This window comes from Mauremys mutica, unplaced genomic scaffold, assembly GCF_020497125.1.
Source record: "Mauremys mutica isolate MM-2020 ecotype Southern unplaced genomic scaffold, ASM2049712v1 Super-Scaffold_277, whole genome shotgun sequence".
In the NCBI taxonomy this organism is placed as follows: Eukaryota; Metazoa; Chordata; order Testudines; family Geoemydidae; genus Mauremys; species Mauremys mutica.
Window position 1 is genome coordinate 538,111 of NW_025423355.1, and position 133,826 is coordinate 671,936.

The window sequence follows — 133,826 nt, forward strand, 5'->3', positions numbered from 1 at the left end:
TTTTTTTTTTTTTGGGTGAGAGTGTGTGGAAAACCTTCTTGAAAAAGATATCAAGGAAAAGACAGAGTTAAATCCATCCCCACGATGCACTTCAACGAATTTGGACCATGCATTTAAATTCTTCCGCCCCCCCCACCCCCCTTTGGTTCTTCTTCTCTTGCCTTTAGCCTAAAGAAAGAAAGAAAAAGAAAGAAGAAAAAAACCCACCACTCCCTTCTGAAGTATTTAAAAGTAAGAAAGGAAGAAAAAAAAATGAGAGGCCCCCCCTTCTCTTGTCTCTCGCATGAACTAGTAAAGCAGGCAAAAAAAATTATATATATATATATATGGTGTTACTAGTATGGAACTAGTTAACCTTTAACAATTTATGCTGATGTCACACTGAGCATGAGTACTGATTAATCCCAGCCTTTTCTGTCCCCCCCCCCCCGGAAAATATTTTTATTGAGGGAGGTGGGGGGGAAGTATAAGAAAAAAGAAATAATTTAGAGCAGCCATCTTTGTTTTATGCAGAAATCTTTCTCTTTCAGTTCCCCCCCAGTGCCAGGAATATACAAATATTGTTCATCTATGCAATGAGCTGAGAGATTCAAACAAGCAACAATAAGGAGAAAAATCAAGGGGGGGGGAATCTTTTTGTTGTTCTGGCTGTTTTGGATTGATTTCGGGGGGGGGCTGTTTTTTTTTTGTTAACCTCAAGGAAGAGGTGTGTGTGTGGTAGTGGGGTGGGGGGGGGTGTTTGACTTAAAAATCAAGCCAGCCATTTTGTTTTTTTTTTTCAATAAAGAAAGGAGTGGGGGGGATTTTTTTTCCCTTTTTTTCCCTCCTGGGGGGGTCTGTTTTAAAAATAATTTAAGGGCGGCCATTTTTGTTCCTTGCTCTTGTGGCAAATATTATGCTGAGCTGCCCCCTCAGAATTTAAATATATTTTAAACCTCTCTCTTCCTCTCCCCCCCACTTTTATATTTTTTAAAGGGGGGGAGGGGAAAAAGTTAAAGAGTTTTTTTCCCTCTCTTTTTTTTTTGAATTCATGGGACTTTTTCATGCAGTTTTTTTTTTGTGACTGAGGTGATCTGAAGGGGTGGGGGGAAGAGGATTTTTGTGTGTGGTGAAGAGGGGTTGTTCCCCCCCTTCTCTCTCTGTGTGTGTCCCTGCCCCCCCCTCCCCCAGCACCACCATGGCTTCCCCTCTGAGGGAGGACGAGGAAGAGGAGGAGGAGATGGTGGTGTCTGAGGTGGAGGGGGATGAAGAAGAAGAGGAGGAAGAGGAGGAGGAAGACGGAGCAGGGGACAACAGCCCAGGCGACATATTCCCGCCTGCTGCTGCTCCACTGGCACCAGCACCAGCAGCATCAACTCCACCAGCAGCTGCGGCTCCTCCAGGTAAACAACCCCCCCCCCTGCCCCCCGAGCCGGGCGCCAAAACAACCCCCCTTTCCCCTCCCCCTCCAACGGCTTTCGAACTTTCGGGGGGGGGGGGACTTTGTTTGTAAACAACCAACGGCTGTGGAACGTTGAGGGGCCGAGAGTTCCGACTTCCGAGGCTTCCCCCCCCTTCGCCGCGCGCGCGCCGCTGCCCAACGGCTTTGGAACGTTGAGGGGCCGAGAGTTCGCGGCACCCTCCTCCCCCCACCCCGCTGCCCAACGGCTGTGGAACGTTGAGGGGCCGAGAGTTCACCCCCGCCCTCTCCCCCCCCCCGCAGGCGCGCGCGCTGCCCAGAGGGGAGAGTTTCCAGACCCCCCCTTCCCCTCTTTGGATCGTTGACGGGCCGAGAGTTCCGACACCCTCCCCCCAATGCGCCCGCGCTGCCCAATGGCTTTGGAACGCCGAGGGGCCGAGAGTTCAGCCCTCCACGCGCGCGACTCAACGGCTTTGGAACGTTAAGGGGGACCCCGAGAGTTTCTACTCCCCCCCCACGCGCCTCTGGCGCGCTGCCTAACGGCTTTGGAACGTTGAGGGGGGGCCCCCGAGAGTTTCTAGTCGCCCCCACCGCGTTTCGAACGTTCAGGATGGGGGAGGGGTACAGGCAAGCCCCCCTTCCCCGATTTGGTTTTCGGGGCCCCTCCCCCACCCGAAGTGGCCTCAGTGGGGCCCGATGCTCCTCCATGGATTCCAGTAGAGAACAGGATTCCCCCCCCCCCCGAGTGTGGGGTGGCCCTGATTGCTTGGCAACACAGAGCCCCCCCCTTCACCCTCCTCCATTAAAGCCCTGGAGGCTGCCATCAAAGTCTTGTGTGTCACCCCCCCACCCCCCGCCTGCTCTTGTGAGGTGGTGAGCAGCCCGGGGGTTAAGTGGGCGTTGAGGGGTTTCCCCAAAGACAGGGGGGGGGCAGTTCTGGCAGTGGCGGTGGAGGAGCAACAAGATGGGACCCCTGGAGTCGTTGCGGGGGGTGGGGGGGGAGTGGGACAGGGTTTGTGGGATCAGCGTGTGCTTGGCGGGGGGGAAAGCTTGGCACCCGATGGGCAGGACCGGGCCCGCTGGGCGTTGGTGGGAAGGCGGGATGATTGGTGCCTGGCGGGCAGGATGGGTGTTGGCAGGAGTGGGGGGTGATTTGCCCCAGTGGGCAGGATGGGGCCCGCTGGGCATTGGGCGAGGAGGGTGCTGGGGGCAGGATGGGGCCCCGGGCTCAGTCAGCAGATAGGGAGGGCCCCTGGCAGACAGGACAGGGCACATGGGGTCCGTGGATGGGGCGGGAACCTCGAAGGACCGGCCGATGGCATTTGCCAGTGGGCTGGGAGAGCACTTTGGTGCCCTTCAGGATCAGATCAGCTGGAACAAGGTGGCGTGGGGGTGGTCAGTGAACTGTGGGGTTTGGCCTGCTGGCATGAGGGGCGGTAGGTGGCATTTGGCGCTCTGACTAGTGGTGGTCTCTAGCGGATGGACTCTCAGAGTGTAGGGAGCAGGTGGGGCCGAACGCCCAACCCGACTCAGGATGGGGCACCCCGGGTACGGTGCAGGGGAGAGCACTGGACTCTGGGCAGGGCGAGGACGTATTGGGAGTGCAAGTGGCTCCGCTGTCCAAGGGACATGGCCACAGTGGTTACCTAGATCTGTGTGTGGTGGGAGTCGGTAGCCACAGCTTGTGTGGAGGGGACTTCGCACCCCTCATGATAGAGTTACTTCACCTGTGATGGGAGTAAAGGGCGCCTTAAGGGAAGAGGCCAATTGCCCTCAACAGGAGTGGATGGGGTCAGGGCCAGGTTGGCGATGGCGGGAGCAGGGGGTGAGATGAGGACAGGATTAATGGGCGGCGGTGGGAGTGGGTGAGGTCAGAGCCAGGTTGGTGATGGTGGGAGTGGAGGGTAACGTGAGGACAGGGTCAATGGGCTGCGGTGGGAGTGGGTGGATCAGGGCCAAGTTGCCAATGGCGGGAGCACAGGGTGAGATGAGGACAGGTTTAATGGGCTGTGGTTGGAGTGGACGGGGTCAGGGCGAAGTTGGTGATGGCGGGAGCTGAGAGTGAGGTGAGGACAGGGTTAGTGGGCTGCGGTGGCAGTGGATGGGGTCAGGGTCAGGTTGGCGATGGCGGGAGCGGAGGGTGAGGTGAGGACAGGGTTAATGGGTTGCGGTGGAAGTGGATGTGTCAGAGCCAGGTTGGCGATGGCAGGAGCAGAGGATGAGGTGAGGACAGGGTTAATGGGTTGCGGTGGATGTGTCAGAGCCAGGTTGGCGATGGCAGGAGCAGAGGATGAGGTGAGGACAGGGTTAATGGGCTGTGGTGGGAGTGGATGGGGTCATGACCAGGTTGGTGATGGCAGGAGCAGAGGGTGAGATGAGGACAGGGTTAATGGGCAGCGGTGGGAGTGGGTGAGGTCAGAACCAGGTTGGTGATGGCGGGAGCGGAGGGTGATGTCAGGACAGGATTGATGGGGGTGGGTGTTGTCAGGGCCAGGTTGGCGATGGCGGGAGCGGAGGGTGAGGTGAGGACAGAGTTAATGGGCTGTGGTGGGAATGGGTGGGATTGGGGCCAGGTTGGCGATAGTGGGAGCGGAGGGTGAGGTGAGGACAGGGGTAAGCGGAAGGCGGGGTAGTTTGTGGGGTCAGGGCCAGGTTGGCGATGGTGGGAGCGGAGGGTGAGGTGAGGACAGGGTTAATGGGCTGCGGTGGGAATAGGTGGGATCGGGGCCAGGTTGGCGATGGTGGGAGCGGAGGGTGAGGTGAGGACAGGGGTAAGCGGAAGGCGGGGTAGTTGGTGGGGTCAGGGCCAGGTTGGCGATGGCGGGAGCAGAGGGTGAGGTGAGGACAGGGTTAATGGGGTGCAGTGGGAATAGGTGGTGTAAGGGCCAGGTTGGCAATGGCGGGAGCGGAGGGTGACATGAGGACAGGGTTAATGGGGTGCGGTGGGAATGGGTGGGATCAGGGCCAGGTTGGTGATAGCGGGAGCGGAGGGTGAGGTGAGGACAGGGGTAAGCGGAAGGCGGGGTAGTTCGTGGGGTCAGGGCCAGGTTGGCAATGGCGGGAGCGGAGGGTGAGGTTAGGACAGGGTTAATGGGCTGCGGTGGGAGTGGATGCGGTAAGGGCCAGGTTGGCGATGGCGGGAGCGGAGGTTGAGATGAGGACAGGGTTAATGGGCTCCAGTGGGAATGGGTGGGATTAGGGCCAGGATGACGGGAGCGGAGGGTGAAGTGAGGACAGGGGTAAGCGGAAGGCGGGGTAGGTCATGGGGTCAGGGCCAGGTTGGCGATGGCGGGAGCGGAGAGTGAGGTGAGGACAGGGTTAATGGGCTACGGTGGGAGTGGATGGGATCAGGGCCAGGTTGGCGATGGCGGGAGCGGAGGGTGAGGTGAGGACAGGGGTAAGCGGAAGGCGGGGTAGTTTGTGGGGTCAGGGCCAGGTTGGCGATGGTGGGAGCGGAGGGTGAGGTAAGGACAGGTTTAATGGGCTGCGGTGGGAATAGGTGGGATCGGGGCCAGGTTGGCGATGGCGGGAGCGGAGGGTGAGGTGAGGACAGGGGTAAGCGGAAGGCGGGGTAGTTGGTGGGGTCAGGGCCAGGTTGGCGATGGCGGGAGCAGAGGGTGAGGTGAGGACAGGGTTAATGGGGTGCAGTGGGAATAGGTGGTGTAAGGGTCAGGTTGGCAATGGCGGGAGCGGAGGGTGACATGAGGACAGGGTTAATGGGGTGCGGTGGGAATGGGTGGGATCGGGGCCAGGTTGGTGATAGCGGGAGCGGAGGGTGAGGTGAGGACAGGGGTAAGCGGAAGGCGGGGTAGTTCGTGGGGTCAGGGCCAGGTTGGCAATGGCGGGAGCGGAGGGTGAGGTGAGGACAGGGTTAATGGGCTGCGGTGGGAGTGGATGGGGTAAGGGCCAGGTTGGCGATGGCGGGAGCAAGAGGTTGAGGTGAGGACAGGGTTAATGGGCTGCAGTGGGAATAGGTGGGGTAAGGGCCAGGTTGGCAATGGCGGGAGCGGAGGGTGACATGAGGACAGGGTTAATGGGGTGCGGTGGGAGTGGGTGGGATCGGGGCCAGGTTGGCGATGGCGGGAGCAGAGGGTGAGGTGAGGACAGGGTTAATGGGCTGCGGTGGGAAAGGTGGGATCAGGGCCAGGTTGGCGATAGCAGGAGCGGAGGGTGAGGTGAGGACAGGGGTAAGCGGAAGGTGGGGTAGTTGGTGGGGTCGGGGCCAGGTTGGCGATGGCGGGAGCAGAGGGTGAGGTGAGGACAGGGTTAATAGGCTGCGGTGGGAATAGATGGGATCGGGGCCAGGTTGGCGATGGCGGGAGCGGAGGGTGAGGTGAGGACAGGGTTAATGGGATGTGGTGGGAATGGGTGGGATCGGGGCCAGGTTGGCGATGGCGGGAGCGGAGGGTGAGGTGAGGACAGGGTTAATGGGCTGCGGTGGGAATAGGTGGGATTGGGGCCAGGTTGGCGATAGCAGGAGCGGAGGGTGAGGTGAGGACAGGGGTAAGCGGAAGGCGGGGTAGTTGGTGGGGTCAGGGCCAGGTTGGCGATGGCGGGAGCGGAGGGTGAGGTGAGGACAGGGGTAAGCGGAAGGCGGGGTAGTTGGTGGGATCAGGGTCAGGTTGGCGATGGCGGGAGCGGAGGGTGAGGTGAGGACAGGGTTAATGGGCTGCGGTGGGAATGGGTGGGATCGGGGCCAGGTTGGCGATGGCGGGAGCGGAGGGTGAGGTGAGGACAGGGTTAATGGGCTGCGGTGGGAATGGGTGGGATCGGGGCCAGGTTGGCGATAGCAGGAGCGGAGGGTGAGGTGAGGACAGGGGTAAGCGGAAGGCGGGGTAGTTGGTGGGGTCAGGGCCAGGGTGAACATGGCGTGGACCTTTCGGGAGAGGCTCGTTAGCCTTGTTCGGTGCCTCATGTGACACTTCCGTGTTTTGTGAGTTTACCTTGACTTCAGTTGTTGCTCTAAGACCCGTCCGAATTCCCCCTGTATAACTGACATGCTCCCTGCTCTGTGGCACCCATCAACTCGGGACTGGAGTCCTGCATGGTTTAAAAAGCAAATTTTAAATGTCAATGAAATCAGAGGGATGTAACCAAAGGCTCTTGTCCCTTCAAAAAATGTAGAGTATTTTGCTGCTGCCAGACAAATCTCTACCCAGATTCGCTTCAATTTGCTCTCCCTTAGAAAGAAAACCTCAGGCGTGGAGGGGAAGGAAGCTTAAGGAATCGGAGGAGCAGGGAAATAAGGAAGTGTGGGCGTAAGATGGCTCTCGTTTTCCCTTTCCCTTTATCCTTGCCGTAATTATTAATTTATTTTGATTACAGTAACACATGGATGCCCTAATCATGGATCAAGGCCGCTTTGTCCTAGGCTGTGGGTACCTGCCTAACAAATAGGTGGTCTGTCGCCAGAGTTTACAAAAGGCTTCAGTCTTGCAAAGACTTGTCATTCGCCATGCGTCATGTGAAAGACGTGCAAATCTTTTGCCTTCATCTAAATGGACAAGCTCTGCCCCAATCCTGTTGTTCTCAGCAGTAGGGTCTTTCCGCACATTGATTGGTCATAATGATCAGTGCGTAGAGAGAGCAAAATATGCTTATTAGGTTCAGCCTTGTAGGTAAAGGATTTGTGACTTGAAAAAAAAAAGTGTGTGTGTGGGGGGGAATAAAGCCAATATTTTTCTGTCACCAAATTTGATTTCCAGGTTCCCAAAGTCACTTTGCTTTTTCTTGATTTAATAAATGTGTTAATTTTAATGTTGGGCCGGGGGAGTTATTTATGCCAGTGGAAAGACTGCTGTCTCCCCCGACCTTCTTTCTTAGCCTTCCCTGAGTGACTGAAACACGCGATCGCTACGTATATAAAAAACATACTCGGTAGTTTTGGAGTGTCTGATCCTGGAGACGCTTGGGTGGGTAGCTTTGCTCATGGAAGTAGTCCCATTGGCTTCAGAGTGTGGGTCAAGTTCCTTGTGCTGTGTGTTACATCATGCCTGGAAGATGTGTGGCTTGAGATCTGCGTTCAAATCCTGCCTCTGCCGCCTGCCTTGCTAGGTCACCTGGGGCGAGCCGCTTCCCCACCCTGTGCCTCGGTTTCTCCCTCTGTGAAAAGAGGCTAAAGATACTGTTGACCTGCTTTGGAAAGCGCTTTGAAATCTACTGAAGGAAATAGATAAGAGCGGGGGATAATTATTATATGAGAAAGTAGAGGAGAGCTTATGGGAGGAAAGATTTGCAGGTTTACGACCTAACAGGTGTGGCTAATTTAAAGAAAGGCAAAGATGATCCCCCATTGTGAATACGGATTAAAAAAAAATTAACACTGGAGAGGGAGAAAAACTATCACTTTCTTTTCTCTTGATCAAGAAAACCCACTTTCAGTGAAAAGGAAAAGAAGCGTGTGTGTGTGTGCGCACGTGAACGTTTGTTTGTTTGTTTTTGTTTGTAAGCCCCAGGATTTAAAATAGAGTCTCCTCTTCCCCGCTTCTCAAAATGGTCAGAAATCTGTGTTTCAGTTTTAAAAGCGGTGTCCCTCCTTCCCCTCAATCTTTAAATCCACCTCCCGATTCGCCACCTGTAACACTGAGACGCTTAAGTGAAAGAATCCAGAACCGTTCATAAAATGACCGTCTGGCTTTTTATTTATTTGCGTTCAAGTACAGGCTGCTGACCAGAGATCAGGGCCGCCTTGAGGTAGGCCCCGATCCTGCAAGGCTTTTCAGCTTTTACGATGAAAATCCTGGCTCGGTTGAAATCAGTGGGGATTTTGCCTTTGTCCTCAATGAAGCCAGTATTTCGGCCCTAATTTTTTGACTTCCAAACTCCTCCAGACCGGGAAGGTAGACGATCACAGGTTGATTGTTTTTCCCAGAGCCCTCCCTTTCCTGAAAACATCCGAACTCTGGTGCTGATTCTGGAAAGACTTAAACGCGCGCGTAACGATGTGGACGGCTCAAGTCGCTGATCGAAGCGGGACTCCTTGTGTGATCAGAATTAAGCACTTGATTCAGTCTTCGCAGGATCGGGTACCCGCAGGATGTAACACCGTGGGGCCCGCTTTGGACACTAGTCTAAGAAGCAAATCAGATCACTAAAGTTGGCAGGAAGGTGCTTTGTAATTACTCCCCAAAAGGGGGACTTTAAGTAGTATTTCCACGTAAAATAACCAAATGGACATTCTTACGGGTCCTGAGAAACGCGGGATATGTTTAGCCCCTGATCCTGTGATTGATGACAGATGCAGCTGGAGGATTGGTTGCTTTCCAGCGTGAAATCTCTTTGAACGTGGCTGTCCCCTCTCCTGAGTAGGGCACTGGGCACGCCACCAGGTTTCCTTGGCAAGAGTTTTCCTCATATTGGTCCTAAAACGGCGGCTGCTTTGCCATCTCCTGCTGATCCAGCTCGTCGTCTGAAATTCTGGAAGTCCCAGTAACCTACCTACTCCTGCACCGGGGTCTCTGATCACTCCTGGTCCCCCTGCCAGGGGCATTTCCTTATCAGCTGCTGGCCCTGTGGATTCATACCTGATAACAGACTATTCTCTGAGGGCCACATTTGCAAAGGGGCTCTGCATCCTACCTGGGAACAAGGGGGAACAGGTGGGCATTACGCACTTCTGAAAATCTGTCTGCTTCAGTCAGTTGCTTAACGGGGGGACCCGAGCGCTTTCTGAAAATCTCCCTCGGAGCCTGTATTTCATTTGGCAGAGTTCCCGAGGTGCGTAATCCCTCCCTGACTGGCGAATTTCTACCTTGGGGACAATGATTTTTAAAGCCACTGTTAAAAATAAGAGGGACCCGTTCCCCTGCCCCAGTGGAAATGGCTTCCCCCGCCTCCGTTAACTGCCGGGAGATAAGGGATCTGTTCTTGATTTTGCTTGTCTTTTGTTTAAATTTAAATATGCAAGTGGGGTGGAACCGACATCTGTAGTGAATGAGATGGAGATTCTGGAGTCTTTCTTTGTTTCTGGTTACAGTGAAATAACTCTTGATTTCTGGTTTCAGTTAAATCCACCTCTCCGCCATCCCTTGACGCGTTATATAATATCTATGTGTGTGCTCGTATTTTATTTTTATATATATATATATATATATATATAATTTTTTTTTCCAAGGTAGAGAGTGAAAATGTCACGTGTGTGGAAATTTCTAGTTGATTGCCTGCCAAAATACCCATCTTGGCTGCGCATGTGCATCAATATTATGATTAGGGCGGGGGGGGGGGAGAATCTGAAAGGGGTGAGGGGGAAAAAAGAAAAGAAAAGATTGATGGCAGGATTAGAAATTGACGGGATTGAGGGGCGGTAAGGATGCCCCGCGGCCTGCCCCGCTCCCCTCGGCTTTGTGAATTACATCCCACCGGGAACTGAGCGGCGGCGGGATGCAACCAGGTGATTCAAACCCAGAGGGCGGAAGAGATAATATGGTATTGTCAGAAGAAATGCGAGATGCTGCTGCTTAGACGGGAGGGGCTGGCGGCAGGAATCTAGGCGGGGAGGGTGCGAAGGCAAGTCCACCCTGTTGGCTGCGCCTCCGTTTTTGTTAGTATTTTTATTATGATTTTTTTGCATTTTGATTTGTAAGGCAAAGGAGCTGGCGTTGTCAGCGTACGGTGTGTGTGCACGCCTGCGTGTGTGTGTGTGTGTGTGTGTCGGAGGGCTGTGTTGTCATTTCTAACCTAGCAAGGCACCCCCTGTCGAGGTGACTGGCATCATCTGACAGGTCATTCCTCTCTGTGCTGCCGAGTTCATGTTTGCCTTGCAGCTGGCACAGGGGTTTGGCTGATGTCTCTCTCCCGCAGCCAGCCTGCGGTGTGAAGTTGCCAGAGGATTATTAGATGAGGGTAGGTGGTCGGCTGGCTCCTGCATAAACCAGTGCATCTGTCTTGTTTTCCCTGAGGTGTTTTTTTCCCCGCAGGCCAGGGAAATCCATTATCTTCTTTTGTAAATCCAGGCTCGCCAAGGCCGCGATCGTCCAGCCGGTGGGACCCACTCAGATGCTTTGTTAGGGCGAGGACGCGGCGGTGTGAATTTAGAGCTGGCGAGGGGTATTTAGTTTGGGATCCCGGAGAGGACAGGTACAGTGGGATCCGTGTGCTTAATCCGTGACCTAGAGGGACCCTCTCCGGGAGCTTGAGTCGTGACCCCGTTTAGTTCTTGACCTCTGTCAAAAGACAGCCAGTTAGTGCCAGCTGTGATTTATGCGGCCGCCTGCCCCCTGGGGAGCCAGGCTAAGAACCCGCCAGCTTGTTACGCGGGTAGGGTCACTGAACAGCCGCCGGATAACGACGCGGGCTTGATTTGGACGGATGAGCTAGAGGAGAGGGGATGGAACTCCCGAGCCGGGAGACGGACGCGCCGGTGTCGCTTGTGCCAACTCCGGAGTCTGATCCTGTCCGTCCCGGGCAGGGATTTGGAGCAATCAGATTTTTGAATTGCTCCGCTCTGGCTCCGGGCATGAAACCTACTGGTCTGTGCTCCAGCTCCAAAGCCCTGTTCCCCAGGGCCCTGAGCCCCTTACAAACATCCCGACGGCTCTGTGGGGAAGGGACATGTCGTTATCCCCAAAACCGAGGGCCGCATGGATCAGAGGCCAGATGTTTTTTGGTGCCGAACTCCCATTAATTCCAAATACCTGTAAAAATCTGGGTCTCGGGTGAGTCAGCCAGGGTCGTATCAGAAGTCCGTGTTGGGAATTGAACTCAGATCTTCCGAGTCGTAGGCAAAAAGCTTTACCCGCAAGACCCTCCTTCCTCTGCATAAACCTAACTTTTTAGGGGTTTACCAAAGGAGGTTGTAAAGTGCCGAGGGCCCTTGGCGCATGGCAGGAAGTGCTCCCTGCTCAAGGTGTACGGCGGGGAGTTGGGGCGCGTGGAGCTATGGAACAGTTTGAATCCGGCCCAGGTGCCATCGGGGTGGGCTTCCCAAAAGGCCGGGTATCCACCAGTGGCGTGCGGGGAAGCGCGGACTCACCTCTCGGTTGTTCTCAGGTGTCTCAGTTTTTATTTAAAAAAAACCAAACCCAACTCTATCGGGGAGAGGAAGGGGACGAACCTTGACAATGTGAGGTGAGCGTAACTGATGCCAGGATGCTTCTTGAATTTGCAGGCCTTCCAAACTGACTCGGGGGCCGCATCGCTGGCCGTCCCGGCGTTGAGGCCTGGCTGGCTTGCGCCTGTGTCTGTCTGCTAATTACTTTCTGTCTCCGGGGCTGCCAGTCTGGCAATTTCACTGACACCACATTAAAAAGATCAAAACCCCGTCGCCCTAGGTGCGAGGAATTTGGCTGAGCGTTGGCGGCGGCTGGGATTCTGGTCTTGCTGGTTCGAGCGCGGGTTTTCTAGCGGCAGTGCTGGCTGTTCGGCGTTAGTCACGCTTGGGGGACGTCCCCCCACGCTCTCCAGTCAAGCCGGTGGAGAAATGGCTTCGGGGGGAGAAGGAGCGGGACGAGGCGTCAGAATGGTTGTCTAATTGCTGTTCAGCTGGCTGTCTTGTGACATTAGCAAGGCCCCATTACGTCTGGCCTCCCTCAGCTAATCAGAGCTTCTGCGGAGGAGAGCAGACGGTTAAACAGCTGTCCAAAAAAAGGCACAGAGGGACCCATTGACACCAGTGGAGCGACTCCCGGTTGACATCAGGGTGAGTGAGAAGAGAACAGGGGGGCTGCACCCCACAAGCGCTGTCTTTTTTGCCAGTATGCTGAGGCCGGCGCCGCAAATCCTCAGCTCCCAGAGTCATGTGATTAGGTGAGACTTTCAGCGGTGGTTGTTTGAAAATAGCAAGTTGCGACCTCTCTGGGTTGTGGGGGAAAGCTTGAAAACATAAAACCGGGGGGGGCGGGAGGGAGGGAATTTATTATTTATCTTTTAAATCTCAGGATTTTTTTTTTTTATGTCGACCTCATGATTTTCTTTGCAGCCTGACTCATGGCTTTTGAAGGCTTTGGCTTGGCAGCGTCCAGTGGATTAAAAAATTAAAAAATCCCCTTTTCCCGAGGTCTGGCTTCTGTCATTCATACTACCCTGAGCCACAGGCGAGGGAGCCAAAATCTCTTTCGTCTGCTCTTCGGCACATAACTCAGAGCTTTGCTTGTTTCAAACCGCCGTCGGCCTTGCCAGGATCCCGGTCGTTTGACATTCGATAGCTGCTCCGAGGTGATTGACTCAGGGGTTTGCTGCTGCTGGCTTCGCCGGACGTGGTCCGTCTTGGGCTCTGGTCCCATCAGATCTCACAAGCTGGGTAGGACTCGGGGGACTGATGGGAATGGTTCACTTCCTGTCTCAAACTCTGACACGGTGGCTCCACCCTCTCAGAGGTGGCTGCATTTTGGTAAAGCAGGGGAGACAACGGCGGAGCGTTAAAGCTTCGAACCGTGAATGTCTTGTCAACAAGGCAGGCACGTAAGTTACCATCGGGTCTGCCACGGTGCTGGGGTTTTTTGGGGTTCTTCATACTCCTGGCTTGGATTTGCAGCGGGTCCCTCGGCTGACTGCCTTGGAGAGACCTGGAGATTTCTTGGCGTTTAAGGCCGAAGGATCATCTACTCTGACCTCCTGTGATATCACCCGGTTGTGAGCCTGATGACTTCTGTTAGACCAAAGCATTTAGATGTTGTGTTAGCAGGAGCGTCGTAAGTAATTTTCCGCCCTTCTCCGCGCTGATACAGCCTCAGCTGGAGTATCGTGTCCAGTTCCGGGCGCCACATTTCGGGAAAGATGTGGACGGATCGGAGAGAGAAGAGCAACAAGAATGATGAACGGTCTAGAAAACATGAGCGGTGAGGGAAGATTGAAACCATTGGGTTTGTTTAGTCTGGAGAAGAGAAGACCGAGAGGGGACATGATCACCGTTTTTGAGTACATCAAAGGTTGTTACAAGGAGGAGGGGGAAAAAATGTTCTCCTTAACCCCTGAGGACAGGACAAGAAGCAATGGGCTTAAATTGTAGCCAGGGCGGTTTAGGTTGGACATTAGGAAAAACTTCCTGCCAGGGTGGTTAAGCTCTGGAATAAATTGCCTAGGGAGGTGGTGGCATCTCCATCATTGGAGGCTTCTAAGAGCAGGTTGGACGAACACCTGTCCAGGATGGTCTAGATAATAGTCAGTCCTGCCACGAGGGCGGGGGACTGGATTAGAGGACCTCCCTTCCAGTCCTACGAATCTACGTTCAGGAGACTGAACTGGCAGAGAGCAGAAGAGACCGAGGTGCCCCCAGTGTCTGAGTCTTCTGTGATACTAGGTGAGATTTGTGGCCAGGCGATCCCGGCAAGCGATCTGCACCCCCTGCCACTGCAGAGCCCCCCATCTCCCCCAGGTCCCTGCTGATCTGACCTGGTTTGGGGGACAGATTCCTTCCTGAGCCCAAATCTGTGCTTTCAGTCCTCCATCGCCCTGATCACCTCAGGGAGATGGGCAGACTGGAAATCCAACCATCTGATCTTCCCTCCCGGCGTGAATACTATTCTGGAAGAAAAATCATTTTATCCAGAAGCGTAACTCCACTTAGGAAGAGAATTCAGTGACACTGAACGAAGGCCTCTTTTTTTATTCTGAACGGTGTAATCTGGTGGACTAGCATATTTTTTGTTAATCTGGACGAATTTCCCCCAAATCCTAGAGCTATATGTTGCTGTGCATCTATTGACTTGGCAAAATGGGCAGCGGTTTGGAAAACCTGCCCCGTGAGTCAGCGTGGAAGGATTCGATTTTTATCGGTGAATGCGGGTAAAGGTCGATTTCACGCCAAAAAAAGTCCCATAGGTAAATCGTTGACATTTACAAATAGGCAACGTAAGAAAAAGGCTGCTTGAGAACTCATTCCAGTTGGATCTGAAGATCGTTCCTTTCTATATTTTAACAGGTGATGTTGACAATTTGTGTGTTAATGGCCATAAAATTGATCTTTTTGAAGCGCAGCGTTAACGGTCCTTAAATCGGTGCTCCCCAAACTTCTCCCAGTCACGCCCCCTTACCCTGTCTGCGCTCCCACCGGAGAGCCGGGGCCAGGAGTGGGGTGGTGACTGGGGGCAGGGCTGTGGCCGGGGAAGGGGGGGAGAGGCAGGGGGTGGGGGGCAGAGCTGGCGGATCAGTTGTTCTCCTTGTCCACTGAAGACAGGACAAGAAGCAATGGGCTTCATTTGAAGCAAAGGAGATTTGGGTTAGCTAGCAGGAAAAACTTTCTCATTCTAAGCATAGTTAAGCACTGGAATAAGTTTACCAAAGGAGGTTGTAACAACCCTGATCATTGCAGGTTTTCAAGAACAGATCTGACAGTCAGGGATAGACTCATAGAAGATCAGGGCTGGAAGGGACCTCAGGAGGTATCTACTCCAACGTCCTGCTCAAAGCAGGACCAATCCCCGACTAAATCATCCCAGCCAGGGCTTTGTCAAGCCGGACCTTAAAAACCTCTAAGGAAGGAGATTCCACCACCTCCCTAGGGAACCCATTCCAGTTCTTCACCACCCTCCTAGGGAAATAGTGTTTCCTAATATCCAACCTAGACCTCCCCCTACTGCAACTTGAGACCATTGCTCCTTGTTCTGTCATCTGCCACCCCTGAGAACAGTCTAGATCCATCCTCTTTGGAACCCCCTTCAGGTAGTTGAAAGCAGCTATCAAATCCCCCCTCATTCTTCTCTTCTGCAGTGTAAACAATCCCAGTTCCCTCAGCCTCTCCTCATAAATCCAGCCCCCTAATCATTTTTGTTGCCCTCCGCTGGACTCTTTCCAATTTTTCCACATCCTTCTTGTAGTGTGGGGCCCAAAACTGGACACAGTACTCCAGATGAGGCCTCACCAGTGCCGAATAGAGGGGAATGATCACGTCCCTCGATCTGCCGGCAATGCCCCTACTTATACAGCCCAAAATGCCGTTAGCCTTCTTGGCAACAAGGGCACCCTGCTGACTCATATCCAGCTTCTCGTCCACTGTAACCCCCAGGTCCTTTTCTGCAGATGGTCTAGTTGGCCTCTCTAGGTCTTTTCCAGCCTTACGGTTCTGTGATGCGTTGGGGCTCGGGTCTACCAGGGAGTAGCTTGCGGGTGTCAATTTGCCTGCCAGATCCCGATATTTTTGCCTAGTGTGAAATTGACAACAGGGTGGGGGAGGGGGTGTGAAATGACCAGCCGGGCCGGCCTAGAAACCATATTTTCCCTTTACGCAAGGCCCGAACTCATGTCTGCCGCTGTGTATTTATTATTTTGCAAGAGAAGAGTAGCGGGTAAATATCGGTTTCACCCTAAAAGCCCTAGTAATGGTGCTTTTCCGCAGCTGCATGGGTGAGCAGCATGACCCTAGGGAAGGAATAAATACCAGAACGTAGCTGTCTGCCCTTTGGTGAAATAACAGGGTCCTCGGAGTAAATACCGCATTTAGCCCGGGGGGGAGGTTGGGGCGTATCTCTGCTGCTGGAAATCCGTTGCCAGCTGTGAGGAGGATGAAGATGCAGTCTGACCTGGTGCGGAGACGCCCGTGAAGGCTTGTCAAGGCTCGAAAGTTAATTTGGAGGAAGGGAGGGCGAGAATCTCGCTATTCCCGACGGGGAGGTTTGGTGGAACAGCTGTTCCACTCAGTTTCCCTGTGTAAATAATCCTTAATAGATAACGTGTGACTCCATCCCTAGGACGGGTTGGCACTGGCTTCTCTGTGACTTACGCGGTACTTGAAGGAAACTGTTCGGCCAGGGTGAAATGCCAAAAACCATTCTTCCTGCAGGGATCCTTCCTTCCTGCGGTACAAATGCCATTACGGAAAGAGAACGTTTCCCGGTTCTTCGCTCCTGACGTCAGTCGTTCTCAGCAGCGTGGGCCGGCATTTGCCAACATTTGCAAGGAGCCCAGTAACTTAGTGCAATTAGGACAAGGACGCCGAGCCAATCTCATGCTTCAGGGCTCCGGCCGAGTTGCCTGCAGGGGTCAGGAAGGAATTTTCACCCTGCCGCAATTGGTATCTGGGAGTGGGAGCCACTTTCCCCTGGGGCATCAGAGATCACCAGAGCTGGGACATTGGGCACAGTAGGCCGGTGCTTTGATGTTGTGCGAATAATCCGCTTTCTAGCTGCCTGGCTGGTGCATCTGATTGGCCCTTTTGGCCTTAAACTCTAACTGGACAGGGCAATGGACTGGCATTAGGCCTGGCTCTGCCGCTGACCCGCTGTGCGTCTGGGGGCAAGTCGTTCCCGTACCTGGTGCCTCAGTTTCCCCTTCTCTGCTGCTTTCGATTGTAAGCTCTTTGGGGCGGGGACTTGTCTCTGACGAGGTGTTTGTGCAGCGCCTGGCGCAGCGGGGGCCTTGGTCTCAGCTGGGGCCTGCCGAGGCTTCCGTATTATTGCAAAAAAAAAAATCAACAAGAGTAACATTCCCTCGAAACGCCAGTCGAGCGGATTGGGCGCGTTTGCATAATGAATGGCCAGCCGATGGTTTGGAACCGCGGTGATCCAGCCAGGTTTGGCTCACTAGCCAGCGGAGCTGCGTCCACGTAAAGCTGGTGGGGGAAAGAAATGGAATTGGGGCCCGTTGTTTCGTGGAAGGGCGGTTAGATCATCTAATCTGGCCTGTCCAGCGCGGGCCCGTCCATTTCCCCTTCATTTTACCCTTTCGTACCGTACAAAAACCAGGGCTCACCCGCCGAAACGCAGAGGCCGCTGGTTTAGCACGAAGAAGAGGACGTCGTCTTTTTGCGCAACTGATCTGTGGAACTCCTTGCCAGGGGATGTGGCAAAGACCAAAAATATAACTGGGTTCCCCCGAAAAGTTTGCGGAGGATAGGTTCATTGGTGGCTGTTAGCCAAGAAGGTCCGGGACGCAGCCCCACGCTCGTGGTGACCCTAAACCGTGGGCCTACCCGGAGTTGGGAGTGGTAGAGCGCGGTGGATCACTGCATGATTGTCCTGTACGCTCCCCCTAGATTAGTCGTGGCGTGGCCTGACCCAGTCTGCCAGCCTTCAGGATTGCGCGGGAGAGAATGAATGGGGAGCTAACGTTGACGCCGGCCGCGAGATTCCCTCGGTTCAGACAGTTCACCCGCGGCGCTTTGCCCGGCCGTTCGCCTCCGAGGTCCCCGCGCTTCCTCGACGTGACGGCTTCGAGCGGCGGCTGCGAAACGCGACGAGCCGGGCTCTGAGCCCAGTTCCTCGGGGGGGGGGGGGGCCTGTCAGCCGGGCCCGGCAGCCGAAGCAGGCGGTGGAGAACAGATGGCAGCTCCAGGCCCGCGGGACGGCGCGGCCGTCGGCAGGGTCTCGCGGCTTCTTAGCACCTGGGCCCCGGCTGCTCCGGGGCGAGGATCCTTGGCGGGGCGGATTGCAGGGGAGGGCGAAGAGGGAGCCGGGTGGGGGGTGAACCAGACGCGCAGAATCCTGGGGCCTGAGCGGACGCTCCCCGGTGCCGAGCGGATGCCCCATGCGTGACTTATTTCTCTTTTCTCTCCCCCCGCCGGCTCTGTAGATGAAGACGATGGGGATCTCAGGAACCTGGAGAGCGCCCTGGGGGTCAAGAAAAAGAAAAGGGGCCCCCGCAAGCAGAAGGAAAACAAGCCAGGGAAGCCCCGGAAGCGCAAAAAATTGGTAAGCCGCCCGTCTGCCGGGCTGCCGACGTTTCGGGGGCGGGGCGTGGGTGTGTGATCTCAGACGGGGAGGGGGCGCCGGGGGCGAGGGTGGGGTGGGTTGATCTTGGACGGGGAGGGGAATCGATGCCCTTTTGGAGCTCGGCGGGCGTCGGGGGGGCCGATCCTGCCGCCGAGCTGTGTTTGTCGGCCCTGCCCGTCTCCTCAGCCCGGGAAGGCTGAAACCCCGCGCCCAGAGTCTGTTCGGCCTCTTTATTGGGGGCAGCATGTCTTGGTGGTGCAGGATCCCTATTCCCAGCTCTGGGTAAACCTAGAGCAAATCGCTCCCTCCGCCGCCCCACCGTGCCTCGGTTTCCCCATCTGCAAATTGATGCCGACCTCCTTTGTGAAACGCTTTGAGAGCTGCTCATGAAACGCGTAACAGCCAGGGCAGCTGAGAGATTCCCCCTCAAATCGTCCCAGCCAGTTTGACCAGAGCCGCCAGACAAACCTCCTCCCCCCCCAAATCGTCCCAGCCAGTTCGACCGGGATGGACATCCGCCCCTGTCCCCCGCTGGGAGCCGTTGTGCTGGCAGGTTGTTCCCTCGCCCGCGACCTCCCTCTCGCCCCCTCAGGTGAGCGAGGATGAATTTGAGTCGGACCGGGAGGAGTTCCGGGAGAAGTCGGAGAGCGGGAGCAGCGACTACGGCGGGGTGGCCAAGAAGAAGCGGCGGAAGCACCGGGAGAAGAAGGAGAGAAAGACCAAACGCCGGAAAAAGGTGGATGGTGATGCAGGCCAGAAAGTAAAGGTACAGAGCGGCGATCCGCCACCCGCTGCTGGCCGAGCTCTCTGAGGTGAAACCCGCCCCGGTGGCCCTCTGCATGTGTAGGGGAAATCATCGCCCAGCTCCCTCGGGTTGTGGCTCGAAATTCCCATACAGCATAAAGCCAGATGGGGCCACCAGGTTTCATAGAAGATCAGGGTTGGAAGGGATCTCAGGAGGTATCTAGTCCACCCCCCCCCCCGCTCAACATAGGACCAATCCCCAGACAGATTTTTGCCCCTGATCCCTAAATGGCCCCCTCAAGGATTGAACTTGCAACCTTGGGTTTAGCAGGCTAATGCTCAAACCACTGAGCCATCCCTGTCCCTAATCCAGCCTAACCTCCTGGCCAGTCACCCCTCAGCTGAGCCCAAAGACCTAACCATCTCTGGAGACTAACCCGGCAGAGACCGAGATACCCCCACTGCCTGATTTCCCTGCCCTGGCGGGGGATTGACGATGTGCCCGGAGGATCCCAACAGGCAGGCCGCCCCCAAACCCGACTCTTGCTTTTTGGCTAATGTTTGGGAAGGGCACAAGGGACATCAGGTGCATAAACTCTGGTAGGCCCTTCCGCGATTCCAAAGCACCTGCTCTTTCTCAAGATAATCCCACTGGGTCCACCCTGTTGGCGCAGTTTCCCTCCTCCCTGTTGTTTCTAAGCCGAGTTTGCCCGGGACAGGAATCGCCCCTGTCCGAAGTGCTCTGGGACTGCCGTTCTGTTGGAGAAGGCGCAGGGCAAACGGATGGCATTGGGAAATTCCAAATTTTTCACCAGCAAAATGTTGCGGTTTGGGTGAGAATTTTCCTTTCGAAACCACCTTTTTTTTTTTTCGTTTTAATTGAAAATAGTTTGTTCCGATTTTCAGCTTTGGGATTTTGGGGGGTTTCCTTCTTTCACCTTTTGATTAACCACCTCCCTGCTCCCCAAAACGGGAAATCTGAAAATGGAAAACGGCAACGTTTTGTAGTTGGGACCTAGGACAGGCAGGGAACCCGAGTCCCCAAGTTCGTGTCGGCTACGGCAGGCCCCCGATCAGACACTGGGCCTTCAGACTCATTCAGCTGTCTCCCTTGGCACTGGGAGGCCGTTCCTGACCCTTCCTTCCTCTGATGGGTAGAATTCTGCCTCGGTGCTCCAGCCTCGGTTAATCTCCATCTGATCTGCCAAAAAATGAAGTGAAATTTCTCATTTTGATTTTCCCGACTTGGGAGAAATGAAGCATTTAGTCAGTTTTGACCAAAATCACAAATCCCAGTGGGAAGTTTTTCGTGTGGAAAAAATCGGGAGTGTTTGAAAAATATAGATTCAGCGGCACCAAAACATTTAACAAATTTGCGTCCGTTTTGCCAAAAGTTTTGGTCCCCAAGTGAAGTAACAAACAAAAAACCCCTGGTGGGGGCGGAAATGCTGAAAAATTCGAACTGTTTCTAAACGACTTTTCATCTAATACACCTCTAGCCCGATATAACGCGACCCGATATAACACAAATCTGATATAACACGGTAAAGCAGCGCTCCGGAGGGCGGGGCTGCGCACTCCGGCGGATCAAAGCAAGTTTGATATAACGCGGTTTCACCTATAACGTGGTAAGATTTTTTTGGCTCCCGAGGACAGCGTTATATCGGGGTCGAGGTGTAATTTCATTGAACCAAAACGGTAACTAGTGCTCAAAACCGAAATGAAACATTTTGATGTTTTCAGTTGAAAGTGATTTTCTATTTCTTCCTTTCCTGTTGTTTTACTCTGAAAAAAATCGAAAATGTTTTGGGGGGAAAAAAAAAGTTTGCAGACGAAACGTTTGATGTTTGTTTTCTTCGAAACAACTTCCGAAATTTCCCTTCATTTTATTTAAAAAAAAAAAAAAGAAACCCGATCGAAATCGAAACCAATCATTTCATTTCCGGGCGAGCAAAAAGTTGCATTCGACCCCAAACCGTTGGGTGTTGTGTTTTGGTTTTTTTTTGGAGATGCCGAGTATTTTGAAAAACGATATTTTTGCTCCGAGCCCATCGTGGTTCTCCCGTTCCCCTGATTTGTCGCACTTGCCCATGAACCGGAAAACTGAGAAAGTTCTTGTTGGGCGTAGTGTGTGGTTGGCCATTCGCTAGACAGGAGGCCGTGCCGCATGAATTGGTAGAACCTTCTGGCCGTGAACGCTATCGCTCGATTTTGCCCGCTCCCTTTTGCTGCGGATTACTGGATCCTTGGCAATTCAGTGTGGACGCTCCATTATATCCCGTCTCTAGCAAGGACGTAGGAGCGTGGTAGATCTCTCAGCACTAGAGTCTTTAGGATGCATCCGTGGTGGTCCCTCAGGCTTCCTCTCCATGCGCCTATCCTGGGAAGCCTCCCACCGGGAGGGCAGGGGTGTATCCTCCCCTTTGGAGAGGATCCCCGGCGACACCCCCCCAGCTGGCTAATGGGGAGCATTTGGCTTGCTCAGCAGGTAGAGCAGAAATCCTCGGCCCAGCTGCTCATGACCTGGGGGCTGGAAGACGTGGACCATGTGTTCTCCGAGGAGGATTATCACACGCTCACCAACTACAAAGCCTTCAGCCAGTTCATGAGGTAAGGTCCTGGCGGCTGCGGGTGTCCCATTGAATCAGGCCGTAGGCTGGAGAGTGGGTGGCAGCTAGGAGTCAGCACGTGCCCCTGGCCGGTCATGTGACCTCAGGTGGGTCCCCTCCCCTCTCTGGGTCTCCGTCTCCCCTCCCGCCCGTTCGGTGGGGCAGGTGGAGGCACAACGGGACAACGGCACAACGGGGCCCCGATCTCGGTCGGGGCAGGGTGGGGGTTCTGGGCTGGGCCCGGCGCGACGGGGCCCCGATCTCGGTCGGGGCAGGGTGGGGGTTCTGTGCCGCGCTGAGCTCATGAGCTCGTTAGTAGTGCCTAATAGGGGTGCATGGAGCTGCTCTAGAGCGTCTCTGTTCAGGTCTGCCTGCCCTGTGGCTGGGGAGGCGGAGGATGAAAAGGCTCCCCCGATCCCTAAAATCTGCCCCCCTGCTGCTGATCACGTCCCTGGACCAAGCCGTCGCCGTCTCCCTCTGCCCCCGCCCCCTTGGCTGCAGATCCTGAAGCGGGAGGAGGAAGTGGATCCGGTCCCAGCTCCCCCAGCGCTCGGAAGCACCAGGTGTTCGGGGAGAAGGAACCCCAAGAAGACCGGTAACGTGCGTCAGTGGGGCCAGGGCTGATTGACACCAGTTGGGATCTGGCCCCATTGACTCCAATGGAGAGACGCCCATTGACACCAGCTGGGGTCTGGCCCCATTGACTCCAATGGAGAGACGCCCATTGATACCAGCTGGGGTCTGGCCCCGTTGACTCCAATGGAGAGACGCCCATTTACACCAGCTGGGATCTGGCCCCATTGACTGCAACAGAGAGATGCCCATTGACACCAGCTGGGGTCTGGCCCCATTGACTCCAATGGAGAGACACCCATTGACACTGGCTGGGATCTGGTCCCATTGACTCCAATGGAGAGACACCCATTGACACCAGCTGGGATCTGGCCCCATTGACTCCAATGGAGAGACACCCATTGACACCAGCTGGGATCTGGCCCCATTGACTCCAATGGAGAGACGCCCATTGACACCGGCTGGGGATCCGGCCCCATTGACTTCAGTGGAGAGACGCCCATTGACACCAGCCGGGATCTGGCCCCATTGACTCCAATGGAGAGACGCCCATTGACACCAGCTGGGGTCTGGCCCCATTGACTTCAATGGAGAGACGCCCATTGACACCAGCTGGAGTCTGGCCCCATTGACTCCAATGGAGAGACGCCCATTGACGCCAGCCGGGATCTGGCCCCATTGACTCCAATGGAGAGACGCCCATTGACGCCAGCCGGGATCCGGCCCCATTGACTCCAATGGAGAGATGCCCATTGACACCGGCTGGGGATCCGGCCCCATTGACTCCAGTGGAGAGACGCCCATTGACACCAGCCGGGATCTGGCCCCATTGACTCCAATGGAGAGACACCCATTGACACCAGCCGGGATCTGGCCCCATTGACTCCAATGGAGAGACGCCCATTGACACCGGCTGGGATCTGGCCCCATTGACTCCGATGGAGAGACACCCATTGACCCCAGCTGGGGATCCGGCTCCATTGACACCAATGGAGAGACGCCCATTGACACTAGCTGGGATCTGGCCCCATTGACTCCAATGGAGAGACGCCCATTGACACCAGCTGGGATCCGTCCCCATTGACTCCAATGGAGAGACGCCCATTGACACCGGCTGGGGATCCGGCCCCATTGACTCCAGTGGAGAGACGCCCATTGACACCAGCCGGGATCTGGCCCCATTGACTCCAATGGAGAGACGCCCATTGACACCAGCTGGAGTCTGGCCCCATTGACTCCAATGGAGAGACGCCCATTGACACCGGCTGGGATCTGGCCCCATTGACTCCAATGGAGAGACGCCCATTGACACCGGCTGGGATCTGGCCCCATTGACTCCAATGGAGAGACGCCCATTGACACCGGCTGGGATCTGGCCCCATTGACTCCAATGGAGAGATGCCCATTGACACCAGCTGGGGATCCGGCTCCATTGACTCCAAAGGAGAGACGCCCATTGACACCAGCTGGGGTCTTTCCTCTGCTGAGCCCCGTCACTCTCCAGCCCGCTGTGCTGGGCCCGGAGGCGGGTCAGCCAGGAGACACGGGCTCTGCCATGCCGTCATTACCCCGCTGACGCCCCAGCAGCCTGCCCCCGTCATGCCTGACTCAGCTGGTGTGGGAGCCCGGAGCTCCGTGCGGACCTGGGCTGAGCGCCCGCTGGCGGAGCCCCAAGGAGCCCGGGAGAACGCCGTGGGTAGCGGCCAGCGGGGCTGGCAGGGCTCGAGGGAGTTTGTGTCAAACACCCAGGGGGCCGGAGTCAGATCCTAGTCTTGCCAGGGAGGATCTGCGGCCAAGAAGGCTTCCTTGCTGCCTGGCAAGCGGAGAGCGCGGCCTGCAGCCGTCCTGGCCGCGGAGAGCGAACGCCTCCAGCCCTCCCAGAAAACCCGAGCCAGCGCCAAGTCTCTGCAAGTGGAATTCCAGGCCCGGAGCGACGGGAGCCGTGCCGGCTGCCAGCAGGTTCCCGGGAGGAATTAAAGGCGTCGGTAGTCACCTAATTAGCCCTTGGATCTGGTTTCCCGAAGAGCAGCGGCGCTCAGCCTGGAGCCGACTTCTCGGTGTTTTCCATCGGCGGGTCTCCCCTCCGCAGGCCTTTGGAGCGAGCTGGGTGTCTATCGGCTCCTTTCAGCTGTGCCGCTTTCGTCCCTCCCCCGGGCCCAGGGATCGGAGGAGCAGCCCTGGGATAGCGTCTGAGTAGATGGTTGCAGGGATCCCGATGGGCTTTTGGAGCGACCATCTCTGCATCCGGGATGGGGTTTTTTTTTGAGGGGGGAGTGACACCACCGAAATGGCTCCCCCGCCGGCGGTCGCGTTTCACCAGCCCCGTTCTTTGCACCCTGCGTCCTTCGCGCCGCTGAGGAAGGGACCCGGTCGGATCCACTTCAGAGGAGGATTGGCTGAGGCTCCGACTACTGGGGACCACCCCACAGCCTCCCACTCCCAGCCAGGGGTGGGAGGCCGCATAGGCTGGGAGGTAGGAGATCTGGGTTCTGTCCATCTCCGTGCCTCGGTTTCCCTCTTTGTAAAACAGGGATAATATTCGTCCTGCTCCTTTGCAAAGGACCCCCACCACTCAAGATGGAAAAATCCTGCTGGGACTGTTTGCCTCTAGGGCCTGAACCAGAATATCCCACATGCGGTGGCCTTTTTCCCTACTCCCGGAGGCTGTAGCTGGACTGGCAGCGCCACCTGGTGTCTGATTTGCCAAATCAGCTCTTGCCGTGAGTTGGCTGGAAGGGATCTCGAGAGGTCTGGCCTCCACTGTGGGTGGACATGCAGATCAGTGGGTTCCTGTCCTTTTTATAACAACCGTGTTACGGCTTTGAAGACTGCAGCCGAATCCCCCCTCAGCCTTCTCTGCCCGACACCTTTCCAGACTATGGTGTCCCTTGCAGGAATCTGATCTGCCAAGTTTCACCTCACTTAAAAACGACTCGCGTACAAAATCCGACGTAAACATACCAGAGTGTCACAGCGCACGACGACTGAAAACGTGCTTACGATCTCATTTTCACCGTATCGTTATAAACGACGTCGGTTGGAATATAGATATCGTGCATATAGTCTATAGAGCGGTATATATAAAGGCGCCATCGTATGACATTTCCGTTCGTACTGACGTCGCTTGTGCTTTTTATGAATAAAGCCCTGCAAATCTGCGGTTGTTCACTTTATATCCGCAGGCTGTGTTTGTGAATCATAGAATATCACGGTTGGAAGGGACCTCAGGAGGTATCTAGTCCAACCCCCTGCTCAAAGCAGGACCAACCCCCAACTAAATCATCCCAGCCAGGGCTTTGCCAAGCTTGACCTTAAAAACCTCTAAGGAAGGAGATTCCACCACCTCCCTAGGGAACCCATTCCAGTGCTTCACCACCCTCCTAGGGAAATGGTGTTTCCTAAGATCCAACCTAGACCTGCCCCACTGCAACTTGAGACCATTGCTCCTTGTTCTGTCACCTGCCACCACTGAGACCAGCCGAGCTCCATCCTCTTTGGACCCCCCTTCAGGTAGTTGAAAGCAGCGATCAAATCCCCCCTCACTCTTCTCTTCTGCAGACTAAACAAGCCCAGTTCCCACAGCCTCTCCTCGTAAGTCATGTGCTCCAGCCCCCTGATCATTTTCGTTGCCCTCCGCTGGACTCTCTCCAATTTGTCCACATCCCTTCTGTAGTGGGGGAACCAAAACGGGACGCAGTCCTCCAGCCTGGCAGCGTGGAACAGTCGCCGTGTAACGATCCCTCGGCGTGAGCTGTCGAAACGGGGCGCGCCTCAGAACTGATCCTTTGTAAACAGGATTGTGCCATAGTTCTAACCGGAACCCTAGACGGGGTCTCGGGCGCTCACCCGGTCCAGCACTCATGGCGGGAGGAAGTATTGTGTAGACCATCCCTGACGGGTGTTTGTCTCACGAGGAGGGGGACTACAGATGATGCGTGTGCTACAGCGCAAAAAATGTGTCACAAAGAGAGGGGGGTGTTGCCCCTCTTAAAACCCAGATGGTGGTTTCCGTTCCAGATGGAGGAGGAATGAATGATAGAAGGTGCCGTCCTGTTCGTTTACCATGAATATCCCTCAACTCACAGTCTTAAATTTTAAATCAGGATGGGATTTCCCCCCCCCCCCCCGAGATCTATTCCAGTTCAAACAGGAAGTCCGGTGGCGTGTGTTATGCGGGACATCAGGTGATCTCAGTGGTCCCGTCTGGCCTTGGAATCTCTAAGCCCGCCTTTCTAGCCAGCCCTGTGGCCGGCCCAAGGAGCTCTGTCCCTTGGCCTCCTCCTAGGACGTGGCTGCATGGTCTAGTGGGTAGGTTGCTGGACCGGGAAGTCACGGGACCTGGGTTCTTTAGGGGGGAGGGATAGCTCCGTGGTTTGAGCATTGGCCTGCCAAACGTGGGGTTGTGAGTTCAATCTTTGAGGGGGCCAGTTAGGGAGCTGGGGCAAAACTCTGTCTTGGGATTGGTCCCCCCTTGAGCAAGGGGTTGGACTAGATACCTCCTGAGGTCCCTTCCAACCCTGATATTCTATGCCTATGTCATGCTCTCTCTCCCACACACACTGCAACCAAATCAATCCCATGGAAACACCCTTAGCTGTTGCGTGCACTGCTTTGGGCGTTGGCTTCCTGTTGTTTCAACTCTCGCTGCACAGCGGGATATTTAATTGCTCCTTCGGTTTAGCCCTATGAGCCTTGACGTTGGCCAGTATTGCATGCTTCAGATGCAATAAAACCACGATTAGAAAATACCTGCCCAGAAGGGAAATTTCATCCTCTCTTTTTGTGTTTATGCTCTTTCTCCTGTCTGATGAGATCGTATAAATGTCTTAGTGTGGGCAACAGGGATTGAACCTGGGACTTCTGCATCGAACACCATGACCCATGCTGTAGCAACACCTCAGCCTCTCTCTGTATCCCACTACAGCGGGACAGAGCACCGCACTGACTGGGTGTGGGCCGTCCATCTAAACGAAACCTTTGCGCTCCTGTGGAATTTCGGGTCATTTCTTTTCCCTTGATGCGAACGATTCGGTGAAACCGACACCAATTCACAAAATGTTCGTCGGTGACGCCAAACCCGTGGCCGGGCGGGGGAGAGAGGCTTTTTGGCTGAAAATTTTTGCCCAGCGTTCATCTAAGGGCCCCTCCTATTCCAAGGAAGTTTGGAGAGATGTCAATGTTTTATCTGATAGCTGACCCATCTCTCTAGTGGGGCTTCACATATGACTACGGCTCCATTATCTCTGACTAATGTGCTTCGCGCCACTTAACTAGTGCATTAGGAGGCAGGGTGGTAAATTATTCAGACTCAAGGACGGTTGTCAACGTCGAAGAACAAAGAACATCCTTCTTCCCTGTTCGGCCAGGCACTGAACAGACACACCCGCCCGCCCCGGTGACCGAGATCAGGGTCCCTGGGGTGCAGGGTGCTGCACAGACGCGTAGCGAGAGAGAACCGTCTCTGACCCAAAGTGCTTCCAACCTAAGTAGGCAAAACAATGGGGTGGGAGGGGAAACCGAGGCACCGAGCGGGGCAGGGATTCTCTCGAAGTCGCAGAGCTGGGACAGGACCCAGGCGTCCCGCGTCCCAATCGGTCCCCCGTGCACTGGTCCCCGCCGCCTTCGTTCGTGACCTGGCCCCGTCGGGTTCCCACCGCGATTTGGGGCGTCTGGGTTCTGTCGCGATACAGCTCCACAGCCGAGGCGACGGTTTGCTAACCGCCAAGCTCCGGCGGCTTGCAGTGGGTCTCCCCGACTGGGAATTTGGAGGTCTGGGGGTGGCTGACCCCTGGGACCTTTCTCCGGGCCTGTTTCCAGGAGGAACGATGAGCAGTAGCCTGCACTGGTGCAGATGAGTATCGGTGCAGGCTCTGGCTGCCTCTTTAACTTTATGGACACAGAAATATGCTTCTGATCCTAAACTCTTAGCACCCTTGGGTGCTGTTTTGCTGGCGAGTGACCGGAAACGCCGAACTTGCGAGGCCAGGGAGGAAAGAGATGCGCTCGCTCGGATCACGGATTATTCCACGCGGGGGATCGCGGTTACTCAACCGGCTGCGGCACTGCGCTTGGTGCCGGGTGCTGGGTTAGCCCGATGGTCTGGTCTCGCCCGCCGGGGCGGTGGAATCTGCCCCGGTGATTCCTGCCTTTAGCCCGAGAGGCGTGGTTGAACTGCAGGGGGCCTTTCCGAAAGAAAACCCGGCTTGATTTAAAGGCGATGCCGAGCAACGTCGGACAACAGCGGCCTAAAGCCGCTGTAGGGTCAGACGCTGCTTCCTTTGATGCCGGTGGAAATCCGGAACGTCTCCCTTGGCTTCAGGGCAGCCGCTGGCCGATTGATGCCGGGGTAACGGAGGGAGAGGAATTTAACGCTCCGGGCGTGTGTCTCCTCTGGCCCTGCCGTGAATCGGGGGCGCTCCCAAATTGCAACTTTCCTTCCGAGAGCAAAACCCAAAGTCTGGTGCGTTGGTGGCTGCCTGGAAAACTCCCTCGCTTCCCGCCGAAGGCCTGAGTCTGCAGAGAGCCTGAAACCCAAAGCGGCGTTGGGGTGCGAACTGCCCCTAACGTGACTGATGCAGCCACATCTGCCTGAGAGGGTGGCGCTGGGGGGGAGGGAGCTGCCTGGAGGTTAGCTAACTCCCGTGGCTGGGACGGCGTCGGCGCCGACTCCGTGGGTGCGCCGGGTCTGCAGCACCCACGGGAAAGAAAATAGCGCCGGCAGCCTGGCCGACCAGCTCCTCTGCCTCCCAGCTGCCGGTGATCCGCTGTTCGGCAGCGTGCGGGAGGTGCCGGATTGGGAGCAGGGAGAGGCGGGGCGGGGGCTTGGGCAATAGGTGGAGCCGGGGGTGGCAGAGCAGAGGCGGGGGAGGACGCGGGAAGAGGTGGGGATGGAAGAGGTGTGGGGGGGTTGGTGGAAAGGGAGCGGGGCCTGGGGCAGACCAGGGGCGGGAAGAGGCAGAGAGGGGGCGGGAAGTGGCGGGGCGGGGGCAGGAAGGGGGGGAGGGGAGGGGAGGGGAGGGGCGGAGGGGGGGGTGGGAAGGAGCAGGGGTCGAGCACCCCCCGGGAACTCTGGGCACGGCAGTGGGGTGACCCGTGCCGCTGCTCGCCGCAGGCCGCCGGCGGGGGGGCGGGAGGGGGGACGCACTCTGCTCCCAACGGCCCGGCCGGCGCCGCGCTCACCCCCCCCCCGGTTTTGTCTCGTGCCGCGCAGGCCGCTCATTGCCAAGAAGAACCCCAAGATCCCCATGTCCAAGATGATGACCATCCTGGGCGCCAAGTGGCGGGAGTTCAGCGCCAACAACCCCTTCAAGGGCTCGGCGGCGGCCGTGGCGGCGGCGGCTGCGGCGGCGGCGGCGGCCGTGGCCGAGCAGGTGTCGGCCGCCGTCTCGGCCGTGGCTGCCGAGCCGCAGCCCCCTCCCGTCCGCAAAGCCAAAACCAAAGAAGGCAAAGGTGAGTCGCCCGAGCTCCCATCCCGCTTGGAGGGGGGGTTGGACTACATCTCCCATGATGCACCAGGGCCAGGGGCTATGACGATGCCCGGCTTCTCCTCCCGCAAGACCGTGGGGGAGCATGATGGGGGATGTAGTCCCACCGGGGACCCCGGACTAGAGAGGGGAAGGGGCGCATGACGCACCCACCACTACAATACCCAGGATGCTGCCTGGCCTGGTATGCCCATGGTGCACCCCGGCTCTAAGACCATGGTGCATCATGGGATATGTAGTCTGACCAGGCGCCTTGGGCTATAGAGGACAATAGCTGTGTGGGGCATCCGGAACTACAATTCCCATGATGCATCAGGGCTGGGAGAGGCAAGGCCCTGTGTCAGCAGGGGGGGCTGGGGGCCAGGACTCCGGGGTTCTCTCCCCAGCTATGGGATGGGAGTGGGGGCTGGTGGGTTAGAGCAGGGGGGCTGGGAGCCAGGACTCCTGGGTTCTCTCCCCGGCTCTGGGAGGGCAGTGGGGGCTGGTGGGTTAGAGCAGGGGGGCTGGGAGCCAGGACTCCTGGGTTCTCTCCCCAGCTCTGGGAGGGGAGTGGGGGCTGGTGGGTTAGAGCAGTGGGGCTGGGAGCCAGGACTCCTGGGTTCTCTCCCCGGCTCTGGGAGGGCAGTGGGGGCTGGTGGGTTAGAGCAGGGGGGGGGCTGGGAGCCCGGACTCCTGGGTTCTCTCCCCGGCTCTGGGAGGTGAGTTGGGGGCTGGTGGGTTACAGCAGGGGGGGCTGGGAGCCAGGACACCTGGGTTCTCTCCCCGGCTCTGGGAGGTGAGTTGGGGGCTGGTGGGTTAGAGCAGGGGGGCTGGGAGCCAGGACTCCTGGGTTCTCTCCCCGGCTCTGGGAGGGGAGTGGGGGCTGGTGGGTTAGAACGGGGCGGCTGGGAGCCCGGACTCCTGGGTTCAACCCCCAGCTGCCTGCATTGTGACCTAGGGCCCGGCCCTTCCCCGTGCCTCAGTTTCCCCTTCTGGGGCAGGAGGCCGGCCACGTGCCTGTCCAGGAGGTGGGTTTGGCGCCTTCGCTCCATCTCGCTTTCTTTGACCAAAGGGCCGGGTCACAAACGGCGCAGCAAGAGCCCCCGCGTGCCGGAGCTGAAGAGGAAGATGAAAGGGAAGCGGATGGCTCCGCTGAAGATCAAGCTGGGCATGATCGGGGGGAAGCGGAAGAAAAGCACCTCGGTAAGCCACGCCCCTTCCCGGCCCCCCGCCCTGGGGGCCGTGGGCGCGGGGGGGAGCCGGGGGTGGGGGCTGGGAGGTCACCCCGGCTCCCCAAGTCTCACGAAAGCCGGTGGGTTTTTCACCCGCTCGTCGCGAGGACCCTCCAGGTCTCCGCTTTGGCTGCTTGGTTTGGCCCCCGCGTGGGCTGTGAAAATCCCTCCCCGGCTTCGTGGTTATTCTGCACAGGCTCCCGGCTTCTGAAAACCGAGCCCACGGGACTGGAAGCGCCGGATTGGGGGGGGGCTCAGAAATGGGCCGTGCGGGGAGAGGGTCTTTCTCCGCTGCGGTTTTGAGTCAGTCGACCCGGGCTCTGAAACCGGGGGGCGGGTTTTTCACGGCGGTGTGGGCCGTACCGTGGCGTCCCCGAGCCAGGCGGGACTCTGGGGGCCGCGTCTCTCCGCTCCCGGCGCGCTGTCACCGGGGCAAGAAGCCCGCTCGGCTTCGGTGCTTCCTGCAGCCACGCCGCCGGCACGACCCGCTGCCCGGCCCTCCCGGCTGGGGGAAACTGAGGCACGGACACGCCGCCGTCAGACGCAGCTTTCAGAGCGTTCCCAGGCGAGCGCTGACCCGGGAGACTGGGAAAAGCCTCCTTGGGGCGAAGAGCGACCCACCTGCCCCCCGCCCTTTCCCCCCCCGTTTGCGCCTCTGGCCGAGCCCCTCCTAACGAGGGCCGCTCTGGTTATGTGCAGCATGTGTTTCAGAGCGACGAGGTGGGCGAGATGGAGGAGGAGTCGGACGTGGACAACTCCAGCGTCCACAGCTCCTCGGTGCGGTCCGACAGCTCGGGCCGGGTCAGGAAACTCAAGCGGGGCCGGCCCGGCCGGAAACGGAAGAAGGGTGAGCGTGGCCCCGGCAGCTGGGCGGGAGGAGCTTTCAGGCCAGGGGCGGGGCTTCTGGGGGCGGGAGGGGCTTTTGTAAAGGGGCGGGGCTTCTGTAGGCGGGAGGAGCTTTTGTAAAGGGGCGGGGCTTCTTGGGGTGGGAGGAGCTTTTGTAAAGGGGCGGGGCTTCTCGGGGTGGGAGGAGCTTTTGTAAAGGGGCGGGGCTTTTGGGGGGTGGGAGGGGCTTTTGTAAAGGGGAGGGGCTTCTGAGGTGGGAGGGGCTTTTGTTAATGGGGCGGGGCTTCTTGGGGTGGGAGGATCTTTTGTAAAGGGGGCGGGAGGAGCTTTTGTAAAGGGGCGTGGCTTATCGGGGTGGGAGGAGCTTTCGTAAAGGGGCGGGGCTTCTTGGGGTGGGAGAGGCTTTTGTAAAGGGGCAGGGGTTCTCGGGGTGGGAGGAGCTTTTGTAAAGGGGCGGGGCTTCTCGGGGTGGGAGGAGCTTTTGTAAAGGGGCGGGGCTTCTCGGGGTGGGAGGAGCTTTTGTAAAGGGGTGGGGCTTCTTGGAGTGGGAGGAGCTTTTCCCCAGGGGGCGGTGCAGATATGGCCATTGAAATGACTGAAATTGATTGAGAGGTGCTCCAGCTGTCGCCGGCTTGCAGCAGAGGGGCTTGTAGTGTACCAGACCAGGCTAGCTGGGCCCGGGGGTCGGAGCCGGCGCGCCAGGGGGTGAGCCGGGGTACTGGGCTAGTTAGGCCCAGGGGTCGGAGCCAGCGCGCCAGGGGGAGAGCCGGGAGACCGGGCTAGATGGTCTGACCCCGGGGCCGCAGTCCCTAAGATGTAGCTCGCCCCGGCGTGTCCAAAAAGGTCCCGGTAGCTTGCAGCTGTGATCTGCGCAGTGTTCAAATACTTGACATGTGTCAGTCCAGGACCCCAAGGGAGGCGAGCTGGGATGTCGGCCATTCACTTCCATGCTTCAGGGCATGAGCTTGCTGAGGGGGTCAGGTAGCATCTTCCGGCACGCCTTAAAACGGACAGGCCCCTGCCCCGTTCCCCGCCCCCCTGTGCCAGCCAGTCCCCGCCCTGGGGCCGGAGGGGAGCCGGCGCCCCCAAGAGGGGACAGGCCCCTGCCCCATTCCCCGCCCCCCTGAGCCAGCCTGGGGGGGGACGCCAGTGATGCAGTCTCCGATTGTTCTTGTGTTACAGCGATCTCCGCAATCCCAATCCAGGATCGGGGGCCCGTGGTGCTGGGCGCCGCGCAGATGCATGGTGAGAGGCTGCCCCCCCGCCCTGACGGCCTGTTCCGAGGCCGGGGAGGGATCGTGGTATCTCGTCTGACCTCCTGGGGGACGCGTCCGTGAAGGAATTTGAGTGGTTGCACCAGAGCGTCTCCACTCCCTATAATAACAGACTTTAACGCTTACCGAGCGCTTTCCAACAGCAGATCTCAAAGTGCTCGCCACAGGAGATCGGGGTCATTAGGTCCATTTAGAGAAAGGGAAACTGAGGCACGAGGCGGCAAATTGCCCAGTGCCAAGCTGGGCACAGAACCCAGGTCTCCTGTGTCCCGGTTCAGTGGGTTTCTAGCTTGTTTTGGTAAATTTCACACTTCAAATTGGGGTTTTTAAAATCGATTATTATGATTATTTTTAGTTAATTAGCATGTAGAGAAGCCCGGAATAGATAGAGGCTAAGTGGGGGAACTGAGGCACAGAGGAAGTGACTTAACGCAGCTGAGCCGTGGCGCAGCCAGGGATAGAGTGCAGGACTCCCGTGTCCTCCGTCCAGCCAGATTTCCTCTGCTCCTGGTACGGACAGTAGACCCGAGCGGGAATCTTTCGATGAATCATTTCTTCATCGTCGGAAAGCGCCGATTTGTGAAATCCAAAAGCGTTCCGCACAGGTCGGGCTCGGGGAATGTTTCCGACTGGAACAAAATCCCAAGGCCGGGGGGGTTTGAAACCGTCGAAATGAAAAGTTCCAGTCGGAAACAACTTTTTGTTCAGAAATCTGAGCGCATTAGGGCCGGGGCCGAAACAAGAGCTCGGGATTGAAGCGAACCGTGATGAGATTCTCCAAATGAATCATTTGGATCGTCCCGAAACGGGGGGCAAAAATAATTCTGATTGTTCAGTTCCCGATTGGGTTTTTTGAGAGGTCAAGTTTTCGTCCCGATTCAAAACCAAAAACTTGAACCCTCGGAAATATTCATGGGACAGGGAGAAATCTGGAGTTTCAGTTCTTTGGTTCGAAATCGAAACCGGAGCTTTAGAAAATCGCCAAAGAGATTGTTCCGACTGACCCGACGTGGGGAAAAGAGAGTTTCCTCAGGCCCGCAGCGATTGGGGCACTTCTGGGCTGGGGTGGGGGATCCCGACCTCGCCGAGGGCTTAAACCCGGTTCCTGGCCTGCGGGACCGGCGCGGGGTCGGGGCGCCGCCCGTCTGCAGCGTCTGTTCTTCCGTCCCCTGCCAGTGCCCGGCGAGGAGGAGGTGGACGGCTACGAGACGGACCACCAGGACTACTGCGAGGTGTGCCAGCAGGGCGGCGAGATCATCCTCTGCGACACCTGCCCCCGGGCCTACCACCTGGTCTGTCTGGACCCCGAACTCGACAAGGCGCCGGAGGGCAAATGGAGCTGTCCCCACTGTGTAAGCCGCCCCCTGGCCGCTCCCCGCCCCCCTGCCCGCCTAGGTACCGTCCCTGTGCCCCGTAGAGACCCCCGCCGCCTGTCCCGGGAGGGCCCGGGGCGTTTGGAGGCCTGGCACGACCCAGATGGCTGGCGGCGGCTGCCAAACCGGCCGGCCTGACTCGGTTTCCCTGGGCAGGCTGCTCGAGAAGAGAATCCGGCTTTCTCTGAGAGAGGCTATTGATCTCTGCCCGGGCGTGCGTCCCGCTGGGCTCCTGGGGTCGGATCCCTGCCCGGGGGTGCGTCCCGCTGGGCTCCTGGGGTCGGATCCCTGCCTGGGGGTGCGTCCCGCTGGGCTCCTGGGGTCGGTTCCCTGCCCGGGGGTGCGTCCCGCTGGGCTCCTGGGGTCGGATCCCTGCCCGGGGGTGCGTCCCGCTGGGCTCCTGGGGTCGGATCCCTGCCTGGGGGTGCGTCCCGCTGGGCTCCTGGGGTCGGGTCCCTGCGTGGGGGTGCGTCCCGCTGGGCGCCGGGTCCCCGCCTGGTGCCGGGTCCCTGCCCGGGGGTGCGTCCCGCTGGGCTCCTGGGGTCGGGTCCCTGCCCGGGGGTGCGTCCCGCTGGGCTCCTGGGGTCGGGTCCCTGCCCGGGGGTGCGTCCCGCTGGGCTCCTGGGGTCGGATCCCTGCCCGGGGGTGCGTCCCGCTGGGCTCCTGGGGTCGGGTCCCTGCCCGGGGGTGCGTCCCGCTGGGCTCCTGGGGTCGGGTCCCTGCCCGGGGGTGCGTCCCGCTGGGCGCTGGGTCCCTGCCTGGGCGTGCGTCCCGCTGGGCTCCTGGGGTCGGATCCCTGCCCGGGCGTGCGTCCCGCTGGGCTCCTGGGGTCGGGTCCCTGCCCGGGCGTGCGTCCCGCTGGGCTCCTGGGGTCGGGTCCCTGCCCGGGCGTGCGTCCCGCTGGGCTCCTGGGGTCGGGTTCCTGCCCGGGGGTGCGTCCCGCTGGGCTCCTGGGGTCGGATCCCTGCCCGGGGGTGCGTCCCGCTGGGCTCCTGGGGTCGGATCCCTGCCTGGGGGTGCGTCCCGCTGGGCGCCGGGTCCCTGCCTGGGGTAAGGTCCCTGCCTGGTGCCGGGTCCCTGCCTGGGGGTGCGTCCCGCTGGGCGCTGGGTCCCTGTCTGGTGCCGGGTCCCTACCCGGGCGCCTGCGTGTGGCTCGCGCGCTCTCGGCCGCGCCCGTCTCACCCGCCCCCCCGCCCGCCCGCCCCCCCGCAGGAGAAGGAGGGGGTGCAGTGGGAAGCCAAGGAGGAAGACGAGGAGTACGAGGAGGAGCTGGAGGAGGAAGGCGAGAAGGAGGAGGAGGACGACCACATGGAGTACTGCCGGGTCTGCAAGGACGGCGGGGAGCTGCTCTGCTGTGACGCCTGCATCTCCTCCTACCACATCCACTGCCTCAACCCGCCGCTGCCCGAGATCCCCAACGGCGAATGGCTCTGCCCCCGCTGCACGGTAGGGAGACCCCCCCCCCTGCTGGCCTCCCCGGGCTGAGCTCCGAGGGGAAAGGCGCCGCGTGGAGATCGCAGCATCGTCCCGCGGGATCCCAGGGAGACTGGGCGTTCGTGCGTGTGGGGAGAGCTGGAAAAATCGAGCAGAGATGCAGCCACCTCTGGGGCGGGGCGGCCGGTTACCCAGGGACCCCTCGCCCGGCGCTGAGATGCGCCCACCTCTGGGGCGGGGCGGCCGGTTACCCAGGGACCCCTCGCCCAGCGCTGAGATGCGCCCACCTCTGGGGCGGGGCGGCCGGTTACCCGGGGACCCCTCGCCCGGCGCTGAGATGCAGCCACCTCTGGGGCGGGGCGGCCGGTTACCCAGGGACCCCTCGCCCGGCGCTGAGATGCAGCCACCTCTGGGGCGGGGCGGCCGGTTACCCAGGGACCCCTCGCCCGGTGCTGAGATGCAGCCACCTCTGGGGCGGGGCGGCCGGTTACCCAGGGACCCCTCGCCCGGCGCTGAGATGCAGCCACCTCTGGGGCGGGGCGGCCGGATACCCAGGGACCCCTTGCCCGGCGCTGAGATGCAGCCACCTCTGGGGCGGGGCGGCCGGTTACCCAGGGACCCCTCGCCCAGCGCTGAGATGAGCCCACCTCTGGGGCGGGGCGGCCGGTTACCCAGGGACCCCTCGCCCGGCGCCGAGATGCGGCCACCTCTGGGGCGGGGCGGCCGGTTACCCAGGGACCCCTCGCCCGGCGCTGAGATGCGCCCACCTCTGGGGCGGGGCGGCCGGTTACCCAGGGACCCCTCGCCCGGCGCCGAGATGCGGCCACCTCTGGGGCGGGGCACATCAGCTGTTCCGAGGGAGGATGGCCAAACCTAACCGGGCCTTTTTAGGACAGGAAGTGGAGTCCTGCCCAGAGCGCTATGGGGCAGCAGACTCTGGGGGGCTCGGGGGAGCTGGTGCTGAATCCGAGCGGGACCCGGTGCCCAGGTGGGGGTGGGGGGGGGGAGCGTGTCGGGCCTGACTCTCCCCCCGCCCCTCCGCAGTGCCCCGTGCTGAAGGGCCGGGTCCAGAAGATCCTGCACTGGCGCTGGGGGGAGCCGCCCCCGCCCGTGCTGGTGCCCCGGCCGCCCGACGCCGCCCCGGCCGAGCCCTCGCCCAAGGCGCTGCAGGGGCGCTCGGAGCGGGAGTTCTTCGTCAAGTGGGTCGGCCAGTCCTACTGGCACTGCTCCTGGGCCAAGGAGCTGCAGGTACTTCTTGTGGGGGGGCCTGGGGGGCGCATGGGGGTGTGGGGGGGGACGGGGGGCACATGGGGGTGTGGGGGGGCAAAGGGGGGATAGGGGGCACATGGGGAGGTGGGGGCGCGGGCCGGGCTAGGGGGCGCATGGGGGTGCATGGAGGCACAGAGTGGGCTGGGGGGCGCCTGGGTGTGTCTGGGGACACATGGGGGTGTGGGGGCTGGGGGTGTTGGGGTGCATGGGGGGTGTGAGGGCGCAGGGTGGGCTGGGGGGTGCATAAGGGTGTGTGGGGGCGTGGGGTGGGCTGGGGGGTGCATGGAGGCACTTGGGTGTGTGGGGGCGTGGGGTGGGCTGGGGGGTGCATGGAGGCACTTGGGTGTGTGGGGGCGTGGGGTGGGCTGGGGGGTGCATGGAGGCACTTGGGTGTGTGGGGGCGTGGGGTGGGCTGGGGGCACATGGGGGTGTGTGGGGGGGTTGCAGGATGGGCTGGGGGGTGTTGGGGCGCATGGGGCCGTGGGGGGTACTGGGGGGTGGGTGGGGGTGGGAGGGCGCAGGGTGGGCTGTGGGGGTGTTGGGGCGCATGGGGCCGTGGGGGGTACTGGGGGGTGGGTGGGGGTGGGAGGGCGCAGGGTGGGCTGTGGGGGTGTTGGGGCGCACGGGGGGTACTGGGGGGTGGGTGGGGGTGGGAGGGCGCAGGGTGTGGGGGGTGTTGGGGCGCACGGGGGTACGCGCCCCCGGGCCCGGCCGGCCGAGCGCCTCACCCCCCCCCGGCTCTCCCCGGCCAGCTGGAGATCTTCCACCTGGTGATGTACCGCAACTACCAGCGCAAGAACGACATGGACGAGCCGCCGCCGCTGGACTACGGCTCCGGCGAGGACGACGGCAAGAGCGAGAAGCGGAAGAGCAAGGACCCGCTCTACGCCCAGATGGAGGAGCGCTTCTACCGCTACGGCATCAAGCCCGAGTGGATGGCCATCCACCGCATCATCAACCACAGGTGGGCCGGGCCGCGGCCCCGGGTGCCCCCCGCCGAGAGCTGGGGCCCCTCGTTTCCGGCCCCCGGCACCGCACTGGGCACCGGGCGGGGGGGAGCCGTCGGCCGAGGGCCCGGAGCCGCGCAGCCCCCTCCGGCGCTCCCCGCCCCGGCGCTCACCGGCTCCCTCCCTCCCCGGCAGCATCGACAAGAAGGGGACCTACCACTACCTGGTGAAGTGGCGCGACCTGCCCTACGACCAGTCCACGTGGGAGGAGGACGAGATGGCCGTCCCCGACTTCGACTTCCACAAGCACGCCTACTGGAGACACAGGTACCCGCCGCGGGGGGGCCGGAAACCGCCCCAGCCCCGGCGGTCGGCTAAAACCGCCGGCGCAGCCGAGCTCCGGAGGGGGGCGGGAAAAAAACCGAACCGGTTTCTCCATCCGGCGGCGGAGGGGGCCGGCGGCGTCTCTCAGCGTGGGGTGCGGCTCGCCGGCCGGCACCCTCTGCCCCACGGCTCGCCTCGCCGATTCCCTGCCGCGGCGGGGGGGCCCGGAGCCCGGGGGGTTCCTAACCCGGCTCTCCCCCGCCCAGGGAGCTGATCATGGGCGAGGATCCGGCCCAGCCCCGCAGGTACAAGAAGAAGAAGAAGGAGCTGCCGCCGGAGGGCCCCCCGAACTCCCCCACCAACGACGTGAGTGTGTGTCTGGGGGGGGGGGGGGTGTCCCATGCCGCGCACCCACCCCCCCCGGTTTTGTGGAGGGGGAGTCGGATGCTGGAGGCGCCCAGGAGCTGGGATCCCAGGGGGTTCCTGTGGTGGAGAACTGAATGGGGCTCGGTGATAGGAGTGTGGGGGGGGGGGGGGTCACTGACTCTGTGTGTGTGTGTGTGTGTGTGTGTGTAGGTGTGTGTATAGGTTTGTGGGTGGGATGGTGGGTCACTAACTGTGTGTGTGTGTGTAGGTTTGTGTATAGATTTGTGCGTGGGATGGTGGGTCACTGACTCTGTGTGTGTGTGTGTGTGTGTGTGTGTGTAGGTTTGTGTATAGGTTTGTGGGTGGGATGGTGGGTCACTGACTTTTTGTGTCTGAATATGTTTGTGTAGGTTTGTATGGGACAGTGGGTCGCTCTGTGTCTGTATGTGTGTATATGTAGGTTTGTGTGTGGGATGCTGGGTCACTGACTGTGTGTGTGTGTGTAGGTTTGTGGGTGGGACGGTGGGTCACTGACTCTGTGTGTGTGTGTGTGTAGGTTTGTGGGTGGGACGGTGGGTCACTGACTGTGTGTGTGTTGGTTTGTAGGTGGGACGGTGGGTCACTGATGTGTGTGTGTGTGTGTGTGAGGTTTGTGAGTGGGACAGTGGGTCACTGACTCTGTGTGTAGGTTTGTGGGTGGGACGGTGGGTCACTGACTCTGTGTGTGTGTGTGTGTGTGTGTGTGTGTGAGGTTTGTGGGTGGGACGGTGGGTCACTGACTGTGTGTGTTGGTTTGTGGGTGGGACGGTGGGTCACTGACTCGTGTGTGTGTTGGTTTGTGGGTGGGACGGTGGGTCACTGACGTGTGTGTGTGTGTGAGGTTTGTGGGTGGGACGGTGGGTCACTGACTGTATGTGTGTGTGAGGTTTGTGAGTGGGACAGTGGGTCACTGACTCTGTGTGTAGGTTTGTGGGTGGGACGGTGGGTCACTGACTGTGTGTGTGTGTGTGTGAGGTTTGTGAGTGGGACGGTGGGTCACTGACTGTGTGTGTGTGTGTGTAGGTTTGTGGCTGGGATGGTTTCTGTGGGTTGGCGGGTGCTTAGGAGCGCTGTAAGTGCGTGACCTGTGGGGCGGGCCCGGTGTGATCCCTTGTGCCCCCCGTCACCGGCTCCCCCCCTCGCCCTGCAGCCCACGGTGAAGTACGAGACGCAGCCGCGGTTCATCACCTCCACGGGCGGGACCCTGCACATGTACCAGCTGGAGGGGCTCAACTGGCTGCGCTTCTCCTGGGCCCAGGGCACCGACACCATCCTGGCCGACGAGATGGGGCTCGGCAAGACCATCCAGACCATCGTCTTCCTCTACTCCCTCTACAAGGAGGTAACGTCGCCCCGCCCCGCCCCAGAGCTGGGCGCATCTCGGCGCCGGGCGAGGGGTCCCTGGGTAACCGGCCGCCCCGCCCCAGAGGTGGCTGCATCTCAGCGCCGGGCGAGGGGTCCCTGGGTAACCGGCCGCCCCGCCCCAGAGGTGGCTGCATCTCAGCGCCGGGCGAGGGGTCCCTGGGTCACCGGCCGCCCCGCCCCAGAGGTGGCCGCATCTCAGCGCCAGGCGAGGGGTCCCTGGGTCACCGGCCGCCCCGCCCCAGAGGTGGCTGCATCTCGGCACCGGGCGAGGGGTCCCTGGGTCACCGGCTGCCCCGCCCCAGAGGTGGCCGCATCTCAGCGCCGGGCGAGGGGTCCCTGGGTAACTGGCCGCCCCGCCCCAGAGGTGGGCGCATCTCAGCGCCAGGCGAGGGGTCCCTGGGTCACCGGCCGCCCCGCCCCAGAGGTGGGCGCATCTCAGCGCCGGGCGAGGGGTCCCCGGGTAACCGGCCGCCCCGCCCCAGAGGTGGGCGCATCTCAGCGTCCCTGGGTACCCACCCGCTCTTTTCTCTGCCCCCTAACCCCCCGGGTGTCTCTCTCTGCCCAGGGTCACACCAAAGGCCCCTTCCTGGTCAGCGCCCCGCTCTCCACCATCATCAACTGGGAGCGGGAGTTCCAGATGTGGGCGCCCAAGTTCTACGTGGTGACGTACACGGGCGACAAGGACAGTCGCTCCATCATCCGCGAGAACGAGTTCTCCTTCGAGGACAACGCCATGAAGGGCGGGAAGAAGGCTTTCAAGATGAAGGCGAGACACCCCCCCCCCCCCGAGCCACGTGTGCCCGGTGGTTCTCATTGGGCAGGGGAGCCAGGACGCCTGGGTTCTCTCCCCGGCTCTGGGAGGGCAGTGGGGGCTGGTGGGTTAGTGCAGCGGGGGCTGGGAGCCAGGACTCCTGGGTTCTCTCCCCGGCTCAGGGAGGCGAGTGGGGGCTGGTGGGTTAGAGCAGGGGGGGCTGGGAGCCAGGACTCCTGGGTTCTCTCCCCGGCTCTGGGAGGGCAGTGGGGGCTGGTGGGTTAGTGCAGCGGGGGCTGGGAGCCAGGACTCCTGGGTTCTCTCCCCGGCTCAGGGAGCGGAGTGGGGGCTGGTGGGTCAGAGCAGGGGGGGCTGGGAGCCAGGACTCCTGGGTTCTCTCCTCTGGGAGGGAGTGGGGGCTGGTGGGTTAGAGCAGGGGGGGCTGGGAGCCAGGACTCCTGGGTTCTCTCCCCGGCTCTGGGAGGGGAGCAGGGGCTGGTGGGTCAGAGCAGGGGGGGCTGGGAGCCAGGACTCCTGGGTTCTCTCCCCGGCTCTGGGAGGGGAGCGGGGCCTGGTGGTTAGAGCAGGGGCTGCTGGGAGCCAGGACTCCTGGGTTCTTTGTCAGCTCCCATCACCCGTCTGTGCCGGTGTCTCCTGGTGCGCGGGGCGTGCAGGGCGCTGAGGCCGGGCAGGGGCTGGGGATCGCCGAGTCGGCTGCCCACTGGCCTGTGGCTCGGGGTCTCCGGCTCGTTAGCCCCCAGGCCCCCGGCGGGGGTCCCGGCTGCCGCCCCCCCCCCGCTCACCCGGCCCGGCCTTTCCCCGCAGAGGGAAGCTCAGGTGAAGTTTCACGTGCTGCTCACGTCCTACGAGCTGGTCACCATCGACCAGGCGGCGCTGGGCTCCATCCGCTGGGCCTGCCTGGTGGTGGACGAGGCTCATCGGCTGAAGAACAACCAGTCCAAGGTACGGGCACGGGGCGGGGAGCGGGGGGGGCTGGGAGCCAGGACTCCTGGGTTCTCTCCCCGGCTCTGGGAGGGGAGTGGGGGCTGGTGGGTTAGAGCAGGGGGGGCTGGGAGCCAGGACTCCTGGGTTCTCTCCCCGGCTCTGGGAGGGGAGTGGGGGCTGGTGGGTTAGAGCAGGGGGGGCTGGGAGCCAGGACTCCTGGGTTCTCTCCCCGGCTCTGGGAGGGCAGTGGGGGCTGGTGGTTAGAGCAGGGGGGGCTGGGAGCCAGGACTCCTGGGTTCTCTCCCCGGCCCTGGGAGGAGAGCGGGGGCTGGTGGCTTCAGCTCTTTCTCTGCTGGGTTGCCGAGCTCTCTGAGCTCCCTGCGGAGGACCCTCGGGCTGCCCCCCCCCCCATTTTCTGCGAGCCCCTGACACCCCCCCCACCCGCGCGCCCCTCCCAGTTTTTCAGGGTGCTGAACGGTTACAAGATCGACCACAAGCTGCTGCTGACGGGGACGCCGCTGCAGAACAACCTGGAGGAGCTTTTCCACCTCCTCAACTTCCTGACGCCGGAGCGCTTCAAGTACGTCAGCCCCCCCTGCCCGCCCCACGGGAGACCCCCCGCCCCGCCCCCTGCGGGGACGCAGCCTCGCCCTGGGAATTTCACTCCACCCCCCTTCCTGGCACATGCCCCCAGCTCAAGGAGACACCCCCCCCCGATTCACCCCCCCCACTGGTTGGCTTGGTTTTTTTGGGGGGGGGAAGTCACCCCACGACCCCTAGGAGCATGGGACCTCCCACGCACGGCGGCGCCTGAAAGGTCGGTGGCGTGCTCTGCTGGCCCCGTGGGTCCGATCCCCCGAGTGAAGCAGGATGGGCCTGGGGACACCGGGAGGAGTGGGGTTGGGGGGTGCTGTGCTGTGGGGCGCGGGCTGGCGGGGGGGGCTGCAGGCTAACCCGGCCCCGCCCGCCCGCCCCCCGCAGTAACCTGGAGGGCTTCCTGGAGGAGTTTGCCGACATCTCCAAGGAAGACCAGATCAAGAAGCTGCACGACCTGCTCGGCCCCCACATGCTGCGGCGCCTCAAGGCCGACGTCTTCAAGAACATGCCGGCCAAGACGGAGCTGATCGTCCGCGTGGAGCTCAGCCCCATGCAGAAGTAACGGCCCCTGGCCGGGGAGGGGCCCCTCGGGGGTGGGCGGGCCAGCTGAAGGGCCAGTGCCCCGGGGGGGGGCGCTGGGGGGCTCAGCACGGGGCTCTCCCCCCCCGGCAGGCAGGGCTGGCTCCAGGGCGGCACTAGGGGGCACTGTGCTGCAGGAGGTGGGGCTGGGGGCCAGGACTCCTGGGTTCTCTCCCCGGCTCTGGGAGGGGAGTGGAGGCTGGTGGGTCAGAGCAGCGGGGGCTGGGAGCCAGGACTCCTGGGTTCTCTCCCTGGCTCTGGGAGGGGAGTGGGGGCTGGTGAGTTAGAGCAGGGGGGGCTGGGAGCCAGGACTCCTGGGTTCTCTCCCCAGCTCTGGGAGGGGAGTGGGGGCTGGTGGGTCAGAGCAGCGGGGGCAGGGAGCCAGGACTCCTGGGTTCTCTCCCCAGCTCTGGGAGGGGAGTGGGGGCTGGTGGGTCAGAGCAGGGGGGGCTGGGAGCCAGGACTCCTGGGTTCTCTCCCCAGCTCTGGAAGAGGAGCCGGGGGCTGGTGGGTCAGAGCAGGGGGGGCTGGGAGCCAGGCTGGGCATCAGGGTCCCAGGGGAGCAGGCGCTGGGGGGGCGGTCGCAGGGCCCAGCCTCACCCTCCCTCCCGCTCCCCGCTCAGGAAATACTACAAATACATCCTGACCCGCAACTTCGAGGCCCTCAACTCCCGGGGGGGCGGAAACCAGGTCTCCCTGCTCAACATCATGATGGACCTCAAGAAGTGCTGCAACCATCCCTACCTCTTCCCCGTGGCTGCGATGGTACGTCCCGCCTGTCCCCGGGGGAGGGGGGGAGTCTGGGGAGACCCCCGTGTACCCCGGAGGATGTGGGTGTGTTGGTACGTCCCGCCTGTCCCCGGGGGAGGGGGGGAGTCTGGGGAGACCCCCGTGTACCCCGGAGGATGTGGGTGTGTTGGTACGTCCCGCCTGTCCCCGGGGGAGGGGGGGAGTCTGGGGAGACCCCGGTGTACCCCGGAGGATGTGGGTGTGTTGGTACGTCCCGCCTGTCCCCGGGGGAGGGGGGTCTGGGGAGACCCCAGTGTATCCCGGAGGGTGTGGGTGTGTTGGTACGTCCCGCCTGTCCCCGGGGGAGGGGGGTGTCTGGGGAGACCCCAGTGTATCCCGGAGGGTGTGGGTGCATTGGTACGTTCCGCCCGTCCCAGGGGTAGTGGGGGAGTCTGGGGAGACCCCGGTGTACCCCGGAGGGTGCGTTGGTACGTCCCGCCTGTCCCAGGCGAGGAGGTCTGGGGAGACCCCAGTGTACCCCGGACGATGTTGGTACGTCCCGCCCGTCCAAGGGATGCAGGGGGGCGTGTCAGGCAGACCATGGTTCAGCCCGAAAGGGAGGGGCTTGGCCCCAGGAGGCGGGGTCAGCGGAGCTGGGTGGAGCTTTATATGCAGATTAGGCCCCAGGGACACATTCTACGACTTGGCGTCGATTTCGGTCCGGAAAGGCTCCCTCTAAAGCAACCTGTCGACATGGCACCTTCTCGGGCAAACCAAACGTTGCCGCGGTTTTACCGCGTTCGGCACCCGAGCCCCGAGTGAACGAGGGGAAAATTAGCGGGCGCGGCCTGGGGGCGGGTGTCAAAAAAACGGGGTGAATTTTATGTAAAAACGGATGAGGTGGGGGAGGGAATCCATGGGGGTTTTTGGCGGGGCTGTTTCATTGTGGCTGAGGATTTGACGCTGCGGGGGGCCGGTCTCCGTCCCGTTACCCGCCCTCTGGCTGGGGTCCGTCCCAAAGCTCTCCCCTTCGGAGAATCAGCCCCAGCCGGGGCGGGTTTCGGAGCTGACCGGCTGCCGCCTTTGCCTTGCCAGGAGTCCCCCAAGCTGCCGAGCGGCGCCTATGAGGGCGGTGCCCTCATCAAATCCTCCGGCAAGCTGATGCTGTTACAGAAGATGCTGCGGAAGCTGAAGGAACAGGGCCACCGGGTGCTGATCTTCTCCCAGGTGAGGGGCCGGCCGCGGTGGGGTCGGCCTGGCTCTGTGGGGGACCTCACCGCCTCGTGCGGGTGACGCGGACGTTGGGTCTTTGCTCCGATGCCCAAAGGCGTCGGGGTCATTAACCCCCCACCCCCGGGCGTCGGAGGCTGCGAACCCAGGCGTTCTGGGGAGTTCCAGCCCCGGGCACTGCCATCCTGCCCACTGAATCCCCTCCCAGACGGATACAACAGCCTCCTTCGCGTCCCGTCTGAAACTCCTGCACGGCCATGGGGGGTTAAACGGGCTGCAGCCAGCCCAGAGGTGGCCGCATCTCAGCGCCGGGCGAGGGGCCCCTGGGTAACCGGCCGCCCCAACCCAGAGGTGGCTGCATCTCAGCGCTGGGTGAGGTGTCCCTGGGTAACCGGCCGCCCCACCCCAGAGGTGGCCGCATCTCAGCCCCGGGCGAGGGGTCCCTGGGTAACCGGCCGCCCCGCCCCAGAGGTGGCTGCATCTCAGCGCTGGGTGAGGGGTCCCTGGGTAACCGGCCGCCCCGCCCCAGAGGTGGCTGCATCTCAGCGCTGGGTGAGGTGTCCCTGGGTAACCGGCCGCCCTGCCCCAGAAGTGGGTGCATCTCAGCACCGGGCGAGGGGTCCCTGGGTAACCGGCCGCCCCGCCCCAGAGGTGGCTGCATCTCAGCGCTGGGTGAGGGGTCCCTGGGTAACTGGCCGCCCCGCCCCAGAGGTGGCTGCATCTCAGCGCTGGGTGAGGTGTCCCTGGGTAACCGGCCGCCCTGCCCCAGAAGTGGGTGCATCTCAGCACCGGGCGAGGGGTCCCTGGGTAACCAGCCGCCCCCCCCCAGAGGTGGCCGCATCTCAGCGCCGGGCGAGGGGTCCCTGGATAATCAGCCGCCCCGCCCCAGAGGTGGCCGCATCTCAGCGCCGGGCGAGGGGCCCCTGGGTAACCGGCCGCCCCAACCCAGAGGTGGCTGCATCTCAGCGCTGGGTGAGGTGTCCCTGGGTAACCGGCCGCCCCACCCCAGAGGTGGCCGCATCTCAGCCCCGGGCGAGGGGTCCCTGGGTAACCGGCCGCCCCGCCCCAGAGGTGGCTGCATCTCAGCGCTGGGTGAGGGGTCCCTGGGTAACCGGCCGCCCCGCCCCAGAGGTGGCTGCATCTCAGCGCCGGGCGAGGGGTCCCTGGGTAACCGGCCGCCCCGCCCCAGAGGTGGGCGCATCTCAGCGCTGGGTGAGGTGTCCCTGGGTAACCGGCCGCCCTGCCCCAGAAGTGGGTGCATCTCAGCACCGGGCGAGGGGTCCCTGGGTAACCAGCCGCCCCCCCCAGAGGTGGCCGCATCTCAGCGTCGGGCGAGGGGTCCCTGGGTAACCAGCCGCCCCCCCCAGAGGTGGCCGCATCTCAGCGCCGGGCGAGGGGTCCCTGGATAACCAGCCGCCCCGCCCCAGAGGTGGCCGCATCTCAGCGCCGGGCGAGGGGTCCCTGGGTAACCGGCCGCCCCGCCCCAGAGGTGGCCGCATCTCAGCGCCGGGCGAGGGGTCCCTGGGTAACCGGCCGCCCCGCCCCAGAGGTGGCCGCATCTCAGCGCCGGGCGAGGGGTCCCTGGGTAACCGGCCGCCCCGCCCCAGAGGTGGGCGCATCTCAGCGCCGGGCAAGGGGTCCCTGGGTAACCGGCCGCCCTGCCCCAGAAGTGGGCGCATCTCAGCACCGGGCGAGGGGTCCCTGGATAACCAGCCGCCCCGCCCCAGAGGTGGCCGCATCTCAGCACCGGGCGAGGGAGCCATGTTTTTGGAGCCCAGTATTGACCCCCCTGATCTCCCCTGGACACTCAGATGACGAAAATGCTGGACCTGCTGGAGGATTTCCTGGACTACGAAGGCTACAAATACGAGCGGATTGACGGCGGGATCACCGGGACGTTGCGGCAAGAGGCCATCGACAGATTCAATGGTACGATTCCTCCTCCCCAGACCCCCCCCGGACTGAGATCGGGGGTCCGTCACGCCAGGCGCCGCCCAGGGAGGTGGTGACGGCGTGAGCTGACACCTCCGGCCTGGGCCCCACGATCCCGGTGCCGGCGCGAACCCCCCCCGTGGCTGGTCGCGGGGAGTCAGCTGTAGCGGAGACTTGCGTTGGCAGCTGCGGGCGGTTTGGTTCGTTAGTGTCCTGCTCTCGTCAGGGAGCAGATTCCAACCCGGCCCCCTCTGCCCCAGTCCCACCAGTGCCCAGGGTCGTGGTCCCCAGACAGCGAGAGCTTTGATGCTCCCAGATCCAGATTACGGGGGCGGGGGGGGGGGTTTGCCGGTGCGGGAGGCCGGGATTTCCCCCGTGTGACCCGTGCGATCTCTTCCCCCAGCTCCCGGGGCCCAGCAGTTCTGCTTCCTGCTCTCCACCCGGGCGGGAGGCTTGGGCATTAACCTGGCCACCGCCGACACGGTGGTGATCTTCGACTCCGACTGGAACCCCCACAACGACATTCAGGTGCGTCCCCTGGGGAGGGGTGGGTGGGGAGACTCAGGCAGAGAGTTGCCATGGAGGACGGGGTAGGTAGATGTTTGCCTCTGAGATGGGCTGGGTGGATCTGGGTCACGGGGTGGGAGGGAGGGAGGGAAGGGACAGACCGGCATCCCTGGGTGCCTGGAGGGTTGGGTGGATGGGGAGGCAGGTGGGTCGGGTGGAGGGAGGCGGATGGATGGTCAGGTGGATGGACGGAGGGAGTTGCATGGACAGACAGACAGAGTGGCGGACGGGGAGGCAGGCGGGTGGATGGTCAGGTGGACGGGGAGACAGTCGGGTAGATGGTCAGGCGGACGGGGAGGCAGGTGCATGGGTTGGATGGATGGAGGCAGGTGGGTGGATGGTCAGGTGGACGGGGAGGCAGGCGGGTGGATGGTCAGGTGGACGGGGAGGCAGGCGGGTGGATGGTCAGGCGGACGGGGAGGCAGGCGGGTGGATGGTCAGGCGGACGGGGAGGCAGGCGGGTGGATGGTCAGGCAGACGGGGAGACAGTCGGGTAGATGGTCAGGCGGACGGGGAGGCAGGTGCATGGGTTGGATGGATGGAGGCAGGTGGGTGGATGGTCAGGCGGACGGGGAGGCAGGTGGGTGGATGGTCAGGTGGACGAGGAGGCAGGCGGGTGGGTTGGATGGATGGAGGGAGGTGGGTGGATGGTCAGGCAGATGTGGGGGACAGGCGGACGGGGAGGCAGGCAGGTGGATGGTCAGGCAGACGGGGAGGCAGGCGGGTGGATGGTCAGGCGGACGGGGAGGCAGGCGGGTGGATGGTCAGGCGGACGGGGAGGCAGGTGCGTGGGTTGGATGGATGGATGGAGGCAGGTGGCTGGATGGTCAGGCGGACGGGGAGGCAGGCGGGTGGATGGTCAGGCGGACGGGGAGACAGTCGGGTAGATGGTCAGGCGGACGGGGAGGCAGGTGCATGGGTTGGATGGATGGAGGCAGGTGGGTGGATGGTCAGGTGGACGGGGAGGCAGGCGGGTGGATGGTCAGGCGGACGGGGAGGCAGGCGGGTGGATGGTCAGGCGGACGGGGAGACAGTCGGGTAGATGGTCAGGCGGACGGGGAGGCAGGTGCATGGGTTGGATGGATGGAGGCAGGTGGGTGGATGGTCAGGCGGACGGGGAGGCAGGCGGGTGGATGGTCAGGCGGACGGGGAGGCAGGCGGGTAGATGGTCAGGTGGACGGGGAGGCAGGCGGGTGGATGGTCAGGCGGACGGGGAGGCAGGCGGGTGGATGGTCAGGCGGACGGGGAGACAGTCGGGTAGATGGTCAGGCGGACGGGGAGGCAGGTGCATGGGTTGGATGGATGGAGGCAGGTGGGTGGATGGTCAGGCGGACGGGGAGGCAGGCGGGTGGATGGTCAGGCGGACGGGGAGGCAGGCGGGTGGATGGTCAGGCGGACGGGGAGGCAGGCGGGTGGATGGTCAGGCGGACGGGGAGGCAGGTGCATGGGTCGGGCAGATGGATGGACAGACGTACGGGTGGACAGGGAGGCAGGTGGGTGGGTCAGGCAGACTGAGGGAGGCGGGTTGGACGGACGGGGAGGCAGGTGGATGGGTCAGGTGGACGGGGAGACAGTCGGGTGGACGGGGAGACAGCCGGGGAGACAGTCGGGTGGACAGACAGACGGACGGGGAGACAGTCGGGTGGACGGGGAGACGGCCGGGGAGACAGTCGGGCGGACGGGGAGACAGTCGGGCGGCCGGGGAGACGGCCGGGGAGACAGTCGGGCGGACGGGGAGACAGTCGGGTGGGCAGACAGACGGCTGGGGAGACAGTCGGGCGGACGGGGAGGCGGACGGGGAGACAGTCGGGCGGACGGGGAGACGGCCGGGGAGACAGTCGGGCGGACGGGGAGACAGTCGGGCGGACGGGGAGACGGCCGGGGAGACAGTCGGGCGGCCGGGGAGACGGCCGGGGAGACAGTCGGGCGGACGGGGAGACAGTCGGGTGGGCAGACAGACGGCTGGGGAGACAGTCGGGCGGACGGGGAGGCGGACGGGGAGACGGCCGGCCGGCCGGGGAGCCAGACCGGCCCCCCCGCGTCTCACCCCCCGCCCCCCCGCCCGGCCCCGCAGGCCTTCAGCCGGGCTCACCGCATCGGCCAGGCCAACAAGGTGATGATCTACCGCTTCGTGACGCGGGCCTCGGTGGAGGAGCGCATCACGCAGGTGGCCAAGCGGAAGATGATGCTGACCCACCTGGTGGTGCGCCCGGGGCTGGGCTCCAAGGCCGGCAGCATGTCCAAGCAGGAGCTGGACGACATCCTGAAATTCGGCACCGAGGAGCTTTTCAAGGACGAGAACGAGGGTGAGGGGCGGCCGGGGCGGGGGAGTGTGTGTGTGGGCGGGGGGATGGGAGGAGGGCTTGACAGGGGTGGGGGAGGGGATGGCTCCAGTGGGGGTTGGGGGATACAGGTGGGGCTGCCTGGGAAGGGAGTTGGGGGATAGGGGGTGGGGGAGGGGATGGCTGTTGTGGGGGGAAGGATAGGGGGGGATGCTGGGGAGGGGGACGGGGGATAGGGGGTGGGGGAGGTGATGGCTGTTGTGGGGGGGAGGGATGGGGGATGCTGGTGTGGGGGACGGGGGTTGGGGGATAGGGGGTGGGGGAGGGGATGGTTGTTGTGGGGGGAAGGATAAGGGGGGATGCTGGGGAGGGGGACGGGGGTTGGGGGATAGGGGGTGGGGGGATAGGGGGTGGGGGAGGGGATGGCTGTGGTGGGGGGGGCCAGGCTGAGGGACGGGGGGGGGCCCTGCGATCCCAGGGGGGCGGAGCCTGGAGGACAGCGGGGGGGCGGAGGCGGGGCTTGGGGCGGAGGAGGGGAGCCCCCCCAGACTCCAGCCTCTGGGCCCCCCGCCCCGCCCTGACGCGGGCCCGGCCCCCCAGGGGAGAACAAGGAGGAGGACAGCAGCGTGATCCACTACGACAACGAGGCCATCGCCCGGCTGCTCGACCGCAACCAGGACGCCACCGACGACGCCGACGTGCAGAACATGAACGAGTATCTCAGCTCCTTCAAGGTGGCCCAGTACGTGGTGCGGGAGGAGGACAAGGTGAGTGGCGGGGTGGGGGGGCCGCTGGGGGGTGGGGGGGGAGCAGGGGACCCCGCCCGGGCCGGCCCCGCCCCTCACCCCGGCCTGCCCTGCCCCGGCAGATCGAGGAGATCGAGCGGGAGATCATCAAGCAGGAGGAGAACGTCGACCCCGACTACTGGGAGAAGCTCCTGCGCCATCACTACGAGCAGCAGCAGGAGGACCTGGCGCGCAACCTGGGCAAGGGCAAACGGGTCCGCAAGCAGGTCAACTACAACGACGCCGCGCAGGAGGACCAAGGTGGGCGCTCGGGCAGGGGGGCGGGGGCTGCGGGGCGGGAGTGAGGGGCACCGGCAGGGCTGGGGCGGGCAGGGGCTGCGGGTCGGGAGTGAGGGGCACCGGCAGAGCTGGGGGGCAGGGCTGGGCTAGCAGGGGCTGCGGGTCGGGAGTGAGGGGCACCAGCAGAGCTGGGGGGCAGGGCTGGGCTAGCAGGGGCTGCGGGTTGGGAGTGAGGGGCACCAGCAGAGCTGGGGGGCAGAGCTGGGGCTGGCAGGGGCTGCGGGTCGGGAGTGAGGGGCACCGGCAGAGCTGGGGGGCAGGGCCGGGCTGGCAGGGGCTGCGGGTCGGGAGTGAGGGGCACCGGCAGGGTTGGGGGGATCAGGGCCGGGCTGTCAGGGGCTGCGGGGCGGGAGTGAGGGGCACCGGCAGAGCTGGGGCGGGCAGGGGCTGCGGGTCGGGAGTGAGGGGCACCGGCAGGGTTGGGGGGATCAGGGCCGGGCTGTCAGGGGCTGCGGGTCGGGAGTGAGGGGCACCAGCAGGGCTGGGGGGGCAGGGCCGGGCTGTCAGGGGCTGCAGGTCGGGAGTGAGGGGCACCGGCAGAGCTGGGGGGCTCAGGGCTGGGGCAGGCAGGGGGCTACGGGTCAGGAGTGAGGGGCACCGGCGCAGCCGGGGGGCAGAATTGGACCAGCAGGGGGTTGTGGGGCAGGCCTGAAGACAGGGCAGGGCCCGCCAGAGCTGTTGTTACGGGCTCCTCTCCTGTGTCCCGCGGCTGAGAGGGGGAATTGCATAGGGCCGGGGGTGTCATTCCTACTCGGTGACGTTGGGGTGAGTGGGGGAGAAAAGGGGGCGTCTACGGGGTGGGTAAAGCCAATGTGTGGTGCAAACGGGGGCATTGGGGTAGGGTCCTTTGCCCCCTTTTTACACGCTCAGCCTTAGAGCCGCAATATTAGTGAGCTCCGTGTTCCGGGTATAACGAATAGGTGCCGGGTACAACGGGATGTGGTGTGGCCTCGGGGGTACGGTATTGGGCTGGGACGTCCTGGGTTCTGTTCCGGGCTCCGCCCCCTTGAGCAAGTCCCCGCCCCGTGCCTCGGTTTCCCCGTAATGCTGCTGGCCTCCTTGAGAGCTGCTGCTGAGAGCGACGGGATTAAGAACCAGGATTAATTACCCGTCTCGCGTGACGTTGGTGCTGAGGGGTTGGAGGCAGGTACCTGGAGATAGGATCCAGTTTTCTCACCGCCAAGGGGAACGACTTCCCCTGCAGCGGGTGGATCTGCCTTTTGGTAAGATCCGCGCTAGCTCCCCCACCAGATACGGGCCGGACGCCGGGATTCCTGTGGTCTGTGAGTTCGGATCCGATCGTCAGATCGGCCCCTCCAGGCCTATCGATCCGTGACTCTCCCCGCGCGGGTCTCGAAGCAGAACCACAGAGAACGGTCAACACAGCAGGTTTCTGTCTGTTTTGGCTAAACCCAAATGTGTCGTGGGAAGGCGTCGATTTCAACGGGAAAATTTCAAAATGCCTCGAATCGACGTGGAGGGATCTCGGTTCCCGGCATTTCGACTTTCTCGTCGAGCGTCCTTCCCTCTTTTGACTTTTAATTTTTAAAACCTTCAACTTTTCATGTTCTTATTATTTGTATATCTAATATTTTCTATCTGTAGATACGTTATAGATTGTAGCTGATAATAGGCTACTTTCAACTATTAGATAAAATTAGGTATTTATCTATATAAACTTGATATTTAAATATTATCTCTCATATAAAATATTAACGATTAAAATATACATTTTAATTCAAATGTAATATTTAAAGTAAAATATAAAATCTAAGAATTTATGAGATAAAATATCATATATATATATATAAAATATCAGTCCTGGCAACTGGTCCGGGGGGAGGCTCTGCATTTTATTTAATTTTAAACGAAGCTTCTTAAACATTTTAAAAACCTTATTTACTTTGCGTACTATATTATAGACTTATAGAAAGAGACCTTCTAAAACCATTAAAATGTGTGACTGGCCCGCGAAACCTTAAATTAGCATGAATGAGTGAAGACTCGGCACACCACTTGCCGACCCCGGCTTTAAATAGAACAAAGACTATTAAAATAAGTATTAAAATTTAATTAAAATGTATAATAATAGTTAATATTTTATATTAGAGATAATATTTAAATATCAGGTTTATATAATGTAAATATTTACAATTACAATATATATTTTATTTTATATATACTTGAAATATACAAAGTATTACCTATTAACATATATTAAAATTGTATATCCTACATTAAATATAATATAATATTAACTATTAAATATCCATTTATCTATTTTACGATAAAGTTGTATACAGCAAGCAGGTCTGAACGACTAAAGTCCGCGTGTATCTATTTGAACAGTTCATATTTCATTTCCGTATAATACTTTATATTTAAGTGTTGATCTTTTATAAGCAAATTTGTGATAGTAGATATTTAATAGTTTATACCATCTATAGCACTTTAAATAGCAATACATAAATATAAGTTAATATTTTCTATAACGCTACGTTTAACACAGAAAACGTTGCATACCACTGTGAATATCTTATAGTCGATATAATACTTCCCATACAAGGCTTGGTAGCATCTATATTATTATACGTATGTGTGAAATATTTCACATGGGTCGAGATCTGGGTAGGTCTCGTACTTTCGAATGTTTCAATATCACGCCAGGAAGGGCGTTTTGATGCGTCCTAAACCCAATGCTCCCAAATTCCCAGCTCGCGGGAAATGTTGGAATTTCGACTTTGGGAGAGACGGGGAAAATGGGGGCGGCGGGATTTCCCTCTCCCCGCCACCTGGGGATCTGAGCCGGCCCCTTGGGTTTTAAGCCGGGGCCGTGTGGGCCGAGCTAACGAGCCGCGGAGCAGAGGGGATCAGGAGGAGGAATCCGTGCTCGGATTCCCCGCCTCCCCCGCCGCTAACGAGGGCCAGGCCGGTTCCGGTTACAAACTGCCGTGCTGGTATTTCAGACAATCAGTCCGAGTACTCGGTGGGATCGGAAGAGGAGGACGAAGACTTCGACGAGAGGCCGGAAGGTGAGGGCCCGGGTTTGGGGGGACCACGGCTCGGTGTCAGCGGGGGGGGAAGGCATCAGACCCCGTCCCAGGCCCATTTAAACCCCGCGTTGGCATGTCAGACTTCTAGGCGTGACAGTTTTTGGTGGCGGCGGGGGGGGAAAGAAACCACAGAAATTTGCGGCAAGACCGAGATTCCGTCCGTTGTCTCCCGCTTGTCGAAACTGGCTCTGCTCCTGCGAGGAGGAGACCCGTGTGACCCAACACGTAGTTAGCACGTGGGACAGGTTGTGTCGCTCGCGTGGACGGGAGCACGCGGGCGGAAAAGCTCGGCTAGCGGGCGGCGAGCAAGCCCGGCCCGTGGGCGTTGCCGGAGACGTGCCGGCGTCGTAGCTGTAGTGTAGACGGACCCAGCCGCTCTCTGAACACGGAAGGTGGCCGGGCCGGGCGGGAAGCTCCGAGCCCAGCATCCGAGATGGATTTTGACCACCGCCTCCAGCTCTCGCGCCTGGTGTGACCGGGGGGGGGGGGTGTCCGTGCAGCTCGGGGAGCCGCTCCGGCCGTCCCCACGCCAAGCACCGGGCTCCGTTCCCGGCTCCGGCCTCTCTGGGCTGGCGGGCAGGGGCATTTCATCGCGTCGCCTTCCGCCCACGCAGGCCGGCGCCAGTCCAAACGCCAGCTCCGCAACGAGAAAGACAAACCTCTGCCACCGCTGCTGGCTCGAGTCGGGGGCAACATCGAGGTGAGACGCTGTCCTGGGAGCCAGGACGCCTGGGTTCTCTCCCCGGCGCTGGGAGGGAGTGGGGGCTGGTGGGTCAGGGCAGGAGGGGCTGGGAGCCAGGACTCCTGGGTTCTCTCCCCGGCGCTGGGAGGGGAGTGGGGGCTGGTGGGTCAGAGCAGGGGAGGGCTGGGAGCCAGGACTCCTGGGTTCTCTCCCCGGCTCTGGGAGGGGAGTGGGGGCTGGTGGGTCAGAGCAGGGGGGGCTGGGAGCCAGGACTCCTGGGTTCTCTCCCCGGCTCTGGGAGGGGAGTGGGGGCTGGTGGGTTAGAGCAGGGGGGGCTGGGAGCCAGGACGCCTGGGTTCTCTCCCCGGCTCTGGGAGGGGAGTGGGGGCTGGTGGGTTAGAGCAGGGGGGGCTGGGAGCCAGGACTCCTGGGTTCTCTCCCCGGCTCTGGGAGGGGAGTGGGGGCTGGTGGGTTAGAGCAGGGGGGGCTGGGAGCCAGGACTCCTGGGTTCTCTCCCCGGCTCTGGGAGGGGAGTGGGGGCTGGTGGGTCAGAGCACGGGGGGGCCGGGAGCCAGGACTCCTGGGTTCTCTCCCCGGCTCTGGGAGGGGAGGGGGGGCTGGTGGGTTAGAGCGGGAGGGGCTGGGAGCCAGGACTCCTGGGTTCTCTCCCCGGCTCTGGAAGAGGAGTGGGGGCTGGTGGTTAGAGCAGGGGTGGGCACCGGGTGGGGGGACCGGCGGAGGGAGGGGAGCTCCCCAGGGGGGACCGGCAGAGAGTCGGGAGCTGCCCGGGGAGGGCACTGGGGGTCTCTCTCTCTCTCTCTCTCTCTCACCCGCCTCCGCCCTCAGGTGCTGGGGTTCAACACGCGCCAGCGCAAGGCCTTCCTGAACGCCGTCATGCGCTGGGGGATGCCCCCCCAGGACGCCTTCACCACCCAGTGGCTGGTCCGGGACCTGCGAGGCAAGACGGAGAAGGAGTTCAAGTAGGTGCCGGCGCCGGGGAGGAGCTCGCCAGGCCGGGGCGGCCCTGCTCCCCGATTCCCCCAGCCTCTCTGGGGCCCGGGGAGGGCGGGGAAGAAGGGCCCCCCCCCAATCCGCGGGTGCTGCCCGTTCCCCCTTGCCACGTGATGACGCTTCTTACTCATCTGAGCGCCGCCAGCCGTCTGCTTTCCTGGAGGGGGCGCGGGAAGGCGCCGCCCCCTCCCTCGCGCAGACGGAGATCACCCCCTCGTGGGGGCGGCCGGGCCGGGGCAACGGGGGGGGGGCGCCTGAGCTGTGGCTGTCCCCCTACCCGGAGCCGGCTCGCCACACGGGCTCCCTACGCCGGGCGGGATGAGAAGCCAGGTCTGATGGCAACTGGCAGGCGGTCGAGGGTGGGGAGGCAGCGATTCCCCCCCCCCCGTCCCATGTGTCCTAGCCCCCGCGCGGTGCTAGCCGCCAGCCAGCGGGGATTCCCCTCCAGCCCAGCGGGGGCGGGGGGCGGGGGGCGCCACGGTTCTCAGCTCCCGGTCTCCCCCCCGCCGCAGGGCCTACGTCTCCCTCTTCATGAGGCACCTGTGCGAGCCCGGGGCGGACGGCTCGGAGACCTTCGCCGACGGCGTGCCCCGGGAGGGGCTGTCCCGGCAGCAGGTCCTGACGCGCATCGGCGTCATGTCGCTGGTGAAGAAGAAGGTGCGTGGCCGGGGGCGGGAGGAGGGTTGAGGGGCGCCGGTGGGAGGCGCGCGTCCGGCCGTCCGGCCCGCGGGGTCCCGGGGCTTGCGGCCAGGAGCTGGGACGCCAGGAGAGGATCCGGGGGGCGGGCTGAGCGGCCTCCGGGGAGGAGGCCCGGGGACTGAGGCGGCCGCCGTCCGCTCCTCCCCCCCCCCCCCGCAGGTGCAGGAGTTCGAGCACATCAACGGGCGGTGGAGCGTGCCCGAGCTCATGCCCGAGCCCAGCGCCGACTCCAAGCGCTCGTCCCGCGCCTCCTCGCCCACCATCAAGACCTCCACCACCACCCCCGAGCCCAGCTGCACCAACACGCCCTGCACCTCCAAGCCAGGTAGGGCCGGGTGCCGCCCGGCTGGGCCACCGCCCGGGAGTCTCACCCACGGGGGCGGGGGAGGAGCCTGGGCCTCACCCTATCACAGCGCAGGGAGGGGGAGGAGCCTGGGTCTCACCCTATCACAGGGGAGGAGCCTGGGGCCTCACCCTATCGGGGAGGGAGGGAGGGGGAGGAGCCTGGGTCTCACCCTATCACAGGGGAGGAGCCTGGGGCCTCACCCTATCATGGGAGGGAGGGAGGGGGAGGAGCCTGGGTCTCACCCTATCACAGCACAGGGAGGGGGAGGAGCCTGGGTCTCACCCTATCACAGCACAGGGAGGGGGATGGGCACTCACCCTATCAGAGAGGAGGGAGGGGGAGGAGCCTGGGTCTCATCCTATCACAGCACAGGTAGGGGGAGGAGCCTGGGTCACCCTATCATGGGGGAGGGAGGAGGAGGAGCCTGGGTCTCACCCTATCACAGCACAGGGAGGGGGAGGAGCCTGGGTCTCACCCTATCACAGCACAGGGAGGGGGAGGAGCCTGGGTCTCACCCTATCACAGCACAGGGAGGGGGATGGGCACTCACCCTATCAGAGAGGAGGGAGGGGGAGGAGCCTGGGTCTCATCCTATCACAGCACAGGTAGGGGGAGGAGCCTGGGTCTCACCCTATCACAGCACAGGGAGGGGGAGGAGCCTGGGTCTCACCCTATCACAGCACAGGGAGGGGGAGGAGCCTGGGTCTCACCCTATCACAGCACAGGGAGGGGGAGGAGCCTGGGGCCCACGGGGGGATGGGCAGGGTCCCCCGGCCCCGCCCGGTTGATGCCGGTCTCCCCGCAGCCACGCCGGCCCCCAGCGAGCGCGGGGACGGGACGGGGCCGCTGGCCGAGAAGGAGGAGCTGGAGGCCAAGGAGCCGGAGAAGGAACCGAAAAGCGGGGAGCGGATGGAGACGGAGGTGGGTGCCCGGTGCAGATCCTGGCGCGTCCCAGCCCAGCTAGGGACCCAGAGGGAAACTGAGGCAGGGGGGGGGCGGGGACTAAACTTCGGTACCAAGGGCACGGGGCCTCGCTCGGGGCTGATCTCCGGTTCCGCTGGCCACGCGGGTAGTTTCGAGATTTGCACGTTTTTCCCCTTGTTCCCTGGTGCGGCGACACCGAAACCTTGTGGGTCACCCCCCTGCTCCCCCCCCCCGTCGAGACGGCCCAGAAGAGCATTGGCCAGCGGGCAGGTGCCTGATTCCGTGGGATAATCCCCCCCCTGGCTGAAGATGGGATCCAGGGAGGTGCCTCCCTCTGGGACTCAGTTTCCCCACCTGTGCCGCGCGGGGGTGATGATCCGCCCCTCGTTCTGGGGCAGATCACTGGGGATTTCCCCGCCTCCTCGAACCCGTGTCCTCTCGCCGTCAGGGCCCTGCCGCGGAGCCGCCACCGCCCACCGCCTCCCCCGGGGAGAAGAGCGAGCCGAAAGCGGACGAGGACGAGCCCGTGGTGCCGGGGGAGAAGGAGCCGGAGGCAGAGCCCTTGGTCAAGGAGGAGAAGGAGAAGTCGGGTAACGCCCGGTCTCTCCGCTGGAGTCAGTGGGGCCAGCTGGCGTCTAGGGGGAAGGATAGTGTCTGTGGGGCTGGATGGACGGGTGTATGGGGCTGGAGAGCATCTATGGGGTGGATAGCGTCTATAGGGACGGATGGAGACCCAGCGCTTTGCCTGTCTGACAGATGGGGAAACTGAGGCTGGGCCTTCCCCGGGGAGATCGTGGCCGAGACGGGTCCTAACCCGGTGCCTCCCTCCCGAGCTTGTCCCGGGGGCACCTGGCTGACCTTGGCTCACGGGTCTCGGTGCCGTCTCGTTCCAGGTGCGGGGCCGGAAGAGCCGGGGGCGGAGAAGGCCGAGGAGAGACCCGCCGACAGCGATGAGCCCAAGGAGAAGGGGGATGGGGATGGGCCGGAGGTGAAGAAAGGTAACTTCCTTCCGCGCGGCGCGAACTGGCCCTGTGCTTCACCGTCGGGGCGTTAACTCTGAACCCTAATGATGGATATTTCAAAGGACGCCCTTCTCAGCTCTTTAACACACAGCCACTGCGGGGTGGGCTGGGTGGGCCGGAGCGGTCGGTCGGTGGGCATAGCAACTGGGGGCGTTGACTCTGACCCCTAATGATGGCTGCGCCTTCCCTCGTGCTTGCAGAAGAGGTGAAGGTGGAGAAGGAAGCTGGCAAGGAGCCCAAGGCGGGCAGCGTCAAGGAGGAGAGCAAGGCCAACGGGCGGAAGGAAGACAAGGCCGACAAGCCCCGGTTCATGTTCAACATCGCGGACGGCGGCTTCACGGGTGAGAGGCCCCCCCCCCCCCCGAGAGCCGCTGGCGCGCCGGGGCTAGCGTATGGAGAGCGGGTGCGGGGAGGGGGGACGGTCCGTGCAGCGCCCGGCGCGACGGGGGGCAGGGGACCGTCTGGGCGGTATAGGCACCCCCTCCCCGTGGATCTCACGCCGCCCGTTTTCCCCGCAGAGCTGCACACGCTGTGGCAGAACGAGGAGCGGGCGGCCATCTCCTCCGGGAAGCTGAATGAGATCTGGCACCGACGCCACGACTACTGGCTGCTGGCTGGCATCGTGCTGTATCCTTCACCGCGGGCCTGGCTCTGGGGACGGGGAATCTGAGATCGGGCAGCCCCCCAGCCCCGCCCTGCGTGGATTTCAAAGTCTCTAATCGGTCCCAGCATGCAGTTCCCCCCGCAACCCCCAAGCCATGGGATATCATCGATCCCCAAAACATTTCCCTGTGGAACTCCCTGCCACTGGATATCACTGATCCCAAACCCCAGTTTCCCTGTGGAACTCCCCGCCACTGGATATTACCAATCCTCAAAACCAATTTCCCTGTGGAACTCCCCGCCACTGGATATCACTGATCCCAAGCCCCAGTTTCCCTGTGGAACTCCCCGCCCCTGGATATCACTGATCCCAAACCCCAGTTTCCCTGTGGAAGTCCCTGCCACTGGATATCACTGATCCCAAGCCCCAGTTTCCCTGTGGAACTCCCTGCCACTGGATATCACTGATCCCATGCCCCAGTTTCCCTGTGGAACTCCCTGCCACTGGATATCACTGATCCCAAACCCCAGTTTCCCTGTGGAACTCCCCAGCACTGGATATTACTGATCCCAAAACTCAGTTTCCCTGTGGAACTCCCCGCCCCTGGATATCACTGATCCCAAACCCCAGTTTCCCCGTGGAACTCCCTGCCACTGGATATCACTGATCCCAAGCCCCAGTTTCCCTGTGGAACTCCCTGCCCCTGGATATCACTGATCCCAAGCCCCAGTTTCCCTGTGGAACTCCCTGCCCCTGGATATCACTGATCCCAAACCCCAGTTTCCCTGTGGAACTCCCCGCCCCTGGATATCACTGATCCCAAACCCCAGTTTCCCTGTGGAACTCCCTGCCACTGGATATCACGGATCCCAAGCCCCAGTTTCCCTGTGGAACTCCCTGCCACTGGATATCACTGATCCCAAGCCCCAGTTTCCCCGTGGAACTCCCTGCCACTGGATATCACGGATCCCAAGCCCCAGTTTCCCCGTGGAACTCCCCGCCACTGGATATCACTGATCCCAAACCCCAGTTTCCCTGTGGAACTCCCCGCCCCTGGATATCACTGATCCCAAACCCCAGTTTCCCTGTGGAACTCCCTGCCACTGGATATCACGGATCCCAAGCCCCAGTTTCCCTGTGGAACTCCCTGCCACTGGATATCACTGATCCCAAGCCCCAGTTTCCCCGTGGAACTCCCTGCCACTGGATATCACTGATCCCAAACCCCAGTTTCCCTGTGGAACTCCCCGCCGCAGGGTGCCAGGATTGATCCCCGCAAGTTCCCGGCGTTGTTTTGACCAGTTTCCCAGCCTGCCCGGTCTCCCCCCACCCCGGAGAGCTGCCCAGCTTTCCTGGCGGGGTCTCCGGAGCGTCCCCGAGCCTCTCCCCTCCCGTGAGCCAGGGGGGGGGTCTGGTTGGGAGCGGGAGGGAGGCAAAGGGGGCAGCCCCTGCCCGCGGCCCGTCAGGATCCTTAGCGCCGGCGCAGGCACGGCTACGCCCGCTGGCAGGACATCCAGAACGACGCCCAGTTCACCATCATCAACGAGCCCTTCAAAACCGAGGCCAACAAGGGCAATTTCCTGGAGATGAAGAACAAGTTCCTGGCCAGGAGGTTCAAGGTAGGAGTGAGAAGTGGGGACCCCCCCCCCCGGGCGGGCAGCAGGGCCCAGGACCCCTCTGAACAGCCCCTGGGAGAGGAGAATCCTAACGTAGGACGCCTGGGTTCTCTCCCCGGCGCTGGGAGGGGAGTGGGGGCTGGTGGGTTAGAGCAGGGGGGGCTGGGAGCCAGGACTCCTGGGTTCTCTCCCCGGCTCTGGGAGGGGAGTGGGCGCTGGTGGGTTAGAGCAGGGGGGGCTGGGAGCCAGGACTCCTGGGTTCTCTCCCCGGCTCTGGGAGGGGAGTGGGCGCTGGTGGGTTAGAGCAGGGGGGGCTGGGAGCCAGGACTCCTGGGTTCTCTCCCCGGCGCTGGGAGGGGAGGGGGGCTGGTGGGTTAGAGCGGGGGGGGCTGGGAGCCCGGACTCCTGGGTTCTCTCCCCGGCTCTGGGAGTGGAGTGGGGGCTGGTGGGTTGGAGCAGAGGGGGCTGGGAGCCCGGACTCCTGGGTTCTCTCCCCGGCTCTGGGAGGGGAGTGGGGGCTGGTGGGTTGGAGCAGGCGGGGCTGGGAGCCAGGACTCCTGGGTTCTCTCCCCGGCTCTGGGAGGGGAGTGGGGGCTGGTGGGTTGGAGCAGGGGGGGCTGGGAGCCAGGACTCCTGGGTTCTCTCCCCGGCGCTGGGAGGGGAGTGGGGGCTGGTGGGTTGGAGCAGGGGGGGCTGGGAGCCAGGACTCCTGGGTCCCCTCCGCGGCGCTGGGAGGGGAGGAGGGTGGGGGCTGGGGACCGTCCGTGAGCCCTGTGCCCCTGCGGGTTGCGGGCGGCTCAGCAGGGCTCCTGCCCCCTTCCCCGCAGCTCCTGGAGCAGGCGCTGGTGATCGAGGAGCAGCTGCGCCGAGCCGCCTACCTGAACATGACCCAGGACCCCAGCCACCCGGCCATGGCGCTCAACACCCGCTTTGCCGAGGTCGAGTGTCTGGCCGAGAGCCACCAGCACTTGTCCAAGGAGTCCCTGGCTGGCAACAAGCCGGCCAACGCCGTCCTTCACAAGGGTAAGAGGAGGGCGGGCAGGCGGGCGCGGAGAGGACGGTGTCTGTAACGTCCAAAGCATCCTCTGTACCGTGCTCTCTGAATCATTAAAGTGGGGCTGTGATCAGAAATGCCGCTGTGTTCGGTTGTCTCCTTAATCCTGCTCTGTGTATCTCTGGTGTATCCTCTGAGTATCTCTGGTGTATCCTCTGAGTATCTCTCTGTGTATCTGCTGAGTAGCCCCCCAACTTCTGCTGAGTAGCCCCCCAAGCATTGGCTAAGTGTTTCTGGGGTGTCACTCGAGTATCCGCTAAGTAGCTCCGGTGTATGCCCCAAGTACCGGGTGGGTATGCCTGGAGTATCTCTAGTGTATCTGATGACTATCCTCCAAGTATCTGCTGAGTATCGCTGCTGTGTGCGCTGAGAATCGCTGGTGTATGCCCTGAGTATCTGCTGAGTATCGCTGGTGTGTGCCCTGAGTATCGCTGGTGTGTGCCCTGAGTATCTGCTGAGTATTGCTGGTGTATCTCTCGAGTATCCTTTGAGTATCTCTGGGGTATCACTTGTGTATTTCTCCCCGAGTATCATGTGAGTATCTCTGGTGTATTTCACCTCCCTCCCTAACCCCGAGTATCATGTGCGTGTCTCTGGTGTACTTCACCTCCTGCGTATCTCCGGTGCATTACTCCACCATCACACCCCTCCCCCCCCCACACCTGACGGGTATCTCTGGTGTATTCCTGTCCCGAGCATCATGTGAGTATCTCCGGTGTATTCATCCTCTTTGAGTATCTCTGGTACATCGGTCCCCGCTGAATATCTCCGGTGTATTTCTCCCCGAGTGTCACGGTGTATTTCTCCTCTTGAGTATCACTCGAGTACCTCCAGCATATTCATCCCCCTGAGCATCACTTGAGTGTCTCTGGTGTATTCATCCGAGTATCACCACTTGAGTGTCTCTGGTGTATTTATCCCCCAAGTATCTCTGGTGAATTCACCCCCCCCACACCCCTGAGTATCACTTGAGTATCTTCAGAGTATTCATCCCCCTGAGTATCTCTGGAGTTTTCATCCCCCTGAGTATCTTCAGAGTATTCACCCCCCTGAGTATATCTGGAGTATTCTTTCTCCTGAGTATCCCCCGAGTATCTCTGGAGTATTTTTTCTCCTGAGTATCCCTTGAGTATCTCTGGAGTATTCGGAGTATTCTTCCTCCTGAGTATCCCCCGAGTATCTCTGGAGTATTCTTCCTCCCGAGTATCTCTGGAGTATTCTTCCTCCCGAGTATCCCCCGAGTATCTCTGGAGTAATGTCCCTCCCCACTCGAGCCGGCCTGCCATGGAGGCTGGGGGAGACGGGGCAGGGCCCGGCTCTGCCTCGGGCGTCCCGGCCGGCTCGGCCCCGGCGGCCGGCCCGGCCCCCGCGCCCCCGCCTGACGCCTCCCCCCCCTCTCTCTGTCTCTCCGCGCCCCAGTGCTCAACCAGCTGGAGGAGCTGCTGAGCGACATGAAGGCCGACGTGACGCGCCTGCCGGCCACGCTGTCCCGCATCCCGCCCATCGCCGCCCGCCTCCAGATGTCGGAGCGCAGCATCCTCAGCCGCCTGGCCAACAAGGGCAGCGAGACGCAGACGGCCCCGGTAACGCCCGGGGGGGGCTCGGCCACGGGGGGGCCATGGGCGCCGTCCAGCCTGGGGGGGGCTCGTAATGCCCTGATCCACCCCCCACGGGCCTGGGGAGCTCACGGCCCCCCCAACCTTCTCTTCCAGGCCTTCCCACCGGGCCCGTACGCCACCCCCCAGAGCTTCGGGGGCTCCTTCAGCGCCGGAGCCCTGCCCACGGGCGGGGCCAACTACAGCCAGATGCCCGCTGGGTCCTTCATCACAGGTCAGCCCCCGGGTCCAGGACTCCTGGGTTCTCTCCCCGGCTCTGGGAGGGGAGTGGGGGCTGGTGGGTCAGAGCAGGGGGGGCTGGGAGCCAGGACTCCTGGGTTCTCTCCCCGGCTCTGGGAGGGGAGTGGGGGCTGGTGGGTCAGAGCACGGGGGGCTGGGAGCCAGGACTCCTGGGTTCTCTCCCCGGCTCTGGGAGGGGAGTGGGGGCTGGTAGTTAGAGCAGGGGGGGCCGGGAGCCAGGACTCCTGGGTTCTCTCCCCGGCTCTGGGAGGGCAGTGGGGGCTGGTGGGTTAGAGCAGGGGGGGCCGGGAGCCAGGACTCCTGGGTTCTCTCCCCGGCTCTGGGAGGGGAGTGGGGGCTGGTAGTTAGAGCACGGGGGGCTGGGAGCCAGGACTCCTGGGTTCTCTCCCCGGCTCTGGGAGGGCAGTGGGGGCTGGTGGGTTAGAGCAGGGTGGGCTGGGAGCCAGGACTCCTGGGTTCTCTCCCCGGCTCTGGGAGGGGAGTGGGGGCTGGTAGTTAGAGCAGGGGGGGCTGGGAGCCAGGACTCCTGGGTTCTCTCCCAGCTCTGGGAGGGGAGTGGGGGCTGGTGGGTTTCTCTCTTCTCACCCCCGTCCCCCCCTCTTCCCCGCAGCCGCCACCAACGGCCCCCCGGTGCTGGTGAAGAGGGAGCGGGACGCCGACCCCCTGGAGAAGAAGGAGCCCCGGGCCGGCGAGGTGATCTGTATCGACGACTGAGGGGGACCCCTTCCCTCCCGCGGGCAGGGGGCAGCCCCCCCCTCTCTTTCCCGGGGGAGGGCACGAGACCTGCCCCCCCCTGCTCTATCCAGACGGGACCCCGCTCCCCCCCCATCTCCTGGGGGGTGGGTACGTAGCCTGGGCGGGTGACAGGGGGGGTCCTGCCCTGGGCCCCCCGCCCCGCCGGCTACTCTATAAATATGAATATATATATATATATATACACACATACTGTATGGGGAGCCCCCCGCCAGCCCCCCCAGGCCCTCCCCTCAGCACCCCACTGGGGGGGCAGCCCCCCCCCTGGCCTGGGAAGGTCGCCCCCCCCCCTCCCAAAGCGGGGCCGGGGGGCAGTTCTACCTCGCTGCGGTCTGGCTGGGCGGGGGGCTGGGCGGGGGGGGGGGAGCGCGCCGGGAGTCACTCCGGATTGTCGCCAGTTCGCATCACTTCTTGTTTAAACCGCGCGGAATAAAGGCACCGTTTCCTTGGCTACGTGACCCCGCCTCCGGCTGTGTTTGCGGGGGGACGGGGGGGTCTCCCTACCCCCCCCCCGTGCCCCCACAACGGGGAGCTGCTCCCCAAAGACCTCCCTAGCCCCCCTCACACCTGTGCCTCTTCACGCAACCCCGTCCCCACACACACCCCGGTCCCCACACACCTGTCCGTCCCCTCATGCCGGCCTGCTCCCGCCTGTCCCCACACACCTGTCCGTCCCCTCATGCCGGCCTGTTCCCGCCTGTCCCCACACACCTGTCTGGTCCCCGTGCACCCGCCTGTCCCCACACACCTGTCTGGTCCCCGTGCACCCGCCTGTTCCCACACACCTGTCCCTCTTCACGCAACCCCCTATCCTCACACACCTGTTCATCTCCTCACGCCTGCCTGTTCCCCTGTCCCCACACACTTGTCCGGTTCCCGTGCACCCGCCTGTCCCCACACGCCTGTCCTGTCCCCATGCACCTGTCTGTCCCCTCATGCCGGCCTGTTCCCGCCTGTCCCCACGCACCTGTCTGCCCCCCCCTGCACCCACCCCTCCATCCCTGCACGTCCGCCTGTCCCCACGCACCTGTCCGTCCCCGTGCGCCCGCCTGTCCTTGTCCCCCTGGCCACACACGCCCGCCTGGCTAACGCCATGTGCCCACGTGGCCGTCCCGCTGCGCCCAGTCTGTCCCCGCACCCCTCTTCACTCTGCCCGGTCGCCCCCCCGCCCCCACTGCTCCCCCACACTGGTCTCTCCCCCCCTGCCCCACGTAGCCGGTCCTGCAGACGCACCCAGTAACCATTTCCCGGGGCGGCCTGTCCCAACCTCCACCAGGGCTGAATCGGGGCAAACCCGCCCGGCCGGCGCCGGCGTCGCCTCCGACTCGATCCCGGAGCAGCCGCCGGCCCCATCGTGGCAAACCGGGCGCGGGCGTCACCGAACAAACCGGGCACCGGGGGGGTGGGGGCGGAGGCTGGGACCACGGGGCCGCTCCCGCCTGGTCGCACGTCGAGGGGGGGTTTGCAGGGGGCTCAGGGAGGCGCTGGGCGTCAGTGTAACGACCCCGCGGGCGATGCCAGGAGGAACCGGGGCTGGGCCGCCGAGCAGCATCCAGCCCGGCCCTGTGTGTGCCGGCACAAACCCCCGGCGCTGAGGGGACGGGGGTACAGGTGTGAGGGCCTTACTGGAGAGGAAACCCCCCCCCGCCCCGTGTAAACGGCTCCAAACTGGAGCAGAAAGGCAGGACCCCCTGGGTGAAAAGAGGGGGGGGCCTGGGAGCCAGGACTCCTGGGTTCTCTCCCCAGCCGGCAGGGACCCCTGTGGTGCTCTACTCCCACCTCCGCTCCCCCATACGCTGCGTTGGTGGGGGGAGGGGGGGGCGCGGTGCAGTCGAGGTGGGGGGGGCAGCGAGGCGCTGGCGGGGGCCACGGGGCAGGTGGAGCCGGGGGTTGGTGAAAGGAAGCAGCCCCCCCGGGTGCTGGACCGAGGGGGCCCAGTTGTCTTGGGGAACGGGGACCCCTGCCAGGAACCAGGAGCTGCTAGCGGAGGGGGGGAGAAACACCCGCCCCCCCCCGGCTCTGCTCCATGGGGGGGCGCTCAGCCCCTGGCTGGAAAGAAAGAGCCGGGTGGGGAAACTGAGGCACGGTTGGTTCGGGCCCCGCCCCACAGAGCACACGGACGTCACGGCCTGAGCTCCGCACCTGGTTTATTGCTGGGGGGGCCCCACAGCCAGGCCCAGGCCTGGGCCCTACAACCAGCTTCCCCCCTCCCCCCCTTGGTAAAGCAGCAGGAGACGCCCGGAGGCAGGTGCCGGGTTCGAGCCCAGTGTGGCAGCCTTCCCGGCCAATCGGGAGCTGGTTTGGCAAAGTGGGAGGGGGGGCCCCCTGCCGGCCACGCGTTGTTGACTCAGTTTGCTCCCAATCAGAAGCTGGTTTGTGAGAGCGGGTGTGGCCTCCCACTGATCCCGCACCCCATTGGTTGGCTCCGTAATGACATCATGGCCAGGCGCAGCCTTCATACGTGACATGCGGGCAGCCAAGCCCATTGGCGGACGTCACTTCCTGCTGGAGCCCCGTAGCATGACATCACTTCCTGCGGGACCCCTGAAGGGCTGGGTCCGGACCAGTGACATCACAGCCTGCTGTAGAATGACGTCACTTCCTGCTGGAGCTCTGTAGCATGATGTCACTTCCCAAGGGATACCAAGCGGCTGGGTCCAGTCCAGTGACATCACAGCCTGCTGTAGAATGACATCACTTCCTGCTGGACCCTGGGCAGATGGGTTGGGCCTAGTGACATCACTTCCTGCTGGAGCTCTGTAGCATGACGTCACTTCCTGCGGGACCTCTGAAGGGCTGGGTCCGGTTCAGTGACATCACAGCCTGCTGTAGAATGACATCACTTCCTGCTGGAGCTCTGTAGCATGATGTCACTTCCTGCGGGACCTCTGAAGGGCTGGGTCCGGTCCAGTGACATCACAGCCTGCTGTAGAATGACATCACAGCCTGCTGGAGCTCTGTAGCATGATGTCACTTCCTGTGGGACCCTGAAGGGCTGGGTTCAGTCCAGTGACATCACAGCCTGCTGTAGAATGACATCACTTCCTGCTGGACCCTGGGCAGACGGGTTGGGCCTAGTGACATCACTTCCGGCTGGACCCAACCCAGGGCAATCACGCCCCTGCCATGGGACGTCCTGTCCCCCGCCTCACTCCGCCAGCGGCGGCAGGACTCCTGGGTTCTCCCCCCGTCCCCCCCGGCTCAGTCCAGCTTCACCACCTCCTCCAGCTCGCGGTACTGGAGCAGGAAGTAGGGGTAGCACTGGTCGTTGTCGAAGACCACGTAGACCTGGGGCTCGCTCAGGCTGTCCACGCACGAGTCGTACAGGTCGCCGGCCGGGTCGCCGGGGGCCAGGGGCGGGGGCCGGCGCAGGGCCGGCTGCCCCGGGGCCGAGCGCCCCACCAGCACCTTGCAGAGGAAGACGTGGCGCAGGCCGGCCTCGGCGGGGGGGGCGTAGCGGTGGGAGTAGCTGGCCCGCCGGGCGAAGTAGCTGCCCTGCCCGTAGAGGGCGGCGTGTTTCCCCGCCAGCCGGGGGTCCAGGTTGTGTTTGCAGATGGCCGGCACCGCGCCCGCCGACGTGCCGTGGAAGAGGTGGCGCTCGTTCCGCAGCCGCTGCTCCGGGGACAGCTGCCGGCTCATGTGGCTCTGCTTCCTGCAGGGGGAGACACCGGACTCCTGGGTTCTCGCCCCGGCTCCGGGAGGGGAGCGGGGGCTGGTGGGTTAGAGCGGGGGTTGGGGGCTGGGAGCCAGGACTCCTGGGTTCTCTCCCCGGCTCTGGGAGGGGAGCGGGGGCTGGTGGGTTAGAGCAGGGGGGCTGGGAGCCAGGACTCCTGGGTTCTCTCCCCAGTGCTGGGAGGGGAGCTGGGGCTGGTGGTTAGAGCAGGGGGGGCTGGGAGCCAGGACTCCTGGGTTCTCTCCCCGGTGCTGGGAGGGGAGTGGCGGCTGGTGGTTAGAGCGGGGGGGGGCTGGGAGCCAGGACTCCTGGGTTCTCTCCCCGGCTCTGGGAGGGGAGTGGCGGCTGGTGGTTAGAGCGGGGGGGCGGGGCTGGGAGCCAGGACTCCTGGGTTCTCTCCCCGGTGCTGGGAGGGGAGTGGGGGCTGGTGGTTAGAGCTGGGCACCCTTCCATTTGTCCCTGTCCCACAGGAAGGGGTTCGATGCCCAGGGGGAGAGGTTAGGTAGAGGGTGCTGGGTGCAGGAGTTAGAGCTGGGGGTGGAGGGTGCAGGGGGGCACTCACCACTTGTCCCTGTCCCACAGGAAGGGGTTCTGTGCCCAGGGGGAGGGGCTGGGTGCAGGGGATAGATCTGGGGGGCACAGGGCACACAGGGGGCAGGGGATAGAGCTGGGGGGCGCAGGGGGCAGGGGGTAGAGCTGGGGGGCAGGGGATCGATCTGGGGGGCGCAGGGCACACGGGGGGGCTGGGGATCAATCTGGGGGGTGCAGGGGATAGATCTGGGGGGCACGGGGGCGGCAGGGGATAGATCTGGGGGGACAGGGGGGGCTGGGGATCGATCTGGGGGGCGCAGGGCACACGGGGCACAGGATAGATCTGGGGGGTGCAGGGGGTGCTGGGGATAGATCTGGGGGGCGCGGGGGGGGCTGGGGATCGATCTGGCGGGTGCGGGGGGTGCAGGGGATCGATCTGGGGGGCACGGGGGGGCTGGGGATCGATCTGGGGGGCGCAGGGCACACAGGGGGCACAGGGGATCGATCTGGGGGGTGCGGGGGGGGCTGGGGATAGATCTGGGGGGCACGGGGGGGCTGGGGATCGATCTGGGGGGCGCAGGGCACACAGGGGGAACAGGGGATAGATCTGGGGGCGCGGGGGGGCTGGGGATTGATCTGGGGGGCACAGGGGGGGCTGGGGATCGATCTGGGGGGCGCGGGGGGTGCTGGGGATAGATCTGGGGGCGCAGGGGATAGATCTGGCGGGCGCGCGGGGGGGCTGGGGATAGATCTGGGGGGGCGCAGGGCACACGGGGCACGGGATAGATCTGGCGGGCGCGCAGGGGGGCTGGGGATCGATCTGGGGGGCGCAGGGGGGGCGGGGGATCGATCTGGGGGGCACGGGGGGGGATGGGGATCGATCTGGCGGGTGCGGGGGGGCTGGGGATCGATCTGGGGGGCGCAGGGCACACGGGGCACAGGGGATCGATCGGGGGGGCGGGGGGGGGCGGGGGGTCGAGCTGGGGGCGCGGGGGGGCTGGGGATCGATCTGGGGGGCGCGGGGGGGCACGGGATAGACCTGGTGGGTGCGGGGGGGCTGTGGATCGATCTGGGGGGCACGGGGGGGCTGGGGATTGATCTGGGGGGCGCAGGGCACACAGGGGGCACAGGGGATAGATCTGGGGGGCGCGGGGGGGCTGGGGATCGATCTGGGGGTGCAGGGCACACAGGGGGCACAGGGGATAGATCTGGGGGGCGCGGGGGGGCTGGGGATTGATCTGGGGGCACAGGGGGGGCTGGGGATCGAGCGGGGGGGCGCGGGGGGGCTGGGGATTGATCTGGGGGGCACAGGGGGGGCTGGGGATAGATCTGGGGGGTGCAGGGCACACAGGGGGCTGGGGATCGATCTGGGGGGCACGGGGGGCACAGGGGATAGATCTGGGGGAAACGGGGGGGCTGGGGATCGATCTGGGGGCACGGGGGCGGCAGGGGATAGATCGGGGGGACAGGGGGGGCTGAGGATCGATCTGGGGGGCGCAGGGCACACGGGATAGATCTGGCGGGCGCGGGGGGGCTGGGGATCGATCTGGGGGGCGGGGGGGGTGCTGGGGATAGATCTGGGGGGCACGGGGGGGCTGGGGATCGATCTGGGGGTGCAGGGCACACAGGGGGCACAGGGGATAGATCTGGGGGGCGCGGGGGGGCTGGGGATCGATCTGGGGGGCACAGGGGATAGATCTGGGGGGCGCGGGGAGGCTGGTGATTGATCTGGGGGCACAGGGGATCAATCTGGGGGGCACAGGGGGGCACAGGGGATAGATCTGGGGGGCACAGGGGGGGCTGGGGATCGATCTGGGGGGCGCAGGGCACACGGGGCACGGGATAGATCTGGCGGGCACGGGGGGGGCTGGGGAGCGATCTGGGGGGCGCAGGGGGTGCGGGGGATAGATCTGGGGAGCGCGGGGGGGCTGGGGATCGATCTGGGGGGCACCGGGGGGCTGGGGATCGATCTGGGGGGCGGGGGGGGGGCTGGGGATCGATCTGGGGGGCGCGGGGCACAGGGGATAGATCTGGGGGGCGCGGGGGGCTCGGGATCTATCTGGGGGGCGCAGGGGGGCTGGGGATCGATCTGGGGGGCACGGGGGGGCTGGGGATCGATCTGGGGGGCGCAGGGCACACAGGGGGCACAGGGGATAGATCTGGGGGGCACGGGGGGGCTGGGGATCGATCTGGGGGGCGCAGGGGGGCTGGGGATCGATCTGGGGGGCGCAGGGGGGCTGGGGATCGATCTGGGGGCGCAGGGCACACAGGGGGCACAGGGGATCGATCTGGGGGGCGCGGGGGGGCTGGGGATGGATCTGGGGGGCGCAGGGCACACAGGGGGCACGGGATAGATCTGGGGGGTGCGGGGGGGCTGGGGATTGATCTGGGGGGCGTGGGGGGGGGCGGGGGATAGATCTGGGGGGTGCAGGGCACACAGGGGGCACAGGGGATCGATCTGGGGGGCACAGGGGGGGCTGGGGATCGATCTGGGGGCGCGGGGGTGCTGGGGATCAATCTGGGGGGCGCAGGGCACACGGGGCACAGGGGATCGATCTGGGGGGCGCGGGGGGGCTGGGGATCGATCTGGGGGGCGCGGGGCACACAGGGGGCAGGGGATGGATCAGGGGGGCGCGGGGGGGCTGGCGATCGATCTGGGGGGCGCGGGGCACAGGGGATATATCTGGGGGGCGCGGGGGGGCTGGGGATTGATCTGGGGGCACAGGGGGGCTGGCGATCGATCTGGGGGGCGCGGGGGGGCAGGCGATTGATCTGGGGGGGCGCGGGGGGCACTCACCGCTTGTACTTGTCCCACAGGAAGGGGTTCTGCACCCGCCAGACCCGCTCCAGCCGGTACCGCGCCTCGGGCAGGCTCTTGTGGAACAGCCCGTAGATGAGCCGGTAGCCGCGCTCCTCCACCGCCACGGGCGCCTGCTGCCAGTCCCGCTCGGGGGCCAGCGGCCCCCAGGTCTCGGGGTAGGGCTGCGCCGGGAGGGGGCCCGGGGCCGGCGGGGGGGCCAGGGCCAGGCTGCCGGAGAGCGTCCTGCGGGTGCAAGGCAGGGGGTCAGGGGGCCGGGCTCGGGGGGGGGGGGGGAGCGCGGTGTGCCGGGCGGGGGGGGGAGCGTTACCGTAGCTCCGGCAGCAGCAGGGCGGGGGCGCGGAAGGCGGGCCGGGCGCACAGGGGCCGCACGGTGCCCGTGGCCAGGTTGCGCTGGTAGCCGGCCCGCAGGTTCAGCTGGTAGCTGTGCTCGGCCGTGGAGCACAGCGCCTCCTGCTGGCCGCTCCGCAGCGCCGCCTCGATGCTCTGGGCGAAGGGCTGGGGGCACAGAGGGGAGGGGTCAGCGGCCCACGCGCCTCCCAGAGCTGGGCAGAGAACCCAGGAGTCCTGGCTCCCAGCCCCCCTCCCCTCCCAGAGCCAGGGAGAGAACCCAGGAGTCCTGGCTCCCAGCCCCCGTCCCCTCCCAGAGCCGGGCAGAGAACCCAGGAGTCCTGGCTCCCAGCCCCCGTCCCCCCCCCCGGAGCCGGGCAGAGAACCCAGGAGTCCTGGCTCCCAGGCCCCCCTGCTCTAATCCACCAGCCCGCACTGCCCTCCCAGAGCCGGGGAGAGAACCCAGGAGTCCTGGCTCCCAGCCCCCCCTGCTCTAACCACCAGGCCCCACTCCCCTCCCAGAGCCGGGGAGAGAACCCAGGAGTCCCGGCTCCCGGCCCCCCCTGCTCTAACCCACCAGCCCCCACTCCCCTCCCAGAGCCGGGGAGAGAACCCAGGAGTCCTGGCTCCCAGCCCCCCTCCCCTCCCAGAGCCAGGGAGAGAACCCAGGAGTCCTGGCTCCCAGCCCCCCTGCTCTAACCCACCAGGCCCCACTCCCCTCCCAGAGCCGGGGAGAGAACCCAGGAGTCCTGGCTCCCAGCTCCCCCTGCTCTAACCCACCAGCCCCCACTCCCCTCCCAGAGCCAGGGAGAGAACCCAGGAGTCCTGGCTCCCAGCCCCCCTGTTCTAACCCACCAGCCCCCACTCCCCTCCCAGAGCCGGGGAGAGAACCCAGGAGTCCTGGCTCCCAGCCCCCGCTGCTCTAACCCACCAGCCCCCACTCCCCTCCCAGAGCCGGGGAGAGAACCCAGGAGTCCTGGCTCCCAGCCCCTGTCCCCCCGCCCCGGAGCCGGGCAGAGAACCCAGGCGTCCTGGCTCCCAGCCCCCCTCCCCTCCCAGAGCCGGGGAGAGAACCCAGGAGTCCTGGCTCCCAGCCCCCCTCCCCCTCCGGAGAGAACCCAGGCGTCCTGGCTCCCAGCCCCCCTCCCCCCCGGAGAGAACCCAGGCGTCCGGCCCCCCCACGCCCCCGCGGCGGGAGGACCCCGGCGTCCGGCGCACCTGGCCGTAGGGCTGCCAGCCGCCGAGCGCCCGCCAGTAGTGGACGTGGGTGGTGCCGAGGGGGGCGCCGGGCGCCGGGGAGGTGCCGAGGCGCCGCACGCGGGTGAAGCTCCGGCTGTCCCGCACCTGCATGGCCACCAGGTCGATGTCGAAGGTGACGCCCCTGCGGGCCGAGGGGAGACGGGGTCACCGGGGGGGTCACGGGGGGCTGCCCCCCATCCCCGGGGCCGGGACCGGCCCACCCCTCCCCCCCCACTGCCCCCCAATACCCACTCACTGCCCCCTAAACGGCCAGTGCCTTCACCCCGCACGGCCTGCCCTGCTACCCCCTATTCCCCCAAACCCTGCCCCACGGCCCCGTTCCCCCCACACCGCCAGCCCCCATCCCAGCCACTGCCCCACACGCTCCCCCAAACCCGCAAACCCTGCCCCCAAAACCTGCCCCACTGCCCCGTTCCCCCCACACTGCCAGCCCCCATCCCAGCCACTGCCCCACACGCTCCCCCAAACCCGCAAACCCTGCCCCCAAACCCTGCCCCACGGCCCCGTTCCCCCCACACTGCCAGCCCCCATCCCAGCCACTGCCCCACACGCTCCCCCACACCCGCAAACCCTGCCCCCAAACCCTGCCCCACGGCCCCGTTCCCCCCACACCGCCAGCCCCCATCCCAGCCACTGCCCCACACGCTCCCCCAAACCCTGCCCCCAAACCCTGCCCCACGGCCCCGTTCCCCCCACACCGCCAGCCCCCATCCCAGCCACTGCCCCACACGCGCCCCCAAACCCGCAAACCCTGCCCCACGGCCCCGTTCCCCCCACACCGCCAGCCCCCATCCCAGCCACTGCCCCACACGCTCCCCCAAACCCCCAAACCCTGCCCCCAAACCCTGCCCCACGGCCCCGTTCCCCCCACACCGCCAGTCCCCCATCCCAGCCACTGCCCCACACGCTCCCCCAAACCCGCAAACCCTGCCCCCAAACCCTGCCCCACGGCCCCGTTCCCCCCACACCGCCAGCCCCCATCCCAGCCACTGCCCCACACGCTCCCCCAAACCCGCAAACCCTGCCCCGCTGCCCCCCATGCTCCCAGAAGCTGCCCCACTGCTTCCCATTTGCCCCCAATTGCCAGCCCCCCAGTGCCCTGAAACACGGCCCCACACCCACCCCAGAGCCCCCAGGCTCAGGCACAAAGGCCCGTGGTGCCCCTCGGTCAGGGGCTCTCAACCGCTCTCAGCCCCCCCGTCCCCCCCACGTGCTCTGGCCCAGCGGTGCCCCAAGAACGGGGCCGGCGTTAGGGGGCCGCAAACAGGGCACCTGCCGGGAGCCCCCCCGCCCCCCAGTGCTCCGGCGTCGGCTACCGCCCGGGCTGGCAGCATCGGGGGCCCGGGCCCCTGGATGAGAACTGCGACCCCAGGTGACCCCCCCGGCCTGGACCCCAGCCTGCCCCCCTCCCGTGTCCCAATGAACCCCCCCATCTGCCCCCGTGTGTTCCCCCTTCCTGCCCGCCCGACGTCCACCCCTCACCCTGCCCCAGCCCCACACCAACTGAGGTAACTCGGGGACATTAAACAAACCACCCAGGAGTCCTGGCTCCCAGTCCCCCCCCCCCCCCCGCTCTAACCACCAGCCCCCAGTCCCCTCCCAGAGCCGGGGAGAGAACCCAGGAGTCCTGGCTCCCGGCCCCCCTGCTCTAACCACCAGCCCCCACTCCCCTCCCAGACCCGGGGGGAGAACCCAGGAGTCCTGGCTCCCAGCCCCCCCTGCTCTGACCCACCAGCCCCCACTCCCCTCCCAGTGCCAGGGAAAGAACCCAGGAGTCCTGGCTCCCAGCCCCGCCCGCTCTGACCCACCAGCCCCCACTCCCCTCCCAGAGCCAGGGAGAGAACCCAGGAGTCCGGGCTCCCAGCCCCTCCCCGCTCTAACCACCAGCCCCCAGTCCCCTCCCAGCGCGGGGCGAGAACCCAGGAGTCCTGGCTCCCAGCCCCCACTGCTCTGACCCACCAGCCCCCACTCCCCTCCCAGACCCGGGGGGAGAACCCAGGAGTCCTGGCTCCCAGCCCCCCCTGCTCTGACCCACCAGCCCCCACTCCCCTCCCAGTGCCAGGGAAAGAACCCAGGAGTCCTGGCTCCCAGCCCCCCCCCGCTCTAACCACCAGCCCCCGCTCCCCTCCCAGAGCCGGGGAGAGAACCCAGGAGTCCTGGCTCCCAGCCCCCCCTGCTCTAACCCACCAGCCCCCACTCCCCTCCCAGAGCCGGGGAGAGAACCCAGGAGTCCTGGCTCCCAGCCCCCCCTGCTCTAACCCACCAGCCCCCACTCCCCTCCCAGAGCCAGGGAGAGAACCCAGGAGTCCGGGCTCCCAGCCCCTCCCCGCTCTAACCACCAGCCCCCAGTCCCCTCCCAGCGCGGGGCGAGAACCCAGGAGTCCTGGCTCCCAGCCCCCACTGCTCTGACCCACCAGCCCCCACTCCCCTCCCAGACCCGGGGGGAGAACCCAGGAGTCCTGGCTCCCAGCCCCGCCCGCTCTGACCCACCAGCCCCCCCTCCCCTCCCAGAGCCGGGGAGAGAACCCAGGAGTCCGGGCTCCCAGCCCCCCCTGCTCTGACCCACCAGCCCCCATTCCCCTCCCAGAGCCGGGGAGAGAACCCAGGAGTCCTGGCTCCCAGCCCGCCCTGCTCTGACCCACCAGCCCCCCCTCCGCTCCCAGAGCCGGGCAGAGAACCCAGGCGTCCGGGCCGCGCACTCACCGGTAGGAGGCCCGCACCAGGCTGCGCTCGGGGTCGCTGTAGAGCCGCTCCAGCGTCTCGTGGGCCTCCGGCCCGACGCTCCGCCAGCCGGGGGGCAGGGGGGCCGTCTGCCAGAGCTGCCAGTGGTAGGGCAGGCGGGTGTGGTGCTGGGGGCAGGCGGCCCCGGCGAAGCAGCAGCCCAGGAGGAAGAGGGGGCAGATCTCCACCCCGTCCTGGGGGTGGGTGTGGTACTCCAGCTGGGCCACCATCTCCAGCAGCTGGTCCAGGGTCAGCTCCTCGCACCCGGGCCCGGCCTCGGGGGCCGGCGCCGCCGCCTCCGCCTCCCGCAGCGCCAGCTCCACCCCGTCGGGGTCGCCGGCGGGGGGCGCCGGGGCCGGGGAGGGCGGGCCGGGGGCGGCGGCGGCGGCGCCCCCCGGCTCCGGGGAACGAGAGCGGAGCCGCTGCGGCTGGGCCGTCGCCCGCAGCGCCAGGGGGAGGCGGATCGCCGAGCGGCGGGAGCGCTTGAGGCGGGCGAGCCGGGCGGGCGGCAGGGCCGCGGGGGCATCACTGCCGGCCGCCATGGGGCGCCTCGACGCGGCCCGAGCCTCCAGGGAAGAGCTGGGAAAAAAGGGAGACAGAGGGACCAGCGGTTAGTGCTGGGGGACAGAACCCAGGAGTCCTGGCTCCCACCCACCCTCCCGCTTTAACCACTAGTCCCCACTCCCCTCCCAGAGCCCGGGAGAGAACCCAGGAGTCCTGGCTCCCACCCACCCTCCCGCTTTAACCACTAGTCCCCACTCCCCTCCCGGAGCTGGGGGGAGAACCCAGGAGTCCTGGCTCCCAGCTACGATTCAGTCGGTGCCGGTCGCTGGCAGAGCCGGGATGCCGAGCGAGATGGGCCTGAGCCGGTGTGACGACTCTCCCCCTCCCCCCCACCTCTAACGAGGGTCTGTCGGGGGCGTTTGAGGGGGGTGGGATTCGGGACTGACGGCTCGAGCTGGCGGAAATCCCGTGTTTTAGGAAGAGCTCAGAGACACAGAGGGCCAAGGTCTCTTCGTGCCAAATCCTCCAGCTGAAACCTCCCCCCCCCCCCCTGGAAGAAAAAGGCCCAGCTGGGGACACCGAAATCGGTTGCGAATTTGTGGTGGTTTCACCCCATTTTTCGTCTCGATGTGTGGGAGGCAGAGGGGGACTGTTCTGACATTTTCCCAAACAAAACCGTCCCAGCTTGAAGCCACTTTAGGGTTCCAAAACTTTGATTTAAAACGGGGGGGGGACCTTTTTTCTGCCCCCAAACACGTTGACAAAGGGTCACCACGGAAAGTGTCGGTGATTCGCGGCGGCGAAAGAAACGGTGCCGCTTCCGGTCCCGCCTGAAATTGGAGGTCGGCGTCTCGAAAAGGCCGGTGCGGCGGAAATCCAAAAAAACCCAACCAACCCCGAGCCGATGCTTTTTCCGGCGTCCTGTGTGTCTGATCCCCGGTGAGCCTGGCACCTGCCGGCTTCTCCGCACTCGGCTGAAGAGGGCGGATACGTTTTGCCGCGTTCTTTTGAATCCTCGAGGTATTTTGCCGGCCAAGGGTATGGAAAAAAAACGCCACTTCAGCCCCGCGGCTATGCTGACCGAAGCCCCGGCATAGTAGACGCGGCTAAGCCAACCGAAGAGAAACGGCCTCCGTCTTTCTGTGCCTCGGCTGAATTTTCTCCACCGTTTCCGCGGCCTTGGTGAAGTGCCGACACCGGAACTAGAGCGGTGGGTTTTGCAGATCACGGGCAGTTAAAAAAATGGTTTTTTTTTAAAAGCGCCCAACCCGGAGCGGTTTCGAATAGATCGTCATTTTGTGTTGTATGTTTGGGCAATTTTTCAACCACCTACGATCAGGGCTGCCCGGGGACCCGGAAAACTCTCGCCGGGCCCCCAGAGCTTCTTCCGCTCCAGGTCTTCGGCAGCAATTCGGTGGCAGGGTTCCGGCCCCGGGACCCACCGCCGAAATGCCCCGAAGACCCACGGCGGGGGATCCTTCCGGCCTGGGACCCGCCGCCGAAGACCCCAGGCCGCCTGAATCCTCCGGGCGGCCCTGCCTACGACGCAGACCCAAAGTCGGTCGGAATAAAGGTTTGGGCCGTTGTTAAATAAAAACCACGAGGCCGCTGCAAACCAAACGCCGGATTTCCATCGGATTTTTTTTTAGCAGGTTTGGGGGATTTTTAAACACGTCCCGTGGAAGGAAATTCGACGCCTCCTTTCGATCCTTTTGGCCCCCCCCAAAAGTTTTGACCTTTTGGGAAGCTTTTTGCCGCCAACGGGACAGTTTGGCGAAACCGCCGCGAACTGGCGAGAGGCGTCGGTGTGTTTGTCGCTGCGGCGGGGGGGGGGGGGAGTTTAACTTTCACCCCGGAGCTGAGACACGGGGTCCCGGCCGCACCAGGGCCCAATCGCCTCTGTTCCTCGGCCGGACGGATCGTTTTCCTTCACTGAGGACCGAGCCCAGGACGTTTGTCCCCCCTGCCCTCCCCAGAAGCAGCAACCCTGAGGGCCACGGGACGGGGGTCCCCGATCCGTCGCATCTCCCAGGAGTCCTGGCTCCCAGCCCCACCAGCTCTGATCCACCAGCCCCCACTCCCCTCCCACAGCCAGGGAAAGAACCCAGGAGTCCTGGCACCCAGCCCCCCGCACCCCGCTCTGACCCACCAGCCCCCACTCCTCGCCCAGAGCCGGGGAAAGAACCCAGGAGTCCTGGCTCCCAGCACCCCCTGCTCTAACCCACCAGCCCCCACTCCCCTCCCAGAGCTGGGGAGAGAACCCAGGCGTCCTGGCTCCCAGCCTCGCCTGCTCTCACCCACCAGCCCCTACTCCTCTCCCAGAGCCAGGGAGAGAACCCAGGAGTCCTGGCTCCCAGCCCCCCCTGCTCCGACCCACCAGCCCCCACTCCCCTGTCAGAGCTGGGGAGAGAACCCAGGCGTCCTGGCTCCCAGCCTCACCTGCTCTCACCCACCAGCCCCCACTCCTCTCCCAGAGCCAGGGAGCGAACCCAGGAGTCCTGGCTCCCAGCACCCCCCCTGCTCTAACCCACCAGCCCCCACTCCCCTCCCAGAGCCGGGGAGAGAACCCAGGAGTCCTGGCTCCCAGCCCCCCTGCTCTAACCCACCAGCCCCCACTCCCCTCCCAGAGGCGGGGAGAGAACCCAGGAGTCCTGGCTCCCAGCCCCCCCTGCTCTGACCCACCAGCCCCCACTCCCCTCCCAGAGCCGGGGAGAGAACCCAGGAGTCCTGGCTCCCAGCCCCCCTGCTCTAACCACCAGCCCCCACTCCCCTCCCAGAGCCGGGGAGAGAACCCAGGCGTCCTGGCTCCCAGCCCCCCCTGCTCTGACCCACCAGCCCCCACTCCTCTCCCAGAGCCGGGGCAAGAACCCAGGAGTCCTGGCTCCCAGCCCCCCTGCTCTAACCCACCAGCCCCCACTCCCCTCCCAGAGCCGGGGAGAGAACCCAGGAGTCCTGGCTCCCAGCCCCCCCTGCTCTAACCCACCAGCCCCCGCTCCCCTCCCAGATCCGGGGAGAGAACCCAGGCGTCCTGGCTTCCAGCCCCCCCTGCTCTGACCCACCAGCCCCCACTCCTCTCCCAGAGCCGGGGCAAGAACCCAGGAGTCCTGGCTCCCAGCCCCCCTGCTCTAACCTACCAGCCCCCACTCCCCTCCCAGAGCCGGGGAGAGAACCCAGGAGTCCTGGCTCCCAGCCCCCCTGCTCTAACCCACCAGCCCCCACTCCCCTCCCAGAGCCGGGGAGAGAACCCAGGAGTCCTGGCTCCCAGCCCCCACTGCTCTAACCCACCAGCCCCCACTCCCCTCCCAGAGCCGGGGAGAGAACCCAGGAGTCCTGGCTCCCAGGCCCCCTTGCTCTGACCCACCAGACCCTGCTCCTCTCCTCCACCCAGGGTGTTGGTCAGTGTAGGGTCTCACCCTGGCTCCCGCAGGCCACCTCCAGAGCAGGCCAATGGGCCCAGGACTGACATCAGACACCACCTGCCCCCAACAAGAAGCTATGGGGGGTACAGGTATCACCCCCCAGATCCATTCCACTACTTACGGAGATGGCTCCATAGGGGGGGTATTTTAGGGGGCTGGGGAAAGCAATATAAGACCTGTTTGGGGGTGGGCGCTGGGAGCCAGGACTCCTGGGTTCTCTCCCCGGCTCCGGGAGGGGAGCGGGGGCTGGTGGGTTGGAGCAGGGGGGGCTGGGAGCCAGGACTCCTGGGTTCTCTGCCCGGCTCTGGGAGGGGAGTGGGGGCTGGTGGATTGGAGTGGGGGGTGCTGGGAGCCAGGACTCCTGGGTTCTCTCCCCGGCTCTGGGAGGGGAGTGGGGGCTGGGGGTTAGGGCGGGGGGGGCTGGGAGTCAGGACTCCTGGGTTCTCTCCCCGGCGCTGGGAGGGGAGTGGGGGCTGGGGGTTAGAGCAGGGGGGGCTGGGAGCCAAGACTCCTGGGTTCTCTCCCCGGCCCTGGGAGGGGTGTGGGGGCTGGTGAGTTAGAGCAGAGGGGCTGGGAGCCAGGACTCCTGGGTTCTCTCCCTGGCTCTGGGAGGGGAGTGGGGGCTGGTGGTTAGAGCAGGGGGGGGGCGGCTGGGAGCCTGACCTACTGATTCATAAACAGTCTCGAAACTCCAGCCCTCCCCTCTCTCGACAGCTGGGAAATGAATCATTTCCCTGGTCCCGAGGCCGGGTCCCGGGACGACGCTCCGGTCTGCGCTCACGAGAAGTGTGTGGGGGGGGGGGTTGTTTTTTAAAGGGTCGAACCCGGAAACAAGCCTTTGTAGCCGAGCGTGATTCCGAGATCTGAGCCCCGCTTCCCCCGCTGCAAGTCTCTCCCCTCCCCCACGCCGTGCCTCAGTTTCCCCCCCCAACCCAGAAAAGGGGGATAACCAGCCTGACCCCCTCGGAGCTCTGCGGATGAAAAGTGAGGGGCCCAGCTAGGGTTTTGCGACTCGGGGGGCCGGATCAAATGGGGGAAAAGGCAGAGAGGGTAATTCAGTGACACCCCCCCACACACTTCAACTGGGTTTGCACAGCTGCAGGGAGTGGGAGGGGCAGGAGACACCCAATTGAGGCAAGGTCTGGAAATATCACCACCCCCCCCCGGGCCACAGGGGCGGGAGCAGCTGGGTTGCTACAGAAAAACAGACAGACGCTGGGGAAGAGGAAACAGCGGTGCAGAGATCAGAGTGCATGGGGCGGGGAGAGAACCCAGGAGTCCCGGCTCCCAGCCCCCCCCTGCTCTAACCCACCAGCCCCCACTCCCCTCCCAGCGCCGGGGAGAGAACCCAGGAGTCCTGGCTCCCAGCCCCCCCTGCTGTAACCCACCAGCCCCCACCCCCCTCCCAGAGCCAGGGAAAGAACCCAGGAGTCCCGGCTCCCAGCTTTCCGGAAACCATCCACTCTCACCTCCTCGCACCCGCTCTCAGCCCAGACCCGTCCCCAATACCTCAGCTCCCCGCCGCCCAACAGAGCAGGACCCCTCCCCTCCCCAAAAAAAGCCATCAACCCCCTTTGGGGGCCGTCCCCCCCCCCCCCGCACTCACCCCCTTTGCAGCCAGAGCCGCCCCGCACCTGTCTCCGATCAGCTTCCACCTGCAAAGGGGGGGGGGGCTGTTGCTTGTAGCTTTTTCCTCTTCTCTGCTATTGTTTTTTTTTGGGGTGGGGGGGCGCTGCCCCCCCTGCCTGGCCCTGAGCTGATGCGTTGGGAGAAGGCAAAACACAACCACGATCCAAAAAAAACCAAAACAAAACAACAACAAAAAAGTTCTTGTAAGTTTCACTCTCCCCCCCACCGACCCGCCGGGGGTCGCAGCGCCGAGCACTGGGCCAGGCCCCGCCAGAACCAGCTTCTCGCGACCTGCAGAAAAGTGTCTTCAGTCCCGCCCCCCCTTGCACCCCACCCCCCCCAGCGCTTCCTGGTCTCCTCCCCCGGCCTGGCCCTGAGTCACGGTGAGAGGGACCCCGGGCAGGGAGCCAGGGTTTCGCTTTCCTTTTCTCCGCACACGGGGAGGAGAAAGGAAGCGGAGGCCCGAGTGGGCTTAAATGAAAAAAGAAATGGAGACGAGGACTGATCTTGGAGGGGGTGTGTGTGTGTGTGTGTCAATTTCCCCTCAAAAGAAACCGGTGGATTTAGTTTTGATTCAGGGAGAGGATCAATTTTGGGTCAAATTCACTATGTGCCAGTTGAGATCGACTTGCAATAATTCAGCGGATCACAGATTCCTGGAGTGGATTTCACTAGAAAGAAAGGTGCCAATTTAGATTAAAATTAAAATAATTCAGCGGATCACAGATTCCTGGAGTGGATTTCACTAGAAAGAAAGGTGCCAATTTAGATGAAAATTAAAATAATTCAGCGGATCACAGATTCCTGGAGTGGATTTCACTAGAAAGAAAGGTGCCAATTTAGATGAAAATTAAAATAATTCAGCGGATCACAGATTCCTGGAGTGGATTTCACTAGAAAGAAAGGTGCCAATTTAGATGAAAATTAAAAATAATTCAGCGGATCACAGATTCCTGGAGTGGATTTCACTAGAAAGAAAGGTGCCAATTTAGATGAAAATTAAAAATAATTCAGCGGATCACAGATTTCTGGAGTGGATTTTACTAGAAAGAAAGGTGCCAATTTAGATTAAAATTAAAATAATTCAGCGGATCACAGATTCCTGGAGTGGATTTTACTAGAAAGAAAGGTGCCAATTTAGATTAAAATTAAAATAACTCAGGGGATCACAGATTCCTGGAGTGGATTTCACTAGAAAGAAAGGTGCCAATTTAGATGAAAATTAAAATAATTCAGGGGATCACAGATTCCTGGAGTGGATTTCACTAGAAAGAAAGGTGCCAATTTAGATCTACTTACAATAATTCAGCGGATCGCAGATTCCTGGAGTGGATTTCACTAGAAAGAAAGGTGCCAATTTAGATTAAAATTAAAAATAATTCAGCGGATCACAGATTCCTGGAGTGGATTTTACTAGAAAGAAAGGTGCCAATTTAGATGAAAATTAAAATAATTCAGCGGATCACAGATTCCTGGAGTGGATTTCTCTAGAAAGAAAGGTGCCAATTTAGATCTACTTACAATAATTCAGCGGATCACAGATTCCTGGAGTGGATCACAGATTCCTGGAGTGGATTTCACTAGAAAGAAAGGTGCCAATTTAGATTAAAATTAAAAATAAGTCAGCGGATCACAGATTCCTGGAGTGGATTCCACTAGAAAGAAAGGTGCCAATTTAGATTAAAATTAAAATAATTCAGCGGATCACAGATTCCTGGAGTGGATTTCACTAGAAAGAAAGGTGCCAATTTAGATGAAAATTAAAATAATTCAGCGGATCACAGATTCCTGGAGTGGATTTCTCTAGAAAGAAAGGTGCCAATTTAGATCTACTTACAATAATTCAGCGGATCGCAGATTCCTGGAGTGGATTTCACTAGAAAGAAAGGTGCCAATTTAGATGAAAATTAAAATAATTCAGCGGATCACAGATTCCTGGAGTGGATTTCTCTAGAAAGAAAGGTGCCAATTTAGATCTACTTACAATAATTCAGCGGATCACAGATTCCTGGAGTGGATCACAGATTCCTGGAGTGGATTTCACTAGAAAGAAAGGTGCCAATTTAGATTAAAATTAAAAATAAGTCAGCGGATCACAGATTCCTGGAGTGGATTCCACTAGAAAGAAAGGTGCCAATTTAGATTAAAATTAAAATAATTCAGCGGATCACAGATTCCTGGAGTGGATTTCACTAGAAAGAAAGGTGCCAATTTAGATGAAAATTAAAATAATTCAGCGGATCACAGATTCCTGGAGTGGATTTCTCTAGAAAGAAAGGTGCCAATTTAGATCTACTTACAATAATTCAGCGGATCGCAGATTCCTGGAGTGGATCACAGATTCCTGGAGTGGATTTCACTAGAAAGAAAGGTGCCAATTTAGATTAAAATTAAAATAATTCAGCGGATCACAGATTCCTGGAGTGGATTTCACTAGAAAGAAAGGTGCCAATTTAGATCTACTTACAATAATTCAGCGGATCACAGATTCCTGGAGTGGATTCCACTAGAATGAAAGGTGCCAATTTAGATTAAAATTAAAAATAATTCAGCGGATCACAGATTTCTGGAGTGGATTTCACTAGAAAGAAAGGTGCCAATTTAGATGAAAATTAACAGAATTCAGCGGATCACAGATTCCTGGCATCAATGTCACTAGAAAGAAAGGTGCCAGTTTAGATCTACTTAAAATAATTCAGCGGATCACGGCTTCTCCGAGTCCATCTCATTAGCACGAAATGTGCACCTTTAAGTTGAATTGAAAAACTATTGAGACAAATCGCTGCTATTTCGGGCCAGTGTCACTCAAATGCACAAATTTAGATGTACAGGAATTGAGATGAAAACCCGAGTCTTTGCGTCAATTTCACTGGAAGGAAATGAACGCGTTTCGTTTTAATTTCACTGTTTTTGGGGACGGGGGAGTCAATTTCACTTCAAATTGAGTTTTACTGGAAAGAAAGTATTTTTTGGTAAGTTTTTTGCAGTTTTGATGGCGGGGGGGGAATCTATTTTTACAGTGAAATAATTAAAAAAATGTACGTTGATCACAACCCCTTTGTTGGGGTGCCACAGGGTGATTTGGGTAAAAAAAAAGTTGATTGTAACTGGATCCCAGCAGCAGCACTGGGAATAGGACCCAGGAGTCCGGGCCCAGTCCAGCTGCTGGGTCAGGCTTCACAGGAAACGGCTCCAAAATAGTTCCTCCCCAGCTCTGATAATATTTCAAGCGCAATCCCCCCGGTGATACAGATGACAAGAAAGATGAATGGGAGTGGAGCGGGTTTTGAAGGATCCCTATGCTTAAACGATGTGTACTGATATTTCTGTACACGCCTAGCAGTCCCCATCATGCCCCCCTGCCTGCGCTAGGGGCTGTACAAACAGAACAAAACTTACGACCTATGTGAAATTAATCAAGATAAGACTTTCTACTTTGTCGGTGCCGATCTTGCCACCACGGCTATATCGCTTTAGATTTCACAGTAACACCACCTCACTCTCATCAGCAGCTCTCCAGTGGCTTTTCCACATTCTCGCTCTGTAGCAGATGGGGAAACTGAGGCAGGGATTGGTGGAGCAGCTTTACCCAAGGTCACCCAGTGGCCAAGGCAGGAATAGAACCCAGGTCAGTCCTGACTCACCTCTACAGCGCTCTACAAGGCTCCTGAGTACGTAACACATCAAAATCCCAGTGGCTTCGAATACTCTGCCAGCTGATCTTCCTGTCTGGTGTCCTGCTGTGGCCATCCTCTGAGGCTGCTGAGAAAGACTTAAACTAAAAAAAAATCCCAGATATATCTGGCCAATTGTGCATTGGAGAAACATTCCTTCCTGACCACTGCTGGTGGCCAGCTGAAGGCCTGAAGCATGAAATTGGATTGGAGTTATTCTCTTCATGCACCAGTTTAACTGTATACAAATGGAGCTGCCAAAAGTCAAGCACCTGTGAGACGATTAGGGGCCTTTTCTGGAGGTCCAGCAGGAACAGATTTTTCTTTAGAAACGGAAACAAATCAATGTCCTTTTCTCCGCAGTGTTGGCGGGGGGAATGGATTTTCCCCATCCTTCAAGAGGCTCAAATTTCCCCCCAGCTCGAATCCGGACCAAAAAAAAAGTCAAATATTTGCAGACCAAAAACGTTTTTTTTCCCATTTCAGATCAGTTGAAGTGTTTTGTTCCAAAATAAACAAACACAAACCCCAACCTTTTGAAATGTTCGATTTGGATTTTGAAGTTCTTCTCTTCTTTACGCTTTTTTTTTTCCTTTGCTCAGCTCATGTAAATTTGGAAACGAAAAAGTCACATCCAATGGGAAACCATCTGGATTTTTTTTTTTGCTTGTTCTGAAAAAAACGTCGAAACGAAACACTTGGGCAATTCTTCCTCAACATTTTTTTTGAAGCAGGAAATTCATCGAACGCGACCCTATTGTGGGACCAGTTTGGGAATTGAGAAATCAGTATTTTTTGAGCAACCCCGCCTGATGCGTTGAACAATTCCTAAGAGGATCCATCTACCCCTCATAGACTGCAGCCTTGTTCCCGAAGCGTTGAAGGCCGAGCGACGGATCTCCGCAATGTTCTTCAGAACCTCAGAAAAAAGCAAGTCTCCAGATGTTATAGTTACTGTGACGAAGTGGGGTTTTCGTCACCTCGTTATGTTGCATGCGGGTCTTACTGTCCTGTATGAATACGGTGCGTGCCTCAGTTTCCCTGTGCATTGCCTAGGTGGTGGGAATTGGGTGTCTGATTTCTGCCGAGGCCTTCAGGGGCAGGACTCCCCAAGATGGACTTGGCTGAAAGTCACTGGTTTCTGTGCTAAGTTCTGTTCTCCGCCGTGTCCCAGCCGACTAACAAACCCCCGGTTTTACCGGCTGGCTGAGAGTCGCGTCTGGCTGCGGAGTTGGGGGGCAGGGACACGCGGGGGGACGGGGATGCTGGATGCCCTGAGGTCAGACCCAGGAAGGTGGAAGTTCCTTGCCCCGGAGCCAGTCTGCTCCCAGAGAGGAGGCTCCCCCAGAGTCCTGCCTGGCTCCGTAGGGAGCAGATCCGGAGCATCGCCCCGGTGACTCTGTCACAGTTACAGAGAAAACCTTCAAATTGCGTCCTGAGCATCAGCAACGCTGCCTGAGTCTGCTCAGCGCCCGAGCCCAATGCTAAGAGAGCGGGGAGCTGCCTCAAATGTAACCGGTGCAGAGACGTCAGCCACAGGCGTGTACGGGCTGTGATGCTGTAGGACATAGAATCATAGAATCATAGAATCTCAGGGTTGGAAGGGATCTCAGGAGGTATCTAGTCCAACCCCCTGCTCAAAGCAGGACCAAACCCAACTAAATCATCCCAGCCAGGGCTTTGTCAAGCCTGACCTTAAAAACTTCTAAGGATGGAGATTCCACTACCTCCCTAGGGAACCCATCCCAGTGCTTCACCACCCTCCTAGGGAAATAGCGTTTCCTAATATCCACCCTAGACCTGCCCCACTGCAACTTGAGACCATTGCTCCTTGTTCTGTCATCTTCTACCACTGAGAACAGTCTAGATCCATCCTCTTTGGAACCCCCTTTCAGGTAGTTGAAGGCAGCTATCAAATCCCCCCTCACTCTTCTCTTCTACAGACTAAACAATCCCAGTTCCCTCGGCCTCTCCTCATAAATCATGTGCTCCAGCCCCCTCATCATTTTCGTTGCCCTCCGCTGGACTCTCTCCAATTTGTCCACATCCCTTCTGTAGTGCGGGGTCCAAAACTGGACGCAAAACTCCAGGTGAGGCCTCACCAGTGCCGAATCGAGGGGAATGATCACGTCCCTCGATCTGCTGGCAATGCTCCTACTTATACAGCCCAAAATGCCGTTGGCCTTCTTGGCAGCAAGGGCGCCCTGCTGACTCATATCCAGCTTCTCGTCCGCTGTAGCCCCCGGGTCCTTTTCTGCAGAACGGCTGCATGACCCAGCCAAGCTCTGGACGTGTTCCAGAGGGACTTTCAAGCCAGCAAACTCACCAATACTGCTAGGAAACCCGATAGACGGACTCTGAAGTCTTCGTGACCGTTTTACCATTTGACGTCTCTCTCCTTGTTTTCTTTATAATAAACCTTTCGTTTTAGGCACTAAAGGATCTGGCCGACCGCGTGGTGTTTTGGGTAAGATCCAGACCGATACTGACCTGGGGATGCGGCTGATCCGTCGGGGTCAGGAGAACATTTTGTATGTGGGAGCAGAGGTTTTTTTTAATGACCTCTCACTGGACTGGCCCTAGGCGCTGACTGGGAGCCAGAGAACTCGAATGCAGTAAGATCACCGGGCGAGTTCTCTTTTGCTTCTCGATAAGCCGCGCGGGGGGATCAGAAGCACCGTCTGGGACGGGTTGGGGGATTTAACTTCAGTGTTACCCAGCGGTGGTGGGGGGGATCTGCGCTCCCTCCTGCAGCCTGCCCTGACCTTGGCACTTCCAGTGAGGCGTGCCCTGGGCACCCCGGGTCGCACGGGCCTGGATCCCAGGAGACGGGGGAGTAGGTGCTGGGAGTGTGAATACCAGTGCCCCTTACTCCCGACTCGCAGCCCCCTGCCAGCCCTGCGCCCCCCAGCTCTGCCAGTGCCCCTCACTCCCGACCCGCAGCCCCTGCCAGCCCAGCCCTGCCCCCACCAGCTCCGCTGGGGCCCCTCACTCCCGACTCGCAGCCCCTGCCCCCCCAGCTCTGCCGGTGCCCCTCACTCCCGACCCGCAGCCCCTGCCCCCCCAGCTCTGCCGGTGCCCCTCACTCCCGACTCGCAGCCCCTGCCCCCCCAGCTCTGCCGGTGCCCCTCACTCCCGACTCGCAGCCCCCTGCCAGCCCAGCCCTGCGCCCCCCAGCTCTGCTGGTGCCCCTCACTCCCGACTGGCAGCCCCCTGCCATCCCTGCGCCCCCCCAGCTCTGCCGGTGCCCCTCACTCCCGACTCGCTGCCCCCTGCCAGCCCTGCAGCCCCCAGCTCTGCCGGTGCCCCTCACTCCCGACCCGCAGCCCCTGCCAGCCCAGCCCTGCGCCCCCCAGCTCTGCCGGTGCCCCTCACTCCCGACTCGCAGCCCCCTGCCAGCCCAACCCTGCCCCCCCCAGCTCTGCCGGTGCCCCTCACTCCCGACTCGCAGCCCCCTGCCAGCCCTGCGCCCCCCAGCTCTGCCGGTGCCCCTCACTCCCGACCCGCAGCCCCCTGCCAGCCCATCCCTGCCCCCCCCCAGCTCTGCCGGTGCCCCTCACTCCTGACCCGCAGCCCCCTGCCAGCCCAGCCCTGCCCCCCACAGCTCTGCCGGTGCCCTTCACTCCCGACCCGCACCCCCTGCCAGCCCAGCCCTGCGCCCCCCAGCTCTGCCGGTGCCCCTCACTCCCGACCCGCAGCCCCCTGCCAGCACAGCCCTGCGCCCCCCAGCTCTGCCAGTGCCCCTCACTCCCGACTCGCAGCCCCCTGCCAGCCCAGCCCTGCGCCCCCCAGCTCTGCCGGTGCCCCTCACTCCCGACCCGCAGCCCCTGCCAGCCCGGCCCTGCCCCCCAGCTCTGCTGGTGCCCCTCACTCCCGACTTGCAGCCCCTGCCAGCCCAGCCCTGCGCCCCCCAGCTCTGCCGGTGCCCCTCACTCCCGACCCACAGCCCCCTACTGTTCCAGCCTGGGCTCCCCCACCCCCAGCTCTGCTGGTGCCCCTCACTCCCAACCCGCAGCCCCTGCTAGCCCAGCCCTGGGCTCCCCCCAGCTCTGCTGGTGCCCCTCACTCCTGCCTTACAACACCCCAGTAGCCCAGCCAGTCTCCTGCCCTGGCCCCTGCTGCCAGATTGGGGCCCCATGTCCCATTCCCCACTCCCCCAGGCCGGCTGGTCTCTCTTCTTCTTGTCCAGAGCCCCACTGGGAAATCCCTGAGTTTCATTTCAGGAGAAGAGGAACGGGGAAAATTCCCCCTCCGGCTGGGCCTTGGCTCCGCTCTGCAGTGGGATCGGCCGTCCCCAGCTCTGAGAGAGACATTTCCCAGCAACAGGAAGAACAAGAGGAGTGCAGAGCCGGAACCGGCCTGAAGAAAGAGGCTGTGGGGCCAGCACTGGGCGGGGGGGGAAATGTACCTGCCCCCCATCCCGTCTCCTTGGGGAGCTGCAGTCATCCCCGCTGTGCTACTGAGAGGGGAGTGGAACCCAGGAGTCCTGGCTCCCAGCCCCCCCTGCTCTAACCCACCAGCCCCCACTCCCCTCCCAGAGCCGGGAAGAGAACCCAGGAGTCCTGGCTCCCAGCCCCCCTGCTCTAACCACCAGTCCCTCACTGCCCTCCGAGAGCCGGGGAGAGAACCCAGGAGTCCTGGCTCCCAGCCCCACCTGCTCTAACCCACTACCCCCACTGCCCTCCCAGAGCCGGGGAGAGAACCCAGGAGTCCCGCCTCCCAGTCCCCCCTGCTCTAACCCACCAGCCCCCACTCCCCTCCCAGAGCCAGGGAGAGAACCCAGGAGTCCCGGCTCCCAGCCCCCCCTGCTCTAACCCACCAGCCCCCACTCCCCTCCCAGAGCCAGGGAGAGAACCCAGGAGTCCTGGCTCCCAGCCCCCCCTGCTCTAACCCACCAGCCCCCACTCCCCTCCCAGAGCCAGGGAGAGAACCCAGGAGTCCCGGCTCCCAGCCCCCCCTGCTCTAACCCACCAGCCCCCACTCCCCTCCCAGAGCCAGGGAGAGAACCCAGGAATCCTGGCTCCCAGCCCTCCCTGCTCTGACCACCAGCCCCCACTCCCCTCCCAGAGCCGGGGAGAGAACCCAGGAGTCCTGGCTCCCAGCCCCCCCTGCTCTAACCATTAGCCCCCATTCCCCTCCCAGAGCTGGGGAGAGAACCCAGGAGTCCGGGCTCCCAGCCCCCCCTGCTCTAACCCACCATCCCCGACTCCCCTCCCAGAGCTGGGGAGAGAACCCAGGAGTCCTGGCCCTGCCTGCACTAGTGTGGTCTGGCAAGGAGTCCCTGGGGCTGCAGACCCCATGCCCTGTCCGGCCCCAGGCCCTGGCTCAGAAATCGGAAACGGAAACCCTGCCTCGGGAGTAGGTTTGGAGGTTGTGGGGTCTCTGGGGGGACTAGAGTGAGGGGGAGGGGCAGCAGGCAAGGGGACGGGGTGACTGGCCCCCCACAGAGACAAACACACCGAGATCGGTCGCACACACACAGATCCACAAACACACACCGATAGTACAGACACATACAGACGTCCCCCCGCCCCGCAGCACACACCAGACCCGGAGACTCACAAACACCCCACGAAATTGCACCCACCGACACAGACCCACCAACACACAGCTCTCTCCGTCACACAGAGACACGCCCACGGGGCTCAGGCGACCCACAGATCTCACACACACACACACACACGCTTGCACCCCCTTCCCGCTTGGGGTCACCTGCAGATTTTCGACGCCTACGCCCCACTCCATTATCCAAGTCAGTCGTGAAAATACTGAATCGTCCCGGAGCCAGGACTGACCCCTGCCGTATCCTGCTAGATTTGCCTTCCCAGTCCGACAGCGATCAATTGATAACTGCTCTTCGAGTCCGGTCTTTCAGCCGGTCATGCACCCACCTTACATTGATTTCATCCCTCCCATGTTCCCCGGGTTCGCTTCCGACAACGTCCCGTCTCTCTCATGTCTACTGCTCCCCCATCTACTAGGGGGTTGGCTCTGTCAAAGGATCACCCGCAGATCTCAGTCGAACTTTTCCCCACAGCATCCTCATGGTCAGCTGATTATCCCCCCCACGCTCCCGCAAATCCTTTTCCGAGTACCTGCTTCTCTGGAGAGGGTCCCCCGGCTGGCAAATCAGGCCTGCGTTCGTCTTGACGACGGGTTGGGCTGGGTTGAGAGCACGATCAAATGTGCTGACCGGTATCCGTCCGTCTGTGGTCTGGTACGTAGATCGGAAGCGATTTGGACAGCACCGAGCGCAGGGGCCCTACAGTAACAGAAATAATCCATAATAAATAAGAATAATCAATTATCCAGAGAGGGGGTTGATGCTTCCTCAACAACTGCACTTGGGAAGCATCACACTAGGTTATAACACCCACTCGGGGGCTGTAAATGGGTTACCTCTGTAATGCCACTGTTGAGGGAGGGAATGGGGTAACCCTATGGGCTAGTGGCGAAGGACTTAGAACCATAGAAGATCAGGGTTGGAAGGGACCTCAGGAGGTGTCTAGTCCAACCCCCTGCTCAAAGCAGGACCAACCCCAACTAAATCATCCCAGCCAGGGCTTTGTCAAGCCGGGCCTTAAAAACCTCTAAGGAAGGAGATTCCACCACCTCCCTAGGGAACCCGTTCCAGTGCTTCACCACCCTCCTAGGGAAATAGTGTTTCCTAATATCCAACCTAGACCTCCCCCACTGCAACCTGAGACCATTGCTCCTTGTTCTGTCATCTTCTACCACTGAGACCAGCCAAGCTCCATCCTCTTTGGAACCCCCTTCAGGTAGCTGAAGGCTGCTATCAAATCCCCCCTCATTCTTCTCATCTGCAGGCTAAACAATCTCAGTTCCCTCAGCCTCTCCTCGTAAGTCATGTGCTCCAGCCCCCTAATCATTTTCGTTGCCCTCCGCTGGACTCTCTCCAATTTGTCCACATCCCTTCTGTAGTGGGGGGCTCAAAACTGGACGCAAAACTCCAGGTGTGGCCTCACCAGTGCCGAATAGAGGAGAATAATCACTTCCCTCTATCTGCTGGCAATGCCCCTACTAATGCAGCCCAATATGCTGTTAGCCTTCTTGGCAACAAGGGCCCACTGCTGACTCATATCCCGCTTCTCATCCACTGTAACCCCCGGGTCCTTTTCTGCAGAACTGTTGCTTAGCCAGTCGGTCCCCAGCCCTGCCACAAGCCTGCTGTGTGATCCCAGGCTAATCTCTGCCTCACTGTTCACTCTGATGTACAGCACGAGTCACTCCTGGAAAAGGTGGAACGAGAAGAGCACGAAATTCTCCCGCTAGTGATCGTCAGTTGCTCTATCCTCTCAGCCCCGGATTCGCCTCTCACACCGGTTTCACACCACAAATAAAAGAGGAATGTCTCTCTGGAATCTGTAAATGAAATTATATGAACCTGCTTCCTTTCTTCCTCATTGATCGGTAATTCAAAGGCACTGGTTGCAAAGTCCAATGGCGTAGAGCGGGGAGGTTTGACATTTTCCCATCAAAATGTGGCATTTGCAAAACATTTTGTTTAGATTCTGACCTCTTTTTTGCATGGGGGAGAGCTGGATTTTTTTTTCTCGCCAGCGCCATTATAAATCTGATATTTCAAACCTTCCGAGTATTGAAGTATAGTAGAACCTCGGAATTACGAACCCCAGAGTTACGAACTGACCGGTCAACCGCTCCCCTCGTTTGGAACTGGGGGGGAAAAATCAAGAAAAAAGCAGCATTTTTCTGCTGCATAGTAAAGTTTCAAAGCTGCATTAAGTCACTGTTCAGCTGTAAACTTTTGAAAAAACCACCAAAACGTTTTGTTCAGAGTTACAAACATTTCAGTTACGGACAAGCTCCATTCCTGCTTATGTGACCACTAGATGGCAGCAAGCCACTACAGAAATAATCTGTAGCTGAGTTATCGGCTTGGGGGCCAGGACTCCTGGGTTCTCTATCTGGCTCTGGGAGGGGAGTGGGGGCTGGTGGGTCAGAGCAGGGGGGCTGGGAGCCCGGACTCCTGGGTTCTCTCCCTGGCTCTGGGAGTGGGGGCTGGTGGGTTAGAGCAGGGAGGTTGGGAGCCAGGACTCCTGGGTTCTCTCCCCGGCTCTGGGAGGGGAGTGGGGGCTGGTGGGTTAGAGCAGGGAGGTTGGGAGCCAGGACTCCTGGGTTCTCTCCCCAGCTATGGGAGGGGAGTGGGGGCTGGTGGGTCAGAGCAGGGGGGCTGGGAGCCCGGACTCCTGGGTTCTATCCCTGGCTCTGGGCAGGGAGTAGGATTGAAGGTCTTGGAACATTTTTCCCATCAAAATTTGGCAAATAAAATGTTTCACTCTGAAAATGTGTCAAAACGGGATTTTTTTCTTCTGGCAAAGAACAAATTATCGTGTCTGTCCCCTTGGGGTGGAAACTCTGGGTATTGGGCAATTGGCATTTTCTGACGAAAAGAAAGTTCCATGCCAAAAATTCCTGACCAAATCAAGTCAAAAAAAGAGACTCTGCTATTGGTAGCCATGGGATTTTGGAGGAGATTCCCCCCGTCACGGATCCGCAGGATCATTGTTTAAGCAGACACTTGGGAAGATCTCTTCAGTGTGCCAGACCCCCAAGGGTGTCCAACCCTTTCAAGAGCATCCACACGGCCTCTGCCCAGCGACTCGAAGCCTTTTCTGCTCCTCAGGGACACACACCTCGGCAGGGATTTGCAGTGACACCCGACAGACCTTCGGAACAGGGTCGGGTTTGCCAGTCAGCTGGAACGTGGCATCAGGAAGCCCTTCGGTTCGCACAGAAGAGCAAAAGATAAGACCGAGTCCGTCCTGCCCAGTGCCAGGGCTCCGTCGACATTACCTCCCCTGCCTTGTCTCTCTCTCATCCTGGGACCAACATGGCTACAAACGTCCTAAAACCAATGGAAATCAGACGCCTATTGCCACTGGCCTTACAATCTGAGCTCTCTCCTAGGTCACGGGCCAGGAGGCTGCGTTCGGAGCAGTGGATAAGAATTGACATGCTAGAGCTTACCTAGCTGAAACAGCGGTAATATTGCCGGGACTGAGGGCGCGCCGTGCGCTTTAAGCTACTCGGGGTGGTGTTCAGGACTTCAGACATCAGAAGCTTAAGCAGCCGAAATCACGGTCGAAACCTTCAGATGGACGAAGGTTTTCTAGACCTTGGAAGTGTTGGAAGGAGGAGGTCTGGGATGGACCTAAGAAAGGAGCAGGCGCCTGCTGTGTTAATCTGGGTGTAAACGCTCCAGAGATCAGAATCAGCCCCATGTACTCCAGGAGTAACTCCACTGGTTGACACCCGCGTGAGAGGGGAATGGGCCCCAACTGATTCCAGTGGAATCACTCCCGATCGACACTGGAGTGAGAGGGGAACGGGACCCATGGGCTCCAGTGGAGTACTCCCGAACGACGCAGGGATGTGAACACATGAGGAATCAGCCCCAGTGATTCAGCCGGAGGAAGACACCAAAGGGACCGACAAAGACTGCCTCCATCAAGCAGTAGAGAAAACGCCTGGGACTTAATGATAGCGAGGATGCGCAAAGAGAGTCGCAGGATAGACAGGGCTAAGCATTTCCGGGAAGGCCGACGGAGGAGTCTCGGAATGCAAAAGCTAAGAATTCTTCGTGGGAATCACCATCAATGGGAAAAATATGTTCTTGGAAGAAAAAGGTTCGGGAGACTTGGAAGAGCAGCTGAGAACCTCTATGGAATGGGGTATTGAAAACTGTAGTATATCGCTTCTCGGCTCTCAATGAGCTAAGATGTGAAAAAAATTATCTAAGTTGTATCATTTTCCTGGTCCTGCAGGCTGCCTGGTGGGGTCTGTAGGGAAGCATACTCTCTAGGTCTAGCAGCGGTCAGTTTACAGTTTACAGTTTACAGCCAGCCGGCCTAGAAAAGTGAAGTGAATTTTCTCTTTTTTTGGGGGGGAGCAGCCTGTTTTGTCTCTCTCTGTTTTTGGTTCTTGCGTGTAAAGGTTCTGCATCGTAAACAATAAAGTCATGGCGTGTTGCAGTCTCCCGCAAGTCTCCAGAATTTTATCTTGGTTTTTTTTCTCTCCAACTTCTCTGCTTCTCCCTGAACATATTGTTCATAGACCAGGGAGAAGTAGTATTTTTATGAGCAAGATATGTGACTCGATTTCCCCTATCCACTTGGGACTGCTAGCCACTGGGTGCGAAAAGGTTAGTTTCTTCCTTGGGGTGGGGGAATGGGGTCAGAGTCCCAAGAGGCAGGCCTGAATTGGTACGAATTAAGTGTTCAGAACGGTCGATGAAGCAGAAAGGCAAGAGATGAAACCCAGGGGGCTGCAGGCAGGGGATCCCATCAGCAAGGACTCTGAGTGAAGACTAACCAAAGTTATTAGATCCTGGATTTCAGGTGACTAAAAATGCCAGCTTCTTTTGGAAGTCGGCCCTGAATCTCTGCAAATCCCTAAAGGACGAAGTCTCTGCTGGGGAGCCATGGGGACAAATGAGCTGCAGGGCCCAATCATAGAATTATAGAAGACTAGGGTTGGAAGGGACCTCAGGAGGTATCTAGTCCAACCCCCTGCTCAAAGCAGGACCAACCCCCAACTAAATCATCTCAGCCAGGGCTGGGGCTTAAAAAACTCTAAGGAAGGAGATTCCAGCACCTCCCTAGGGAACCCATTCCAGTGCTTCACCACCCTCCTAGTGAAATAGTGTTTCCTAATATCCCACCAGAGAGGCTGGACTAAGTTTGACACATGACAAAAAAGATTTGGGGGTCGTGTGGTGGATCATCAGCTGAACGTGAGCTCCCAGGGCAATGCTGTGGCCGAAAGAGCTAATGCAATCCTGGGACGTACAAACAGGAGACTCTCAAGTGGGAGCAGAGAGGAGATTTTTCCCCTCCGGATTTGGCATGGGTGCGACTGCTACTGAAATCCTGTGTCCAGTTCCGGTATCCACAGTTGAAGAAGGATGTTGGTGAGTTCCAGAGGGACCGGAGAAGAGCCACGAGAATGATTCCAGGACTAGAACTTGAGCCGGTTCGCTTTACAAAGAGAAGGGTTACCCTGGGATCACCCCTAGTCAGTACCTCCAGGGGGAGGAAGTTGATTTCAGTAGAGTAGGAATTAAGAGCCTTGGAGAATCTGGGCCAGTGATAGCGACCTCCTTGGTAAAGGGCTTTGAGATCTGCTGACGAAAAGAGCTAGACAAGAACTAGGGATTATTATTATTATCCAACCGTGTTGCTGTCACAAATTTCATCCCCGAGTAACTCTTTAAAGTAAACCTTGCTTCCTGAAAGGGGGAAGAGTGGGTACCGGACACTAGCTAAGATCAGAACCATGGTCTGAGCCCAGGTGTTTTCAAAACAGAACTGCGACATTTTGATGTCTGTGATTTTTAGTGGCGGGAGGGGGAGCTGTATTGCAGGAACTCTTTGCTCGAATGACCTCAAATTAGGATTACTAGACCTACCTGAGGTACAATAATTTTCAAGACAATCCAAGCTAGCCGGTGTGGATTTTAGGGCACACAGAAAAATCTGCTGTTAAAAGGAAGCTCATCTCAACCTTAACTGAAGATAACACTGATTATCATGAAGGTCCCCGTGTGACACTGTGGCCAAAAGGGCTTAAGGAGATTCTTGGATACGTAAGCAGGGGCAACTTGAGTAGGAGAGGACAGGTTCTATTACCTCTGTATTTGGCACCAGTGCGACCGCTGCTGGAATCATAGAAGATCAGGGTTGGAAGGGACCTCAGGAGGTCATCTAGTCCAACCCCCTGCTCAAAGCAGGACCAATCCCCAGACAGATTTTTACCCCAGTTCCCTAAATGGCCCCCCCAAGGATTGAGCTCACAGCCCTGGGTTTAGCAGGCCAATGCTCAAACCACTGAGCCATCCCTCCCTCAAGTTCTGGTGTCCACGGTTGAAGAAGGATATGAATGAATTGGAGACGGGTCAAGGAAGAGCCATGACAATGATTGAGGGACCGGAAAACATGCCCTATTGTGAGAGACTCCCGGAACACAATCGGTTTAGCTTCACAAAGCGAAGGTTAAGGGGTGACTTAATCCCAGGCTACAAGTACCTACACGCGGAAATACATTTGGTAACAGAAGGCACTTTAATCTAGCAGACAAAGGCCTAACAAGATCCGATGGCTGGAAGTTGGAAGGAGACAAATTCAGACTGGAAATAAGGTGTAAATTTTTAACAGCCAGGGGAATTAACCATTGGAACGACTGTGGTTGATTCGCCATCACTGGCGATTTTTCAATCAAGATTAGATGTTTTCCTGAAAGATCTTCTTTAGTTTAGCCAGGAACCAGTTTGGGGCAGCTTTATGCCTGTTATAGGAGGTCAGACTGGATGATCTGGCTTAGGATGTATGAAATAAAAAAAATAATAAAACAAATAAAAAAAAACACTCACAAATAAATCTTCTCAACGATTAACGTGTCCACTTACCCACTAGGTGGCAGAGATGAACTGAGTGAAGAAACATACTGATTTGATTCTGTTGTGCAGTACTTTGAAATAGAATGAGATAAGCGCCAAGATCCTCTAAAATATTCCTGTGTGTTTACCAATATAGATACATCTGATGTTTAGACACATGCTCAACTCCGCTAAGCCGTCGATTTCGCCCGATCCACCGCTAACACCGATTTTATGACACAATTCTGAGCTAGCTAGTCTTCAAATATGTCTAACGAAGTAAGCTCTACACAGTGAAGGGAACCATTCTATTCCACGAAATTAAAACGTTTAGCAAATGTTTGGGGTGCTTATATAGACAGCTAAATAAGATTCAAAATAGAAATGTGTGCGCCTTCCAAAAAAACACACAAATACATAAGAACGGCCGTACTGGGTCAGATCAATGGTCCACATAGCCCAGTATCCTGTCTTCCGACAGTGGCTATTGACAGATGCTTCCGAGGATATGCTACTAGGAAATCATCGTGCTTGAGAAATACGACTGTTAAACTCAAAAATAAACTCCTTTGAGCTACGAGATTCACTTTGAGTTTTGAGGAAACTCAGCCAAAGTTATCAAGTTACATGTAGTTTAAGAGCGTGGTAGGAAATGGCGTTTCGGTCCTGTGAACATCTGGGAGAGTTTGGAAAGCTTTCCAGTCCCAAATCAGGAGGGGGAATAAACAAACAAAAAAAAACCCACAAAAATTTTTTATGTTTTCACCAACTGAAAATCCCCCCTCCCTCCCACAAAAAAAAATTTAGTTCAGGTCAATCAAAACATTTTGTGTGTCATTTTCAAATGTTTCATGTCAGTTCCAACCATACTGGGGTTTTAAATTTTTTTGTCTTCTACTTAGCTAAACATTTCAAAAATAAAAAAACCAAACATTTCAAAGTGGAAAACACACAATTTTTGGTTTTGAAACATTCAGAATTTTTCAGAAATGTTTCACACCAAGAAATTTGTCCCAAACTGAGCATTGCCCACATAAGTTTGGTTTTGACATTTTCCAACGAAGAAACGTCATGTGCGGAAACATGTCTCACTGGCTCTCATGGTTTTGCCTGGAAACTATGGGGGAAAAAACCACCACAGAGCATTGTCATTTCCACCCAAAATTGTAAGTATCCCCAAACTCTGGGGGTAATTGATATGAACAGGAAAGTTCCCCATCTCAGAGCAATGGGCTTAGGCTCTCTGCAGACTCAGGCAGCATTGCTGCATCGAGTACGCTCAGGGCAGCTCCCCCCTCCTTAGAACTTTAGCACTAAACTCCCTGAAAACTTGGCTCAGGTACTAACACAACATGATTCAAGAAAGGATGGGACATTCATGTCAATAAGAATATCCCGAGTTCCAAAGTTGATTAGCATTCACTATTGTAAGAGCTCATACTCCTTATGCTGCCAGGTTTAAACCAATCTCTTCCTACAGGGATCAGAAGGGGATGTGAGGGACAGATTATCTCACTTCTGTCTACAGAGGGGTTCTTCCACCTTCCTCACAAGAACCTGAGACAACATGCTAGTCTAGATCCAGTATGGCATAGCCTATACTTTCCTAATGAACCTGCATTGCTGTTCCCAGGTATCCCCATATTACAGATTGGAAAATCTGAAACCAAGGCAAAAGATCAACATTTTGGGTGCCCCAAACCAGGCACTCAGGTGCACAACTAGCCCCATAGACAACTGGTCTGGTGTTCAGAGGCTGGTGGCTTCCATAGATTTCTGCTTACAGGCCCTAAATATGGATTTGAGGGTCTACCTTTAGACGTGAAAATTTGGGGAGTAGCTGTGTTGATGGAAAGTGGGTATAAAGATACCTTCCACTTCTGGTCCTGGGCTGCAGGCCCAACTACATACCAGCAGCCCCTGATAAAAGGGGTAGGAGCGGGCCCAGCTGGCTATTCTTAGACACTAGGCAGCTGAGAGAAGTTTGTTAAATATGTCATTTCTCTCCCTTTGAAACATCCTTCACACTCTTTAGCGCACAGCGTTGCTACCTGTGCTTATTTACTCATGGTTCGGAGGCCGCCCAAGATGATCTGAAATAGCCCAAATAACGCGACTATCCAGGCATGCTGCAAAAGACCTTTGTTGGGCAGGATCTCTAGAGACGGCTTCCTAGATGAAGGGGTAGGTAGCTGGCTGTCCAAGAAGCAATGATTTGAACACTGCTCAGATTTAATTTAATTACATGATTCATTATGCTAGGGTGCATCAGCGTGCCAGAAAGGCATCTTTCAGATTTGAAATCTAAAAACAAAATAAATATAGCCCAGGAACTGGGCTGGGGGCTTCCCATCCGGTGTTACAATCTATGCATCCATGTTAGAACGACAAGGGACCCAAGAGATCGAATTATTGCGGACGGCACACAGCTCCCTTTCCCTCTGCTTAGCCTCGGAGAGCTGAAATCCAACCACATCTGACCTAGTTACACTGCTCTTTTATGCACGTATCTTTTATGCCTGTCACACAGCGCTGCACGGGTGGATTTTAATAGCTTCGCTGAGGCTGTTTTCTGCTCGACTCCCATCCCTTCTGACACCTCTCTCTCAACCAGGGACAGCTGGCCAAGCTTCTGAGCACGAGGCACTTTTGAACATCTTAGAAGCGACTTTTCAGGAACCTAAGTAAGTCTCATTGAAAGTCAGTGAAATGTAGGCTCAGCTCTACAAAGGTATTTAAGCTCCTAAGTCATCAGTGATTTCAGTGGAAGTTAGAACACGCTGAATCTTGATTTAAAAAATGGTCAGTGAGAGAATCCACCACGGCCCCTGGTAAGTTGCTCCTATGGTTAACTGCTCTCTGAATTTGTCTAGCTTCAATTTCCAGCCATAGGAACATGTTGTTCTACCTTTCTCTACTTGATTGAAACACCCATTATTAAATATTGGTTCCCCACGTACATACTTACGGACTGATCAAGTCACCCCTGGTCCTTCTCTTTCTTAAATTATCTAGATCGGGGTCCCCAACGTGGCGCCTGACAAGCGGCATCATCGAGAGGTGTTGCCGCCGAAATTCGGCGGCATTTCGGCGGATGCTCGACCGCCGCCACAGTCCTTCGTCTGGCGCCCGCCAGACAAAAAGGTTGGGGACCACTGATCTAGACTGAACTCCTTGAATCTCTCATTCTAAGGCAGGTTTTCAAATCCTGTAATCGTTCTCATGGCTCGTCTCTGAACCTTCTCCAATTTATCAACATCCTTCAAAATACAGAGGTAAAATAACCTCTCTACGGTGCTTTTGGTTTACGTATCCTATTTACGCATCCAAGCACTACATTAGCCCTTTTGGTCACAGAGTTGCATTGGGAGCTCATGGTTCACCTAATTAACCATCACACTCCCCATATTTTTTTTTTTCCCCCCAGAGTCATTGCTTTCAAGGATAGTCCCCCACAACATGTAAATATATAGCTTTGTTCAGAAAACAGCCTCCTCTGTTACAAACAGGGGTGAAATGCAGCCAACCGGCCTGAGGCCCTTCTCTATGATGTCACCTTACAAAGCAGATCCAGGCACGAAAAATCTCCAGGAGAAGCTACAGAAGCAGTGGTTTCTTCCCTTGAGCTGGAAGGCAAATACCAGACATTTCAAGGGACTCTCCCTTGTTTGGGGCCTTTTTGACGAGAGAGCTTTGTGAAAGACGTGTTTTAATCCAGCTTCTGTGGGCTGTCTGGATGGTTTTTGTGGTCCCGATTGGGCTTGGAGTCTATGAATCCAACCTCACGTTTCAGGGCTTCAGCTGGTCACCTGCAAGGGCCAAGAACAGATTCCCCCCCCCCCCCACGCGCTGTGTGTTTGCAATCTCCCCTGCTCCCCCCCGAAACATCAACAATTGACCACAGCAGGAGACAGGACAGTGCTCCGAGCTTGTTCAGAGAATCCTCTCTCTGGATGCCTGGCTGCTGCGTCTTGCTCACATGCGGGTCTGATTAATTGACAGATATGGGGATGGGAAGGAATTTCCTCACAGATCAAATAGGCAGGGATTTTGTACATGTGTGTGGGTGGGGAGGGGGGCAGGGAACTCATCTTCCTCTACGGCATGGATCACCAGTCAATTCCCTGCCATTGCGGGGGACCCAGGCTTGGCACCTGGCTCTCTCCTGTTCTCTGCCAGTTTAGCATCCTGAGGGCTGACATGCTTTGGTCTAACTGAAACCATGAGGCTCAACGTAGCAGTATCTGGGTGAAATTGACCAGCCCGTGCTCCGCAGAAGGTCAGACGAGATGATCTGACAGCACCTTGCAGCCTTAAACCCACTTACACCTCCTTTGGGAAAGGCACAGATGGAAAAAAAATCCACTTCACAAGCTCCCCAAACTGGGTCGGTCTTAAAAAAAAGGAAAGTCCACCCACTTCTGTTTATTTTTACTCTAGATTTCTTTCCTGTCAGGCACAAACCGCAAGCAACTACAGTCAATTAAGAGCCACACAGAGGCCCATCAGCAAGACAGGGGGTCTTTAGGGACTGGCCACGTTCCAATCTGACTGGCTGGCGTCTCTCATTTTCCCCTTATTTACTGCCACCAAGAAACTCTACTCGAGGCTCAGTGTCACATCCTAGGTGACAAAGGAGAAGAGCACGTCCGGGAGGGTGTAGGCTGTGAGGCAATGCCCTCTTCGTGATCTGAAAGTCACATGCCAAAAGATCGTTTTAAGATCAGAGGAAGCATGAGTCAACGGAGCTGCTGGCAGGGAGTCAAGCTTAGCCAGGGATCATACATGGCTAGTGACTATAGATGCCAAACCATCACTACGAGGGCAGGGTGACATTTTTCAGCTGAGATTTTTGGCCAAAGAAAGGTCGAGATTCTAAATGACTTTGTTTCAAACTGTACTTCAAGTTTGATTTTTGTGATTTAGCAATTCAAAGTGTTACATTGTGGGTTAAATTCAACCTTTGCTGCGACGTGACTTTTTTTCCTCCACTGTTCAGTTCACCGGAGTTCCAAAAAATTCTCGTTTCTACCCAAAATGACCCCCCCCATCATTTTTTTTAGAACAGACAGAAAACAAAACAGTTATTTGCACAATTCTAGTTCTGACTATTTTAATTAGTGTCCTCTTTATAACCCTGCCCTGAAGCGGGGTACCCCAGGTTGCCACGGATCGAGTTTTCTTCTGGAGGAGAGGCCAACCAACGGAGATGTGGTGATCCAGATTAAATCAAGAGTGGATGTTTTTTCCTAAGCGATTCTACTCTAGCTTAAACAGGAGATAATTCAGGGAAGCTCTCTGGCCTGTGTTATGCAGATCAGACTAGAGGATCACAGAGGGCTTAGAATCCATTAAATTTTGCATGATAAACAGCTGGTCCTTAATGAGAGTTGTTAGTCACCAAAATCTTAGTCATATCCTCTCCCCTAGGCCAGGCAGAGATAGGTAGTTCCGGCGTGCGATGGTGCAGCCGAATCCACGTGGAGTTTAAAGGGCCCATTTTAAAGCGCTGTCGGTGGTAGGAAATGAAAACCTGAAGTCATCGAATATCAGGGTTGGAAGGGACCCCAGGAGGTCATCTAGTCCAACCCCCTGCTCAAAGCAGGACCAATTCCCAAGTCCTGAGTAGGGGACAAAATTGAGGCACCTCGGCAGAACACGGGTGCAGAGAACAATCAGAGGGGCTCAGGGAGTGGGACAGAAAGAGCAGAGGCAGCTGAGAGAGTTAGACACCATTTCTGTGCCACCTAGATAAAAGTGTTGGGTCTACAGAGCTGCACACTGTCTTAAAACTACACAGAAGTAGGAGCAGGCCATACGGTAACGAGGATGACTCTCCTAGGAGGTTGTTTTGCCAGGGGCTAGCAGCAGAGAGATGCCTCAAATCAATGCGAGTACCCTTCACATTTGAGGTTACGCACTATTCAGGAGAAGGCAGGACTCTGGCTCTGCAACAGGGCTTAAAAGAGAACCACCTCTTGCTCTAACCACTACAGATCATTCCCTAAGCCAGCGCCAGGGATAGAAAGAGTCCCGACTCCCTGTCCTGATTATTGAACCTCCCTTCCATGTAACAGCAATGTGGTCTGCTGATGACCCTTCCCCTAGGCACCACCTCCCTGCTGGAAAGGAGATCAAGGCAACCTAATGAGCGTGGACATCTCAGGTTTTATTAACATTAAATATAAGTTACAATAGTCAAATATTAAAGACAACAGACGCAGACATTCCCTATTTCAACCCCTTCCATATTTAAAGTCATTTCACAGAAATGCTACAATAGCAGAGAGCACCAAGAAGCCAGCCTCTTCGCCTGAAACCCTCGCCTCATGCAATATAGTCCCACGCTGCACTGCAGAACTGGGGCCAGACAGGAATTCGGCCTGCAGATCGGGCCGCTAACTTGTGCAATGGTAAAGGATAAGGGTCGGCAGAGAATTTGGCGGCACCACCACCACAGCAATAGGCTTTTCATTGGGATTCGCCGAGAAAGAGGTCCTGGGTTTGAGGGGGTATTTTTAACTAGATCGTTAGCATGCAGACTTAACCTTGTCTGAATCCGTTAATACTCGAGGCTCAGGTTTTGCCCGTACAGGACTTTTCACCAGAGATATTTACAATATCTGCTGGTAGGTAGGTAGGTCAGTGGCATCGCTGGCTGGAGAGTGGAAGAGCCAGACACGTAGGCATTTCAGGGGCTGCAGATGTCAGGACCAGACAAGCTGTTGGCTGAACAGTTTGGAGGCTGGCAGCCCACCAGGCCTCATGGTGACAGGTGGTCAGAGATCTCCAGGAATGGACACCTCTGCCAACTGCTCCTGATTCAACCCGACAGCCCCCCGTCAAGTCTCCCTGCTTCAACGGAGACGAGCAGTGATGAGTCAAGGCCGCAGGCGATCACATCAATCCCGGGTGCCTCGCGAATCTCTCTCCGCAGGTTAATGAGAACCAGGAACTCTAGCTCCAGTGCTACGGTAGAGTCCCATAGAGCTGATGGAGTCTGATGAGACCGGACAGTTTGTCAGTAACTACCTGCCCGGAGGGGAAGCGCAACCAGCACTGCGGAGGGGAAGAGCTGGTTTCTCCCGAGAGTCTTCAAAGCCTTTTGACGAACAGCCAGCCCCAGCTCTTGGGGCCTCACATGATGTAGCAGGTCATGAGGGCGAGGTCCTTCATCTCTGGACCGTAGGCTGCGGGAGAGAGTCACAGAGCCGTGAGTGCAGGCAGAGCCGTAACTACACAAGCGATGATGTCAGCCACCCCACTCCCCGGCCCACGCAACCCAGCCGGGCAAATATTTACCAATGAAATGCCGCTGCTTGAGGATTTCCTGTCCCCGCGTTGGAGAGGGGAACAGAGCAGAAAGGAGGGACGGGTAATGATGATGCCCGATCTCCTGCCCCACTTGCCTCCAAGAGCCCCCCACCCCCACTCTAACCCACTAGACCCCACTTCCTTCCCAGAGCCGGGGAGAGAACCCAGGAGTCCTGGCTCCCAGCCCCCCCTGCTCTGACCCACCAGCCCCCACTCCCCACCCAGAGCCAGGGAGAGAACCCAGGAGTCCTGGCTCCCAGCCCCCCCTGCTCTGACCCACCAGCCCCCACTCCCCACCCAGAGCCAGGGAGAGAACCCAGGAGTCCTGGCTCCCAGCCCCCCCTGCTCTAACCCACCAGCCCCCACTCCCTTCCCAGAGCCGGGGAGAGAACCCAGGAGTCCAGGCTCCCAGCCCCCCCCGCTCTGACCCACCAGCCCCCATTCCCCTCCCAGAGCCGGGGAGAGAACCCAGGAGTCCGGGCTCCCAGCTCACTCTCACACCCCCACTCTAATCACTAGATCCCACTCTTCCCAGGGCCAAGGACAAGGGGTGACGTCACCCCCATAACAGATGACATCACCAAGGAGGGGGATGACATCACCCACCTAGGGGTGAGGGGTCACATGCTGGGGGGGTGAGCTGACGTCACCCCCAAGGGAGGGCATGATGTGGGAGACGTCAAGTCACTCCCTCCCCCCCCATCAGGCCCCCCAGAGATGGTGGGGGGCGCGCTGAGGGGGGGGGTGATGTGACGCCTCCCCCCGCCCCCATTGGCTAAGTGACGTCAGGCTCCCTCCCCTCAGAGCCTGCCCTTGGCCAAAGTGGGAAGGACCCGGATGTAGGCGGCTAAGGCTCTGCGCCCTCCTCAGGCACCTGCGGCCCCGCCCCTCGGATAGGCAGCGCGCGCTCGAACCGTTAAGACGGGCGGGGGGGAGGGGGAGTTGAAGGAGCGCGCGAGGCGAGATACTCACGGTTGATTGGCTGCCGCTCCCGCGCGCTACTGCGGCGGCCGCCGCCGCCACTTAGGAACTTCTTCAGCGCCCGCCACAGCCGCGATTGGCCCGCCTCCTCCGGTACGTCATCGCCAGGCTCCTCCTCCTCCTCCGCTCCTTCCGGCCGGCCAATCCGCTTCCAGAGCTCGGGATCGACGGGGGGCAGGGCCAATCGGCGACGGCGGCAGCTACTGCTCCGCCTCCAAGTCCCCGCCTCCCCGCCCCTGCGGCGCACGCGCAGCGAGGTGGGGGTGCGGCAGAAGGGGCACGTGACCGCCTCCCAGCCCTGGTCGCGCGCCAGGCGGCAGAGGCAGGCGGTGCAGAGCGTGTGGCGGCAGGGGGCGGGGCGGCGCCAGGCGCCGTGCGCGGGCCCGAGGCGGCGCGGGGCGCGCGCCTGGCGGTCGTAGGGCAGGCAGCAGATGCCGCACTCCAGCTCGGCGGCGGCGCCCGCCTCCGCGTTCGCGTCCATGGCTCGCGTGTCCGCTGCCGGCCGCCGTACCCGGGTGGGGGGAAGGGGCCGCGCGCGCGCGCTCTCGGACTCGTTCTCTCGCCTAACGGCTTCCCCGCGCGGGCCGGCGGCGGTTATATAGCCGGCCTGGCCACGCCCCCTGCCTGGGGGGCGGGGCCCGCTCGCGGCCCGAACCCCGCCCCTTCCCGGACCCGCCGCGCGGGGGAACCCCGGACTCCTGGGTCCTCGCGGGGAGCCCGGACTCCTGGGTTCTCTGCGGGGGGGAACCCGGACTCCTGGGTTCTCTGGGGGGGGAGGGGAGCCCGGACTCCTGGGTTCTCTGCGGGGGAGTGTTGGATGGGAGCCCGGACTCCTGGGTTCTCTGGGGGGGGACCCCGGACTCCTGGGTTCTCTGGGGGGGGGAGCCCAGACTCCTGGGTTCTCTGCGGGGGGGAGCCCGGACTCCTGGGTTCTCTGCGGGGGGGAGGGCAGCCCGGACTCCTGGGTTCTCTGCGGGGGGGAGCCCGGACTCCTGGGTTCTCGGTGGGGGATGGGAGCCCAGACTCCTGGGTTCTCTGCGGGGGAGTGTTGGATGGGAGCCCGGACTCCTGGGTTCTTGGGTGGGGGGGGGGATGGGAGCCCGGACTCCTGGGTTCTCTGGGGGGGGGCGCCCGGACTCCTGGGTTCTCTGCGGGGGGGAGCCCGGACTCCTGGGTTCTCTCCGGGGGGGGGGGGAATGGGAGCCCGGACTCCTGGGTTCTCTGGGGGTGGGGGATGGGAACCCTGGACTCTGGGTTCTCTGGGGGTGGGGGATGGGAGCCCGGACTCCTGGGTTCTCAGGGGCGGGGGGGGGGGGGTCGGATGGGAGCCTGGACTCCTGGGTTCTCTCTGGGAGCCTGGACTGCGGGGTTCTGTCCCCGTCTCTGTGCCCTTGGGCCTGTCACAGTGTCACTTTCTCCCGCTGTAAAAGGAGGCTCAGAGCAGCCGACCGGAGGAGCTTGATTCGGGAAACCCCAGTGCGGCGCCTCCGGCTGCCGGGCCGAGAGGTTCCCCTAACCCTGGCTCTGCGCCCCCCGCCCCCCTCCGGCTAACAGCCTGTGTCCGTCCGTCCGAAACCCGTCGCTTCCCCCACGCCTCTGCCGGCCTCCTGTGCCTCCCCGCCGGAGAGAAATCATAAATAATCCCCCTCCGAGGGGACCGGCTCTCCGGCGGGGCTCGGGGTCTCCACCAAGTCTGGCTGGCCGGCCGCGTTTGCCGGAACGGCTCGGCCGCAGGCGCAGAAATACCAGCGCCCCCCCCCGTCTCTGCAGGACGCAGTCACTGTTTCTGCGCATCGCTGTCGTATGTAACGGTCCCGGTTAAAATCAGGGCCCCGGCGCTGCACGGACCCCGGCCGAGATTTGGGCCCCGTCGCACCGGCTGCTGCACCGATGCAGACAGCCCCTGCCTCAAAAGAGCGATCGATCTCAATAGTCGAAGGCTAGGTGGGGAAACTGAGGCAGAGTGGCTGCATTCCGGCCAGCGATCCCTAGGCTCTGGGGCTGTTACCCAGCTGCCGCGTGCCACCCCAGAGGTGGCTGCATTGCAGTGCCAGGGCCCTATAGGCACTGTTCCTCTGCGGCTGTTACATGGCCGCCGCATCCCACCCCAGAGGTGGCCGCGTTCCTCGGCGGGCCCTCAATGCTGCCTTGGTTTCCTGTGCCGGAAAGGGGCTGTGGAGAGGTAGTGGCAGGATACCGCGGGGGCAGGATGAGGTCACCCCCCCCCCAGCTGCTGGTCCAACCATGTGTCATTCGCTCTTCCTGCAGGTGACGGGCCCGGATCCGAGCGGAGTCGGCTTTGGAGACACCGGGGGCCCCGGGGCGGCCGGAGCCAGCAGCGGCCGGAGTCATTAGCAAATAGCTGGGCTGGGTGGTGGTTACAGCGTGGGGGGCTGGGAGTCAGGACTCCTGGGTTCTCTCCGGGGAGGGGAGTGGGGGCGAGTGGTTAGAGCAGGGGGGGGCTGGGGGCTTGCCGTTGGCCACGGGGTTGGCGCATTGGGCGGTTGTGGGGGGGGGGGTGCGGCCGTCTCTGGCCCCATCTCCAGCACGAGCGGGGGTCGTGGCGCGGGTGGTGGTGCAGCGGGCTGGTTCGTCCGGCTGTGCGCTGGTGTCCAGGGTCGCCTGTGGCGGTGCGGCCGTCTCCGGGCCGACTGCCCCGGCGGTGGTACATTTGCGCGGGTTGTGCACAGGCGAATGATAGATCATGTGTGTTTATGTCCCAACCCCCCCCCACCCGCTTTCCTCCCCAGCACCCATGTACCCCCCAACTGTCCCTTCTCCGCCTGTCTCCCCTCCAGCCTACAACCAGCCTGATTTCCCCTCCCCGGGAGGGGGGTTTCCTGTTGTCTGCCTGGCTCGGGGTTGCAACAGGTTTCGGACACCCCCAGACCGCCAGGGACCTGGGCCTACCCCGTTCGCTGCCGGCGGCCTTGGGTTTTACTGGAGTCTCTGGGGGCGTCGGGGCGAATCGGGGGGCCTGGGCGCTACAGAGGGGACCTAGGGGCCCGTGTGACCCCCGATGCAAATAGGTTCTGGGAAGGGGGCGATGACCCGGCGGCCCGTGCCCTGCCGCATGGCCGATTTCCCAACCTCTGACTCACCCCCGCCAGCCACAACCCGTGAGTCATTTCCAGCGGGTAAATAAATACGCCGGGTGCCTACATGCCACACGGCCAGAAAGCTACAGGCGTCCCCCCCCCCGGCCCAGGGCGGGGACTGGCTGGCTCAGGGGGGCAGGGAATGGGGTAGGGACCTGTCCCCGTGGGGCTGGGCAGAGAGGTGGGCACCGGGGGGTTGGGTCCTGGCCTGATTTCCCAGCTGCGGGCACCGTGCCAGCTTGCACCCGGATTTGCATAATCCCAGGAACTGGTTTTCCCAGGATTACTCAACCCGGCGCCAGCGGCTGAGGTGGTCACCCGGAAAGGGGGGCTGAGGCGCCCTGCCCTATAGCAAACTGACCCCCCCCGGCCCCAGCTCTGCCGGTGCCTCTCACTCCCGACCCGCAGCCCCCCCTGCCATCCCCCCCAGCCCCGCAAAATAATCACACAGGCTTCTGGACGCTGGAAGCCCACCCAACCAGATCTGCCTCCCCTCTCCCCCCCCATTGTGCCAGCCCCACGGCGAGCGACGGGCACGGCCCCGAAGCCCAGCCAGAGAGGTGGGGAAACTGAGGCACGCGGCCCCGCCCGCCTGTCTCTGGGAATTGAAGCCGCCACGTGCCCAGCCGGCCTCCCTCGGTCACGGGAGGCGCGTTATCCCCATGCGCCTGGCTGAGGAAGCATGAAATTTGTCGGCTAATGACTGTAGGCCTGGCGGCTGGCTGGGCCGGTCCGGCCACCTTCCTGGCAGGGCCGTGATGGGGTGTCACCGCCCCAGCGGGCAGCGCCCCGGGGGGTTAAGAGGAAGAGGCGAATTAGTGAACAGGACGTGAGCAGGGGGGTTTGGGATGCGGCGCGTGCACACAGGGCAAGGGGGTTACAGCAAAGATGTGGAGTGACGTCTGATTGACTCCGGAATGAGTCTGTGTGTGTGTGGGGGGGAGTGATTGTCCCATTGAGTGCAGTGGAGTGACTCTTGATTGACTCCGGAGTGAGCGAGCAGGGGATCGGCCCATTGACTCCAGTGGAGTGACTCCTGATTGACTCCGGAGTGAGCGAGCAGGGGATCGGCCCATTGACTCCAGCGGAGTGACTCCTGATTGACTGGAGTGAGCGAGCAGGGGATCGGCCCATTGACTCCAGCGGAGTGACTCCTGATTGACTGGAGTGAGCGAGCAGGGGATCAGCCCATTGACTCCAGTGGAGTGACTCCTGATTGACTCCAGAGTGAGTGAGCAGGGGATCGGGCCATTGACTCCAGTGGAGTGACTCCTGATTGACTCCGGAGTGAGCGACTGGGGGATCGTCCTATTGACTCCAGTGGAGTGACTCTGGATTGACTCCGGAGTAAGCGAGGGGAGGGATCGGCCCATTGACACCAGTGGAGTGACTCCTGATTGACTCTGGAGTGAGCGAGCAGGGGATTGGCCCATTGATTCCAGTGGAGTGACTCCTGATTGACTGGAGTGAGCGAGCAGGGGATCTGCCCATTGACTCTAGTGGAGTGACTCCTGATTGCCTCCAGAGTGAGCAAGCGGCGGATCGGCCCATTGACTCCAGTGGAGTGACTCCTGATTGACTCCAGAGTGAGCAAGCAGGGGATCAGCCCATTGACTCCAGTGGAGTAACTCCTGATTGACTCCGGAGTGAGCGACTGGGGGATCGTCCTATTGACTCCAGTGGAGTGACTCCTGATTGACTCTGGAGTGAATAAGAGGCAAACTGGGTTTTTGGGTCAAGTATTTTGTCCCCTGTGTTATTCTCCGCCGGGATTAGTGAGATACTGGCACAAGCCAAACCCACTCATATAGCAGACAAACAACTGGGCGTCAGATGGACATTGGGGTGTTTGGGGTTTGTTGGGGGGGCAGGGGGCTAGCCCCCACTCCAGATCTGTCTCCCAGCCCCCCTGCTCTAACCACCAGCCCCCACTCCCCTCCCAGAGCCAGGGAGAGAACCCAGGAGTCCGGGCTCCCAACCCCCCTGCTCTAACCACTGGACCCCACTCCCCTCCCAGAGCCGGGGAGAGAGCCCAGGAGTCCTAGCCCCCAGCCCCTCCGCTCTGACCCACCAGCCCCCACTCCCCTCCCAGAGCCAGGGAGAGAACCCAGGAGTCCTGGCTCCCAGCCCCCCCTGCTCTAACCCACCAGCCCCCACTCCCCTCCCAGAGCCGGGGAGAGAACCCAGGAGTCCTGGCTCCCAGCCCCCACCCTGCTCTAACCACCAGCCCCCACTCCCCTCCCAGAGCCAGGGAGAGAACCCAGGAGTCCTGGCTCCCAGACCCCCTGCTCCAACCCACCAGCCCCCACTCCCCTCCCAGAGCCGGGGAGAGAACCCAGGAGTCCTGGCTCCCAGCGCCCCCCCCTGCTCTAACCACCATCCCCCACTCCCCTCCCAGAGCCGGGGAGAGAACCCAGGAGTCCTGGCTCCTGTCACTCGCCCCCCTTCCAGGAGCCGGGAAGCCTCCGGAAACGCGCTGCCTGCGTGCGCTGGCCCGTTGCCACCCCCCGTGTGACTCTATAACCGATGACTCAGCGGCTCTCCGGGGACTTTCCCGGCTGCTGCGGCCCCGGCCAACACCCGCCCCAGCCACACGTCGGCCCCGTCCAACCCGAGCGCCAGGCTCCCCGGCAGGGCACCGGGGCCGATACAGGACGGCCATAGGCCCGATCCCAGCCCCGCTCCCGCCCCGGGCTCAGCCCAGCGCTTTCCAAGCGTAACCCGACTTGTCCGCACGCCGCCTGTCTGCCGAGGGGCCCGGGGGACAAGCCGGGACCGGTGGGGCGGGGGGGAGGCTGAAAGCATCCAGGGAAGCAGGGTGAAAAGTCAGCCTTAGGTAGGGGTAAAAAACCACAGCCACTAAGTTGGGGGGGTTACACCGGAGCCCCACTTGGGGGGAAAGGTGGGGCGGCCGGTGACCCAGGGACCCCTTGCCCAGCGCTGAGATGCGCCCACCTCTGGGGCGGGGCGGCCGGTGACCCAGGGACCCCTCACCCGGCGCTGAGATGCGGCCACCTCTGGGGCGGGGCGGCCGGTGACCCAGGGACCCCTCGCCCGGCGCTGAGATGCGCCCACCTCTGGGGCGGGGCGGGGCGGCTGGTTACCTGGGGACCCCTCGCCCAGCGCTGAGATGCGCCCACCTCTGGGGCGGGGCGGCCGGTTATCCGGGGACCCCTCGCCCGGCGCTGAGATGCAGCCACCTCTGGGGCGGGGCGGCCGGTTACCCAGGGACCCCTCACCCGGCGCTGAGATGCAGCCACCTCTGGGGCGGGGCGGCCGGTTACCCAGGGACCCCTCACGCGGCGCTGAGATGCGCCCATCTCTGGGGCGGGGCAGCCGGTGACCCAGGGACCCCTCACGCCGTGCTGAGATGCGCCCACCTCTGGGGCGGGGCAGCTGGTGACCCGGGGACCCCTCGCCCGGCACTGAGATGCAGCCACCTCTGGGGCGGGGCGGCCAGTTACCCGGGGACCCCTCGCCCGGTGCTGAGATGCGGCCACCTCTGGGGCGGGGCGGCCGGTTACCCAGGGACCCCTCACGCGGCGCTGAGATGCGCCCACCTCTGGGGCGGGGCGGCCGGTGACCCAGGGACCCCTCACGCCGTGCTGAGATGCGCCCACCTCTGGGGCGGGGCAGCTGGTGACCCGGGGACCCCTCGCCCGGCACTGAGATGCAGCCACCTCTGGGGCGGGGCGGCCAGTTACCCGGGGACCCCTCGCCCGGTGCTGAGATGCGGCCACCTCTGGGGCGGGGCGGCCGGTTACCCAGGGACCCCTCACCCGGCGCTGAGATGCAGCCACCTCTGGGGCGGGGCGGCCGGTTATCCGGGGACCCCTCGCCCGGCGCTGAGATGCAGCCACCTCTGGGGCGGGGCGGCCGGTTACCCAGGGACCCCTCACGCGGCGCTGAGATGCGCCCACCTCTGGGGCGGGGCGGCCGGTGACCCAGGGACCCCTCACGCCGTGCTGAGATGCGCCCACCTCTGGGGCGGGGCAGCTGGTGACCCGGGGACCCCTCGCCCGGCACTGAGATGCAGCCACCTCTGGGGCGGGGCGGCCAGTTACCCGGGGACCCCTCGCCCGGCGCTGAGATGCGCCCACCTCTGGGGCGGGGCGGCCGGTTACCCAGGGACCCCTCACCCGGCGCTGAGATGCGGCCACCTCTGGGGCGGGGCGGCCGGTGACCCAGGGACCCCTATCCTGGCCATGGGGCCCCTTCACTGCCCCCTACCGGTTTGCTGGAAGGAGGTCGGCAGCACCAGGGTCAGTTGGTTACTAATTTATTATTTTCCTTTTTACATTTCAACCTTCTTCCGACAAGAGAGCGAAGCTTCCGCCGCCGAACCCCAGGGATCTATAGGGCCGGGGGGGCGGGTGAGTCTACAGGGCAGGGGGGCCCAACAGACCGACCTGCAATGCACCGCACCACCCAGGAGGGGAGGCGTAGCCCTGAGATAGACCCACACCTGGATCCTGCCCCCACAGCTCTGCCGGTGCCCCTCACTCCCGACCCGCAGCCCCTGCTGGCCCAGCCCTGCCCCCCAGCTCTGCCGGTGCCCCTCACTCCCGACCCGCAGCCCCTGCTGGCCCAGCCCTGCCCCCCCCAGCTCTGCCGGTGCCCCTCACTCCCGACCCGCAGCCCCTGCTGGCCCAGCCCTGCCCCCCCAGCTCTGCCGGTGCCCCTCACTCCCGACCCGCAGCCCCTGCTGGCCCAGCCCTGCCCCCCCCAGCTCTGCCGGTGCCCCTCACTCCCGACCCGCAGCCCCTGTTAGCCCAGCCCTGCCCCCCAGCTCTGCCGGTGCCCCTCACTCCCGACCTGCAGCCCCTGCTGGCCCAGCCCTGCCCCCCCAGCTCTGCCGGTGCCCCTCACTCCCGACCCGCAGCCCCTGCTGGCCCAGCCCTGCCCCCCCCAGCTCTGCCGGTGCCCCTCACTCCCGACCCGCAGCCCCTCAGCTATTTCAGGCCTTGGGCTATTCTAAGCTCCTTTCACGCACTGCTGCGGAACAAACATCCATTCAGCCGCAGAATCTGCCTTTCAAGTGGCTCATTATGAACAGCGGAGAACATGGCCAAGGTCACAGACTGCATCAGCTAGGAATAGAACCCAGGAGTCCGGGCTCCCAGCCCCCCCTGCTCTAACCCACCAGCCCCCACTCCCCTCCCAGAGCTGGGGAGAGAACCCAGGAGTCCTGGCTCCCAGCCCCCCCCTGCTCTAACCCACCAGCCCCCACTCCCCTCCCAGAGCCAGGGAGAGAACCCAGGAGTCCTGGCTCCCAGCCCCCCCCTGCTCTAACCCACCCCGGAGTTTAAAACCCATCTGGTGGGATCTAAGAAAAACGCGCCCCCTACTGGCTCTCGAGGTGCACTGCAGGTTCACACAGGGTCTGCGAAAAAGACCCCGGTCCCGGGTGGGGAGGGAACCGTGCCCAGACCCCGGCGCAGAGCTGGGGCCGATTGGTGCAGCCGCGAGGGAGCCGGTGGCCGTGCTACGTTCCAGGCAGAGTTACAGCGACACGCTCAGCAGCGGTTCCCCAGAGCTGGCGAGAGATTGGATCCTGTTCAGGGCCGAGATGCGGCCACCTCTGGGGCGGGGCAGCTGGTTACCCAGGGACCCCTCGCCTGGCGCTGAGATGCAGCCACCTCTGGGGCGGGGCGGCCGGTTACCCAGGGACCCCTCGCCCGGCGCAGAGATGCGGCCACCTCTGGGGCGGGGCGGCCAGTGACCCAGAGACCCCTCGCCAGGCGCTGAGATGCGGCCACCTCTGGGGCGGGGCGGCCGGTTACCCAGGGACCCCTGGCCCGGCGCAGAGATGCGGCCATCTCTGGGGCAGGGCGGCCGGTTATCCAGGGACCCCTCGCCTGGCGCTGAGATGCAGCCACTTCTGGGGCGGGGCGGCCGGTTACCCGGGGACCCCTCGCCCTGCCGGGACCCCTCGCCCGGCGCTGAGATGCAGCCACCTCTGGGGCGAGTCATGGCAGCCGCTGAACTGCAACTCCACCGGAACGTAGGCCAGGAAGCGAAGGAAAAGGACGTTTCAGGGGCGGGGGAGTGGAGACTTTGTCCCGGACTCCTGGGTCCCGTCCCCCTCGCTTTCCCCTGGGTTTTTGCCGGCAGCCGGGCCCGTCCCCCCCGCATCCGCGGCCACGTCGCGCCCCTGGGAGCAGCGGAAGCGCCGCTCTCGTTTCCGTACAGAGTCCACCAACCCCGAGAGGACGGGGCCCGTCTGTCCAGCCGCCCGCCGGCCGACCGGAAGCCAGGATTGTGCGAAAGCAGGAGGGGGGGAGGTTGTTCCTGGAGGGGGGGTGGGCTTGTAGCCCCCCCCCACGCCCTCCCCCTCGCTGGAGCATTATTGCTATAGGAAGAGCTGGCTCTGGATGACGGATGGGTCGTGTTGTGTTTTCATTGACAGCGGAGAAAGAACCGTTCCCCCCGTCGGCTCGTTCGTTAGCTCCGTCAACGAATCCTTCGCCCGTCCCCCAGCAGGAGGCGGTGGCCCGTCCCTTTAAAAACGGGAGCATGGATACCACGGGGAGGCGAAGCGGCTGGCGAGATCCGGCGGGGTGGGCGGGGCCTCTCGCCCGCCCATCCCCTGGCGCATGCCGGCCGCGGGGATAGGTCGGAGCAGCGGCCCGGGGTGGGGGGCGGAGGGATACGGGGGGGTGGTCTTAGGTCATGCGCGAAGCGGCCCCTCCTCCTCCTCCTCCCGGGCCGTGCAGAGAGCCGGGCGGAGGGATACGCAGTCCGGTGGGACAAGGGCGTGCACAGTCCCGGGCGCCGACGTGTCCCTACGCCCGGGACTCTTTTTTCGTATTGGGCTTGTTGCCCAGGAGGGCGTCGATTTCCTGAATGACGGGCGGGGTCAGCTGGGCCAGCACCTGCCGAGAGGGGGGGCGGTGAGATCCCCTGCGCCCCTCCCCCTGCTGGGAGAGAACCCAGGCGTCCTGGCTCCCAGCCCCCCTGCTCTGAGCCACCAGCCCCCACTCCCCTCCCAGAGCCGGGGAGAGAACCCAGGAGTCCTGGCTCCCAGCCCCGCTGCTCTGAGCCACCAGCCCCCACTCCCCTCCCAGAGCCGGGGGGAGAACCCAGGAGTCCTGGCTCCCAGCGCCCCCCCCGGCTCTAACCCCCAGCCCCCACCCCACTCCCAGAGCCGGGGAGAGAACCCAGGAGTCCGGGCTCCCAGCCCCCCCCTGCTCTAACCTACCAGCCCCCACCCCCCTCCCAGAGCCGGGGCGAGAACCCAGGAGTCCTGGCTCCCAGCCCCCCCCCTGCTCTAACCCACCAGCCCCCGCTCCCCTCCCAGAGCCAGGGCGAGAACCCAGGAGTCCTGGCTCCCAGCCCCCCTGCTCTAACCCACCAGCCCCCACTCCCCTCCCAGAGCCGGGGCGAGAACCCAGGAGTCCTGGCTCCCAGCCCCCCCTGTTCTAACCCACCAGCCCCCACTTCCCTCCCAGAGCCGGGGGGGGGCACGGCGGGGGAGGGGCGCTCACCTGGATGGCGCCGAGGTTCTCGATCAGCTGTTCGGTGCTGGACACCCCGAGCAGGACGGAGCTGACGCCCTCAGAGCGCAGGCACCAGGCTGTGGGGCAGAGACAGGGAGGTGGGAAGGGCTGGGGGGCAGTCCCCATTGCCTCCCAGGGGAGAGCGCCCCCTGCTGAGCCCCCCCGCTCCCTGCCCCACAGCACCCCGCTAGCGCTGCCCTGGGGCCAGCCCCCTGCCAGGGGAGAGCGCCCCCTGCTGACCCCCACCCCGCTCCCTGCCCCCTAGCGCCGCCCTGGGGCCAGCCCTGCCTGCCAGGGGAGAGCGCCCCCTGCTGAGCCCCTGCCCCACAGCGCCCCCTAGCGCCGCCCTGGGGCCAGCCCCCTGCCAGGGGAGAGCGCCCCCTGCTGAGCCCCCCGCCCCGCTCCCTGCCCCACAGCACCCCCCTAGCGCCGCCCTGGGGCCAGCCCCACCTGCCAGGGGAGAGTGCCCCCTGCTGACCCCCACCCCGCTCCCTGCCCCACAGCGCCCCCTGGCGCCGCCCTGGGGCCAGCCCCGCCTGCCAGGGGAGAGCGCCCCCTGCTGAGCCCCCGCCCCGCTCCCTGCCCCACAGCGCCTCCTAGCGCCGCCCTGGGGCCAGCCCTGCCTGCCAGGGGAGAGCACCCCCTGCTGAGCCCCCCGCCCCGCTCCCTGCCCCACAGCGCCTCCTAGCGCCCCCCTGGGGCCAGCCCCCTGCCAGGGGAGAGCGCCCCCTGCTGAGCCCCCGCCCCGCTCCCTGCCCCACAGCGCCTCCTAGCGCCCCCCTGGGGCCAGCCCCCTGCCAGGGGAGAGCGCCCCCTGCTGAACCCCCTGCTCCCTGCCCCACAGCGCCCCCTAGCGCCGCCCTGGGGCCAGCCCCCTGCCAGGGGAGAGCGCCCCCTGCTGAGCCCCCCGCCCCGCTCCCTGCCCCACAGCACCCCCCTAGCGCCGCCCTGGGGCCAGCCCCACCTGCCAGGGGAGAGTGCCCCCTGCTGACCCCCACCCCGCTCCCTGCCCCACAGCGCCCCCTGGCGCCGCCCTGGGGCCAGCCCCGCCTGCCAGGGGAGAGCGCCCCCTGCTGAGCCCCCTGCCCTGCTCCCTGCCCCACAGCGCCTCCTAGCGCCGCCCTGGGGCCAGCCCTGCCTGCCAGGGGAGAGCGCCCCCTGCTGAGCCCCCCGCCCCGCTCCCTGCCCCACAGCGCCCCCTAGCGCCCCCCTGGGGCCAGCCCCCTGCCAGGGGAGAGCGCCCCCTGCTGAGCCCCCGCCCCGCTCCCTGCCCCACAGCGCCTCCTAGCGCCCCCCTGGGGCCAGCCCCCGGCCAGGGGAGAGCCCCCCCTGCTGAACCCCCTGCTCCCTGCCCCACAGCGCCCCCTAGCGCCGCCCTGGGGCCAGCCCCCTGCCAGGGGAGAGCGCCCCCTGCTGAGCTCCCACCCCGCTCCCTGCCCCACAGCGCCCCCTAGCGCCGCCCTGGGGCCAGCCCCCTGCCAGGGGAGAGCGCCCCCTGCTGAGCCCCCCGCCCCGGTCCCTGCCCCCCAGTGCCGCCCCGGGGCCTGTCCCTCACCGATCGCCAGCTGGGCCACGGTGCAGCCCAGACGCTCGGCGATGGGCTGCAGCTCCTTGATCTTGGCCTGTTGCTTCCGCCCGTCGTCGCTCTGCAGCTTCTCCTTCAGCCACTGGTAGCCCTGGGGGGGGGGGGGAGACAGGGCGTAAGGCGGTGCCGGGGGGGGCCGGGGGGGCAGGCGGTGCCGGGGGGAGTGTTAGGGGACGGAGGGAGCCCAGATGGCATGGGGGGAGCGTGGGGTGGTTCCCGGCAGGGCATGGGGGGAGCGTGGGGGTGGGGCAGGGCGTGGGGGTGGTTCCCGGCAGGGCAGGGGGGGAGCAGGGGGGTGTGGCAGGGTGTGTGTGTGGGGGGCCCTGCAGGGCGTGGGGGGAGCGTGTGGGGGGCAGGGCGTGGGGGGGGTCCCAGCAGGGCGTGGGGGGAGCGTGGGGGGGGGCAGGGCGGGGGGGGGGCCCGGCAGGGCGCGGGGGGAGCGCGGGGTGGGGCAGGGCGTGTGGGGGGGGTCCCAGCAGGGCGCGGGGGGAGCGTGGGGGGGCAGGGCGTGGAGGGGTCCCGGCAGGGCGCGTGGGGAGCGCGGGGGGGGGAGGGCGTGGGGGGCGGGCGGGGGGGGGCGGGGCGTGGTGGGGGCGGTGGGCGGGCAGGGCGTGTAGGGGGGTCCTGGCAGGGCGCGGGGGGAGCGCGAGGTGGAGCAGGGCAGGTGGGGGGGTCCCGGCAGGGCGTGGGGGGAGCGGGGTGGGGCAAGGCGTGGGGGGGGGTCCCGGCAGGGCGCGGGGGGAGCGCGGGGGGGGCAGGGCGTGGGGGGAGCGCGGGGTGGGGCAGGGCGTGGGGGGCGCGCTTGGTGGGCAGGGCGTGGGGGGGTCCCGGCAGGGCGTGGTGGGAGCGGGGTGGGGCAGGGCGTGGGGGGGGTCCCGGCAGGGCGTGGGGGGAGCGGGGTGGGGCAGGGCATGTGGGGGGGGGTCCCAGCAGGGCGCGGGGGGAGCGTGGGGGGGCAGGGCGTGGGGGGGTCCCGGCAGGGCGTGGTGGGAGCGGGGTGGGGCAGGGCGGGTGGCGGGTCCAGGAAGGGAGTGGTGGGAGCGGGGTGGGGCCGGCCATGAGCGGGGGGGTCCCAGCAGGGCGCGGGGGGAGCGTGGGGGGGCAGGGCATGGGGGGATCCCGGCAGGGCGTGGGGGCGGGGTCCCGGCAGGGCGCGGGGGGAGCGCGGGGTGGGGCAGGGCGTGTGGGGGGATCCCGGGGTGGGGCAGGGTGTGTGTGGGGGTCCCAGCAGGCTGTGGGGGGAGCGTGGGGGGGGGCAGGGCGTGGAGGGGTCCCAGCATGGCGCGGGGGGAGCGCGGGGTGGGGCAGGGCGTGGGGGGGGGTCCCGGCAGGGTGCGGGGGGAGCGGGGGGTGGGGCAGGGCGCAGGGGGGGGTCCCGGCGGGGCGTGGGGGGAGCGTGGGGTGGGGCAGGGCGTGTGGGGAGCGTGGGGGGGGCAGGGCGGGGTGGGGCAGGGCGTGGGGGGGCCCCCCATACCTTGATGGCGGCCCGGCAGTTCTCGGGGACCCGCTCCTCGTACTTGCCGGTGATGAGGCCGCAGGCCAGGGGGGACCAGGTCACGGCCCCCACACCTGGGGGGGGATGGACAACAGAGGAATTAGCCCCCCCCGCCACGCCCCCTGCCCCCCCTTCGCCCCACAGATCCTGCCATCCTCATCCCCTCCCCCTACAGCCCCTGCCCCACAGGTCCCTTCTACCCCCCTGCACCCTCCAACACCCTGCCTGATGGACCCCCCACCCCACAGATCCCCTGTCCCCCAGCTCCCTGCCCCATGGACACCCCCCCCTCCCATCACCCACCCCACAGATCCCCACCCCCCCCAGCTCCCAACTCCTGCCCCCCAACACCCTGCCCCATCGACAGCCCCCCTCCCATCACCCACCCCACAGATCCCCTCCACCCCCAGCTCCTGCCCCCCAACACCCTGCCCCCCCGGCCCCCTCTCCCCCCAGCGCGGGCACCCACCGATCTTGTGGTAGAGCTCGGGGAGTTGCGACTCCACCTTGTCGCGCTGAAACATGTGGTACTCGGCCTGTTCGCACACCGGCGGCACCAGGTTGAACTGCCGGGCCACCGAATACGCCTCCTGCGGGGCGGGGGGGTGAGACGGGGGTGCCAGGGGGGACCCCCCCGTATCCTCCCCTCCCTCCTGGCATTGTCCTCCCTGGCATGGGCCCCATCCCCTCCCTCTACCTCCCCCCAAAACTGGGGGTGCCCTCCGCCCCCCCCCCAATTCCCACTCACCATGATCTCCATGGCGCTCCAGCGCGAGGTGCCCCAGTACATGGCCATGCCCTGGTTGATGACGTAACTCATGGCCCGCACGATCTCTGGGCACGGGATTCGGGGGGGGGGGGGAAAGAGGGGAGACAGGTCAGCCGAGGACTCCCGCTTCCTCCCCCCCCACCGGGGGAGCCCCGCTTTCAGACCCCAGCCGCTCCAAGCGGCGGGGCCTGAGCCCCACTCGGGTGCCGTGTTCACTCTGAACCCTACTGATGGCCGTTCCTAGCTCCGGCAGGGCCACGACCAACGGGCGTGTTGATCCTGGCCCCTACTGATGGGCAAATACAGCTCAATGGCACTGACAGGCACTGCTACCATTTAGCTCAATGGACTGTTGACTCTGAACCCTACTGATGGCCGTTCCTAGCTCCGGCAGGGCCACGACCAACGGGCGTTAATCCTGGCCCCTACTGATGGGCAAATACAGCTCAATGGCACTGACAGGCACTGCTACCATTTAGCTCAATGGACTGTTGACTCTGAATCCTACTGATGGCCGTTCCTAGCTCCGGCAGGGCCACGACCAACGGGCGTTAATCCTGGCCCCTACTGATGGGCAAATACAGCTCAATGGCACTGACAGGCACTGCTACCATTTAGCTCAATGGACTGTTGACTCTGAACCCTACTGATGGCCGTTCCTAGCTCCGGCAGGGCCACGACCAACGGGCGTGTTGATCCTGGCCCCTACTGATGGGCAAATACATCTCAATGGCACTGCTACCATTTAGCTCAATGGACTGTTGACTCTGAACCCTACTGACGGCAGCGTTTCCCGCCCACTCTGTGGACAGACGTGTGACCTGGCCCAATTTATCTCAGTGACCGGGTTATTTCTGGAGAGCTAACGGTGACGAATTCATTCCTAGCTGGCCCCAGGAGAGAGGTGATATGGCCCTATTTATCTCAAGGGGGCGTTGACTCTGAAACCTACTGAGGGTGGTTTTTCATACCCAGACTGCCGAGTCAGAGCAGACCGAGGTGGGACCTGGGCCGAGCCATCCCCGAGGGACGTGCCGGCCACGGGCCTGTTAGGATATGGGTCTGTCTGTCCACGGGCAGGGTTCACCCCATGGCCACCCCCCTCTCAAACGAGCAGACACCCCTCTGCACTGACACGTTCGCATAGAGCCCGACCTATAGGGTAGAGTCCCGTGAGCACCACAGTGACCCAGCATGGGGGTCTCTATCCTACGCTGCTTGGTCAATGGGGGGGTCAGAGGGGCTATAGGGTTCTAGGGGGCTTTGGGGAGGGACTGGGTCAATGGGGAGGTCTATGGGGAGTTGGAGAGTAAAGGTGGTTAATGGAGTTCTAGGGGGTTCAGGGATCTCTGCCCTACAGGGCTGGTTCCATTTGTGGGCGGGGGGCAAGGAGGTTTGTGGGGCATTCAGGGTCTATTGGTTTTAAGGGGCAACTATGTGGTTTTGGGTATCTCTATGGGGCCAGGTCTATGGGGTTCTATGGGTCAATGGGCATTCAGGGGCCTCTCTGCCCTATGGGGCCAGGTCTATGGATTTTTGGGGGTTCAGGGGGGGTCTCTGCCCTATGGGGTCGGGTCTATGGGGTAGTAAAGGTTTCAGGGGTCTATGGGGGTTTGCGGGGGGGTCTCTCCAGTACCTTCCAGTAGCAGTAGGCGGAAGTTGGGGTCATACTCTGCGGGGGGAAGCAGACAGAGGTGAGGGGGGGGGATATGGGGGGCCCATCCCCCCACAGCCCCCCACCCATGAGATCTCCCAGGGAGCCGGCGGGGTGGGGGCAGGGGGGCGGGACCCACCTTCCATGGGGCTGTTGGCGTCCATGCGGTTGGCGAAGACGATATCGACGTAGTCCAGCTGCAGCCGCTCCAGCGACCCCCTCAGCCCTGGGGGGGGAGCCACGGGGGGGTCAGTTGGGGGGCACAGGGACCCCCCCACCCCACCGGGCCCCCTGAATCCTGCCACCCGCCGCAGACTCCTCCCCCCTGGGATGGACGACCCCCCGCATGCTTCCCCCACCCGCCCAGCCCCCAATTCTGCCACCCCCCCTCCCCACAGCACCCCCCCCACCTGCCCAGCCCCCCCTGAATCCTGCTAGCCCCCACCCCATGCCCTGCTGCATCTCCCCTGAGGCCCCCCCAATCCTGCCCCCACCCCCTCCTGCTGCCCCCCTCCCCTCAGCTCCGCCCCCCTCCCCAAACCCTGCCCTTCCCCCACTCGACCCCACCCCAGTGCTTCCCCGCCCCCCATCCGCATCTCACCCTCAATGATGTGCTTCCGGGAGAGGCCCCGCTCCGTCTCCGCCCTGGGGGGGGAGAGAGAGATTAAGAGTTGGGGGTGGGGGGGTCCCCTAAGCCGCCCCATAGGGGCCTGCCCCCAGGGGGAACAGGGGGCCTCAGGGCCCATTGCCAGCTCAGCCCCCCCCGCCCCCCACTGGGCTGAGACCCGGCAAACTCATCTCATTGGTAAACATGGGAGCGGGTGGGAGCCGGCGCCCCCTAGAGGGGACAGGCCCCTGCCCCATTCCCCGGCCCCCTGAGCCAGCCAGTCCCCGCCCTGGGGTCGGGGGGGGGGAGCCGGCGCCCCCTAGAGGGGACAGGCCCCTGCCCCATTCCCCGCCCCCCCCAGCCCCATGGCATTCTGGGTACTCACTGGCCACCCCAGTAGATCTTGGTGGTGACGACGTAGCTGGATCGCCTGGGGGAAGGGAGGGAGGCAGGTTAGGCAGGCAATGGGGGGGGGGGACCCCCAGCCCAGCCCCCCACCCTGCCCCATAGTGCCCCCTGCAGAAGGGCGGTTGGGGGGCTGGTTACCTCCAGCCTTTGCTTCGCAGGATGCTGCCCAGAGTTTTTTCTGCCCTGAAGGGAAAAAAAAAGCAGATGAAAGAGAAATAGGAGTTCCAGTCCCGGTCCCCAGCCGCACACTGGTTCCTAGCCAGGACTCCTGGGTTCTCTCCCCGGCTCCGGGAGGGGAGTGGGGGCTGGTGGGTTAGAGCGGGGGGCTGGGAGCCAGGACTCCTGGGTTCTCTCCCTGGCTCTGGAAGGGGAGTGGGGGCTGGTGGGTTAGAGCAGGGGGGGCTGGGAGCCAGGACTCCTGGGTTCTCTCCCTGGCTCGCGCAGAGGAGTGGGGGCTGGTGGGTTAGAGCAGGGGGGGCTGGGAGCCAGGACTCCTGGGTTCTCTCCCCGGCTCCGGGAGGGGAGTGGGGGCTGGTGGGTTAGAGCAGGGGGGGCTGGGAGCCAGAACTCCTGGGTTCTCTCCCAGGCGCTGGGAGGGGAGTGGGGGCTGGTGGTTAGAGCAGGGGGGGCTGGGAGCCAGGACTCCTGGGTTCTCTCCCCGGCTCTGGGAGGGGAGTGGGGGCTGGTGGTTAGAGCAGGAGGGGCTGGGAGCCAGGACTTCTGGGTTCTCTCCCAGGCGCTGGGAGGGGAGTGGGGGCGGATGGGTTAGAGCAGGGGGGGCTGGGAGCCAGGACTTCTGGGTTCTCTCCCAGGCGCTGGGAGGGGAGTGGGGGCTGGTGGTTAGAGCAGGGGGGGCTGGGAGCCAGGACTCCTGGGTTCTCTCCCCGGCTCTGGGAGGGGAGTGGGGGCTGGTGGGTTAGAGCAGGGGGGGCTGGGAGCCCGGACTCCTGGGTTCTCTCCCCGGCTCTGGGAGGGGAGTGGGGGCTGGTGGGTGAGAGCGGGGGGGGGGGGGGGCGGGGAGCCAGGACTCCTGGGTTCTCTCCCCAGCTCTGGGAGGGGAGTGGGGGCTGGTGGGTTAGAGCAACGGGGGCTGGGAGCCAGGACTCCTGGGTTCTCCCTTGCCGGGGGAGGGACACCTACTTGCCGGAAGCGTAGACCTCGGCCGTGTCGAAGAGGTTGATCCCGTTCTCGTAGGCGATGGTCATCACGTTCTCCGCCGTCTGGGGGTGCAGAGAGCTGAGTCAGGTGGGGGACCCACAAGTCCACACCGCCCCCCCCCACCTGCGCTGGGCCCCCCAGGAGCTCTCAGGGACCCACAGCTTCCCGGCTGACCCAGGACTCACCTCGTCTGAGATCTGGGAGCCAAACGTCACCCAGGTGCCTGCGGGGAGAGAATCGGTGATATGAGCCGGACGCTGGAGAGGGGGAGGGTGTAGGGGTTGGGGGGGTCACAGCCCCCTCTACCCTCCCCAGTCTGTGCCCTTCCAGCGACCCCCAAACCCCACCGGGATCCCCCCACCCTGCGCTCCCCACGCCACCCACCTGGCCCCGACACGAGAACTCACCAAGCCCGAGGCAGGACACACGGAGCCCGGATTTCCCCAGATTTCTGCAGGAGAAAGAGCAGAATTGGGGGAGTTACAGACGCCCCCCACCCAAGGACACAGAGTCCCGGTGCCCCTCACTCCCGAACCGCAGCCCCCAGCCCCCCACCCCAGAGGTGGCTGCATCTCAGGGCCGGGCGAGGGGTCCCTGGGTAACCGGCCGCCCCGCCCCAGAGGTGGCCGCATCTCAGCGCCGGGCGAGGGGTCCCTGGGTAACCGGCCGCCCCGCCCCAGAGGTGGCCCCATCTCAGCGCCGGGCGAGGGGTCCCTGGGTAACCGGCCGCCCCGCCCCAGAGGTGGGCACATCTCAGCGCCGGGCGAGGGGTCCCTGGGTAACCGGCCGCCCCGCCCCAGAGGTGGGCGCATCTCAGCGCCGGGCGAGGGGTCCCTGGGTAACCGGCCGCCCCGCCCCAGAGGTGGGCGCATCTCAGCGCCGGGTGAGGGGTCCCTGGGTAACCGGCCGCCCCGCCCCAGAGGTGGGCGCATCTCAGCGCCGGGCGAGGGGTCCCTGGGTAACCGGCCGCCCCGCCCCAGATGTGGCTGCATCTCAGCACCCGGGCGAGGGGTCCCTGGGTCACTGGCCGCCCCGCCCCAGAGGTGGCCGCATTTACAAGGGCCCCCGTATACGAGGCAGATACACACTCTCCCATGTCCCATCTCCCCCACGGCTTTGGCTCATTCCCGGTGGGGCGGAGACCTGGGGTCGGTCCGGATCTCGGAGCTATTTATAGTAACTTCTCGCTCACTGCGGCTGCTCCGGCTGGCACAGGAGCCGGGCACCTCTGGCCGGAGCACAGAGGGGAAACTGAGGCACTGGCCATGCCAGAGATCACACAGCTAGTCTGGGGAGCAACAAACCCAGGAGTCCTGGCTCCCAGTCCCCCCGCTCTAACCCATCCACCCCCATTCCCCTCCCAGAGCCAGGGAGAGAACCCAGGAGTCCTGGCTCCCAGCCCTCCTGCTCTAACCCACCAGCCCCCACTCCCCTCCCAGAGCCAGGGAGCGAACCCAGGCGTCCTGAAGCCACAGGACTGCCCCCACCCTAGGAAGGGGGACTAGCACCCACAGCTGGGGGGGAGGGGCATTATTTTAAAGCCATTTAAACGGTAAAATGGGACAGAATTAATTGGCCCCTGCTGGGCTGGGGGGTGAGACAGGGGTACAGAGCCCAGTTACCCCATCACAGCTCCCTGTACCCCCAGAGGCCCTACAAAAACACACCTGCACATGTGGCCCCAGCGCCCCACAGACCCTACAATAACCCACCCGCACGCGCAGCCCCAGCGCCCCCAGAGACCCTACAATAACACACCAATGGAAACTAAACTGGTAGGACTTGGAGTATCTGCGATTGGAAACTGAATGAACTGAGTCCAATTGTCTCCAATCCCTGACCCTTCCCAACCCACCAGCCCCCACTCCCCTCCCACAGCCGGGGAGAGAACCCAGGAGTCCTGGCTCCCAGCCGCCCCCGCTCTAACCACCAGCCCCCACTCCCCTCCCAGAGCCGGGGAGAGAACCCAGGAGTCCTGGCTCCCAGCCCCCCCTGCTCTAACCCACCAGCCCCCGCTCCCCTCCCAGAGCCAGGGACAGAACCCAGGAGTCCGGGCTCCCAGCCCCCCCTTCTCTAACCACCAGCCCCCACTCCCCTCCCGGAGCTGGGGAGAGAACCCAGGAGTCCTGGCTCCCAGCCCCTCTGCTCTAACCCACCAGCCCCCACTCCCCTCCCAGAGCCAAGGAGAGAACCCAGGAGCCCTGCCTCCCAGCCCCCCCTGCTCTAACCCACCAGCCCCCACTCCCCTCCCAGAGCCAGGGAGAGAACCCAGGAGTCCGGGCTCCCAGCCCCCCCTGCTCTAACCCACCAGCCCCCGCTCCCCTCCCAGAGCCTGGGAGAGAACCCAGGAGTCCTGGCTCCCAGCCCCCCTGCTCTAACCCACCAGCCCCCACTCCCCTCCCAGAGCCAAGGAGAAAACCCAGGAGTCCTGGCTCCCAGCCCCCCCTGCTCTAACCCACCAGCCCCCACTCCCCTCCCAGAGCCAAGGAGAGAACCCAGGAGTCCTGACTCCCTCCGCCCCGCTCTAACCCACCAGCCCCCGCTCCCCTCCTAGAGCCAGGGAGAGAACCCAGGAGTCCTGGCTCCCAGCCCCCCCTGCTCTAACCCACCAGCCCCCACTCCCCTGCCAGAGCCCGGGAGAGAACCCAGGAGTCCTGGCTCCCAGCCCCCCCTGCTCTAACCCACCGGCCCCCACTCCCCTCCCGGAGCCAGGGAGAGAACCCAGGAGTCCTGGCTCCCAGCCCCCCCTGCTCTAACCCACCAGCCCCCACTCCCCTCCCAGAGCCGGGGAGAGAACCCAGGAGTCCTGGCTCCCAGCCCCCACTTTTCTAACCACTGAGGCAGGAACTCTTCTTATCCTTCCCAAATGTCCCCATCACGCCATGAGCGCCCCCAACTCCCCCTTTCTGTCCCCAGCCCCCCCCCGGCCCCCCAGCTCCCCCCCCCGGCCCCCCCTACCTGTATTTCATGCCGGTGGCCAGCCCCGTGGACTCCCGCAGCAGGAACGCGATGTGGGGCAGGTTCTGGCCGGGAGCCCGGAGCCCCGCCACCGCCGCCAGCCCCCGGGCCCCCTTAGGGGGCTGGTGCCCCCCATTCCCCGGGCCCCCCGGGGCCGGCGCCCCGCGCCCCCCCGTGCAGAGCCGCTCCTCGGTGCTGCGGCTCCGCAGATTCTGCTCGGTGCAGGCGATGGAGACCTGCATGGCTCAGCCGCGATGGGGGGGGCCGGGACCCCCGGGGGTCCTGGGTCTTTTTGCGTTAGGGTGACTGCAGCCCCCCCCCCTCCTCCTGTCCCCGGAAGGGGGGTGCGGGGAATCTGGGGTGGGGGAAGGGCCGAGGCCGTGCGGGAAAAGGGGGGCGGGGGCGAAGTGGCGGGGAGGGGGCAGAGAGGGTCCCCCCCAGTCCCGGAGGGTTCGCGGCACAGTGCAGCGCAGCCTCGGCCTCATTAGCATAACAGGCTCCGCCCACTGGTCCAGGGCAAGGGATGGTGGGAGGGAAGTTAGATGGATTGGCGGCTCTGGGAGGCGAGTGGGGGCTGGTGGTACTATTGGGTTATCCGGGAGAGGGGGCGGGCGGAAGCCAGGACTCCTGGGTTCTCTCCCGGGCTCTGGGAGGGGAGCGGGGGCTGGTGGGTTAGAGCAGGGGGGGCTGGGAGCCAGGACTCCTGGGTTCTCTCCCTGGCTCTGGGAGGGAAGTGGGGGCTGGTGGGTTAGAGCAGGGGGGGCTGGGAGCCAGGACTCCTGGGTTCTCTCCCCCCGGCTCTGGGAGGAGAGTGGGGGCTGGTGGGTTACAGCAGGGGGGGCTGGGAGCCAGGACTCCTGGGTTCTCTCCTCAGGTCTGGGAGGGGGGTGGGGGCTGGTGGGTTGGAGCAGGGGGGGCTGGGAGCCAGGACTCCTGGGTTCTCTCCTCAGGTCTGGGAAGGGAGCGGGGGCTGGTGGGTTGGAGCAGGGGGGGCTGGGAGCCAGGACGCCTGGGTTCTCTCCCTGGCTCTGGGAGGGGAGTGGGGGCTGGTGGGTTAGAGCAGGGGGTGCTGGGAGCCAGGACTCCTGGGTTCCATCCCGGCTCTGGGAGGGGAGTGGGGGCTGGTGGGTTAGAGCAGTGGTGGCTGGGAGCCAGGACTCCTGGGTTCTCTCTTAAGGGGATGAACTCTGACACCCCCTCTCCTTCCTGCAGTCTGATCACAGCCCCCCACCCCCCAAAGCTGGAGGGGGAGGGGCGCTGCGCACACAGCTGCAGTGACTCTTAAGGGGACCCCACCTCAGGGTGCCCCCCCGCAGGGAGTGTGAGGCTCTGCTGGGACGGGGGGGGAGCGGGGAGGCGCTGCTGCTATGTAGGACAGTCCCCCCCCCTCCAATGTGTATGGGGGAGGGGCCGGACGCCTGGGTCCACCCTACAGTTTCTGAGATAAAGTATAAGAATTACGGGGGGTGATGAATGGGCACTGGATGGGGGGGTCCGGGAAAAGGTGGGAATAAGGGGCCCGGGTACCCCAGCACCCCCCACCCCTCAAATGCAAGGGGCCGGGAGAAGCGAGCTCAGGGCTCCCCCTGCTGGGCGTGGGCGGCAGCGCCGTTGAGAGGTACCGACAAAGCAGCCCCCACACATCAGGACCCCCCCCCTCAGATATTGGGGGAGGGGAGGGGATGGATGTAAGTGGTGAGGTCGAGTGGGATGGGAGCCAGGACTCCTGGGTTCTCTCCCCGGCTCTGGGAGGGGAGTGGGGGCTGGTGGGTTAGAGCAGGGGGGGCTGGGAGCCAGGACTCCTGGGTTCTCTCCCTCGCTCTGGGAGGGGAGTGGGGGCTGGTGGGTTAGAGCAGGGGGGCTGGGAGCCAGGACTCCTGGGTTCTCTCCCCAGCTCTGGGAGGGGAGTGGGGGCTGGTGGGTTAGAGCAGGGGGACTGGGAGCCAGGACTCCTGGGTTCTCTCCCTCGCTCTGGGAGGGGAGTGGGGGCTGGTGGGTTAGAGCAGGGGGGCTGGGAGCCAGGACTCCTGGGTTCTCTCCCCGGCTCTGGGAGGGGAGTGGGGGCTGGTGGGTTAGAGCAGGGGGGGCTGGGAGCCAGGACTCCTGGGTTCTCTCCCCGGCTCTGGGAGGGGAGTGGGGGCTGGGGGGTTAGAGCAGGGCGGGGCTGTCACAGGGGGTCCCTGTTGGATACAGGGTTTGGGGGCAGGGCTCCATGTTCCCCCCACAGGACAGCAAGTTGCTGGGGAGTGGCGGGGACACCCCGAAATCCCAGTCCAGGTCTGGGCCTTAGAGCAGCCCGGGCTGCCTTCCCACCCCGCAGCACATGGGCTGCAGTTGCTCCTACAGCCACATGGTGGCGCCAGTTCCCCATTAATGGGAAAAGGCGCTAACCCCCGCCCCCGCTCCACTCCCTCCGCTCCCAACACCGGGGAGAGAACCCAGGAGTCCTGGCTCACAGCCCTTCCTGCTCCAACCTACCAGACCCCACTCCCCTCCCAACACCAGGGAGAGAACCCAGGAGTCCTGGCTCCCAGCATCCCCTGCTCTAACCCTCCAGCCCCCACTCCCCTCCCAGAGCGGGGGAGAGAACCCAGGAGTCCTGGCTCCCAGCCCCCTGCTCTAACCCACCAGCCCCCACTCCCCTCCCAGAGCCACGGAGAGAACCCAGGAGTCCTGGCTCCCAGCCCCCCCTGCTCTAACCACCAGCCCCCACTCCCCTCCCAGAGCAGGGGAGAGAACCTGGCTCCCAGCCGAATGGGAGCTGTTTTGGTGGGTGGTCACAGCTACCTCTGGGGGATGATGGGCACAGCTGGGAGGTGGGGGGCCGGTGCCAGGATCTGTCTCCCCTGATTAGGCTGCGTGGCAGGAAGCAGAGGGCACCAGCTGGCAGGGCCACGTTCATCTCGGCTCAGCCCAGGGACAGATTGTGAGGGATTAGCGTGTGTGTGTGTGTGTGTTGGGGGCACATGGGGTCTCACACAGCACTGACCAGGAAGGGTGCTCCCCCTGACTCCCAGCCCCCGTTCTGTACACCCACTAGGCCCCACTCCCCTCCCAACACCGGGGAGAGAACCCAGGAGTCCTGGCTCCCAGCTCCCCTGCTCCGACCCACCGGCCCCCACTCCCCTCCCAGAGACGGGGGGAGAACCCAGGAGTCCTGGCTCTCAGCCCCCCTGCTCTAACCACGAACCCACACTCCCTTCCCAGAGCCGGGGAGAGAACCCAGGAGTCCTGGCTCCTAGTGCCCCCTGCTCTACCGCACTCAACTCCACTCCCCTCCCAGAGCCGGGGAGAGAACCCAGGAGTCCTGGCTCCCAGCCCCCCTGCTCTAACCACCAGCCCCCACGCCCCTCCCAGAGCGGAGGCTAAGAAGCCACTCGTCCAGATTCCTGACAGTCCAGGGCCATCTCACCAACACATACCCCGCTCCTGGGCATCTGCTGCAGGGCTGGGGTCTGCACAGGGGATAACAACCTTCTACTGTGACCAACTCCCTCCCAAGCTCATGGGAAAGGGGTCTGTGCCGGGGTCCTAGAGCCTCAAACCCAGCCAATGCGGGGCTGTAGTGAGGGTGCAGAGTTAAGGTGAGGGGGCAGAGTTAAGGTGAAATGGAGGGGGCAGAGTTAAGGTGAAATGGACATCATGAATGCCAGGACTTCGCCCCCGTCGGGGCATATGCAGGAGAAAGACCTGGAGGTCCCTCATTGATTCACTGGCGGCCCCTGGGAACGTGCTGGTCGTGGCTCCCCCCCCCCCGAATCTGGTTGCCATGGTGAGGGAGCCGTCCCCTTACATGCGGGGAGCTCAGGCCGGAGGCCTTTGGAGATATTGCTCCTTCCCTGGTGGTGCCACCTTATGCAAATCACCCCAGCTCCTTTGCATAGGGAAGCCTCGTTTGCATAGAGCCACCCAGCATGGCTTTTGGGCCCCAGGATCACGGCTGCCCCCAGGGGGCGCTTCTGGGACCCTGTAGCCTGAAGAACGGGGGTCCAGGGATGGGGGGAGAGGGAATGGGGGGTGCACAGAGCCCCCAGCATGGAGGGACTGGGTGAGGGAGCTGCAGGGTGCCCCCTATACCCTGCTTGGCTACTATCACCGGTCCCCCCTGTACCCGGCACTAGCACCTCCCCCTGGTGCCCCCTGTGCCCTGCCCTGGCACCTCCCCCGGTCCCCCCTGTGCCCTGCGCTGGCACCTCCCCTGGTCCCCCCTGTGCCCTGCGCTGGCACCTCCCCCTGGTCCCCCCTGTGCCCTGCCCTGGCACCTCCCCCTAGTGCCCCCTGTGCCCTGCCCTGGCACCTCCCCCTGGTCCCCCCTGTGCCCTGCCCTGGCACCTCCCCCTGGTCCCCCCTGTGCCCTGCCCTGGCACCTCCCCCGGTCCCCCCTGTACCCTGCGCTGGCACCTCCCCCGGTCCCCCCTGTACCCTGCGCTGGCACCTCCCCCTAGTGCCCCCTGTGCCCTTCCCTGGCACCTCCCCCGGTCCCCCCTGTACCCTGCACTTGCACCTCCCCCCCATGCCTTGTGCTGGTACCTCCCTCCGGTGCCCCCTGTAACCTGCACTGGCACCTCCCCCCGGTGTGCCCTGTGCCCGGCGCTGGCACCTCCCTCCGGTGCCCCCTGTACCCTGCACTGGCACCTCCCCCCGGTGCCCCCTGTACCCGGCACTGGCACCTCCCTCCGGTGCCCCCTGTACCCTGCACTGGCACCTCCCCCCGGTGCCCCCTGTGCCCGGCGCTGGCACCTCCCTCCGGTGCCCCCTGTACCCGGCACTGGCACCTCCCCCCGGTGCCCCCTGTACCCGGCACTGGCACCTCCCCCCGGTGCCCCCTGTACCCTGCACTGGCACCTCCCCCCGGTGCGCCCTGTGCCCGGCGCTGGCACCTCCCGCCGGTGCCCCCTGTACCCTGCACTGGCACCTCCCCCCGGTGCCCCCTGTACCCTGCACTGGCACCTCCCCCTGTGCCCTGCGCTGGCACCTCCCCTGGTGTCCCCTGTACTCTGTGCTGGCACCTCCCCCGGTGCCCTGCGCTGGCACCTCCCCCCGGTGCCTCCTGTCCCCTGTGCTGGCACCTCCCCCCGTGTCCCCTGTACCCTGCGCTGGTACCGCCCCCGGTGCCCTGCGCTGGCACCTCCCCCCGGTGCCTCCTGTCCCCTGCACTGGCACCTCCCCCTGTGCCCTGCGCTGGCACCTCCCCTGGTGTCCCCTGTACTCTGTGCTGGCACCTCCCCCGGTGCCCTGCGCTGGCACCTCCCCCTGTGCCCTGCGCTGGCACCTCCCCTGGTGTCCCCTGTACTCTGTGCTGGCACCTCCCCCTGTGCCCTGCGCTGGCACCTCTCCCAGGTACCCCGCGCCCGCAGCCTGCTCTGGGGCTCCCCTACCAGGACCCCCCTCCCCATACCTCTCCCCGCTGCCCCCCCCCGGCGGCGCCCCCTACCTGTAGCCCATGGCGGTGCGGGCGCTCTGCAGCTCGTCGGCCGGCAGCCCCGCCTCCAGCAGGTAGCTCTCCAGCCGCCTGCGCTCCAGCAGCCGCCGCGCCGCCTCCAGCAGCTGGCCCGGGGTGAGAGCCGGGTCCCGGCCCGCCGCGCTCCCCTGGCTGCTGCGCCGCCGCCCGCCCTCGCCCCGCCCGCCGCCTTTGCCCTTCTTGGCGGTCGGCAGCCCGTACAGCTCGTCCACGCTCAGCTTGGCCCCCGCCGCGCCGCGCCCCGCCGGGCCCGGGGCCCCCCGCGAGGAGCTGGCGAACATGGCCTCGGTGCGCCCTGGTCTGGGTGCGCCTTCTCCTCCGTCCGCCCTGCGCCTCGTGCGCCCTGATCTCGGTGCGCCTTCTCCTCCGTGCGCCCTGCGTCTTGTGCCCCGTGCGCCCTGATCTCGGTGCGCCTTCTCCTCCGTGCGCCCTGCGTCTTGTGCCCCGTGCGCCCTGATCTCGGTGCGCCTTCTCCTCCGTGCGCCCTGCGTCTTGTGCCCCGTGCGCCCTGATCTCGGTGCGCCTTCTCCTCCGTGCGCCCTGCGTCTTGTGCCCCGTGCGCCCTGATCTCGGTGCGCCTTCTCCTCCGTGCGCCCTGATCTCGGTGCGCCTTCTCCTCCGTCCCCCCTGCGCCTTGTGCCCCGTGCGCCCTGATCTCGGTGCGCCTTCTCCTCCGTGCGCCCTGCGTCTTGTGCCCCGTGCGCCCTGGTCTCGGTGCGCCTTGTCCCCCGTGCGCCCTAGCCACGGTGCGCCCCGCGCTCCCGGCGCCGGGACAGTCCCCTCCCCCTGGAGCCACGTGGAGCCGGCTTAGCCAGGGGCTGGGCAGCTGCCATGCTGCGTCCCTCTCCCCCCTCCCGCCATCTGCCCCCTCCCCATCCCCCGTGTGACCCCGTCCCCAGTCCCCTCTCCTTGCGCCCCCTTTCTGCAGCTCATTAACCGTGCCCCCCCCCCCGGGGCACTTACCCCCTGCCCTTACGCCCCCCCTGGAGAGCCACTCCCTTGGTGAACCCCCACAGCAGGGGGACCCCTGCCAGAGTGATCTCCTCTCCCCCCCTATTCCACAGGCACTGTCCTTCCCCACCCCGTGCCCCGAATTGCTGCCCACCCCTGGCATGTGAACTGGTCTGCCCCATGCCCCGCTCCCAGCCTGGGTAAGTCCGTAACCACCCACCCTGCCCCCAATGTAGGGGGCACGGACGGACAGGGACCACAACGCCCTCCCCACGGGCAGTGGGTTCTCACCAGCCGTGTTCTCACACGGACTGGTTCTCACAAGAGCCTGGATATTTTCCCAAGAGGCCAGTGGTTTTCACGAGCGGTCCCCGAGTCCCAGCAGAAAGATGCGATTCTCGTAAGAGGCCTGAGATTTTCACAAGAGACTGAGGGTTTTTCCACGAGGAGTCCTGGATTTTCACAGGAGGCCCATGATTTTCACACGTGGTCACTGATTCTCACAAGAACCCGGAGCTTGTCACAAGAGGCCGGTGGTGTTCATGAGTGGGCCCTGAATCTCGCAAGAGGCCAGAGAGTTTCACAAGGATTTTTCACACGCAGTCCCTGCGTCTCACAAGAGGCCTGAGATTCTCACAAGGATTTTTCACACGCAGTCCCTGCGTCTCACAAGAGGCCTGAGATTTTCACAAGGATTTTTCACACGCAGTCCCTGCGTCTCACAAGAGGCCTGAGATTTTCACAAGACCAATGATTTTTC

At 62.4% G+C, this 133,826-nt stretch overlaps 4 protein-coding genes across 13 annotated transcripts; 1 reads left to right on the plus strand and 3 right to left on the minus strand.

The window, feature by feature from the left end:
* Positions 1-1,076: 1,076 nt before the first annotated feature.
* On the plus strand, positions 1,077-64,401 carry CHD3 (chromodomain helicase DNA binding protein 3). 7 transcript variants are annotated; one of them, XM_045001487.1, is made up of 42 exons: positions 1,077-1,382; positions 17,840-17,958; positions 18,572-18,745; positions 21,209-21,333; positions 29,116-29,215; positions 29,288-29,354; positions 30,441-30,571; positions 31,300-31,447; positions 32,629-32,691; positions 33,897-34,072; positions 35,306-35,539; positions 36,572-36,775; positions 37,549-37,760; positions 37,939-38,070; positions 38,334-38,433; positions 39,623-39,814; positions 40,403-40,603; positions 41,414-41,551; positions 41,992-42,113; positions 42,515-42,688; positions 43,333-43,474; positions 44,534-44,665; positions 46,480-46,597; positions 47,004-47,128; positions 49,242-49,473; positions 50,050-50,216; positions 50,318-50,495; positions 53,501-53,566; positions 54,202-54,287; positions 55,116-55,249; positions 55,793-55,937; positions 56,139-56,304; positions 57,131-57,246; positions 57,698-57,839; positions 58,143-58,247; positions 58,472-58,612; positions 58,790-58,898; positions 60,362-60,494; positions 61,319-61,514; positions 62,965-63,128; positions 63,258-63,375; positions 64,012-64,401. In XM_045001487.1, the coding sequence occupies exons 1-42, from the start codon at positions 1,178-1,180 to the stop codon at positions 64,113-64,115; spliced, it is 6,036 nt and encodes a 2,011-aa protein (XP_044857422.1). In that variant the 5' UTR covers positions 1,077-1,177; the 3' UTR covers positions 64,116-64,401. The 7 variants fall into 7 exon arrangements, with proteins under 7 accessions (XP_044857422.1, XP_044857417.1, XP_044857419.1 ...); XM_045001482.1 differs by having other exon boundaries at positions 29,116-29,354; XM_045001484.1 differs by having other exon boundaries at positions 29,116-29,354; positions 31,312-31,447.
* A 1,922-nt stretch (positions 64,402-66,323) lies between these two features.
* Positions 66,324-81,343, minus strand: LOC123361517 (protein mono-ADP-ribosyltransferase TIPARP-like). The gene is made up of 6 exons (XM_045001461.1): positions 81,017-81,343; positions 75,470-76,066; positions 72,725-72,887; positions 71,487-71,674; positions 71,156-71,401; positions 66,324-67,806 (listed from the first exon to the last, which is right to left on the minus strand). Exons 2-6 carry the CDS (start codon positions 76,027-76,029, stop codon positions 67,356-67,358), a joined length of 1,608 nt encoding a protein of 535 aa, XP_044857396.1. The 5' UTR covers positions 76,030-76,066; positions 81,017-81,343; the 3' UTR covers positions 66,324-67,355.
* Positions 81,344-83,082: 1,739 nt separating this feature from the next.
* On the minus strand, positions 83,083-105,978 carry RNF227 (ring finger protein 227). 3 transcript variants are annotated; one of them, XR_006576174.1, is made up of 5 exons: positions 105,415-105,978; positions 104,161-104,318; positions 90,809-90,975; positions 83,340-83,398; positions 83,083-83,231 (listed from the first exon to the last, which is right to left on the minus strand). XR_006576174.1 is itself a non-coding variant. In XM_045001467.1 (2 exons), the coding sequence occupies exons 1-2, from the start codon at positions 105,902-105,904 to the stop codon at positions 104,266-104,268; spliced, it is 543 nt and encodes a 180-aa protein (XP_044857402.1). In that variant the 5' UTR covers positions 105,905-105,978; the 3' UTR covers positions 103,047-104,265. The 3 variants fall into 3 exon arrangements, 1 of the variants encoding a protein (XP_044857402.1); XR_006576175.1 differs by lacking the exons at positions 83,083-83,231; positions 83,340-83,398; positions 90,809-90,975; positions 105,415-105,978 and adding an exon at positions 104,431-104,551 and having other exon boundaries at positions 102,629-104,318; XM_045001467.1 differs by lacking the exons at positions 83,083-83,231; positions 83,340-83,398; positions 90,809-90,975 and having other exon boundaries at positions 103,047-104,318.
* Positions 105,979-114,447: 8,469 nt separating this feature from the next.
* Positions 114,448-126,972, minus strand: KCNAB3 (potassium voltage-gated channel subfamily A regulatory beta subunit 3). Of its 2 annotated transcripts, XM_045001465.1 has the most exons (15): positions 126,655-126,972; positions 124,104-124,147; positions 123,882-123,919; positions 123,679-123,758; positions 122,677-122,721; positions 122,516-122,560; positions 122,125-122,168; positions 121,663-121,749; positions 121,506-121,541; positions 119,849-119,934; positions 119,570-119,690; positions 119,080-119,174; positions 117,576-117,696; positions 116,009-116,097; positions 114,448-115,396 (listed from the first exon to the last, which is right to left on the minus strand). In XM_045001465.1, exons 1-15 carry the CDS (start codon positions 126,894-126,896, stop codon positions 115,307-115,309), a joined length of 1,263 nt encoding a protein of 420 aa, XP_044857400.1. In that variant the 5' UTR covers positions 126,897-126,972; the 3' UTR covers positions 114,448-115,306. The 2 variants fall into 2 exon arrangements, with proteins under 2 accessions (XP_044857400.1, XP_044857401.1); XM_045001466.1 differs by lacking the exon at positions 121,506-121,541.
* Between the last annotated feature and the right edge of the window lie 6,854 nt (positions 126,973-133,826).

What these genes read in the sequence shown, in the direction of transcription:
- CHD3 (XM_045001482.1), top strand. Translation starts at nt 1,178, where the DNA reads ATGGCTTCCCCTCTGAGGGAGGACGAGGAAGAGGAGGAGGAGATGGTG. An exon ending in TGGTGCGGGAGGAGGACAAG is followed by an intron (nt 50,217 to 50,317) that starts GTGAGTGGCGGG and finishes CTGCCCCGGCAG; the next exon opens with ATCGAGGAGATCGAGCGGGA. An exon ending in GCCCTGCACCTCCAAGCCAG is followed by an intron (nt 56,305 to 57,130) that starts GTAGGGCCGGGT and finishes GTCTCCCCGCAG; the next exon opens with CCACGCCGGCCCCCAGCGAG.
- LOC123361517 (XM_045001461.1), bottom strand. Translation starts at nt 76,029, where the DNA reads ATGGCGGCCGGCAGTGATGCCCCCGCGGCCCTGCCGCCCGCCCGGCTC. An exon ending in CTGGTGCGGGCCTCCTACCG is followed by an intron (nt 72,888 to 75,469) that starts GTGAGTGCGCGG and finishes CTCGGCCCGCAG; the next exon opens with GGGCGTCACCTTCGACATCG. An exon ending in CTGCTGCTGCCGGAGCTACG is followed by an intron (nt 71,402 to 71,486) that starts GTAACGCTCCCC and finishes TTGCACCCGCAG; the next exon opens with GACGCTCTCCGGCAGCCTGG.
- RNF227 (XM_045001467.1), bottom strand. Translation starts at nt 105,904, where the DNA reads ATGGACGCGAACGCGGAGGCGGGCGCCGCCGCCGAGCTGGAGTGCGGC. An exon ending in GGAGCGGCAGCCAATCAACC is followed by an intron (nt 104,319 to 105,414) that starts GTGAGTATCTCG and finishes TCTCTCCCGCAG; the next exon opens with CCTACGGTCCAGAGATGAAG.
- KCNAB3 (XM_045001465.1), bottom strand. Translation starts at nt 126,896, where the DNA reads ATGCAGGTCTCCATCGCCTGCACCGAGCAGAATCTGCGGAGCCGCAGC. An exon ending in CTGCGAAGCAAAGGCTGGAG is followed by an intron (nt 122,561 to 122,676) that starts GTAACCAGCCCC and finishes CCCTTCCCCCAG; the next exon opens with GCGATCCAGCTACGTCGTCA. An exon ending in AGAACCTCGGCGCCATCCAG is followed by an intron (nt 115,397 to 116,008) that starts GTGAGCGCCCCT and finishes CCCTCTCGGCAG; the next exon opens with GTGCTGGCCCAGCTGACCCC.